Source organism: Bos grunniens, chromosome X, assembly GCF_055505025.1.
Source record: "Bos grunniens cultivar Pamir isolate PY7600 chromosome X, Bosgru_T2T1.0, whole genome shotgun sequence".
Classification (NCBI taxonomy): Eukaryota; Metazoa; Chordata; class Mammalia; order Artiodactyla; family Bovidae; genus Bos; species Bos grunniens.
Window position 1 is genome coordinate 52,971,275 of NC_141194.1, and position 144,179 is coordinate 53,115,453.

At 39.7% G+C, this 144,179-nt stretch overlaps 1 protein-coding gene across 7 annotated transcripts; it reads right to left on the reverse strand.

Annotated features, from left to right (window-relative positions):
- Window positions 1-28,966: 28,966 nt before the first annotated feature.
- On the reverse strand, window positions 28,967-108,752 carry MAGED1 (MAGE family member D1). 7 transcript variants are annotated; one of them, XM_086388740.1, is made up of 16 exons: window positions 108,706-108,752; window positions 76,682-76,783; window positions 75,339-75,426; window positions 49,740-49,814; window positions 35,010-35,083; window positions 33,558-34,286; window positions 32,240-32,908; window positions 32,042-32,105; window positions 31,746-31,825; window positions 31,457-31,548; window positions 31,161-31,240; window positions 31,027-31,069; window positions 30,688-30,750; window positions 30,015-30,129; window positions 29,386-29,771; window positions 28,967-29,177 (listed from the first exon to the last, which is right to left on the reverse strand). In XM_086388740.1, exons 4-15 carry the CDS (start codon window positions 49,768-49,770, stop codon window positions 29,394-29,396), a joined length of 2,418 nt encoding a protein of 805 aa, XP_086244866.1. In that variant the 5' UTR covers window positions 49,771-49,814; window positions 75,339-75,426; window positions 76,682-76,783; window positions 108,706-108,752; the 3' UTR covers window positions 28,967-29,177; window positions 29,386-29,393. The 7 variants fall into 7 exon arrangements, with proteins under 7 accessions (XP_086244866.1, XP_086244867.1, XP_086244871.1 ...); XM_086388741.1 differs by lacking the exon at window positions 76,682-76,783; XM_086388745.1 differs by lacking the exon at window positions 49,740-49,814.
- Window positions 108,753-144,179: the final 35,427 nt, after the last annotated feature.

Sequence of the window (144,179 nt, forward strand, 5' to 3'; positions counted from 1 at the left end):
AGAGGCTGTTTTTGTTCCATTGTATGTTCTTGCCTCTTTGTCAGAGATTAGGTGACCAAAGGTGTGTGGGTTTATCTCTGGGCTTTCTATCCTATTCCATTGATCTATATTTCTCTTTTTGTGCCAGTACCATACTGTCTAGATGACTAGCTTTGTAGTATAGTGTGAAGTTGGGAGTCTGATTCCTCCAGCTCTGTTTTTCTTTCTCAAGATTGCTTTGGCTAATTAGAATCTTTTGTATTTCCATAAAAATTATTTTTCTTTTGTTATAATTCTGTGAAAAAAATGCCATTGGTAATTTGATAGGGATTGCATTGAATCTGTAGATTACTTTGGGTAGTATAGTTATTTTCACAATATTAATTCTTCCAATCCAAGAACATGGTATATCTCTCCATCCATTTGTGCCATCCTTGATTTCTCTCATTGTTATCTTATAGTTTTCCGAGTACAGGTCTTTTGCCTCATTTAGGTAGGTTTATTCCTTGGTATTTTATTCTTTTTATATGATGATAAATGTGATTATTTCCTTAATTTCTCTTTCTGATTTTTCATTGTTAGTGCATATAAATGAAAGAGACTTGTGTGCATTAATTTTGTATCCTGCAACTTTGCCAAATTCATTGATGAGCTCTGGTGTTTTCTGGTAGGATCTTTAGAATTTTCTACATTTGGTATCCTGTCAGTGACAGTTTTATTTCTTCTTTTCTAGCCTGGATTCCTTTCATTTCTTTTTCTTCTCTGATTGTTGTGGCTAAGAGCCCCAAAACTATGTTGAAAAAAACTGGTGAAAGTGATTCTCAATCTCATTCTACAAGGCCAACATCACCCTGATAACAAATCAGACAAAGATGCCAAAACACCCCAGAAAATTACAGGCCAACATCACTGATGAACATAGATGCAAAAATCCTCAACAAAATTTCAGCTAACAGAGTCCAACAACACAATAAAAGGATCATCCACCATGATCAAGTGGGGTTTATCCCAGGGATTCAAGGATTCTTCAATATATGAAGATCAATCACTATGATACACCATATTAACAAATTTAAAGATAAAAACCATATGATCACTTCAAAGATACAGAGAAAGCTTTTGACAAAATTCAATACCCATTTATTATGAAATCTCTCTATTAAGTAGGCATAGAAGGAATCTACCTCAACACAATAAAGGCCATACATGACAAATGCACAACAAACATTATTCTCAATGGAGAAAAACTGAAAGCATTTCCTCTAAGATCAGGAACAAGACAACGGTGCCCACTCTCACTACTATTCAACATAGTTTTGGAAGTCCTAGTGACAGCAATCAGAGAAGAAAAAAGAAATAAAAAGAATTCAATTGGAAAAAAAGAAGTAAAACTCTCACTGTTTGCAGATGACATGATACTATAGATAGAAAATCATAAGATGCCACAGAAAATTACTAGAGCTAATCAATGAATATAATAATGTCACAGAATATAAAATTAATACAGAGAAATCCCTTGCATTCCTATACACTAACAATGAAAATATCAGAGAAATTAAGGAGACAATCCCATTCACCATTGCAACAAAGAGAATAAAATACCTAGGAATAAACCTACCTAAAGTGACAAAAGACTTGTATGCAGAAAACCGTAAGAAACTGATGAAAGAAATCAAAGATGACACAAAGAGATGGAGAGATAATATTCTTGGACTGGAAGAATCAATACTGTGAAAATGACTACACTACACAGGGCAAAGGCTAACAGAGCTTTGCCAAGAGAACCCACTGATAATAGCGAACACCCTCTTCCAACAACATAAGAGACGACTCTACACATGGCTATCACCAAATGGTCAATATTGAAATCACACTGATTACAGTCTTGGCAGCCGAAGATGGAGAAGCTCTTTACAGAGAGCAAAAACAAGACCGGGAGCTGACTGTGGCTCAGATAATGACATCTTTGTTGCAAAATTAAGACTTAAATTGAAGAAAGTAGGGAAAAACACTAGGCCATTCAGATACAAACAAAATCAAATCCATTACGATTATACAGTGGAAGTGACAAATAGATTCAAGGGATTAGATCTGATAGAGTCATTTAAGAACTATGGATGGAGGCTTGTAACATTGTACAGGAGGTGGTGATCAAAACCATTTCCAAGGGAAAAAAAAAAAGGTACAAGAAGGCAAATGGTTGTCTGAGGAGACCTTACAAAATAGCTGAGAAAAGAAGAGAAGTGAAAGGCAAAGAAAAAAGGAAAGATATACACATCTGAATGCAGAGTTCCAAATAGCAAGGAGAGATAAGAAAGCCTACCTAAGTGAACAATGCAGAAATAGAGGAAGACAATAGAATGGGAAAGACTAGAGATCTCTTCAAGAAAATTAAGAGATGCTAAGGGAAAATTTCATGCAAAGATGGGCAAAATAAAGGACAGAAATAGTATGGACCTAACAGAAGCAGAAGATATTAAGAAGAGGTGGCAAGAATAATGGAAGAACTGTACCAAAAATGATCTTCATGACCCAGATAACCATGATGGTGTGATCACTCACCTAGAGCCAGACATCCTGGAATGCGAAGTCAAGTGGGCCTTAGGAAGCATCACTATGAACAAAGCTAGTGGAGGTGATGGGATTCCGGTTGAGCTATTTCAAATACTAAAAGGTGATGCTGTCAAAGTGCTCTACTCGATACATCAGCAAATTTGGAAAACTCAGCTGTGGCCGCAGGACTGAAAAAGATGTTTTCATTCAAGCCTCCAAGAAAGGCAATGCCAAAGAATATTCAAACTACCATACAAATGCACTGATTTCACATGCTAGCAAAGTAATGCTCAAAATTCTCCAAGCTAGGCTTCAACAATACATGAACTGTGAACTTCCAGACATTCAAGCTGGATTTAGAAAAGGCAGAGGAACCAGAGATCAAATTGCCAACAGCCACTGGATCATTGAAAAAGCAAGAGAATTTCAGAAAAAAACATCTACTTCTGCTTCATTGACTAAGCCAAAGCCTTTGTATGGATCACAACAAACTGTGGAAAATTCTTAAAGAGATGGGAATACCAGACCTCCTTACCTGCCTCCTGAAAAACCTGTATGCAGGTCAAGAAGCAACAGTTAGAATCAGACATGGAACTATGGACTGCTTCCAAATCAGGAAAGGAGTACATCAATGCTGTATATTTTCACCTTGCTTATTTAACTTACATGCAGAGTCTATCATACAAAATGCTGGGCTGGATGAAGCACAAGCTGGAATCAAGATTGCTGGGAGAAATGTCAAAAATCTCAGATACGCAAATGACATCAACCTTATGGCAGACAGTGAAGAGGAACTAAAGAGCCTCTTGAGGAAAGTGAAAAGGAGAGTGAAAAAGCTGGCTTAAAACTCAACGTTCAAAAAACTAAGATCATTGCATCCGATCCCATCACTTCATGGGAAACAGATGAGGAAACAATGGAAACCATGACAGACTTTATTTTCTTGGGCTCCAAAATCACTGCAGATTGTGGCTGCAGCCCTGAAGTTAAAAGATGCTTGTTCCTTGGAAGAAAAGCTATGATCAACCTAGACAGCATATTAAAAAGCAGACATTACTTTGCAAACAAAGGTCCGCCTAGTCAAAGCTACGGTTTTTCCAGTAGTCATATATGGATGTGAGAGTTGGACCATAAAGAAAGCTGAATGCTAAAGAATTGATGCTTTTGAACTGTGGTTTTGGAGAAGACTCTTGAGAATCCCTTGGACTGCAAGGAGATCAAACCAGTCAATCCTAAAGGAAATCAATCCTAAGTATTCATTGGACAGATTGATTCTGAAACTGAAGCTCCAAAACTTTGGCCACCTGATGCCAAGAGCCAACTCATTAGAAAAGACTCTGATGCTGGAAAAGATTGAAGGCAGGAGGTAAAGGGATGACAGAGAATGAGATTTTTGGATGGCATAACTGACTTAATGGACATGAGTTTGAGCAAGCTCCGGGAGATGGTGAAGGACAAGGCAGCCTGGTGTGCTGCAGTCCATGAGGTCACAAAGAATCAGACACAACTGAGCAAGTGAACAACAACCCAAGGGAATCTGTGCTTCTCTGGTGACTCAGAGGGTAAAGAATCTGCTTGTAATGCGGAAGACCCAAGTTCAATCCCTGGGTCGGGAAGATCCCCTGGTTAGGGAATTCTTACCCACTCCAGTATTCTTGCTTTGAGAATTCCATGGACAGAGGAGCCTGGCAGGCTACAGTCCGTGGATTCCAAAGAGTCAGACATGACTGAATGACTAACATACACACACCCCCAAAGCAATCTACAGATTCAATGCAATCCCTATCAAAATAACAATAGGATTTTTCACAGAACTAGAGCAAAAAATTTAACAATTTGTATGGAAACACAAAAGACCTTGAATAGCCAAAGTAATCTTGACAAAGAGAAACAGAACTGGAAGAATTAACCTTTGTGACTTCAGACTATACTACAAAGCTACAGTCATTAAAAACAGTGTGGGATTGGCACAAAAACAGAAATATAGACCAACTGAACAAGATAGAAAGCCCAGACATAAACCCATGCACCGATGGGAATCTTATCTTTGACAAAGTAGGCAAGAATATACAGTGAGAAAAGATAGCCTCATCAATAAGTGGTACTGGGAAAATTGGACAGCTACATGTAAAAGAATGAAACTAGAACACTTTCTAACACCATACATGAAAATAACTCAAATGCATTAAATATTTAAGGCCAGAAACTATAAAGTTCTTAGAGGAAATCATAGACAGTACATTCTTTGACATAAATGACCACAAGATCCTCTTTGAGTGATCTCCTAGGATAGCGGAAATAAAAATAAAGAAATGGGACCTAATGAAACTTAAATGTTTTTGCACAGCAAAGTAAACAAGATTAAAAGACAACCTTCAGAATGGGAGAAAATAATTGCATGTGAAACAACTGACAAAGAATTCATCTCCAAAATATGTAAGCAGCTGATATAGGTCAATATCAGAAAAACAAACAGCCCAATCAAAAAATGGGCAGAAAGCCTAAACAGATCTTTCTCCAAAGCAGATATACAGATGGCTAATAAACACATAAAAAGGTGCTCAATATCACTAATTATTAGAGAAATGCTAATCAAAACTGGTCAGAATAGCCATCATCAAAAAATCTACAAACAATAAATGGTAGAGAGGATGTGGAGAAAAGAGAGCCTTCTTGCACTGTTGGTGGGAATGTAAATTTATACCATCACTATGGAGAACAGTATGGAGACTCCTTATGAAACTAGGAATAAAACTCCCATATGACACAGCAATCCCACTACTGGGGATATACCCTGAGAAAACCATAATTGAAAAAGACACATGTACCCCAATGTTTATAGCACCACTATTATCAATAGCTAGGGCATGGAAGCCGCTTACTCCTTGGAAAGAAAGTTATGACCAACCTAGGTAGCATATTCAAAAGCAGAGACATTACTTTGCCAACAAAGGTTCGTCTAGTCAAGGCTATGGTTTTTCCTGTGGTCATGTGTGGATGTGAGAGTTGGACTGTGAAGAAGGCTGAGTGCCGAAGAATTGATGCTTTTGAACTGTGGTGTTGGAGAAGACTCTTGAGAGTCCCTTGGACTGCAAGGAGATCCAACCAGTCCATTCTGAAGGAGATCAGCCCTGGGATTTCTTTGGAAGGAATGATGCTAAAGCTGAAACTCCAGTACTTTGGCCACCTCATGCGAACAGTTGACTCATTGGAAAAGACTCTGATGCTGGGAGGGATTGGGGGCAGGAGGAGAAGGGGACGACAGAGGATGAGATGGCTGGATGGCATCACTGACACGATGGACATGAGTCTGAGTGAACTCCGGGAGTTGGTGATGGACAAGGAGTTCTGGCGTGCTGCAATTCATGGGGTCGCAAAGAGTCGGACATGACAGAGCAACTGAACTGAACTGAGGACGTGGAAGCCATCGTCCATTGACAAATGAATACAGAAGGAGTGGTACATATTACAATGGAAGGTTACTCAGCCATTAAAAAAAGAATACATTCGTGTCAGTTCTAGTGAGGTGGATGAACCTAGAGCCTTTTATACAGAATGAAGTGAGTAAAAGAGAAAAATATAGTATATTAACACATATATATGGAATCTAAAAATATGGTACTGATGAACCTATTTGCCAGGAAGGAATGGACAGGCAGATATAGAGAAGGGACTTCTGGACACAGTAGGGGAAGGACAGAGTGGGATGAGTGGAGAAAGTAGCATCAACATATATACACTACCATGTGTGAAACAGAGAGCTGGTGAGAAGTGGCTGTTTAACACAGGGAGCCCATGCATAAGCTCTGTCATGATCTAAAGGGATAGGAATGGGGGAGCAGAAGGAGGCTCAAGAGAGGGGTGACATATGTATCAGTTCAGTTCAGTTCAGTCGCTCAAGTTGTGTCTGACTCTTTGCAATCCCATGAATTGCAGCACGCCAGGCCTCCCTGTCCATCACCAACTCCTGGAGTTCACTCAGACTCATGTCCATCAAGTCGGTGATGCCATCCAGCCATCTCATCCTCTGTTGTCCCCTTCTCCTCCTGCCCCCAATCCCTCCCAGCATCAGAATCTTTTCCAATGAATCAACTCTTCACATGAGGTGGCCAAAGTACTGGAGTTTCAGCTTTAGCATCATTCCCTCCAAAGAACACCCAGGACTGATCTCCTTTAGAATGGACTGGTTGGATCTCCTTGCAGTCCAAGGGACTCTCAAGAGTCTTCTCCAACACCACAGTTCAAAAGCATCAATTCTTCGGCGCTCAGCTTTCTTCACAGTCCAACTCTCACATCCACACATGACCACAGGAAAAACCATAGCCTTGACTAGACAGACCTTTGTTAGCAAAGTAGTGTCTCTGCTTTTGAATATGCTATCTAGGTTGGTCATAACTTTCCTCCCAAGGAGTAAGCGTCTTTTAATTTCATGGCTGCAGTCACCATCTGCAGTGATTTTGGAGCCCAAAAAAAATAAAGTCTGACACTGTTTCCACTGTTTCCCCATCTATTTCCCATGAAGTGATAGGACCAGATGCCATGATCTTTGTTTTCTGGATGTTGAACTTTAAGCCAACTTTTTCACTCCCCTCTTTCACCGTCATCAAGAGCCTTTTTAGTTCCTCTTCACTTTCTGCCATAAGGGTGGTGTCATCTGCATATCTGAGGTTATTGATATTTCTCCCGGCAATCTTGATTCCAGCTTGCGTTTCTTCCAGCCCAGCGTTTCTCATGATGTACTCTGCATATAAGTTAAATAAGCAGGGTGACAATATATAGCCTTGACATACTCCTTTTCCTATTTGGAACCAGTCTGTTGTTCTATGTCCAGTTCTAACTGTTGCTTCTTGACCTACATACAGGTTTCTCAAGAGGCAGGTCAGGTGGTCTGGTATTCCCATCTCTTTCAGAATTTTCCACAGTTTATTGTGATCCACACAGTCAAAGGCTTTGGCATAGTCAATAAAGCAGAAATAGATGTTTTTCTGGAACTCTCTTGCTTTTTTGATGATCCAGAAGATGTTGGCAATTTGATATATGTATAATTATGGCTAATTTGCAGTGTCTTACGGGCTTCCCTGATAGCTCAGTTGCTAAAGAATCCACCTGCAATGTGCGAGACCTGGCTTCAGTCCCTGGGTTGGGAAGATCCCGTGGAGAAGGGAAACGCTACCCACTCCAGTATTCTGGCCTAGAGAATTCCAAGGACTGTGTAGTCCATGGGGTTGCAAAAAGTTGGACATGAGTGAGTGACTTTCACTTCACTTTCACAGCAGAAACTATCACATTATTATAAAGCAATTTTCTTCCAATCAAAAAATAAATTTTAAAAAAAGAAAAGAAAGCAAAGAAGCAAATAATAAGTGGCAAGAGTGTACATCCTTGTTTTATTCCTGACCTTAGAGGAAGTACTTTCATTTTTTTCACCATTGAGAATGGTGTTTGCTGTGGGTTTGCCATAGATGGCCTTTGTCATATACTTTCATAGATGAGTAAACTAAAACACAGAAAGGAGAAAATACTTGCCTCAAATCACACCATAGGTGGAAGCAGAATTAGAGGCTAGGGCTCTCTGATGGCAAAATCTAAGTTCTTTCTACAACATCCTACTATCTCTGCCCTCCAAAGCTCACAGTATTGCAGCCCTTTTCCATGCTCTCACACATTTCACCATCTAAGATTTTTATTATAAGCATGATATGCTGGTAATGGTTAACAACTGGTTCTCCAAATGTAACAAAAAGTGTCCCTGAATGGTAATCCTTGCCACTTTTCATAGAGTACATAATTCCACCATGACCAATTTCAAGTTACCAGTTTCACTGAATGTAAAGACAGGATGAAGTACACATAGGGGAAAGCTGGCCCCAGCACGTTATTGGTCATAAGCAATAGGAAGTTGACTTTATTAGAAAGATGTCAGAGACTCACAGAACTGGAGGAAGACTGGAAAAAGGAATCTGAGAACTGGATAGGGAGCACAAAGCAGAAAAACAGGAATAGTCTGATCAGGATGCTGCTCTGGGGATAAAAGTCACATAAACCATCTTTTCACTCTTGGGTCAATAAGTTAAGCTTCAAAGTCCAAAGGAAAGGCATGTGATTGAGCAGAGTAGGTTGCATGCCTGCCCCTTTACAATAGCAGGACAGGGAGAGGAAGAATTTGGCTTATGACATTTCAATAGGATGAGGCACATATCTGAACACGTCATCCTACAAAGACTATGTATGTTTTCTATTAATGAAAAACAACTGACTACAATTTGAGTTGAAAATAACATCCATTTATTATCTCATAGTAATTGTAGGTCAGAAGTCTAGGCACAACTTGACTGGGTTCTCTGTTCAGGCAAGCCTGAAATCAAAGTATTAGTAGGCCCACATTCCTTTATGGTGCCTCTGGGGGAAGAATTCAATTCCATGTACATTCAGACTATTGGCAGAACTCCTGTCTTTGTAGTTGTTGGTCTGCGGTCCTTGTTTCTTTCCTGACTATCAACTGAAGGCTTCATTTAGTTCATAGAAGCCACCCATATTCTTTGCCATATAGCCCCTCAAATTTTCAAATCCAGGAATGGGTAAGTTCCATGCACTAAATCCTTCTCACTCTTCAAATATCTCTTAACAGGAAGAGTACAGGTCCCCCTAAGACCTCATCTAATTAGTGCAGGCCCATCCAGGATGATCTCCCCAATTTAAGGTCAACTGATTTGGGACCTTTATTACATGTGGAAAATCTCTTCACGGCAGTGTCTAGATTGGTGCTTTATTGAATAGCTGTGAGAAGCTGTATGTACACCAGAGGTGGGGATCTTGTGATTCATCCTAGAACCCTAACTACCGTAGTTTTGTCTACTACAAAAATGGAAGAACTATACTATTCTGAAAGGAAATTGAGCGCCACTAAGAAAATGAATGGATACCAACAAGACAGATATTCCTTACAGTCCATTCGTCCAATATATACACACACTTTTGCCATCTCATATGCTGGGAAAATGACAACATGAAACTATCCTTCATACAAGCAGAAATGTATTTGCTCATCCCCAAAGGGAGCCAAACCTGAAGTGTTACCAATCATAGTATCCAGGTCCAAGTTCAGGATCTTCAGATGGCATCAATTCTTCTTCTGGTTCAATACAAATATTGAATCAATATTCTGTAATAAAATGGATAAATACAAAATAAATCTACCACTAACTCATCATGTATAAGTGTTAGTCACTCAGCTATGTCTGACTCTTTGTGACCCCATGGACTGCAGCCCACGAGGCTCCTCTGTCCATGGAATTCCCCAGGCAAGAATACTGGAATGGGTTACCATTTCCTTCTCCAGGGGATATTGTTGAACTGGGATTGAACCTGGATCTCCTGCATCGCAGAAAGATTCTTTATCATCTGAGTCACCAGGGAAACCCTCATCATTCATAAAATAGTAGCTAAAAGTGAATGATAAAGGGGCACGCTAAAAATATATACTTATATGCATATTGTTGTGAAGAATCAAATATGGTTAACTATTGCAGTCTTCATTTCTAAAACTTGTTGCAAGGTCAAAGTTGATATAAACTTTCTTTCTTTACTCTTCATGTCCTGTTTCCTTTTGTCCCGTGAGCATTTCAGTTGGATGGCTTCTAGATCTAGAAGAACAATTCAAACATTTGTTTATGTGGAGTCTGAGAGATTGGTAGCCTTGTCTCTATGGGGCTGCTGTAGTTGTGTAATAACTTTAACCATGTTGGGACATGATAAGTTACCCTAGAAGATCTCCTGGTCTCCAGACACACTTCTTTCTGCCCCCATTATGTAGGATCAACCTTACTTCCCCTTGAAGATTGAAATCAGTCATCTTAGCACTTGACAACACCATTTGTCACTAATTTTACCCAGTAATTGGGGTGATAATATAGGTTAGCTAATTGATTTTATATAGAGGTAAAACAAACTTCTAATCTCTTTATGACTGAAGGTAGCTGTACAGCTTGGATCCGGTACCCACAGATGTTAGACTCCTACCCCGACTTCCCAGAAAATGGGAGTTAGGGGTATCTGCCTTGACATTTGCATTTTAAAGAGATGGGTTCCAGTCTTTGAGAAAGGCATTTCTGGGTTGTAAAGCTGACAAAAGACCTATCTAGTTCGTGAAAGGATTTATTTACATTTCAAAGAAATGTAAAGAAATTACTAACAACTTTAGGGTTTCTAAAGTACATGAAAAAAGAAGGAAGGGGAATCTTTTCCTTTACTTTCTACAGGGAACTCTAAACCTCTTATTTTAAATAAAATCCTAACACTCTGAAAAGAAAAAAGAAATCTGTCATCTAGCCAGTTCAAAAGACCCAATTTTTGCCTATTTGTCTACTGGCACGGAGATTCCAAAATCACCAGGTGGCCATCTAAACTTCCAAATCAATGGAGACATTGTTGAGTAATCTGATAGGACTATGCCTTCCTTAGATACTAAAAACTTCTAACCCAGTAGAGTCCAAAGTTTCAGGGAACAAAAACATTTTGTGACTAGGTCTTTAGGAGCAACTCTAACTTCCATTCTTCCATTCTTAGACATAGGAATTCTGGTTGTTGATCGCCTGCATGCGTGCTCAGTCCTGTCTGACTCTTTGCTACCCCATGGAGTGTAGCCCACCAGGCTCCTCTGTCCAAGGAATTCTCCAGGCAAGAATACTGGAATGGGTTGCTATTTCCTCCTCCAGGGGATCTTCCTGACTCAGAGATCAAATCCACATCTTCGTCTCCTGCGTTGCAGGTGGATACTTTGCCACTGAGCCACTGCTGCTGCTGCTAAGTCGCTTCAGTCGTGTCCGACTCAGTGCGACCCCATAGGCAGCAGCCCACCAGGCTCCTCTGTCCCTGGGATTCTCCAGGCAAGAACACTGGAGTGGGTTGCCATTTCCTTCTCCAATGCAGGAAAGTGAAAAGTGAATGTGTAGTCGCTCAGTCGTGTCAGACTCTTAGCGATCCCATGGACTACAGCCCACAAGGCTCCTCCATCCATGGGATTTTCCAGGCAGGAGTACTGGAGTGGGGTGCCATTGCCTTCTCCAATGCAGGAAAGTGAAAAGTGAAAGTGAAGTCCCTCAGTCGTGTCCGATTCTTCTCAACCCCATGGACTGCAGCCCACAAGGCTCCTCCATCCATGGGATTTTCCAGGCAAGAGTACTGGAGTGGGTTGCCATTGCCTTCTCCGACTGAGCCACTAGATGACCTCATATATATTTGTGGCTACTTCAAGACATATGTAGTATTCCCTGGTGGCTCAGAGGGTAAAGCATCTGACTGCAATGCAGGAGACCTGGGTTTGATCCCTGGGTCAGAAGGATCCCCTGGAGAAGGAAGTGGCAACCCACTCCAGTACTCTTGCCTGGAAAATCCCATGGACAGAGAAGCCTGGTAGACTACAGTCCATGGGATCGCAAAGAGTCGGACACAACTGAGCGACTTCACTTTCACTTTCAAGACATATAGCATTATATTGTAGGGCAGCACCTCTAACACAAAACGTGTTGTCTCTCAACTTGTGGCATAACTTTCTTCAATACAGTCATTATTCTATTGGATAAGGACATTTTTTTTTATTTCTGAGTGATGGAGTACATGATAAAAGCAGTGAATTCCACAGGTATAAACCAATCACCACACTGTTTGGGTTTAAAATAATCCCTTGATCAGAAGCAATTCTTCATGAAATTTCACATGGATGAAGTTTCTGTAATATGGATGAAATGTTCTGTGAAATCACAGATGGTGGTATTGACAGAAGTACTGCAGGCAGTGAAGGTAAGTCCATGTCTAGAATACTCACTTATTGCAGAGAAATTATAAAGCTAACTAACTCTTCCATGATATAATGGGTTCAAATTAATTAACATATGCCCTCAGTACTTGACTGACTGGTCCTTGAGATTAGTATATACTAGGAATTCAGTATAGTGTTGACAAGTTGGCTATCAGCCTTTGAACAGGGAAATCATGTTCCTAAGGCCATATATAACCTCAAAGAGTGCAATGGAAAGAAGTGTGTATGGATGTTGGATAAATGAACTTGAGTAATATTTGTTAAAATAAAAATAATTTTTAAATTTTTATTTTATATAATTTAAGACTTACAAAAGAGTTGCAAGAATAATGAAAAGAATTACCATATACAGTTAGCCTAGGTCCTCAATGTTAATATTTTACTATATTTGTATTATCCTCCCTCTATCTCTCACTCTCTACACACACACACACACACACACACGAGGACATAAATTTTAAAATATTTTGAGAGTAAGTTGCAGACATTCTCTTATAGAAAACAGTACAATAATCAAACCCAGACCAGTAACATTGATATTAATAGACCTTATTTGGATTTTGTCAGCTATCCAAATTGCACCAGAATTTTGTGAGCAGAGAAGGGAAAGTACTGAATCTCTTCTGAGGTGTGAACAGGGCAGATGGTATACGGAAGCCAGGATTAGGGTGAAATCCAGAGTTGGAGCCAAAGGGGCTTCCACAGGCATTGGGCCTCCTCTGCCAGCTCCAGGTCTCAATGGCACCACCTTCCTCTTACTTCAGTATCCCAAGAACTACCTTGTGGCCTTCCACACATATGATCTTGCAGTAATCACAATGTTTTGTTTAGTCATTAAGCCATGTCCTACTCATTCGACCCCATGAACTGCAGCAAACCAAGTTTCCCTGTCCTTTGCTATCTCCAGGAGTTTGCTCAAACTCATGTCACTGAGTCAGTGATGCCAGACAACCATCTCATCCTCTGTCACCCCCTTCTCTTCTTGCTCTCCATCTTTCCCAGCATCAGGGTCTTTTTCTATGAGTCAGTTCTTCACATCAGGTGGCCAAAGTATTAGACCTTCAGTTTCAGTATCAGTCCTTCCAATGAATATTCAGGGTGGATTTCCTTTAGAATTGACAGGTTTGACCTCCTTGCTATCCAAGGGACTGTCAAGAGTCTTCACCAGCATCACAGTTTGAAAGCATCAATTTTTGGGTCCTCAGCCCTCTTTATTGTCCAACTCTCACATCTATACATGACTACCAGAAAAACCATAGCTTTGACTATACAGGCCTTTGTTGGCAAAGTGATGTCTCTGCTTTTCAATACACCAAGTTTGTCATAGCTCTTTCTCCAAGGAGCAAATATCTTCTAATTTCGTGGTTGCAGTCATCATCCACAGTGATTTCAGAGCCCAAGAGTATAAAACTTGTCAATGTTTCCAATTTTTCCCCCTTTTATTTGCATGAAGTGTTGGAACCGGGTACCAAGACTTCGTTTTTTGAGGGAACTGGGTGCTATGATGCTCCTTTTTCACCCTCATTTTGACGCTCTTTACTTCCTCTTTGCTGTCTGCCAATAAAGTGGTATCATCTGCATATCTGAGGTTCTTGAGATTTCTCTTGGAAGTCTTGATTCCAGGTTGTGATTCACCCAGCCTGGCATTTTGCACCATATATTCTGCATATAACTCAAATAAGCAGAGTGAAAATATACAGCTTTGATATACTCCTGTCCCAATTTTGAACCAGTCTGTTGCTCCATGTCCTATTCTAACAGTTGCTTCATTGATCTGCATACAGGTTTCTCAGGAGGCAGGTAAGGGGATCTGGTATTGCCATCTCTTTAAGAATTTTCCATAGTTTGTTGTGATGAGAAATCTGTATGCATGTAAAGAAGCAACAGTTAGAACCAGACATGGAACAACGGACAGGTTTCCAATTGGGAAAGGAATACGTCAATACTGTATACTGTCATCCTGCTTATTTAACTTATATGCAGTGTACATCATGTAAAATGCCAGGCTGGATGAAGCACAGCTGGAATCAAGATTGCAGGGAGAAATATCAATACCCTCAGATATGCAGATGACAGACGACACCACCCTTATGGCAGAAACTGAAGAGGAACTAAAGAGCCTCTTGATGAAAGTGAAAGAGGAGAGTGAAAAAGTTGGCTTAAAACTCAACATTCAAAAAACTCAAGATTATGGCATCCAGTCTCATTCATTTCAGTTCAGTTCAGTCACTCAGTCGTGTCTGACTCTTTGGGACCCCATGAACCGCAGCATGCCAGGCTTCCCTATCCATCACAAACTGCCAGAGTTTGCCCAAACCCATGTCCATTGAGTCGGTGATGCTATCCAACCATCTCATCCTCTGTCGTCCCTTCTCCTCCTGCCCTCAATTTTTCCCAGCATCAGGGTCTTTTCAAATGAGTCAGCTCTTCACATCAGGTGGCCAAAGTACTGGAGTTTCAGCTTCAACATCAGTCCTTCCAGTGAACACCCAGGACTGATTTCCTTTAGGATGAACTGGTCCAAGAGACACTCAAGAGTTTTCTCCAACACCATAGTTCAAAAGCACCAATTCTTCTGTGCTCAGCCCTCTTTATAGTCCAACTCTCACATCCATACATGACTACTGGAAAAACCATAGCCTTGACTAGATGGACCTTTGTTGACAAAGTAATGTCTCTGTTTTTGAATATGCTGTCTAGGTTGGTCATAACTTTCCTTCCAAGGAGTAAGCGTCTTTTAATTTCATGGCTGCAATCACCATCTGTAGTGATTTTGGAGCCCCCCAAAATAAAGTCAGCCACTGTTTCCACTGTTTCCCCATCTAGTTGCCATGAAGTGATGGGACCAGATACCATGATCTTAGTTTTCTGAATGTTGAGCTTTAGGCCAACTTTTTCACTCTCCTCTTTCACTTTCATCAAGAGGCTCTTTAGTAAAAAGAACTTACTAAAGAAGAAGAACTTTCTGCCTTAAAAGTGGTGTCATCTGCATATCTGAGGTTATTGATATTTCTCCTGGCAATCTTGATTCCAGCTTGTGCTTCCTGCAGCCCAGCATTTCTCATGATGTACTCTGCATATAAGTTAAATAAGCAGGGTGACAATATACAACCTTGATGTACTCCTTTTCCTATTTGGAACCAGTCTGTTGTTCCATGTACAATTTTAACCTTTGCTTCCTGATCTGCATACAGGTTTCTCAAGAGGCAGGTCAGGTGGTCTGGTATTCCCATCTCCTTCAGAATTTTCCACAGTTTATTGTGATCCACACAGTCAAAGGCTTTGGCATAGTTAATAAAGCAGAAATAGATGATTTTCTGAAACTCTCTTGCTTTTTCAATGATCCAATGGATGTTGGCAATTTGATCTCTGGTTCCTCTGCCTTTTCTAAAACCAGCTTGAACATCTAGAATTTCAGGGTTCATGTATTGCTGAAGCCTGGTTTGGAGAATTTTGAGCATTACTTTACTAACGTGTGAGATGAGTGCAATTGTGTGTTAGTTTGAGCATGGCATTGCCTTTCTTTGGGATTGCAATGAAAACTGACCCATTAATTCATGGAAAATAGATGGGGAAAAAATGAAAACAGTGAGAGACTTTATTTTGGGGAGCTCCAAAATCACTGCAGGTGGTGACTGCAGCCATGAAATTAAAAGATGCTTGCTCTTTGGAAGAAAAGCTATGACCAACCTAGACAGCATATTAAAAAGCAGAGGCATTACTTTGCCAACAAAGGCCCATCTAGTCAAAGATATGGTTTTTCTGGTAGTCATGTATGGATGTGAGGTTTGGACCATAAAGAAAGCTGAGTTCTGAAGAACTGATGCTTTTGAAGTGTGGTGTTGGAGAAGACTCTTGAGAGTCTCTTGTTCTGCAAGGAGATCCTACCAGTCAATCCAAAAGGAAATTAGTCCTGGATATTCACTGGAAGGACTGGTGCTGAAGCTGAAGCTCCTGTGCTTTGACCAACTGATGGGAAGAGCTGACTCATTGGGAAAGACCCTGATGCTGGGAAAGATTGAGGGCAGGAGGAGAAGGGGACAACAGAGGATGAGATGGTTAGATGGCATCACTGACTCAATGGACATGAGTTTGAGCAAGCTCCAGGAGTTAGTGATGGGCAGGGAAGCCTGCTGTGCTGCAGTCCATGGGGTCACAAAGAGTTGGACATCTCTGAGTGACTGAACTGAACTAACACAGTCAAAGGCTTTAGCATAGTCAATGAAGCAGAAGTTTTTGGAATTCCCTTGCTTTGTATATGATCCAGGGGATGTTGGCAATTTGATCTCTGGTCTCTACATTTTCTAAATCCAGCTTGTACATCTGAAAGTTCACATACTGCTGAAGCCTAGCTTGAAGAATTTTGAACATAATCTTGCAAGCATGTGAAATGAGTGCAATTGTATGGTAGTTTGCACAATCTTTGCATTGTCTTTCTTTGGGATTGGAATGAAAACTGACCTTTCCAGTCCTGTGCCCACTGCTGAGTTTTCCAAATTTGCTGGCATATTGAGTGCAACACTTTAACAGTACCATCCTTTAGGATTTGAAATAGTTCAGCTGGGATTCCATCACCTCCACTAGCTTTGTTCGTAGTAATGCTTCCTAGGGCCACTTGACTTCACACTCCAGGATGTCTGGTTCTAGGTGTGTGATCATAGCATAGCTGTTATCTGGGTCATTAAGATCTTTTTTCCATAGTTCTTCTGTGTATTCTTACCACCTCTTCTCAATCTCTTCTGCTTCTGTTAGATCCTTGTCGTTTCTGTGCTTTATTGTGCCCATCTTTGCATGAATTCTTCCCTTAGTATCTCCAATGTTCTTGAAGAGATCTCTGGTCTTTCCCATTCTATTGTTTTCCTCTATGTCTTTGCATTATTCACTTAAGAAGGCTTTCTCATCTTCTCTTGCTAGTCTTTGGAACTCTGCATTCAGTTGGGTATATCTCTCCCTTTCTCTTTTGCCTTTCACTTCTCTTCTTTTCTCAGCTATTTGTAATACCTCCACAGACAACCACTTTTCCTTCTTGTGTTTCTGTTTTGGAGATGGTTTTGGTCACTGCCTTCTTTACAATGTTAGGACCTCCATCCCTAGTCCTTCAGGAACTTTGTTTACCAGATCAATCCCTTGAATCTATTCATCACTTCCACTGTATAATCGTAAAGGAAGTGATTTAGGTCATACCTGCATGACCTAGTGGTTTTCCCTACTTCCTTCAGTTTGAGCCTGAGTTTTATAATAAGGAGCTGGTGATCTTTGCCCCAGTCTGCTCCAGCTCTTGTTTTTGCTGACTGTATAGAGCTTCTCTGTCTTTGGCTGCAAAGAACATAATCAGTGTGATTTCAGTATTCACCATTTGGTAATGTCCTTGTGTAGAGTCATTTCTTGGGTTCTTGGGTTGTTGGAACAGGGTGTTTGCTATGACCAGTGTGTTCTCTTGGCAAAACTCTGTTAGCCTTTGCCCTGCTTCATTTTGTACTCCAAGGCTAAACTTGCCTGTTTCTCCAGGTATCTCTTGACTTCCTACTTTGCATTCCAGTCCCCTCTGATGAAAAGGACATCTTTTTTGGCTGTTAGTTCTAGAAGATCTTGTGGGTCTTGATAGAATCATTCAACTTTGGCTTCTTCACCATTAGTGGTTGTGGCATAGTCTTAGATTACTCTGATGTTGAATGGTTTGCCTTGGAAACAAACCGAGATCATTCTGTCATTTTTGAGATTGCACCCAAGTACTACATTTCAAACTCTTTTGTTGACTTTGATGGCTACTCCATTTTTTCTAAGGCATTATTGCCCCCACCCCCAGTAGTAGATAAAATGGTCATCTGAATTAAATTCACCAATTCCTGTCCATTTTAGTTCATTGATTCCTAAAATGTTGATGTTCACTCTTGCAATCTCCTGCTTGACCACTTCCAATTTACATTGATACATGGACCTAACATTCCAGGTTCCTATGCAATGAGAACCTGTTTACAGCACTGGACTGTACTTTTACCACCAGACACATTTATAACTGAGCCAAGTTTCCTCTTTGGCCCAGCCTCTTCATTTTTTATGAAGTTGTTTCTTCCCCAGTAGCATATTGGAGGCCTACTGACCTGGGGGGCTCATCTTCTGGTGTCGTACTTTCTGTCTTTTCATTGAGTTGATGGGGTTCTGAAGGCAAGAATACTGAAGTGTTTTGCCATTCCCTTCTCCAGTGGACCACGTTTTGTCAGGCACTGTCTAGCAGGGACATGCCCCTCAGCTGCTCCACATAGCTCGGTGACATGTATGGTGTCTTGGTTGTCTCACTGCTGGTCTTCATTAACCATGTAAACCTACACCAGCCACCAGGTGTCAGTCAGCATGCTACCTGGGGGCCTGGGCAAAGGCCCTGCTGGAGTCACTGGGAGGTCTGGGGAAGGCTGGAGTCAAGGTTGGAGGATATTCAGAAGTGGAGAGCTCCCTGACTTCACTGCTGCTTCTGGTTGACCAGGGGCCAACCTGCTGCCTGCATGGCCCACCACCAGCCAAGCTCTCTGCCTCTATATTACAGGTAGGAAAACTGACTCTAGACTGAATATCTTGACCAGTATTACACTAAGAATAAGTGAAAGCTGGATTCAAATTCAGATCTCACACCAAAGTCAGTGATCTTTCTGCTGCACATTTAAACATATTTATTTTCCAAAGGAGAGTGTGGGCGAGGTAAGAGAAGAACGAAAAGTTCTCCAAGTGCCCTCAGAGGTGGAGAAAGTTCAGAGCCATCTGCACACTGCTGCTCTCCTTGCTACAGTAACCACATAGTTCTTGAAATATAATTTACCTGGGATTAGTTGTCCAAAGGCAGTGATCCCAAGATTCTTCCAGCACTTCAGCACCTAACACAGCTGGGAGGATGCACAGAGTTCCATCCTTATTACACAGATTAGGTTTATGTCTCACAGACAAGAGCTAAGGAGGGGGGAAGAGATCATCTCTTCTCATCTGTCATTTTCCATTGACAACTGGGCAAGGGAGCCTCAAAGAACTCTGAGACTATTAAGGGAAGAGCCTGCTTCTTAGGCCTGGTGTCATCCCCAGACATCACACAGCTGGTCTAAAGAGAAGTTTTATAACATTGTCAAAAGCCCCTATAGCTCCCCTCCCTAAAGGTCAGCTATAATCTGCACACAAATTGGAGCTGGGGGTGTGGGTGTTGATGGGGAGAGGGAATGATAGCTCAGGGGAGACCTGCGCTTACCCGGGTGGCTTACGGATGGACACATTGTTCTTTCCTGAGGCTGCAAAATAGAGTCCATCTACCTGAACGTGGGTGCTGTAAACAAGTATTGGGAGAAGCCTGGGGTAGGTGAGGGCCTCTGTGGCTGAAGCTGGGACGTGGTGAAAGCACCATCCCCTGCAGAAAGGCAGCCCCAGTCCAACAGAGCTTGGGTGTTTCCACCAACACGTAGAATAACCAGCACCCAAAAAATGTAAGGACATCAGTCCAGACCCAAGGTACCATAAGATGCAGGTCTAGAGCAACCCTGCCTGAAAGGCCTGGGTGAGGTTCTGTTGTGGCAGTCTTAAAAGAGGTTGGAAAAGAATTTCCAGATATAGAATACTGCAGATAGGAGTGAATTTATCAAGAACAAATAGCAGAGATAAAGTGAGCACTGTGAGCGCAACAGGCTGACAACTCCTGACAGACCAGGGACAGTTTTTGTGAGTTAATAGCCAATTTTTACAGCCTCAAGACAATTTCTGCTGAAAGGCTGGCATTAGGTGATTGGTTGGGGCACTATAGGGTGTTTATTGGAGTGGGTATCTTTGCCTAATTTGGAGTCAGGAAACTTCTAGGTGAGGATCACGGGCTTTGGGCAATGTTACAAAGGGGCTCAGTTAGCTTTGGAGGTGTCCTTGGTTCTGGGCTCTGCTTCTGTGGCCTTGGCACAAGGCTTCACACCTGTGGCCTTGGGCGAGACTCTACATTCTTCTCTCTTCTTATCAATGTGCCAAATCTTTGGCCCCTTAACACCCTGCTCATGTCTACCTGCTTATCCTCATCTTAGGTCACGAGGACCCAGGTCATTAGAAAAGGGGCAGAGACCACTCTGGCTTCTTCCTTCTGGAGAGAGGCATTGTGGGGTCCTGGGTTCCAATGCCTGCTCTCTGCCAGGGTGCATTTGCAGAGGGAAATGAGAGTCTGTGGAATGATAAAGTGACTTGTTCCAATGCAGTCTGTGTACTAACAGGCTGCTATCCTTGTTGTAGCAACAACTGGAGGTTTATTTATCACATTCTAGATGAAACAAACTCAACAAGAAGGTTAGAGATACATGGCCCAAAGATTAACAGAAGCAGAAAAGCTGCCAAGGGGCCTAGAAAAGGGGGGCCAGTCAAGAGAGTCAGGACCAGACATTGGCCTGTGATGTAAGTTTTCCTCTGGGTATGTGGAAGATGCAAGAATTGGGGCTCATGAAAACCTTTACTTGAAAATATCTAACTATCTGAAGGCCTGTCCTGCCAGTTTTTCCCAGAGCACAGAGTACCTCATTCCTGATTTCTACCATGAACTCTTTTCAGGGGATGTTCAAAGTCAGCAGTTGCAGCAGCTCCTAATTTAATCTATGCAGAGGCACATAGCAAGTGGCAGTTTTCAGTTGGCAGGGCCTCTTCATGGGCATTAATTTGACCATGATCTGGGGGTATTTTATGACCATTTTGTCCTATAGTGCTGTGAAAGTCCATTCCCAGGTCTGGTGAAGATTTTTCTGAAAGGTCACGCAATATGTTGTTACTGGACTATGAAAGTAGCAAAACTCCTGGGCCATATCTGTCTAACTAGTAGTCTCATAGTCTAGAAAAATATTCCCTCTTGTTGCTTTATCCCATATATAGAGTAACATTATTACAATCATTGATCTCATATGGAACTATACATCATCATTTCATTAGAAACTCAGTCACACATTTAGTAATGTGAGAGAGACAATTCTGTAAAACAGGCAATATAGAAAACAATATAGCTAGCAGTTATAGAAACGTCATAGGTAAGAATTTAAGAACTTTCCTTAGGTGCAGCCTTGGAAACTAACAGAGATCATTCTATCGTTTTTGAGATAGCACCCAAGTACTACATTTTCTTTTGTTGAGTATGAGGGCTACTCCATTTCTTCCAAGGGATTCTTGCCCACGGGAGTAGATATAATGGTCATCTGAATTAAATTCACCCATTCCAATCCATTTTAGTTCACTGATTACTAAAATGTTGATATTCACATTTGCCATCTCCTGTTTGACCACTTCTAATTTACCTTGAATCATGGACCTAGCATTCCATGTTCCTATGCAATACTGTTCTTTACAGTATTGGACTTTACTCCCATCACCAGTCACAACCAAAACTGGGAGTTGTTTTTGCTTTGGCTGCATCTCTTCACTCTTTCTGGAGTTATTTCTCCACTCTTCTCCTGTAGTATATTTGGCTCCTACCAACCTAGGGAGTTTATCTTGCAGTGTCATATCTTTTTGCCTTTTCATACTATTCATGGGGTTCTCAAGGCAAGAATACTGAAATGGTTTGCCATTGCTTTCTCCAGTGGACAACGTTTTGTTATAACTCTCCACCATTACCTGTCTGTCTTGGGTGGCTCTACATGGCATGGCTCATAGTTTCATTGAGTTAAACAAGGCTGTGATCCTCTTGATGAAAGTGAAAGAGGAGAGTGAAAAAGTTGGCTTAAAGCTCAACTTTCAGAAAATGAAGATCATGGCATCTGGTCCCATCACTTCATGGGAAATAGATGAGGAAACAGTGGAAACAGTGTCAGACTTTATTTTGGGGGGCTCCAAAATCACTGCAGATGGTGACTGCAGCCATGAAATTAAAAGACGCATACTCCTTGGAAGGAAAGTTATGACCAACCTAGATAGCATATTCAAAAGCAGAGACATTACTTTGCCAACAAAGGTCCGTCTAGTCAAGGCTATGGTTTTTCCAGTGGTCATGTATGAATGTGAGAGTTGGACTGTGAAGAAAGCTGAGTGCTGAAGAATTGATGCTTTTGAACTGTGGTGTTGGAGAAGACTCTTGAGAGTCCCTTGGACTGCAAGGAGATCCAACCAGTCCATTCTGAAGGAGATCGGCCCTGGCTGTTCTTTGGAAGGAATGATGCTAAAGCTGCAACTTCAGTACTTTGGCCACCGCGTGTGAAGAGTTGACTCATTGGGAAAGACTCTGATGCTGGGAGGAATTGGGGGCAGGAGGAGAAGGGGACGACAGAGGATGAGATGGCTGGATGGCATCACTGACTCGATGGACGTGAGTCTGAGTGAACTCCGGGAGTTGGTGATGGACAGGGAGGCCTGGCATGCTGCGATTCATGGGGTTGCAAAGAGTCGGACATGACTGAGTAACTAAACTGAACTGTGGTCCATGTGATCAGTTTGATTAGTTTTCTGTGATTGTGGATTTCATTCTGTCTGCCCTCTGACAGGTAAGGATAAGGGGCTTATGGAAGCTTCCTGATGTGGGGGGAACTGGGTCTTGTTTTGATGGGCAGGGCCATGCTCAGCAAATCTTTAATCCAATTTTCCATTGATGGGCAGGGCTGTTGCTTGACCTGAGACCAAACTATGGTGGAGGTAATGAAGATAATGGCAACCTCCTTCAAAAAGTCCCATGCACGCACTGACACACTCAGTGCCCCTGACCCTGAAGCAGGCCACAGCCAACCCACACCTCCACCGGAGACTCCTGGACACTCATTGGCAAGTCTGGGTCAGTCTTTTGTGGGGTCACTGCTCCTTTCTGCTGGGTCCCAGTGTCCACAAGGTTTTGTTTGTGTCCTCCAAGAGTCTGTTTCCACAGTCCTGTGTAAGTTCTGTAATCAAATCCCACTGGCCTCCAAAGTCAAATTACCTGGGGGTTCTCAGTCCCTTTGCCAGATCCCCAGGTTGGGAAATCTGCTGTGGGTCCTAGAACTTTCTTAACTGTGTGAGAATTTATTTGGTATAATTGTCCTACAGTTTGTGAGCCATCTGCTCAGGGGCTCTATGGTGGATTTAATGGTGACCTCCTCCAAGAGGGCATATGGAACAAGCTGTGTGATACAGGTCTGCTGCACAGAGAGTCCCTGCCCCTGCAGCAGGCCACTGATGACCCATACCTCCACAAGAGACACTCAAACACTCAAACGCAGGTCTGGCTCAGTCTCTGTGGGGTCTCTGGGTCCTGGTACACACAAGGTTTTGTTTGAGCCCTCAAACGTCTCTGGCGGGTATGGGTCTTGATTCTAAATGTGATTTTGCCCCTCCAACCATCTTTCTGGGGGTTCTCCTTTGCCCTTAGACGTGGGGTATTGTTTTTTGGTGGAACACAACATTCTCCTATTGATGGTTGTACAGCTGCTGCTGCTGCTGCTGCAAAGTCGCTTCAGTCGTGTCCGACCTCATAGACGGCAGCCCACCAGGTTCCCCCGTCCCTGGGATTCTCCAGGCAAGAACACTGGAGTGGGTTTCCATTTCCTTCTCCAATGCATGAAAGTGAAAAGTGAAAGTGAAGTCACTCAGTCATGTTCGACCCTTGGCGACCCCAAGGACTGCAGCCTACCAGGCTCCTGCATCCATGGGAGTTTCCAGGCAAGAGTACTGGAGTGCGTTGCCATTTCCTTCTCTGGGTTGTACAGCAGTGAGTTTTAATTTTGGAGTTCAAACAGGAGAAGATGAGCACACATCCTACTACTCTGCCATCTTGATTACATTTACTACTGTGGGCAAGAATCCTTTAGAGTATCCCTCATAGTGAACAAAAGAGTCCTAAAAGCAGTGCTTGGGTGCATTCTCAAATATGAAGAATGATCTCTGATCTTTGAGTGAACTCCAGGAGATGGTGATGGACAGGGAGGCCTGGCGTGCTGTGATTCTTGGGGTCGCGAAGAGTCAGACATGACTGAGCAACTGAACTGAAGTGAACTGATTCATCACTTATTTGCCCATACAGAGAACAACCACCTGTAAAATCACATTTACTGCCATTTCACTTAATAAAGTGTAATTCCATTCCCTGTTCAGTTCAGTTCACTCATTCAGTCATCGATGACTCTTTGCGACCCCATGAACTGCAGCACACCAGGCCTCCCTGTCCATCACCAACTCCCGGAGTTCACTCAGACTCATGTCCATCTAGTCAGTGATGCCATCTAGCCCTCTCATCCTCTGTCGTCCCCTTCTCCTCTTGCCCCCAATCCCTCCCAGCATCAGAGTCTTTTCCAATGAGTCAACTCTTTGCATGAGGTGGCCAAAGTACTGGAGTTTCAGCTTTAGCATCATTCCTTCCAAAGAAATCCCAGGGCTGATCTCCTTCAGAATGGACTGGTTGGATCTCCTTGCAGTCCAAGGGACTCTTCAAGAGTCTTCTCCAACACCACAGTTCAAAAGCATCAATTCTTCGGCGCTCAGCCTTCTTCACAGTCCAACTCTCGCATCCATACATGACCACAGGAAAAACCATAACCTTGACTAGATGGACCTTTGTTGGCAAAGTAATGTCTCTGCTTTTGAATATGCTATCTAGGTTGGTCATAACTTTCCTTCTAAGGAGTAAGCGTCTTTTAATTTCATGGCTGCAGTCACCATCTGTGGTGATTTTGGAGCCCAGAAAAATAAAGTCTGACACTGTTTCCCCATCTATTTGCCATGAAGTGATGGGACAGGATGCCATGATCTTCGTTTTCTGAATGTTGAGCTTTAAGCCAACTTTTTCACTCTCCACTTTCACTTTCATCAAGAGGCTTTTTAAAGGACATGGTAAGAGTTAACTTCAGGCTTTTACCCAGGGGTGTTTCTGTTATATTAGGATCAGAGCTCCAAAAAAGTATTTTAACAAGCCAGCTTTTTCTAATTGCACATGTGAAAAGAACCAGTTTTGCAGTTTCAAAAAAAATTCATTTTAACCAGTTTTCTCCAGAGTCTAACAATATTCTGGCTATATTGTCCTTTTCTTTTCTGTGGTCATGGTCTCATAGCTAAAAATTTTAAACCAAAGCATGTTCAGATTGACTCTGATGACAGAGGCAGACTGTTTTCCCAGCCAGAATTGTTTATCTGGGGAGGTAGGGGTCTTAGTTTGATAAGAATCTGAAGGAGTAAGGGAACTTGCAGTAGGGGAAGGTTCTTTTCCTGTTTTCTTCTCCTCCCCCCACCCTCTACTGCCCCAGGAGATAGGAGTTAGAAGGGGATTCTGTAGAATGTTAGAAGAGTTTTCCCCAGGCTTTTGATTATAGGAAAAAGTTCTGGGTTAGGAGATCTGATGGAAAGGGAGAGACAGAGGGAGTTGAGGAGATGGGGTGGCAACAGAAAGACATATGTGGCATGAGTCCCTCAAGTACAGATTCTGACTAAGTGCCATTAAGGTTTTAGCACAAGGAATGGCAAAAGAAATCAAGTTGAGGATTGTGTTATAATTTAATGTGCCATTAAGAGGCCATTCCTCTTGGTTCCCCAATTTATACCAGATCCAAGTTTTGTTGCAAAAGAATGTGAGCTTTTTCAAGATTTCCAGGGTCAAATTTTTCCAGTTACTGAGAATACAGCCTAGAGGTGAGTCTAAGGGAGGTTCTCAAGATGTACCATTCATGTACCATGAATCCATTCTTAGAATGCGAGTATTGAGAGCTCACTAGCCACAAAAACCATCCCAACTTTCCCAGTGAATCCTCCACGTGTGACAAGGCACCACATGTGGCTAATGGCACAAATGCACAACTGTCCCAACAACCGCATCTGACAGTGAGAGGTGACCCGAGTGTTTGACAGAGTGGCACAAAACCATGCAGTTAGGCCCAAGCCTAGGCACACACTGCGAAAATACACCTGGTGGCTAAGGTCAGTGACAACAGAAAAGAGTTTCCTGGAACCAACTGTGAATGCTTTTTGACGATTCCCTGAAATGTGGACGGCACTCTTTGGGATGACTCAGAGGCTGCTTTTAGGCTCCTGTAAATTAATCTGGACAGAGGGAGGAAAAGTGAAAGTAGCAGAGAGGACAGGCTGAGGAATCTGCCTTGTAGCCCTGCTGGGAAGGCAGCGACCTGGGGAGTGGGCTGTTTTGCTTGAAGCAATATGTGCCTGAGACAGCGCACAAAGTGGTCTTGCTGGGGGCAGATGCTCTGATAGCCTGGTCTGTTCTGTGATTCCCCTTATCCTGTCATGTGAGTCTTCAAGCAGCAGGTGCCCTAATGGTTTTAAGTGCCTGACCCATACCCACACAATTTTAATTGGCCTGGTCCTCAGCTTAATGGAGGAGGAGAAAGAGAAAACGAGAGCCCTCATCCACTTGCAGAGAAGGCAATGGCAACCCACTCCAGTACTCTCGCCTGGAAAATACCATGGACGCAGGAGCCTGGTAGGCTGCAGTCCATGGGGTCGCCAAGAGTCAGACAGGACTGAGCGACTTCACTTTCACTTTTCACTTTCATGCACTGGAGAAGGCAATGGCAACCCATTCCAGTGTTCTTGCCTGGAGAATCCCAGGGACGGCAGAGCCTGGTGGGCTGCAGTCTATGGGGTCGCAGAGAGTCGGACATGACTGAAACGACTTAGCAGCAGCAGCAGCATCCACTTGGGTGGCAGATACTGGGGCGTGGGCAGTGGAGCCTTTGGAACATGCCAGAGAGTAACCCTGACCAGAGTTCCTCAATTGCTTCCACGGCCACTCGCCTGTTCACAGAGGGTTTGAGAAAAAAATAAGAGAGAAAAGGAGAGTGGGGTAGAGCTCCCTGAGAGTAGTCCCTGTACAGTCCACCAAATGTTGGGCCAGTCCAACCATGAGTTGGAAAAGAATTTCCAAATACAGAGTACCACAGATAGGAGTAAGTTTATCAAGAACAAAGATCAGAGATAAAGTGGGCACTGCAAGTGCAGCAGGCTGACAACTCCTGACAAGCCAAAGAGAGTCAACAGTTTTCATGAGTTAATAGCCGATTTTTATAGCCTCAAGTCAAAGAAAAAATCCTGCTTTAAGGTTGGCATTAGGTAACTGGTTGGGGTGCTATAGGTGTTTACTGGAGTGGGCATCTTTGGCTAAGTTGGAGTCAGGAAGCTTGTTAATGATGATCAGGGGCTTTTGGCAACGTTACAAAGGGGTTCATTTAGCGTTGGAGGTGTCCTTGGTTCTGGGCTCTGCTTCTGTGGCCTTGGTAAAAGGGGACTGGGGCAGGATTCAACAGTTCCCCCAAGCTTGCCTAAGAAAGTGGTCAGGACCCAGGCCTGGCTGAGGGAAGCCTGGCAGTGAGGACAAAAGGCAGGGAGGGGTGGGGGCTCCAGACTACTGGCTCCTTCCAACTAACACTGGGTTCTTCCTCTCAGAGGATGGATATTACCCAGGAACCTGAAAGAAGCCTTGGACACTGTCCTTGCCCACTGCCGAGCCCTTCCCAGGAAGCTAAACTCTTGGCTCTTGCTTTCTTCAGTCCCAAGAGCTCCTACATCTGACCTTGCCCACATGCGTGGGTTCCACTAAGCCTTTGAGGAAGTTATGACCTCAGCCTAACTTGATCCTCAGCAAGAGAACTCTGCTTCCAGCAAGACTCCAGCAGTTCAAGCCATTCCCATACAACAGCCAAAAGGCTGACTGGCTCTGCATGGAACTTTGTCTTACTTTCTGAATTTTTGTTCCCTAAGCAATAAAGGGGGCTTTCCAGGTTGTTCTAGTGGTAAAGAACCCACCAGCCAATGCAGGAGATAAGAGACCAGGGTTGAATCCCTGGTTGGGAAGACCCCCTGGAGGAGAGCATGACAACCCACTCCAGTATTCTTCCCTGAAGAATTCCTTGGACAAAGGAGCCTGGCAGACAACAGTCTGTAGGGTCAGAGTCAGACACAACTGAAGTGACTTAGCATGCACACATAAGCAATAATTTCCGTTTTCTCCCTGGAGGAGGGGAGAAGCCATTGTGAGGCCTCCTTCACTATGCGTAAGATGTTGTCTCTGTGATGAGATCCTGTTCCTGTGGGGGTAGGGAATTGCAAACGCTTTCTAGAGGCAGATTCCTGGGCAGCATTTCCAGAGATAGCAGCGGGGATGGAGGTGGGGGGGATCAGTGGGCCCACTCCTTTACAGGCAATGTGATTAGGTATGAGACTTTTCTGCTCACACAGGAATCTTTGGCACCTGGTTCATCATGTTCTCTGCTCCTATTCTTGCCCCCATCAAAGAGTTATTTCACTTTCCACATGGATAATATAACCAACACCCTTGAGTCCCCAGAACATTATCTCCAGGAACAGCTATATTCCATTCCCTTCAACTACCCACTCTCTGAACTTTATTATTATTACCTGGAGTTCTACCTCCTCTGTCTTCTTAAATGCAACTGTCTGACCACCTACACCCTCTCTCATTTCATCTTTCAATGTCACTCCAAAACATCTAGCAGCATATCTATCACATGATTCACTTAAGTGATATTTAATACCATACCTATTTTTAGACCTCTTTAACATTCATGTTCATCAATCACTCTTTTGTTTCCCTATCCATTAGCTAGAAAACGGATCTGCCCTTCAGGCTAGTACTGAGGCCCCATTTCTCCCATACAAACATGGTGATTTTTCATTAAACCCAGAAAAAACAGGGAACACATCTAATTTACTTTGCAGTTTCAACGTTTATTTCTGATACCAAAACTTGACAGCACACAAGGGAGGGGGTAAGCAATAGACAAGGAACAGCAAATAAATTTTTCCTGCATGCCACTTTCAGTCAACAGGATGTGGCTCTCTAGATAGCTGCGTTTAGAAGGATTCTGAGGCTTCATCCTCACTCAGGGGAAAGACAGTTGCAACGTATTAGCAATATCTGTGAACATAAAAAAGAAAAAAAAATTAAAAATCAATGCATATACCAAGTAGTAAGGAATATAAATAACAAATACTGCTTCCCCATACTTCCTTCATCTCATCACCATGGGTTTCCTAGAACTCCCAGCTAGAGCACATAAATACATTCCCATGGACTCTATAACTCCCAGTGACCCTAAGTGCCCAATCCAAAGTGATATACCTACCCAAAATCTCACTCAACCCAGAAGAAACCGATGGCACCAAAGTTGGCAGCAAAGTTGGCACTGGCTGTACCACCAGGGCCAATAATGGGGCCGGCAAAGGTCTGAGGAAATCTGGAGCGAGCATTCTGGTGGTATCTGGCCCAGAAGGTAAATGGGATTCTGGACCAGGGATCTCCAAAATCTCCTTCCTCATCCCACGTCAGCAGCTCAAACTCAATGTCATCCCAGCTCCAGGGCCCAGATACGGCCTCATCTCCAATCCCCATGCGGGTTCTCGCCTCAGCCCGTGCCTCAGCCTCGGCTGCAGCAGCATCCAAAGCATCCAAGGCCTCATCTGCGGCCTCCATGAACTGTGCAGTCCAGTCACGAGGGTCTCTCTTCTGAACCTGAGATGAGGAGTAGAAAATAAAGCCCGTGATAGTATTAGTTAATATTTATGAAGCACCCACTATATACTTAGCACCCTACTTTGTGCTACTGTTTACATAGTAACAACAACAAATACCACCAATAATGTGGAGCCTACCATGTGCAATACCTAAGAAAGATCTCATTCCTGCTCTGGACTTTTCCCAGCCAGTCATACTTCATCCCTTAACCTATCAAGTCTAGAGCTGTTCCTCTATTACCTCTGCAATGAATCGTAGCACTTTCATCTTGCTAGTCTCATGGTAGGATCGGAGGCCCCAGAGGAACTCATACTCAGGAGGGTTGCTGTTGGGTACTCGTCTGTAGTCTAGGTACCTTAGAAAGAGGAGAAAGGCCTTTGTTTCTACCCAGCCAAAATCAGAGTTCATCAATGCATAATAATCCGAGATTCTGACACCTCAGATTTCAGGTAGCAACTCCCTCCAGTCTCATTCCAAAACACAGATTATTTACCATCTAATAATCAAGCCTTCAAATTCCTGTGTTTCTACACCAGTCATCTAGGACTAGAGGATGACTTATATAGAGTCATAGAAAGGACAACACTTTTTCACCCCCTCTGCCACAGTTCTGACTCCAGGTTCTTACAATCTTGTTACTGAACCACAGATAGGCCCATTGAAAAGCCTCTGCTAACCCAGCCTTGGGAATATCTACTGTAGGCGTGGTGGACAAGCTCCACTTGCAAGACAGCTATACTGCAGGAAAATTTAGCCACAAGGAATATACTCAGTAAATACTCCTGAGTATATATGTGTGCATATGCATAGGTACAGTTAATATAAGAAATGAGCAGCATGGGAAGGGCTTTCTGAGGCTGACCAGCACACAGAATTCATGAGGACAAGACAAAGCCGCTTAGGCATCACTTACTTTTGTTTTACAAATTCGTAAGTGAGAAGCTTCCTCAGATCTCCAAGGAGGGGATGTCTTACCCTGAAAGCAAAAAAAAAAAAAAAAAAAAAGAAGAGATCCATAATTAGAGACTGTGACATTGCCCAAAGGAAAGAAAAGAGTTTTCCAGCACAGAAGTCAGAGATAAGAGAAGAGGAAGAGACCAGGACTATTTCCCCATCCACCCAGGTCACATCTTTGGGCTCTGTACCTCCCCAAACCAATTCCCTTAGACTACCAGGTTGATGCAATCCTGGAACCATCCTCTGTTGCCAAAGAATCATATAACAGGCAAGAGATGAGAGAGCCCAATCATACCCAGGACGCAGTCCCATCTTGCGTAGTGCCTCCCAGAGGACAGCTGCAATGGGAGGCAAGGGGAGACAAGGGATGGAAAATGAACATGGAAATCAGGCGGTAGCCAACCCCCAGCTGCTGGCCCGGCCACTCACCTTCACTGGCACGGTTGCCATTCATGAAGATGACACCCAGAATCACTAAAAGGAGACCCAGTTTTGGTGTGTCTTTGGTCCTAAAGAAGTAAAAAAATATATATATATATTTTCAGCAGCCATTTACACAGGCACCCCAGGCCGTTTACCCATCCAGCTTTCCTAGTATTCCTCAGCCAGGAGACAACTCTATCCCAACTCTGCCCATGACCTGCTATGTGACCCTGAATCCTGAACCCTGATCTACTTGAAACTCCCAGGAAAAAAAAACCACCACTGAGAATTTCCCATCTTACGTTCCCAGTATGCCAGCCAGGGACTCAGGGGTGCTGATGAGAATATACAGGTGTTCTTCCTTGTCAATTTCTTTCAGTTGAATTCCAAATTTCTACAGGGGCAAGAAAACGGACTATGAAATTACAGAATCTAGCATAAGCATACCCACATTCACTCCCTGTGATCTGCATCAAACTCCCAATAGGAATCCCATGAATCTTTTAAACCAAGACTTTCTCATAATATCTATCAAAGCCCCTCCTCGCAAACCTTTCCCCATCATTCTGTCCTTCAGGGTTGCCTTCTCACCTTCTCCAGGACAAAGCATGCACGTTCAATGATTTCTGGATACACATCAGTGTATTCACGGATGATATCCCTTAGCATTTCTGTAGGTGAGAGGAGGAAGCATCTGAGCTGAGCAGGGGCCACAGAGCTGTGACATCTTTGCCAGCCCTGCCCAGGGGAGCACAGTAAGTGAAAAAGGAAGACTCAACCATGGAAGGAGGGGATTGAAGGGGAGGGGACATATAAGCACAGAGATATCCACAGAGAATGGGGTGAGGGGAAGGGCAGATCTCTGGGAGAGGGTACTGAATGCCTACCTGAGCGCTTGATGGGCACCTTTGTGTAATCTTTAAGCATCAGGTACTTGACTAGCTTATTAGCCTGAGAGGGAAAAAGGAAATCATTCAAGTTATAAGATATTGACAGAACACTTGATTGAATTATAGATAGAAATACAACAAAGAAAAGAAGTGAGGGTGGGTGGGGAGAAGCAACTGGGGAGTTACAGTTCTTACTCTTTCCTGAAGAAGGGCCACATCTCGGGGCTGTGAGGCACCCAGGTTCTGTGAGGCACGCGAATTAGGAGAGGGGCGCAGGTTCGGTGAGGGGCGCAGGTTTTGCCAGTCTGGTGGAACTGGCCAATCAGTGGGGATCCAGTCAGGTGGGAGCGGCCAGTCAGCGGGGAGCGGCCAGTCGGGTGGCAGTGGCCAGTCAGGGGGTAGTGGCCAATCAGGAGGGCCTTGCCAATCTGGAGGACCTTGCCAGCCTGGTGGAGTCTGCCATCCAGGTGGGGTCTGCCACCCAGGTGGATTCTGCCAGGCCAGTGGGTTTGGCCAGACAACCGGACCAGGCCAGACAATGGGGTTTGGCCAGATCACGGGGTTCTGCCAGATCACTGGGTTTGGCCAGATCACTGGGTTCTGCCAAGCAACTGGGTTTTGCCAGGCTGGTGGGGTCTGCCTAGTTGGGGGGCTCTGACGTGCTGGTGGGGTCTGCCTGGTTGGCTGATTTTGCCAGCCTGATGGATTCTGCCAGGCCAATGGGGTCTGCCAGAGCACATTGGGGGGTGCGCCAGGTGGGCTCTGAGTGGTAACTGGAACTGGTGCAGACCTCCAGGTCCCTGGAGCCAGTGGGGCCCGCCTCTGATCCCCACTGCTACTCTCTTCCACGTTCAAGTTATTAATCTGCATTATCAAAGAAAAGGAAGGTCAGGGTTACCAAGTGTTTCTATGTCCTCACCATATCTATTTCAGGAAGGCCCCCTAAAACCCTCACCTGTAGTGACAGCCTGACCTACTAGCCAATGGTCACCCTGAGTCCTGGGCTTGTCTTTCACTGTCTTCCAGGCAGGAGTTTCATCTCTGAACCAGGCCAGGAGCAACCCAAGGGTGGGGCCTGAGGCTTCTCCTCTTCCTATGTCCATCACTGGCTCTGCTTGTACCACCCTGGACAAATCACTCAAGTCACTTCACCTCTCTGGGACTTATTTTCCTTCTCTGTAAAACTGAAACTATGATCCCTAGCTGCTATGAGGTACCTCGAAGATTTAGTGAGTGAGATAACCTGCGTGAATGTGCCTAGGCCAAGATCTAACACATGGCTACTTTTAAAATGTAAAATGAATTACACAAAGACTGTATATATTACGGGTCCATGTCTCATCTCCCCATTAGTCTGTGGATTAACAAGAATCATCATATTTACCTTATCATCCCCTACAATGTAGCTGAATACAGTTATATATATTTAGTTTTGTCTTGTTTAGAACAAATGAACCGCCTCAAAGAAGAAAGGAGAGAGCCCAAAGCAAAATAGAAGTAGCAGGGATCTCACCTTACGGGTCCTCTTGCCCCGAATTATAGTCCTGGACTCCAGATTCTGAGCCTGGGAACCATCCGTTGATGTCTGTGCAGCTGCACCATCAGATTCACAGATACCTGGGCTTGGGTCAGCCTCTATGTCAGTGTGGGAAGTGGCCATCTTGGCTGGGTTAACATTCTGGGTCTGGGGATCAGCAGTTGGGGCCGTAGTGGTGTCATTCCAAGCCTTGAAGGCTGTCTTGGGCTGAGGGTTGACCATCTCACTGGCATTGAGAGACTGAGAGAAATTGTAGGCCGCATTTGGGACCACTTTAGTAGTGGTATTCTGGGCCTTAAAGGCCATGTCTGACTTGTTGGCAGTTAACTCACCGGTAGGGGCTGCCTGGGAAAAATCATAGGCAGCATTTGGGCCCTTTGCGGAGGCATTTTGGGACTTAAAGTGTGCTGTAGGCAGAATGTTGGGAGTCTCCTTGGCATTAAATGCCTGGGAGAAATCATAGGCAGCATTTGGACCTTTTGTGGTGGCATTCTGGACCTTAAAGGCTGTCTTAGGCTTAGTGGCAGTTGCTAAAGCCTGCGTATCAGCCATCTCACTGACTGCTGGGGGCTGTGAACTCTGAGGACTAGCATTCGGTGCACTGGCAGCTGCTGTGGCCTGGCTGGTAGGCGGGGCCTCCGAGATCTGGATGGCCTCCATCAGGGTCTGCATAAGCAAGGTGCTGTCTTCTACGGAGGCCTCAGCCTGCAAATAAGGGGTAAAAATTAAATCTCTGGGCTCCCGAAGTGGGGTTGGAAGGGTGAGGTGGGGAGCACAATGTGTAGGGAAGGTGAGGCTGGTTGATGCAAAAAGAGAAGGGTGAGTAAGACATCTAGAGGCCTGAGTGGCATGAAGGGGTTACAAAACATCTGATAGGGGCTGAGTGAGGCAGTGGGTAAACAAGGAGTGGGGCCAAATGAAGAGAGGGGACAAGTGTGGAGGGGGGCTGCTGATCTAGGAGTGAGGTTAGAGCAGAGCAATGCAGCCTGGGGTAGGAGCTCAGGAGGAGGAGGTGGAACAAGAGTGCCGCCTTGAGGAGTTGAGGAAAATAAGGGGGTCTCAGGGGGTGGGGAATGCGGGAGAAAGGGAAGGTGGAGGCAGGAGGTTGGGGGAGGGGGCAGCAGAGAGCTCCATAAGCGCCAGGACTATGGGGGGCGGGGGGAAGGTTCCTTACTCAATCGGGATTCTCTGGGCAGATTGCCCTTACTATTAACAGGGTCTCCCCTTTATCTGAAGGGGAACTGACGGCTGAAAAGGGATGACACCCGCCCCCCTCGCCACACACACACCTTAAACCATAGGAATTTGAAAAATGACGGAATCTAGGCATCAAGAAGGCAACATCAGATCCAAGTGTCTGGACAACCAAAGGAGCCCCGGGGGAACTGTCGGCTAGGGAAACGGTGGGGTGGGGAGTGGAGATCTCACCTGGAAGCCGAGGAGGCCCGCACCACAGTCCATTTTCTCAGACATGATTCTTGTCCCTCTGGCAAGAGCAGAGCCTGGGGGGTGTGGAGGAGGAGTTGGGTGTTATACTAGAGGGCAAACGGGAAGGAACGAATTTGGGGAGCGTTATACTAGAGGGCAAACGGGAAGGAACGAATTTGGGGAGATGGTGGTGTTTGAGGTTTGATTGTGGGGGCGGATGAGGTGCTGAATATGAGAGGAACGGGCCAGACTGGAGTGGGAAAAGTGAATGGATGTCCAGATGGAGGTTCTGAATCCTGAGAAGCTACCAAGAGAAGCTTCAAATCGGGATTCAGATAAGAATTCTGAATCCAGGCAGATTGAATTAGGATTCGCATTTGGGAAATTGAATGGAGTTTTCAAATAATGAGAATCGTATAACAGTACAGACCGAAGTCGAGAAATCTGTAGAGGTTTTGAACGATGGGAGGGGTTTAGAGAGCGAACAGGGATTCTGAATAAGGGAGAATCGGGTGAGGGGTGTGAATCGGGGCTTGGGGAGTGGAAAAGGGATAAGAATCCGGGATAAAGGGATCGGGATGAAAAATAGGGGGCCCGCACCAGGGGGCAAGATGCCCTATCTGGGGGCTAATTCTCACCTTGCCTCAGGCCCCAACCCCAACCCCCTCGTAGCCTCCCTTCTTCACGACTCAGAGGATCGGGATTGCAGTTTTCGGCTCTCAGCAGCCGCACCCTCTCCTTGTCCAGGAGAAAATGCCAGCGCGGCAGCTAAGACGACCCCGCCTCTTCGCCTAATATACCACCCACCACCTCAGATGGTTGTACGCATGCGCAAGACCTGATCGACCAAATAAGAGTCCCGCCCGCTTCCCCAACAAAAGCTTCGCCCTGAAGGCTATGCTGAGCATGTGCAGTGGGAGGCAGTCCCGCCCCTTTGCCAACACACCACCCCATCACCAACCAGGTTGACAGTATGCATCGGCCCCTCCCCCAAACAGATGCGCTGTGCCTCTAGATCCCACCCCTTGCCCCACGCGTCGGCCCCCCTACCTTTTCCGCAATGCGTCTCTGTTCTTTCCCTCCCCTCTAGTGGCCCCTCCTGTCAGTCAGCGTACATCAACCACCCGCTTGTCTAGGAGCATTTAGGTCACTATTAAAGAGGTCTCTGTGTAGGGTCTCTAATTGCAACAAGTGCTAAGCTCCTGCTAAAAATAATCTCATCCATTTAGGCACCTAGGAAAATGGCCAGAGAGGGATACATTAATGGCGATAGAAAAAATCTGTGCCTGCCATGTGACCCTACAAGATCTCCTCCCCACTCAACAGTTTCCGGACTCAAACATTAGCTACTTTCTTGCCCTTTGTGCAGCTCCAGCTATTTATTTTGTGTGGGGAGGTGGGGAGGGATGGGTACAGCTTGTACTTAACAGCAGGATCTATGCTGGGGCTTGTTTTCCTCTCACAGAAGCCCTGAAAAGTGGATATCAGCATCTCCACTTTACAGATCAAGATAATGAGGTACAGACATATTGCATGAACTAGACAAGGACAGTCAGTAAACGGAAAATGCAAAATGTGGACCTGGTTTTCCAGACCCTAAAACCCATGTTGCACCATTGCTGGCTCAGGGACTGAGGCACCCTCACTTCTTCAGTTTGAGCAGCAGATTCACTCAACCTCCCCCACTCTGTCAACGTCCATCCCAAACTTGAGCTCATGCTCTGCATCGTGGAGAACACAGGAAGGGGCCCCAGCACCCCCTCCCCACCCCTGCCTGCTCTATGTGGGTCCACCCAGGTGTGCAAATTGCTCTCTGGGGTCCACTCCCTGATCCGTCAGGCCTCTTTTGCTCTAAGTGGCACAAATGTCCCTGAGGCCTTCTTGGTGCCCTCCAGAGCAGCCAGGACGCTCAGGTACTTGTGTGTCTGAATCATGGCAAGCCTTGACTGAGAGTGAATGTTTGCCCTGGTTCCTTCCAGGGCTGGGCCTCAGTTCCTGGGATGGAGTGCTGGGCCAGTTTGTCACTAGCTGTGTGAGCCCACTCAGGCCACTGGAATTCTCTGAGTCTGGCTTCTCAACATGCAAAATGGGAAAGACATGTAGCACTTACTGGGGTCCTATGCAATGACACAAACTGTGCTTCCAGAATGGAGAGGCTTAAAAAGGCAGAAAATGTTACATAGATGTGAAATGACTCAAACTAAACTGATACTTTCCAAACATTCAAGGTACATCTTTGTACCTTTCACATTTATTGTGGCATCAGCTCCTGCCAGAAGCCAACATACAAAAGGAAGCTAATGCTGGGAAGTACTGCAGCATTTGGTCCCCAAGGGCCAACATCAATTCTGCCTGGCTGGATAACTTTCCCCATCTGTTGCATAGCAACCTCCTCTGTCAGCTGCCTGTTTTTTCTCAGCACTTCCTCTGGAAAGTGTCTGCAGTGGGACGTGATCAGACTCAAGAAAGGAGGCCTAAAACACCATTTTATATGCTTTCTGATCCCGTATCTATTATCTCCAGTCTTGACTTATGAATTCTAAATCTGTAATCTGACAACCTACGCCACTCTTGCAATTGTCTCTGTATTTTCACAATTAACAGGTCCCATATATCCTCCTCCTAACCAACACTGTGTTTGTCCTATCATGCCCTTCTCTCTCCATTAGAATCCTTTTAGGGAGATGGATTTTTGTTTTATTCATTGCTGTATCCTTAGAACATAAAATGGTGCCTAGTGTATTTTATATGCTCAAAAAATACTTGTTTAATGAATGAATGAATACCACCATCCATTCTGTTGCTTATACAAGAAACCTCAGAGGCATTCTTGTTTCTTTCCTGTGATGAATTCACCTACTTTTCCTCATTACACAAATGCATATCTGTCATTAAAAATTCAAACATTACCTAAGTATTTCAGAAATTAAGTAGCCATCACTCCAAATTTCACCACTTTGAGTTAACTGTTAAGGGTTTGTTGCTAACTTCTCATACAACACTTTATGTACATATATTCTCACATAAATGGGATTACTTTGAATTGCATTCTTTTATTAATACTTACTGCCTCCCACTTGCTTTTACCTCTACCCTCATCTGAGACATGCATTTTAAAAACCATTTTTTATATTCTATCATGTTCAAAAAGTCCTTTATTGTTTTACAAAAATGAAGATCATATTATATATATTTTAATCTATCTGATTTATCTCAGTTAATGTTAATCTACCTCTGATTCATTCTTTTGCACTGCTGCATACTATTCCATGATAGAGAGGGACCACAATATATTAAATCATTTTCTCATTGATGGTAATTCATTTTGGTTTCAGGTGTTTTGGTGTGGGGAGGAAGCACATACTGACAACACTGCAATAAAATAACTGTACATATATCATTACTTTTAATGCTTAATATTTATTCCTGTGACATCGGATGCCCAGGAGTAAGATCAATACACTAGACAGTGTTTTGGCATCATAAGCCTTTTCCAGTTTTTTTCCCAACCTGGTGTGTGTTTTATTAGTATCTCCTTGTGGTTTTAATTTACATTTCTGGTAAGTAAGTAGTGGAATACATATTCATATGTCAATGGACCTACTGGATTTCTTTTGTAAAGTGCTTGTGCAAGTCTTTTGCCTATTTTTCTTGTGTTGTCTTTGTCTTAATTATTTTGGAGATTTCTTTGAACAGTCTTACAGATGCTAATTGAAATCCCGTAGGGCTAGATGTATTGCAAATATTTTTTTCACATTTTAGTAAGGTAATACAGTGTGTATACTCTGTTACGTAACAGTTCCAACTGCAAGAGCCACCTTATCAGCTAAAAGAATGTGACCTAGGATTTACCAGTGGTAGGGTCCTGAAGGAGCCTACTGGGTCGACGTCTATGGGGTCGCACAGAGTCGGACACGACTGAAGTGACTTAGCAGCAGCAGCAGCAGGGTCCTGAAGACCACCCTTGCATTCAATGATTCACTAGAAGCACTCACAGAACTCAGGATAGGTGCTACATTCAAGGCTATAGTTTATTACAATGCAAGGATACCAATTTAAATCCACAAAGCTAAAAGGTGGATAATTCACATGTCCAGGAGAGAACAGGGGTGAGCTTCCATTTGTTCCCTTTCAGTGGAACTGTATGGCCAGTGCTTAATTCTCCCAGCAAGATGTGTGACAAACCTGATCCCTGGAATTTACTGGAGGTTAGTCACGTAGGCATGGAACACCTGGGTGGCTAACCTTAGCTACTCAGTCTCCGGCCTGTGCTGAGGTCAAACTAATGCCACAAGGCTCAAGGCCCCACTATAAATCATACTCTTAACATAAACCATCTGTTGGCCCAAAGCCCCGGCTGAACAAAAAGATTTTAATCAGGCATACTATGCCAAAGGTTTAAAGGTTATCTCCCAGGAGCTTGTCAAGAGCTGGACCTTTCTTTGGAATGTGCAGACATTTTTCTGGAATGCTCAGGGTCTGAACACCTCAGACCTGCCGAGTCAAGTCTTCTATTGCACAGACAGTCATCAGTTCAGTTCAGTTCAGTCGCTCAGGTTAATGAGGAAAATGTAAATTACAACCACAATGAGTTAGTATTTCACATCTATCAGAATGCTTACAAAAAATACAACAGGTGCTGGCAAGGATTTGGAGAAAATAGATCCACTCACACATTGTTGCTGGGAATGTAAAATGATACAATCACTGGGAAAGTTTGGCAAGTTTCTTATAAAACCTAACATGCTCCTATTACACAATCCAACAATTGCCCTCTTGGGCATTTATCCCAGAGAAATAAGAACTTATGGGCTTCCCTTGTAGCTCAGTCGGTAAAGAATTTACCTGCAGTGCAGGAGACCCGGGTTTGATCCCTGGGTTGGGAAGATTCCCTGGAGAAGGAAATGGCAACCCACTCCAGTATCCTTGCCTGGAAAATCTCATGGACACAGGAGCCTGGTGGGCTGCAGTCCATGGGATCGCAAGGAGTTGGCCATGACTGAGCAGCTAACACTAATGGTTAATGATGTTGAATATTTTTAACATGCCTATTTGCCATCAATATATCCTCTTTGGTGCAATGTTTCTTCATGTCTTTTGTCCAGTTTTCTAATTTAATTGCTTGTTTTTTTTTAAGTGTTGAGTCTTAAGAATTTATGTATTTTATGTGTAAGTCCCCTGTCAGATATATGGTTTACAAACTGGTTTCTCCCAGTTTGTAACTTTTGTCTTCATCCTCTTTGAGAGAGTCACATGGCACATTTTTTTAGAAAGTCCAATTTATTGATTTTTTCTCCTTCTAAAGATCTATGTCATTTCTAAGAACTCTTCAACAAGCCCTAACGATCTGAAGATTTTATCATGTATTATATTCCAGAAGTCTTGTGGTTTTAACTTTTGTATGGAAGTCTATCTTCCATTTGGATTTAAATTTTCAATTAGATGTGAGGTCTAGGTTGAGTTTTATTTGGGGGGATGGGAGAGGCAGAGCTACAAAAATCCATCTTATCATTCCAGCACAATTTGTTAAAAGATAATCCTCCCATTGAGTTATTTTTGCACCTTGGTAAAAGCTCAGTTGGCCATACCTGTGTAAGGCTATTTCTCAAGTTCTCTACTCTGTTCCACTGGTCTATGTGTCTACTCCTCCATCAGTACTGCAGTGGTCTTGATCACTGTGGCTATACAATAGTCCTGAAGTTGAATAGAATTTTGTTCTTTTTCAGAATTATTTTATCTGTTATTCTAGTTCTTCTGCTTTCCCATACATTTGGGAATAATTTATATCTACAAAGTATCTTGGGTTCAATCCCTGGGTTGGAAAGATCCCCTAGAGAAGGAAATGGTCCAGTATTCTTGCTTGGGAAATCCCATGCACAGAGGAGCCTGGTGGGCTACAGTCCACGGGGGTCACAAAGAGTAGCACATGACTGGGCACACACACACAAAGCATCTTACTGTAATTATGATAGCAACTGCATTCAATCTGTGGGCATTCTCTCCTTTTATTTTGATTTTCTTTGACTTCTTAATCACAGTTTTTTTGTATTCTGTCATTGTTGGGGGGAGTGTTCTATAAATATCGACTAGATCCTGTTGGTTGATGATGTCGGGTCTATCCAATTATGCTTTTTTCCAAACATGGGAAGTTTTCAGACATTTTTCAGTCCCTCCTCCCATGATGACACCTATGTTAGATCTTTTGCAGTAGTCCAACAAATACTTGAAAGCTCTGTTTATTTTTGGTTTTCAGTCTATTTTTACCTGTCAGATATGATACTTTCTGTCATTCCACCTTAAGTTCATTAATTCATTTTTCTATTTATTCTACTTCTGAGTTCATCTATTATTAGTTAAGTTCATTTATTGGATTTTGGATTTTTCAGTTCCTAATTTTCTTTTTGATTGCTCCTTATACTTTCTATTTCTTTTGGAGATTTTCTATTTCTTTGCTGAGACTTTCTGTATTCTATGAACAGTTGCTCATTGAAACATCTTTATCATGGCTGTTTAAAAACCCTTGTAGATGATTCTAATATCTGTATCATCTTGATGTTGGTATGTGTTGACTGTCTTCTCTCATTCAAGGTGTGATTATCATATTTCTTGATATGACAAGTGATTTTCAATTGTATCCAAGATATTTTGCATCTTATAAGGATCTGAATCTTATTTAATCTTCTGGCTTATCACATGTGAGTGGAAGTCCATATTCCCACTCAGCCTCCACTGACACCTGGGAGAGAGGGGCTCCTTGTTACTGAGGGCTAAATGAGAGTTCCAACTCCATATTAAGCTTGTAGGAATACTGCCCTGACTGGAAGAGACCTGGGTGCCTAATTACATAGCCAGAGACTATAGCCATAACCATCGTATCTTCTCCTTTCAGCGTGATTTCACATTTAGATTATACAGAATGCACACAAGGACAAGCATGGAAGAGTACATCTACACCATTTATTCCTTCTTGCTGGAGGTCTAAGTCCCCAAGTCAAGTATTTTTTTAAAAATTGAGATCTCTAATGTAAAATCATACTATAAAAATAATTTGATCACTTAATTTACATTAAAAAGTACACTACATTTTCCTTAAAGGAAATCAGCTCTGAATATTCATTGGAAGGACTGATGCTGAAGCTCAAACTCCAATACTTTGGCCACCTGACGCGAAGAACTGACTCATTTGAAAAGACCCTGATGCTAGGAAAGACAGAAGGCAGAAGAAGGAGATGACAGAAGATGAGATGGTTGGATGGCATCACAAACCAATGGACATGAGTTTGAGTAAACTCCGGGTGTTGGTGATGGACAGGGAGGCCTGGCGTGCTGCACTCCATGGGGTCACAAAGAGTCGGACAAGACTGAGCAACTGAACTGAACTGAATTTACGTTATATATTACAGTTATTCTGATGACTTGGTGAAACATCAAAAAAGATATTAAGTAATAATCTCAATAAGTAATATCCCTTTCTTTTTCTTGAAATGACTTTACCATTTCACCATTTAGAATGTTGTTGCTTTTTTATAAGTAGTTTTTAAACATCATATTTAGTAGTTTATTTCTCTTTTTTACTTACAGTTTTTCATGGTTTTTTTTCTGCCTTTTTTCCCAAATCCTATCCCTGTTGATTGTACCATTTTAAGTACACCTTGGTTCCATTCTATTCTCTTACTTTTTATCACCTTGTTGTTAGAAGCATGAAGAGAGGAAGAAATGAAGAGAGAAAAATTGAAAAGAGAGGGTATAAGAGGAAGAAAAGGGAGGAAGGAAAAAAGAAACAGGAAAACAGTAATAAAAGAAAAAATTAATGACAATTGCAAGTAAATAGAATTATTAAGATAATGAGAAACAAGAGAATGGAGAAACAATGGATACTAAGTTGAAATGGAAAAAGCAGGAAGAGAATAAGGAAGTAGAATGCAGAAGGGAGAAGGGACGTAGAATGGAAGAGTGTGTAAAGGAAATGGAAGGAGATAAAACAGGTTAGGGGTAAATGAAAAAGAAAGGAAAATAAACAAGGGGAAAGAAGAAAAAGAAGAGGAATGTAGAGAAAATAACTAGGGAGAAAAGAGAAGTGTCTGAAGTAAGAGGGAAAATGTGGAGGAGGAGGAGTGATGTGGAATGGCAGCTTTCACTGCAGAAAGAATGCTTAATGTTAGAAGTTCTTTCTTTTTGCTCCTCAAATATCTAGTTCCCTTTATATTTGGTACTCATCAAAGTGCCAGGGGTCATTTCTCACATGATGTCACTCTTGCCTGGAGGTAAGACCACTGTGGTTTTCAATCAATAAGAGCCACGTGGCCCATGTTTTGAATAGATAAATTTGTCTGTGATACTCAGTATTTATAGAGCTTCCCAGCTGGCGCTAGTAGTAAAGTATCTGCCTGCCAATGCAGGAGACAGAGAGAAATATGGGTTTGATCCCTGGGTCAGGAAGATCCCCTGGAGGAGGGCATGGCAACCCAATCCAGTATTCTTGCCTGGAGAATGCTTTGGATAGAGGAGCCTGGCAGGCTATATAGTCCATAGGGTCACAAAGAATTGGACACAACTGAAGTAACTTAGCACACACACTCAGCATTTATCACATACTTTCTGCTGCTGGTTCTTCATCAGGTATGGATATCATCTGACAAATTTAGGTATACAAGAAATGCAAGTTTTCTTTTTCTCTGCAACTTAGCTTGAATTCTGTCAATTTCCCAATCTACTGAGCGGCTGAAACTCAACTCCAGCAGTGTGAAGTTCTCCTCACCCCATTTATTGGGGTTGTGCCTAAATTATGGTATCTCAGTGTCAAAAACATGAGGATGCGTGATATATGTTGGGTATCATATATACATGCCAGCATGATATGATGTCATATTTGGTTTACCATTGTTTGTCCAAGCAGGTAGCTGTTGACTTGAGCCTCAATTTCTACCACAAAGCCCTGATGGGGTCTCACTCTCTCTGAGGGTGTCATATTCCACTCATATACATGGGAAATACCCTGCTACTCCTATAATATGCTGAGGCTTTTTCATCTCTGTGAGGCTGTCTTTGATGAACATACTCTTTTTATACTTCCATGATATCCTGAGCTGAGAGAAACTATGTGAGGAGACTCAAAGCTCAGAATGCCTAAAGACACCACACAACCATTTCTATTTTGTAGTCTTGTTCTCATCCTCTTCCTGGCCTTTCCCAGGAAGTGAGATGCAAGGCCACACTGTTAGAGAATCTTACAAACCTATCTGGGGTTTCTTCCCATCACTAGAATACAGGGTCTAGGTTTCTCCTTTTTTTTCAGGAACCCACAGTATCAACTGACTCTTTTTTTGCATTTCTTCACAAAACAGTGAATGTGAGGCTAGAGAGTCTTGAAAAGAAGTGCTAACAACAAAAAAGCTAAACAAACTAACAATGACTTTCCTTGTACTCAACAGAAAAATGAGGTTTCAGAGCAAATCACCATCCTGTAATATTGAAGGACAGGCAAATCAAGGGTCACAAATAAGATCTGCTTACCTAAGGCAGAAGACACTAGAGCCATAAACTTGTAGGAACTCTTAAATGAAAATGTGACAAACTCCTAGAGGCTGAATGTGGACTAAAATGAGAGTGAGAAACTCTTGGGAGTGGTAGTCCTGTTGGGGAAGCACATTTTCATGGGCTTTATTTCAGGAATCTCATCAGGTTCTCACAGTCAAGATCTGAGAAAGACCCCCTGCTATGGCCCCACCATAAGCAGGGGAAGAGTCTTTGCGATTATACCTGTGAAATATGCCCAGAGCCTACTCTGTAACAAAGTCCTACTTTTCAAGAGGAAAGACTACCAGAGCTTTGTTCCAGCCCCTCTTTACCTTTCTTGTCTCACCTAAGGTGTGTGTGTGGCAGACAAGGGGTGGGAGGGGTGGGGGCAGGGGAGGACTAAACAAATAGAAATACTTGTAAAGGCCACAGGCCAGAGTCACAGGCCCACTAAAACACTGAAATATAATTGGAATATTACAAAACACTCCCTTTCCCCCATACCATACCATACCTTGGGCTTCACAGGTGGCTCAGTAGTAAAGAATCCACCTGCCAATGCAGGATATTTAAGAGATGTGGGTTTGATCCCTGGGTTGGGAAGATCCCCTGGAGTAGGAAATGACACCCCACTCCAGTATTCTTGCCTGGAAAATTCCATGGGCAGAGGACCCTGGCGGGCTATAGTTCATGGGGCTGTAAAGAATTGGACATGACAGAGCAAGAGAGCACCTACCACCATACCAACAGGGCTCAAGTATATTATAATGGATTATATTTGAATGAAGAAGCCCAAAGTCAAGACAGGAGACAAAATCAAGGACACTAAAGGAATATGAAGCCTCTGCTACCTATTGCTAAAGCAAAATTTAATTGCTAAAGCAAAATTTAAACGAAGCCCAACTCCTAGTAAGACAAACATAAATCTTCACAATAGAGGCCCCCCTCTGTCAGTTCCTATTACTTGTCCAGCTTTCAAAAAAAATTACAAGGCACACCAAAAGGCAAGAAAAAAAAGTCTGAAGAGACAAAGCAAAAGTAACAGACTCAAATATGACAGAACTATTGGAATTATTAGGGAATTTAATACATTATAATTAATATGTCAAAGACTCTAATAAAAAAGCAGACAATATGCAAGAACAAATGGGTAATGTAAGCAAAGAGATGGAAATCCTCAGAAAGAATCAAATGGAAATGCCAGAAGGACTTCCCTAGCAGCCCACTGGTAAGAATCCACGCTTTCACTGCAGGGGGCATGTGTTCCATTGCTGATCCAGGAACTAAGATCCCACATGCCAAGGGGTGCTGTCCCCCCAAAAGGAAATGCTAGAAATACAGAAATCTCATAAAAGAAACAAAGATTGCATTTGATGGGGTCATTAGTAGACTAGACATGGCTGAGAGAATCTGTGAACTTGGAAGATATGGCCAGAGATGCTTCCCAAACAAATATAAACAGAAGAAAGGAAAAAACAAATAAACAAACAAACAAACAAAAACAGAACATTCAATTATTGTGAGACAATTTCAAAGGATTCAACATATGCCACAACTGGAACAAAAGAAGAAGAAAAAAGAGAGAATGGAACAGAAGAATGGAATGGAACATTATATTGCAAATAATAATGACTAAGACTTTTCCAAAATTAATGCAGACAACAAATCACAGATTCAAGAAACTTAGATAGAGAACACCAGCAGAAAAACACTAAGAAATTTACATTGAGGAACACCATATTCAAACTGCAGAAAATCAGAAGCAAAGAAAAAATACTGGAAGAAACCAAGGGAGAAATAAATCTAAGTATACTTATAGCAGAATAAGGATGAGAATTACAGAAGACTTCATCAGAAACTATGTAGGCAAGAAGAAGGTGAAGTGAAATCTTTAAAATGTTAAAAGAATAAAACCCAATGGCCTAGATTTCTGTGTCTAGCTAAAGTATTCTTTAAAAGTGAAGGAGATAAAAAGACTTTCTCAGACAAACAAAAACTGAAGGAATTCATCACCAGAAGATCCACCCTACAAGAAGTGTTAAAAGATTAATCAGGCACAAGAAAAATGACACAGGGCAGAAACGTAGAATTATATAAAGACAGGAAAAGCATTAGAGAGGGAATAAGTGAAGCTTTCCTTCAAAGAGGAAATCCAAACTACAATTACAGATATCTTGGGGATGCTTTAATAAAAGGAAATTTATGCAATACCTTTTTCATTATTAAATAATTACATGAAATTCACAAAAGAACTATCTCAACCACAAACATACAGCAAGGATAAAAGGATGAAATAAGTTATGGCACGTAATCAATAAACAAAAGAAGATATATTCATATTAGATTCATTATTTTAGATTAAGTTTCTTGCATAATGTAAACAGAATAATATACAAAAAACAATTTGATAGATGTACAAGGAATAAAAAACCCAAATCATAGCATGTGATTATAACACCCCTTTCTAAGTAAATGATAAACTAATCATTCAAAATACGATTTCTGAGGGATTTCTCTGGTGGTCCAGTGGTTAAGACTCTGTGCTTCCACTGCAGGGGGCATGGGTTTGATTCCTGATCAGGGAACTAAGATCCTGCATGCCACAATGAGTGGCCAAACTATGATTAAAAATAAACAAATATGATTCTTGAAACTCTTACAAAGATACTATACATCAAAGCCCAAACATAAAACACCATGGTGCCTCAAAATGAGCATTATGGAATTCTTAAATCCCTCTTCCATGTTTTCTGAAATGAAGGTAACTTGATTTCATCTCTTTCATTACATATGTAAAAGAACATAGAAATTTAAAGTCCTGTATACTTATGAGATGCTATGTATTGTGATAAGTGTAGGGGATAGAATGATGAGCAAAAACACACCTAGTAACTGCTTTCAAGGACTAATGGATCTCAGTCTTACATAAACAACTGAGCCCAATCACACACAATTTTAAGAAACCTTACTGTGTTTTTCATGCCAATTTTCATCATGGGAGCCGTCAAACTGACATCTTGCGATTACATCAAATGATTTTGTTATAAACTTAAATAGGTTGCTGCTAAGTCACTTCAGTCGTATCCAACTCTGTGCGACCCCACAGACGGCAGCCCATCAGGCTCCCCCATCCCTGGGATTCTCCAGGCAAGAACACTGGAGTGGGTTGCCATTTCCTTCTCCAATGCATGAAAGTGAAAAGTCAAAGTGAAGTTGCTCAGTTGTATCCAACTATTCGTGACCCTATGGACTGCAGCCCACCAGGCTCCTCCATCCATGGGAATTTCCAGGCAAGAGTACTGGAGTGGGATGCCATTGCCTTCTTTCATTACCCCCACCCACTTCCCTTCCAGTTAATTCCTCCTTCCCATCACCTAACAACTAACATTCCATTAATAGGCAGAAGATTACCAGAAGAGACAAGAGGAAGAAGCCTACTAGTAGAACTTTCCACACAGTTTGAGAATGTTTGTTTGATATTTTATCAGATGATCATGCCACACAGGCTCTCAGTATCTTGTGACATACAGGCTCTCTATCATTTGCACTGGCAAATCCATACATATATCTACGTTCTCAGATACCTGCAATATGATTTAGCTCCATGTGTGTCTTAATGTTCAGTATCAATATAAGATGTAATTTGAGAATCAAGAAGCATTAACAACAACTGTAACAGATAAGGATCTGGGCTTAGACAAGTCATCACATACTTCAGCTTTATGGCATTTCCTGATTATATTTTATGAAACAAGGATCATCTGAAAAGCACTGGAATACCATACCAACGCCAACATTGTACACCACACTTGCATGCACAATAGTAATAGATGTACTCCATCTAAGACAGTTTTCAGTACGTGATGTTACATCACAATTATTTTCACAAAATATTTTCCATGACATTAAAAAGCCTTGCAAACTCCCTTTATAATAACTATGCACTATCCAAGGATATAAATTTACCTATGCCTAATTAACAAAAGTATTATTTCTATTTATTTTTGTTCATTAGATTATCATTGTGGTGACTTTTCCCCCACAAACTTAAATGCATATCTCAAATTATTTCCTTATGGTATATTATTAGAAATGGAATTACTAGGCAAAGGTATATGAACTCTTTTACCAAAATGTTTTCCAGTAAGAATTTTTAATCAATACTAGTAATGTACAAGAGGTCTCATGTACTCTGAGTGTTAGTATTGAATGTTTACCTTAAAAATATTTCCAGTTTGATAGACAAACTGATACTTAATTGATTTAAGTTGTATTTCTTTCATGATTAATGAAGCACAACACACTTTCAGTGTTTATTAGTCATGTGTATTTCTGCCTGAGAGTTCTTTAAATATTAATGATATTGACCTTATACCTAGCACATTTGTTGCATTTTTTTTAGTTTGTAGCTTGCCTTTTAATTTTGTTTATGAATTCCTGATCTAAGAAAAAAGGTAAACCATTACTTTCTTTTCCACTGTTAGTCTATTTTTTTATGGCAATCCAAAAGTCAAATAGACATTTATTTTTCTGGAAATTAATTTGGAAATGTGGATTTCGGGCCTAAAAATGCTTTCTTAGTAATTTACCTTTCAAGACTAAGTGAAAATGATAAAATTCTGAATTATTTTGATGATTTTTCATGACAGAAGCATGCTTCTACAGAAGTATAAAGTAAGAAAACACAATACAAATTCAGCAGGACATTTAATGGGACTTCTACAGTTGCCTCAGAATTTTGGTTAAAGCTGCATTGCTAAAACAAGCAAACAAAAAAGGATGCCAAGTATCCCCATATTCTAAAAAGAGACACCACAGAGTCCTGAACACAATCCTATAGGGCTTAGGCAGGGGTGGCTGACTAGTCATGCTATTGATACTTATTCCATTCCTTTTCAGCCCAAATCAAATGTACTTAGAGACTAGAAAGAATCAGAGAACAATTTACAGTGTTGTGAGTCCTTGGCTTGGTAGTATCTTTCCCTCTCTTGAAGAAGGGAAGGGCATGTGATTCCCTTACCAAAGCCATGTGAGTGTTAATTGCTCAGTCGTGTACGACTCTTTATGACCCCATGGACCAATAGCCCACCAGGCTCTTTGGTCCATGGAATTCTCCAAGCAAGAATACTGGAGTGGATTGCCATTTCCTTCTCTAGGGGATCTTCCCAACCCAGGGACAGAACCAGTCTCCCACATTGCAGGCAGGCTCCTTACCATGTAAGCCACCAGGGAAGCCCAAAGCCATGTGACGAGGGATCCAAAGAACCACTTACAGAGATTAGGGGGAATCTGCATGAGGTAAGAGAAGGGATGCATGTTATCTTTTGGAATTATGGTTTTCTCTGGGTGTATATATATATATGCCCTGGAGTGGAATTACTGGGTCATATGATAGCTCTGTTTTTAGTTTTTTAAGGAACATCCCCATTGTTTTCCATAGCAGCTGCACCTAACCACATTCCCACCAACAGTTCATTGTAGCACTATTTACTACAGCCAGGACATGGAAGCAACCTAAATGTCCATCAACAGAGGAATGGATACAGAAGATGTAGCACATACATACACTGGAAAACTATTTAACCATAAAAAGGAACAAAACTGTGCCACTTGCAGAGATGTGGATAGACTCAGAGACTACCATACAGAGTGAAGTAAGTCAAAAAGAGAAAAACAAATATCATATATCAACATATATATGTGCAATCTAGAAAAACTGTATGGATGAACCTATTTCCCAAGCAGAAATACAGACCCAGATGTAGAGAACAAATGTATGGGCACCAAAAGGGAAAGTGGGAGTGATGAATTGGGAGATCCTGGGAATGACATACATATACTACTATGTATGAAATAGATAAGAAATGAGAACCTACTGTATAGCACAGGGAACTCTACCCAATGCCCTCTGGTGACCTAAATGGGAAGGAAATCCAAAGAAGAGGGGATGTATGTATACATATAGCTGATTCACTTTGCTGTACAGCAGCACATAACACAACATTGTAAAGTAACTATACTCCAAAAAATTATTTAAATGAAGAGAGGGGAGTTTTGCATTACATTTTGGATAGTCAACAGTATCCCTCCAAGTTGGAATTTCTGATGATTACTAAGGTTTGACTTGTTCCTAAAGACTTTTAGAGTGCATGCCTATGGCTTCTCATCACCATGCATTGAACTACAGTTAGGAACTTTTTTATATTGAAATTTAGTTAACTTACAATATTATATTCATTTAAAGTATACAACATTTACAGTATTCAATACTTTTATAGATTATTCAATACTATTCAATACATTTACAGAATATATTCTATTTAAAGGAATTATAAATTCCCTGTGCTGCAGAATATATCTTTGTGGTTTATTTATTTTACACATGGTAGTTCATACGTCTTAATCCCCTACTCCTACATTGCCCTTCTCTCCTTCCCTCTGCCCACTGGTATCCACTAGCTTGTTCTCTGTACCTCAGAGTCTGTTTCTGTTTTGCTATATTCATTCATCTGTCTTAGTTTTCAGATTCCACATATAAGTGATAACATACAGTATTTGTCTAGGACCATTTATGTTGTTACAAATCACAGATTTTCATTTGTTTCTATGGTTAGTATTTCTTTGTATTTGTATACTACATCTTTATGCATTCATCCTTGTCTAACTCATTTATCCATTCAGCCTTGTCTAACTCAATGAAACTATGAACCATGCCTTGTAGGGACACCCAAGACAGACGGGTCATGGTGGAGATTTCTGACAAAATGTGGTCCACTGGAAAAGGGAATGGCAAACCACTTCAGTATTCTTGCCTTGAGAACCCCATGAACAGTATGAAAAGGCAAAAAGATGCGACACTGAAAGATTAACTCCCCAGGTCTGTAGGTGCCCAATATGCTACTGGAAAAGAGTGGAGAAATAACTCCAGAAAGAATGAAGAGATGGAGCCAAAGCAAAAACAATGCCCAGTTGTTGATGTCACTGGTGAGGAAGTAAAGTCTGATGCTGTAAAGAGCAATATTGCATAGGAACCTGGAATGTTAGGTCCATGAATAAAGATATATCAGAAGGGGTCAAACAGGAGATATCAAGAGTGAACACCAACATTTTAGGTATCAATGAACTAAACTGGACTGGAATGGGCGAATTTAATTCAGACCATTACATCTACTACTGTGGGCAAAGAATCCCTTAGAAGAAACGGAGTAGCCCTCATAGTCAACAAAAGAGTCCAAAATACAGTACTTGGTTGTAATCTTGAAAACGACAGAGTGATCTCTGTTCATTTCCAATGCAAGCCATTCAATATCACAGTAATCCAAGTATATGCCCCAGCCAGTAATGCTGAAGAAGCTGAAGTTCAATGCTTCAATCAAGATCTACAAGACCTTCGAGAACTAACACGAAAAATGATGTCCTTTTCATCATAGGGGAAAGAATGTAAAAGTAGGAAGTCAAGAGATACCCGGAGTAACAACTAAGTTTGGCTTTGGAGTACAAAATGAAGCAGGGCAAAATTTTGCCAAGAGAACCTACTGGTCATAGCAAACATCCTCTTCCAACGACACAAGAGAAGACTCTACACATGGACATCACCACAAAATTAGATTGATTATATTCTTTGCAGCCAAAGATGGAGAAGTTCTATACAGTCAGCAAAAACAAGACTGGGACTGACTGTGGCTCAGATCATTAACTCCTTATTGCCAAATTCAGGCTTAAATTGAAGAAAGTAGGGAAAACCACTAGACCATTCAGGTATGACCTAAATCAAATTCATTATGATTATACAGTGGAAGTGACAAATAGATTCAAGGTATTAGATCTGATAGACAGAGTGCCTGAAGAACTATGCATGGGGGTTCATGACACTCTACAGCAGGCAGTGATCAAAACCCTCCCCAAGAAAAAGAAATGCAAAAAGGCAAAATGGTTGTCTGAGGAGGCCTTACAAACAGCTGAGAAAAGAAGAGAAGCAAAAGACAAAGGAGAAAAGGAAAGATATACCTATTTCAATGCAGAGTTCCAAAGAATAGCAAGGAAAGGTTAAAAAAAGCCTTCCTCAGTGATCAATCCAAATAGAGGAAAACAATAGAATGGCAAAGACTAGAGATCTCTTCAAGAAAATTAGGGATACCAAGGGAATATTTCATGCAAAGATGGGCACAATAAAGGACAGAAATGGTATGGACCTAACAGAAGCAGAAGATATTAAGAAGAGGTGGCAACAATACACAGAAGAACTATACAAAAAACATCTTCATGACCCAGATAACCATGATGGCGTGATCACTCACCTAGAGCCAGACATCCTGGAGTGCAAAATTAAGTGGGCCTTAGGAAGCATCACTACGAGCAAAGCTAGTGGAGGTGATGGAATTCCAGTTGAGCTATTTCAAATCCTAAAAGATGATGCTGTGAAAGTGCTGCACTCAATATGCTGGCAAATTTGGAAAACTCAGCAGTGGCCACAGGACTGGAAAAGGTCAGTTTTCATTCCAATCCCAAAGAAAGGCAATGTCAAAGAATGTTCAAACTACTGAATACTTGCACTCATCTCACATGCTAGCAAAGTAATGCTCAAAATTCTCCAAGCCAGGCTTCAACAGTACATGAACCATGAACTTCCAGATGTTCAAGCTGTATTTAGAAAAGGCAGAGGAACCAGAGATCAAATTGCCAACATCCATGGGATCATCAAAAAAGCAAGAGAATACCAGAAAAACATCTACTACTTCTCTACTGACTACACCAAAGCCTTTGACTGTGTGGATCACAACAAACTCTTAAAAATTCTGTAAGAGATGGTAATACCAGACCACCTGACCTGACTCCTGAGAAATCTGTATGCAGGTCAAGAAGCAACAGTTAGAACTGGACATGGAACAACAGACTGGTTCCAAATCGGGAAAGGAATATGTTAAGGCTGCATATTGTCACCCTGCTTATTCAACTTATATGACAGGACATTATATGAAATTCCAGGTTGGATGAAGCACAAGCTGGAATCAAGATTTCCAGGAGAAATATCAGTAACCTCAGATATGCAGATGACACCACCCTTATCACAGAAAGGGAAGAAGAACTAAAGAGCCTCTTAATGAAAGTGAAAGAGGAGAGTGAAAATGTTGGCTTAAAACTCAACATTCAGAAAATGAAGATCATGGCATCTGGTCCAATCACTTCATGGCAAATGGATGGGGGAAAAATGTACACAGTGAAAAACTATTTTTTGGGGCTCCAAAAATCACTGCAGATAGTGACTGCAGCCATGAATTAAAAGACGCTTGCTCCTTGGATGGAAAGCTGTGATCAACCTAGACAGCATATTAAAAAGCAGAGACATTACTTGGCCAACAAAGGTCCATCTAGTCAAAGCTATTGTTTTTCCAGTAGTCATGCATGGGTTTGAGAACTGGACCATAAAGAAAGCTGAGCTCAAGAGAATTGATGCTTTTGAACTGTGGTGTTGGAGAAGACTCTTGAGAGTCCCTTGGACTGCAAGGAGATCCAACCAGTCCATCCTAAAAGAAATCAGTCCTGAATATTCATTGGAAGGAGTGATGCTGAAGCTGATATTACTTCAGCCACCTGATATGAAGAACTGACTCACTAGAAAAGACCCTAATGCTAGGAAAGACTGAAGGCAGAAGAAAGGGACAACAGAGGATGAGGTGGTTGGATGGCATCACTCGATGGACATGAGTTTGAGTAATCTCTGGGAGTTGGTGATGGACAGGGAAGCCTGGCATGCTGCAGTCTGTGGGGTCGCAAAGAGTCAGACACGCCTGAGCAACTGAACTGAACTAATGGCTAGCGATGTTGAGTAAATCTGAACTATGGCTGAAAGATCAGCCATGATCACTACATTTGTAAGGTTTACTTCTGCTGATGAATTTTCTGGTGTTAGCAATATCTGAAGTCTGGTTAAAGGCTCTTCAATGCTCTTTGCACATGTTTTCTCACCATCATGACCTTCTTGGTGACTTATGATCTCTACAGTTGGACTGAAGCTATAATCATGTGACCTACATCATGGGCTGTCTGTCCTATGTATGGATTTATCCTAATATAAGACAGAGTCTGAGATTAAAGCACAGTTACTCTAACACTTACTATAGTCCTGGAAGCTCTCTGGTTGGGAACCAATTCTGTGAGTATCTATTCCAAGGCTTAAACATCTATCCTTTGACGGGAAGTTAATCCACCTCTTTAACCTGTCTTTACACTCAGAAGCTCCTTAAATTCATAATCATGAAGAGTGACCCTTGAAATATGTGGTCACATTCCCTATGACCCAAAATCTTCCTCCAATCCTTGATTTTGAATAAAGTTCTTTTTCTTGATCAGGCTCTTTCTCTTTATCTGACAACACAAATTTTAAAGTACAGCCATCACTTATACCTGATACATGGCAGCAGTGAGGAAATCAACCAGCTTACAGGAGGGGAGAGGAAGAATAAAGAAGAAGAGCAAAAGGAAATGGAAACGAAAATGGAAAGAAAGGAAAGAATTCTTTAACAAGTCTCCTCCACATAGCTTCCTGAGAGGCAAGCTAGAGACTATTTATACTCCAACCTGACAAAAAACACTTAAAAAGACAGGACCAAAAATGTGAAATAATTTTTTTAAAGACACTAGACATCAGGAAGTGAAAAACAGTGATCCCTAAGAGATAAAGGAAAATGAGGTGAACCTTTACAATTTGGGGGAGTTTCCAGTTCGTGGTACAATGAGGGAGAATGCAGTCAAGCCTCAGAGGATTCTATTAGGTGACAGGGATAAGACCAGAAAGACCAAGGTGGCTGGAGTTCAGAGAATACTAAAAAGGAGAAAGCTGCACTTAGGGAGTACTCCAAAGACCTTTGAAGGATTGCAGTATTCAGGAGAGTACTGATTAGTGAATGCACTTAAGGAAATCATACAAGGCTAGGAAAAGAACCACCTGAAAGTATTAGAGGGAACAAGTGTCAAAAGCTCAAACAGGTCTGTGGACTGTTCCCAACATTCAGAGCAGAAAAACTCATAATTCCTGAGGCATGGGTTATTCAGAGGAGTCTTGCTTCAGTACACTGGGATGATTTAGCAAACACTGCTGTGGTCCTGCCTAATCAGTCTTAAAAAGCATGGCTTGAAAAAGATTTAATTACTTCAAAGTAACTGCTTCTTGTAATAAAGCTAAAGAATATGTATAATAATACAAAAATAGCACCCAAAGGTAAACATATATACCAAAATTTTACCAAAAAGTGAAGTTCATTATGTCTGGCATCCAATTAAAAAAACCCAGGCATATGAAGAAACAAAATAACATGACCCATCATGAGGAGAAAAAAAAAAATCAATCCAAACTGACACAGAACTTATATAGATGCTATATTTAGCAGATAACATATATGTGTTCCATATGACCAAAAAGCTAGAGAAAACAATGGTCATGTTAAGTAGAGAAATGATATATAATTAATAAGATGCAAACCATAGGTGTAGTGATTAAAACCATAATAACTGAAATTTTAAAATACACTGGATGGAATTAACTAGAAAAACATTAGTGAACTTGAAGACATAACAATAGCAAATATTCTAAATTAAAGCTAAAATTTTTTTAAAAAAACAGTGCACAAATGCCATTTATCCTGTTTCCTCTTTTGGGAACACTTTTCCCCCATCCCAACCATCCATCATCCTTCATCCAGTTAACTCTGACTCTGCCTTCAGATCTCGGCTCAATCATCACTTCCTCTGTCTTTGACCTCCCTGAGTAGATCAACCTCTCTTTAAACCTATTCACAGAACCCCGTACTTCCCGTCCACAGCAGTATCAACTTCACAAAAATTTGGTTTGTTATTAATGTCTGCCTTCTTCACAAGATAGTAAAAGTCAATGACGACAGAGAAAACATGTTTATTTTTGCCTACCACAACATCATCCCCAGCATCTCAAATTATGCCAATTATATAGTGTCCCTGTACCCTGAATCCTGTATCTCTCACATCTGATATTTTAATCTATTCATTATACCCTCTTTTCCATATGTTCAACCTCTCTTTGTCTACTGGCTGTATCCTACCCAACATCTTCTTTTCTTATTTAGATAAACCTTTTTTTTTTTTTTATTATGGGTGATAATGTTCCCAATGCTAAACTTATATTTCCCAGACAACCTTGCAGATACTGGTGGTCATGTGTCACAGATCTGTCCACTGGACACTGGATGTAGGTGGAAACTGTTGGGTAGGATTTAGGGGAAAGCTTTGTATAAAGGAGAATAACTCTACTGACAAGATATTTTGCCTTCTCCTCTTCCTCATCTTCCAACCTGGAACAGACTTGCAGCAGCCATTGAGCAACTATGATGGAAACAGCATGCTAAGTAGGAGTCATGGAACAACAAACAATAAAATATGTGGTAGCTAAGATATTGATGAAAATCATGGAAGTCTTGGGCTTTATACCATTGGATTTGTTTTGGGTAAGATAAAACTATCCCCTATAAGCAACTTATTTTTCAGATCACTGTTACTCATATCATATCAATTTCAAATACCTATCACAAAACATGAAATCTCTCTAACAAACATACACAGTCTTTAACATACTATCTCATTCATACATGATTCCTTCTACAACTTATATGATAATGACTAATTTATGATCTCCATATACTATCCCAATTCTCTAAACTCTCACACTAACACACAACTGTCATTATTACTCCCATTTCTGCACATACATTGTTCTATCCTGTATTATCATACACACAAGAGTCCATACAGTATCACAATACCCATTGTCAAATACGACTATCTCTAATCAACTTACATTATCACACACACCATCTCCATTACTCAGTCACATCTACCATTACTCAATCCCTACACTATCACACAGCGCCTATCCACACCCACTATCACACAGAGTCCACATCCCCAGTATAAAATCTCCATCATCCTCCAAAACTCCTTTCCCACATGCTCATGTCATCTCCATATCATACACTCTCACAATGAATATCCACATTACCTCCATCCTCACACACATACTTGCGCCATTCCTGACAGTCAGAAACTGCATTTTCCCAACATACACTTTATTCAACAACCCCACTCAGACACTCATGATTTCCATGCTCCAAATGATCATGTTATCATTCTCCACTGTCAGGCATGCTCACTGTACCTATCTGCCCCCGCAAATTGGTAACACTTCTCATTGCCCACCGAATCACATACAAGCATACAAATGCCCTAACCCTATCACTTCCACCATGTACCTATCTTCTACCATCACACTACATTTTCCCCATTCCATCCACTGTCTACATCCTCTTATTATTGCTTGAAATGCCCCATCCACAATTTTCAAACACACAAAGATCCCAGTGTCTCATTAACTTCATATCCTTTCTCACCATTGTCTCTCCCACCCTACTCCTTCACACATCCATTCACATGCACAATTTTCATCTTCCACAGTATGACATACACTGTGTCCCTAACTATCATTACCACATACATTCTGCTCTTGCCCTGTCACTATCATTCACACTGCTCAACTTCATTTCCAGTGATCTCATATCATCCTCCAGTGTTATTCGTACTGTCCCCACTGCCACCACGATCACACAAACCCTGGCACTTCACCACCACACTATCCCACTGTCACTCAATACTCTTCCCATTTCTGCATCAAATATATAGCTCAGATCATCCACAATTTTATACATGGTGCCAAGCCACTGCAATCTTTCTCATTTCTTTTTTCCTCTTCCTTTCTCTTTTCTCCTGCCCCCATATCATAACTCTCCCAATATGAGGATATTACATGAATGCAAATATAATACTGAAATTTCTTACTTGAAGCCTCATTTCAGAGCTTTAGTAACTAGAAGAACATACCTTGCTCAAAAGTTACAATATTTAGAGTTCCCACTTGATAGTTGTGAATGGATTTCTTCCAGTACATTTGCCTTTAAGAAGCATTTCTTCATGTTTTGTTATTGCATTTAGATGAAGTTTTGAAATGTTCCACTGATATGACTTTAATATGATACTATGCAATTATTTGCACTATACTTTAGTCTTCCCAAAATATCCCAATAGATTTTTTGTGTGAACCTGGAAGCAAAAGTGTGATATTTTTGGTACTGAAGAGGATAGACAGTTTCAAGTAAATGGCAGTACTGAATATATCACTGAGCTATGTTAGATGGGACACTTAATCTTTACTTCTCATGTTTCCATGTGGAAGAACTTCAACTAGACTAACACTCCTGCTCTTCTGCCCATGGGAGAAGAAATGAGTTATATGCCTAGTATGTTTAGGAGAAATATCTGAGTAGATTTGGCTCCGGCACTTGTGCTCTGCTTCCCTTTCAGTAACTTGTGTGTCTACAGTGAACATGCATTCTGACTGGCTCCTTGCTATGCAAGAAGGGGGTTACTTTTGGCCTGGAGTCCTGTGGTTTTGTAGTTGTCTAAGTCTGCCTAACTCTGGGGTCCACACTAATTGGAAGTTCACACTAAAACCATCTTCTCCAAGCAGCTTTATGAGTAATGAAGATAATGTTTTGATCTCCATCTATCTGATTCTTACATTTATATTTCAATTGATTCTGAACCTGGGCAAGGAATACAAGTGTCAGTTCAGTTACTCAATCATGTCCAACTCTTTGTGACTCCATAGCTGCAGCACGCCAGGCCTCCCTTTCCATCACCAACTCACGGAGTTTACTCAAACTCATGTCCATCAAGTCAGTGATGCCATCCAACCATCTCATCCTCTGTCATCCCCTTCTCCTCCCGCCTTCTATCTTTCCCAGCATCAGGGTCTTTTCAAATGAATCAGCTCTTCGCATTAGGTGGCCAAAGTATTGGAGTTTCAGCTTCAACATCAGTCCTTCTAGTGAATATCCAGGACTGATTTCCTTTAGGATGGACTGCCTGGATCTCCTTGCAGTCCAAGGGACTCTCAAGAGTCTTCTCCAACACCACAGTTCAAAAGCATCAATTCTTCAGCACTCAGCTTTCTTTATAATCCAAGTGTCATATCCATACATGACTACTGGAGAGATCGTAGCTTTGACTAGATGGACCTTTGTTGGCCAAGTGATGTCTCTGCTTTTTAATATGCTGTCTAGGTTGGTCAAAACTTTCCTTCCAAGGAGTAAGCATCTTTTAATTTCATGGCTGCAGTAACCATCTGCAGATTTTGGAGCCCAGAAAAATAAAGTCTGCCACTGTTGTCATTGTTTCTCCATCTATTTGCCATCAAGTGATGGGAATGGATGCCGTGTACTGATCCCTTACAACTCCTACATGATGCAGACCACTAAAATCACGTAAATTCACTTTACTGGCTTTATCCATCTTTTAACATAAACAAGTTTCTAGGTGCAATTTGTTTTTGATTAGCACTTAAGACAAATATTTGGCAGCAATTAAAGGTCCGTCTAGTCAAGGCTATGGTTTATCCAGTGGTCATGTATGGATGTGAGAGTTGGACTATAAAGAAAGCTGAGCACTGAAGAATGGATGCTTTTGAACTGTGGTGTTGGAGAAGACTCTTTGAGAGTCCCTTGGACTGCAAGGAGATCCAACCAGTCCATCCTAAAGGAAATCAGTCCTGGGTCATTAGAAGGACTGATGTTGAAGCTGAAACTCCAATACTTTGGCCACCTGATGCAAAAAGCTGACTTATTTGAAAAGACCCTGATGCTGGGAAGGATTGAGGGCAGGAGGAGAAGGGGACGACAAGAGGATGAGAAGGTTGGATGGCATCACCGACTCAATGGACATGGGTTTAAGTGGACTCCGGGAGTTAGTGATGGGCAGTGAGGCCTGTTGTGCTGCAGTCCATGGGGTCGCAAAGAGTTGTACACGACTGAGTGACAGAACTGAAGTGAACTGAATTGAAGATTAAATCTAAACATGAAACTTTATGTCCACCACCACTAGACTCCCAACTGCCCTGGATTAGGGAGTTCAAATTCTTAAGGGATAGAAATACTATAGTACAGTAGGTGCTACTTAATTAATCAGGATGGTGGGGACTAAGCACCAACTGGATCTATCCTCCTTGGCCACACTGATAAGTCTTACTAGAGCATAACCAAAATAACTCTTTCCTGGGATAGGATGACAAACCTTTATGTGAAATATTAGAAAGGAAGTTAGATAATCATCTAAATGTATGGAAGCCTTTTTAAAGTAAGACAGATTTTACATCAGTGAATCATTTCTTAAGGCATAAAAACACCTTTTAATAAACAACTAGAATTTACTCTGATAGGATGTTCTTTTTAACAAGTTCTCTGGAAATTGAGATCTGACAGTCATTTTGGCTATTTTTTTTCCTTTTGCTAGCTAGCTTTGTGTTAGCTTTCAAGCCCTTGCATACAAACTTAAATACTGTGCTTGTCTGCTATTACTGAAATAACACCATTTCAGAGTACAATTTGTGTCCAAGGTAAGTAGGGCCAAATAATGGAATTTTCACAGTTTTTGCCCTAGGACAATTTGTGTTGTAAAGAACTGTTCTCCGGAAATAAAGCAGACTGCACTTTACATGTGATCTCTTTTGCATAGCAACACTTTTCATACTTGTACATAGTTGGGTGCCCTAGTGGTACTGACCTAAATATATCCTCTACAGCCTACATTGGAGGCAATAGTGATCATAAAAACAAATACACATATAAAATATGTCTCAGCAAACAAAGAAAAATAAAACTGCTGAACAATATATGTGAAAACCTAACTGAAGAGGTATTCTTTTTAGAATACCTAAGGAAAGTCAAGCACAGCACATATACCAAAACCTTTCTGAATCTCAAAGCTTAAAAAAATTCCAATTACATAATAAAATGAAAGTCATTGATGAGCCCTGAAATGAGTAAAATACCTAGGAATAAACATAACTATGAAAGTGAAACACCTATACTCTAAACTATAACACACTATGGGTTTGAGATGGTGGAGTAGAAGGATGTGTGCTTATCTTCTGTGAAAGCACCAAAATCTCAACTAGCTGTTGAACAACCATTGATGAGAAGACAATGCAACCCCCCAAAAAGATACCCCACGTCCAAAGACAAAGGAGAAGCCTCAACAAGATGGTAGGAAGGGCACAATCATGACATAATCAAATTCTTTACCCTCCAGGTGGGCAACCCACAAACTAGAGAATAATAATACCAAAGTAGTTCTCCCATTGTTGTGAAAGTTCTGAACCCCAATTCAGGCTTCCCAGACTGGAGATCCAGAAAAGGGGCTGGGAATTCCCAGGGAATCTGACTTTGAAGGCCAGTGGGATTTGATTACAGGACTTCCACAGGATTGGGAGAACAAGAGACTCCACTCTTGGAGGGCACAAACAAAATCTTGTGTGCACCAAGACCCAAGGGAAAGGAGCAATGACCCCATAGGGGACTGAACCAGACTTACCTGCTAGTGTTGAAGGGTCTTCTGTGGAAGCATAGGTTGGTAGTGGCTCACTGTGGGGATGGGAAAACTGGCAGCAGCAGTCCTAGAAGGTATCCCTTGGTGTAATCCCTCTTGGAGGTCACCATTAACCCAACTATAGAGCCCTAGACCCAGGGCTGGGTCACCTCAAGCCAAACAACTGACAAAATCCATCATCAAATAATTGGACTTAAGTTTTACTGAACATGCCATCAGAGCAAGACCCAGTATTTCCCACTGCCAGTCCCTCCCATTAAGAAGCTTACACAAGAATCTTAGCCTCATCCACCAGAAGGCAGACAGAAAAAGCAAGAACTATATTCCTGCAGCTGTTAGAATTAAAACCACATCAAAGAAAGCTAATCAGCATGAAAAAGAAGAGGGTTATGTCCCAGCTCAAGGGACAAAATAAAGCCCCAGAAAAACAACTAAATGAAGTGGAGAGAGGCAACCTTCCAGAAAAATGATTCAGAATGATAGTGAAGATGATCCAGGATCTTGGAAAAAGCATGGAGAAAATGTAAGAAACGTTTACCAAAGATCTAGAAATACTAAAGCACAAGCAAACAGAGATGAGCAACACACCAGAAGGAATCAATAGCAGAATAACGGAGGCAGAAGAACGGATAAGTGACCTGGAAGACGGAATGGTGGAAATCACAGCCTTGAAGACATAATGGTAGAAATCACTGCTGAAGAACAGAATATAGAAAAAAGAATCAAAGAAAATGAAGACAGCCTAAGAAACCTCTAGTACATTATTACACCAACAACACATTTTAAGCATCCCAGAAGAAAAAGAAAGAGAGAAAGGACTCGAGAAAATATATGAAGAGATAATAGCTGAAAACTTCCCTAACATGGGAAAGGAAATGGTCAACCAAGTCCAGGAGGCACAGAGTCTCAGACAGGATAAATCCAAGCAGGAACACATCAAGACACGTAGTAATCAAACTAATGAAAAGCAAAGACAAAAATTAAACACTAAAAGCAACAAGGAAAAAACAACAAATAACCGACAAAGGAACTTCCATACGGTTATCAGCTGATTTCTCAACAGAAACTATACAGAAGGGAATGGCATGGTATATTTAAGGTGATGAAAGGGAAGAACCTACAACCAAGAATACTCTACCCAGCAAGACTCTCCTTCAGATTTGACAGAGAAATCAAAAGCTTTCCAGACAAGCAAAAATTAAGAGAATTGAGCATCATCAAACCAGCTTTACAACAAATGCTAAAGGAACTTCTCTAGGCAGGAAACACACGAGAAGGAAAAGACCAACACAAAATAAACCCAAAATAAAGTGGTAATAGGATCATGCATATAGAAAATTACCTTAAGTGTACATGGATTGAATACATCAACCAAAAGACAAAGACAGGCTAGTACATAAAAACAGGTGCATGTATGTACTTCCACTTATCACATCATTTTACTTAACCCACCAAATTGTATATAATTATGTTATATTCATGCATGCTAAGTTGCTTCAGTCATGACTGACTCTGTGTGATTCTATGGACTGTAGCCTGCCAGGCCTCTGTCCATGGGATGTTAGTTTAATCATATTTCCATTATGGCTTGCAATTCTAATTATCTTTTTATTTTTTGTCTGGTTATTGAATGTGAAAATTGATAAACATCTTTTACTATTGCAACTATGTAACTATTATTTGCTAAATACCATTGTATCATGATTGGTCAACAGAAAACAATGTAATTCTATATCACTTAAACCACCATTTAATAGAAAAGCCCATAACCACTTTTTAAATTCCAGATGTATATCAAAATTATCTTGGAATTTTCTGAAAAATACAAATGCCCAGGCATTGCTTTTTTCTCCAAAGCTCCAAATGTGTTTTTAATGAGCAGCCATGTTTAAAAACAATTAGTCTATATGATGATCTTTTACTTCTAATTTTTTAACTTTTTCTATTTCGTATTCAGTGTTCCCATTTCACTTAGTTTGTTTTCCAGTTTCTCCATCTCTTTGTTGTTGTTCTTTCTCAAGCCCTTTTTAAAAAAAAATTATTTATTTAAATTGGAGGCTAATTACTTTACAATATTGTGGTGGTTTTTGCCATACAATGACATGAATCAGCCATGAGTGTACACGTGTTCCCCATCCTGAACCCCCCTCCCACCTCTCTCCCCATCCCATCCCTCAGGGTCATCCCAGTGCACCCTGTCTCATGCATCAAACCTGGACTGGCGATCTCTTTCACATATGATAATATACATGTTTCAATGCTATTCTCCCAAATCATCCCACCCTCGCCTTCTCCCACCGAGTCCAAAAGCCTGTTTTTCACATCTGTGTCTCTTTTGCTGCCTTGCATACAGGGTCATCATTATCATCTTTCTAAATTCAATATATATGTGTTAATATACTGTATTGGTACTTTTCTTTCTGACTTACTTCACTCTGTATGATAGGCTCCAGTTTCATCCACCTCATTAGAACTGATTCAAATGCATTCTTTTTAATAGCTGAGTAATGTTCCATTGTGTATATGTACCACAGCTTTCTTATCATCTGCCAATGGACATCTAGGTTGCTTCCATGTCCTAGCTTCCATGTAAACAGTGCTGCGATGAACATTGGGGTATATGTGTCTCTTTCAATTCTGGTTTCCTCGGTGTGTATGCCCAGCAGTGGGATTGCTAGGTCAAATGGCAGTTTTATTTCCAGTTTTTTAAGGAATCTCCACACTATTCTCCAGATTGGCTGTACTAGTTTGCATTCCCACTAACAGGGTAAGAGGGTTCCCTTTTCTCCACACCCTCTTCAGCATTTATTGTTTGTAGACTTTTTGATAACAGCTATTCTGACTGGCATGAGATGGTACCTCATTGTGGTTTTGATTTGCATTTCTCTGATAATGAGTGATGTTGAGCATCTTTTCATGTGTTTGTTAGCCATCTGTATGTCTTCTTTGGAGAAATGTCTGTTTAGTTCTTTGGCCCATTTTTTGATTGGGTCATTTATTTTTCTGGTATTGAGCTACAGAAGTTGCTTCTCAAGCCCTTTTTAAGCATAGTAGAAAAGCTTTTGTATACATATATATATAAATAGCATGCATAATATATATTCTAGAAAACTCATTAATTTTTGCCTAGCTGAAAATTTTATGACATCTTGATTCCACTTGTTTGAATTAATATGAACAGAATGCTAAATCTGTAATTTATATTCACTCAAAACTTTGATATAGTTCCATGTACTTTGGCATCTAGTATTATGGCTAAAAGTCTAGAAAGTTTATTACCTTAATGATTAAAAAAAATTTGTTATTGAGGCTTGAAATTTCTAATTCAATTCTGAGAATATAAAGAAATACTATATTGTTTAAAAATATATAAAATTAACATGTGATGCCACACTATTAACTACAGTGCAGATTTTGTTCAAACTTCACAGTTTTATGCTAGTGTCCACTATTTTCATTCACACCTCATTCCAGATACCACACAGTATTTAGTTGCATTGAGTACCTTCAGCTGCCTGCAACAAATTCTGGTAAATTCTCTCTTCAGTTTTATTCTGTTACAAGTATTTTCTAGTTTTCCTTGTTATGGCTTCTTCACAGCCACCATTTAAAAGTGGGCATTTAATTTCAAAATACATGAGGTTTTAAAAAAATCTCTGATATTAATTTCTCATTTAAATGCTTTCCTCTCTCCAATCACCCTCTGTGTGTTTTCAGTCTTCTAATTTTATTGAGGCTTTCAGTGGCTAGGTCAAAGATCTCTGTTGGTAAATGTCACATTGCACTTGAAAATATGTGGGCTATTTTCAAATATCTTTTGATACTGGTTTCTAAAATAATTCCACAGTTATAAGGGCACAGACTCTGTAGGACTTCAACACATTTAGACCATGAAACTTTTGCACCTTGTTTTATGTCCCTAAACATAAACTGGATATGTTCCAGTGTCTCCCAACTTATAGTCAATGGGAACTTGAAAAGAATTTATACCCTACTGTTGTGTGAAAATTGTAAAAATATTAATTATGTAAAAAAAATAAAAACTATGAAACACTGATGAAAGAAATTGGAGATGATACCAAAAAAGGGCAAGATATTCCATGCTTTTGGATTAGAAAAATTAATCTGTTGAAATGGCCATTCTATCCAAAGCAATTTATACACTTAATGCAATTCCTATCAAAATACCCATGACATATTTCATACTACTGGAACAAACAATCCTAAATTTCACATGGAAACACAAAAGACCCCAAACTGTCGAATATTTAGGAAAAAAGAGTACTGGAGATATCATCCTCCAAGACTTCAGACTATACTACAAATCTATAGTAATCAAAACAATATGGCACTGGCACGGATCAATGGAACAGACAGAAAGCCCAGAAACAAAGCCAAACGTCTATGATCAATTAATCTATGACAAAAGAGACCAGAATATACATTGGAGAATAGATAGTCTCATCATCATCAAGTAGTATTGGGAACACTGGACACCTACATGTAAAATAATGAGAACATTTTCTCACATCATAGACAAAAGTAAACTCAAAATGGATTAAAAACCTAAAGGTTAAGACCTGAAACCAAAAAGCTTCTGGAAGAGAACACAGAACATTCTTTGATATAAATCATAACGATGTTTTCTTGGATCTTTTTCCTAAAGAAAAAAGAAAAAGCAAAAATAAACAAATGTGACCTAATTAACTTAAAAGCTTTTGTACAGCAAAGGAAACCATAAATGAAACCAAAAGAAAACCTACAGAACCAGAGAAAATATGTGCAAATGACTCGACCAACAAGGGGTTAATATCCAAAATATAAAAGGCTCATACAATTCAGTATCAAAAACAAACAACTTAATAAAAAATCGGCTGAAGACACTAACAGACATTCTTCCGACAAAGACATACAGGTGGCCAACAGGCACATGAAAATATGTTCAGCACTGCTAATCACCAGACAAATGTAAATCAAAACTACAATGAGATACCACAATGAGGTCTATCACCTCACACCTGTCAGAAAGGCTGTCATCAAAAAGAACACCAGTAACAAATGTTGGTGAGGATGTAGAGAAAAGGGAAGCTTCTCACACTGTTGGTGGCAATGTATATTGGTGCAGTCACTATGGAAAACACTATGGAAGCTCCTCAAAAAAACTAAACCTAAGAACTACCATGTGATTCAGCAACTCTACTCCTGTGTACATATCCAAAGAAAATGGAAACATTCATTCAAAAAGATACATAGACCTCAATCTTCATCAAGTCCAGTCTCTCAGTCCTGTCCGACTCTTTGCAACAGCATGAATCGCAGCACGCCAGGCCTCCCTGTCCATCACCACCCTGTCCATCACCAACTCCCGGAGTTCACTCAAACTTACGTCCATGGAGTCAGTGATGCCATCCAGCCATCTCATCCTCTGTCATCCCCTTCTCCTCCTGCCCCCAATCCCTCCCAGCATCAGAGTCTTTTCCAATGAGTCAACTCTTCGCATGAGGTGGCCAAAGTACTGGAGTTTCAGCTTCAGCATCATTTCTTCCAAAGAACATCCAGGGCTAATCTTCTTTAGAATGGACTGGTTGGATCTCCTTGCAGTCCAAGGGACTCTCAAGAGTCTTCTCCAACACCACAGTTCAAAAGCATCAATTCTTCGGTGCTCATGGAAAAACAGACTGGTTCCAAATTGGGAAAGGAGTACATCAAGGCTGTATACTGTCACCCTACTTATTTAACTTCTATGCAGAGTACATCACGTGAAATGCTAGGCTAGATGAATCACAAGGTGAACCACCATATGACTTGGTAGCTCCAGTCACAGATAGAGTGGAGCTGGAAATTACTGGTCCAAAACAGTCACGGACAGAGGAGACTGAAGACAGGAGAGGGGAAATTTATTCTGAGAGAGAAACTCAGATCGCCACAAGAGGGCACAACAAGAATGCAGTATTTCCCCTGGTTCCCCTCCATTTTTCCTGCTGCTCATTCTCATCTTTTTTGCCCACACCCTTCACCCTCACATGCGTGTATTTCTGAGATTCTGTCCTGCTCCCCCTTCTCACTCCACATATTCTCTTGGGGCAGTCTCATTCATACCTTAATTAAAATCACCACCTCTGCATTTGACCTCCAAAACTATCTAACCCTACTTTCTTCACAGCAGCAGAATAAAATTGCTGGTTGCTTATTGAGTAATTCCTCTTGGACATTCCAAAGGTGCTTCAGATTTCAACTGTTCAAAATTGAACTCATCATTTTTGCCCTCAAACCTGTTCCTCATTTTGAGTTCCCCAGCTCAGGGAATGGCTTTTAAATCTCAACCACCCAAGGCAGTAAGAAAACTGAGAATCATCCTAGATTCCTTCTTCTCATCAGCCTTCACATATCCTCCAGTCAGGCACCAAGTTCTTAATTCCTTATATACATGTATTCTAATTTCATTCCCACTGCCTTAACTCAGGCATCAACATCTCTCCTCTTTTGTAATAGCCTCTGAAATGGTCTCCCTGTACCCAGTTCTGTCTTCTTCAGTGTATCCATCACAATCTCACCCACTGGATATTTCTAAAGTGCAAATCTTACCCTGTTAATTCTTTGACTGAAATCCCCAAATGTCTTCCCACTGTTCTTAGTATAGCATTCAAGGCTCTCCATGATCCAGCCGCTATCTCCTGCTTATTAAATACCCTCTCACTCTCTATGTTCCAAGTTTACTAATGATCTTGAACATATCATAAACATACTGTAAACATTGAATTATTTCATATAATGTGTGTTTGCTCATACCACCACTGCTTGAAATGACTCTTTCTTTCTCAGATCCAACAGTTAAAACTGACAACACACCTTTCAAGATGTATGCATTAATTTTTTTCTGGAACCCTCTCTCACCCAGCAGAATTAACTATTTCTTTCTTTTTGTCTCTAATGTATTCTATATAGACTTTTTATCAAGCATCTGTGATATGTTGCTGTGTAGATTTGTTTACATGTCTCTTTTTACTAACATCAGTTTCTCTATGACCAGGAACATATCTTTTGCTTATCTCTATCAAACTATATATCAGAGTACCTGGTATAGAGAAGAAACTTAAAATATTTCTTTAAAAAATCATCATCAGGATGTAGTATATGAGGCCAGCCTGATGCCAGTCTCCGATCTCTGGCAAATATCAGTAATCTGCCAAACAGTTGCCCCCTTGCACCTCAGAATCACTGTCAAGACAGCATAGTATGAAAACCTATTTCAATCGGTTGGAATAGGCACAAAACACTTATTTATCTTGGAATGTAGGCTGTCACAATGGAGCGCCTAAGTAATAAGAAGAGTTGATCTAAGAGAACTAGCATGGGAGAAGTAACATAACTAATGGCAGAGTATCTCCTAAACACTCTTTCAACAGTATGTTGTACCAAAAATCGGCACTGGGAGGTAAATTCTGTCCATGTGCATACAGACTGCCCACTGAAGAAACATCTTATCATCAGAAGAAACAAAACCCCATATATTGGTATTCTGATTTATACTTCAATTTTGTCTCAACTGATTCAGAAAATATTCCTAAGGATCAGAAATCTGGTAACAAAGTGCTGTACCTGAGCTAACAGGCGTATCACACCTGGAGAAACCATGAATCGACATATCTTCATTCCTTCTGCATCCAGGACCCCTGGGAAAAGTACTGCTGCTGCTAAGTCGCTTCAGTCGTGTCCGACTCTGTGCGACCCCACAGATAGCAGCCCACCAGGCTCCCCCGTCCCTGGGATTCCCCAGGAAAGAACACTGGAGTGGGTTGCCATTTCCTTCTCCAATGCATGAAAGTGAAAAGTGAAAGTGAAGTCGCTCAGTCGTGCCCGACTCTTAGCGACCCCACGGACTGCAGCCCACCAGGCTCCTCCGTCCATGGGATTTTCCAGGCAAGAGTACTGGAGTGGGGTGCCATTACCTTCTCTGGGGAAAAGTACAGAAAAGGATAAAAGCTCTTTCCTTAAATGGAACAATTTATTGGAGCACTGTTTCCAAATCTTAAGACCATAACACATATATAAAACGTGACATGTACAGACACGAGGCTATACTCGACAAGACTTTTCATGGCCAGAAGTAACTGGCCTGGAACCTCCAGGCAAACTGGGCTACCTGTGCAGTGTATTAGTTTCCTATCATCAGTACTAATTACCACAAACTTAGTGACTTAAAGCAGCATTACGTCTATTCTTTTATAATTCTAGAAGTCAAAAGTCTAAAATGGGTTCACAAGGTTGCATTCCTTCTGGAAGTTCTAGGGGAGAATCCATTTTCTTGCTTTTTCCAGCTTCCAGAGAGTCTACATTTCTTAGTTCATGACTCTTTTACTCATTATCAAAGCCAGCAACTTAGCATCTTCTTTCCTCCCTGCAGCCCATGGGGTCGCAGAGTCAGACATGACTTAGCGACTGAAAAACAACAACAAAACTGTCTTTGCCAATTTCAGAGTCTACACCATAAGAAGTGGTTATGAAGAACATTTGAGAAGAGAATCAAGCTATTAATGAAATCTTTCAAAATTGGAGGTGATCCCTATTCAAAGGGAGTTATAGGATAAACTCTTTATAACCTTTACTCCATTTTTTGGAGACCGATGTGCAATTTCTGGGAGTATTTACCAGATCCCACAACTGACTGAATGCTACAAAAACTCACTGCACTGAAGAATGAATTGTGATTTCTGGAATGAATCCCTAAATGATAAATAAAGGCTAACACATCTCTGAAGATTTACACATTGCCATTATAAACTCAGAAGAATTAAACTCTCTGGGATTCAAATCCTAGCTCTTCCAGTGATAGCTCTGTGACATTGGGGAAATTCTTTCATCTCTTTTTCTCAGTTTCTTCATGTGCAAAAAAAGAATGAGAGTTCCTATATTATGACTGTTGTAAGAATTAAATGATTAAACTATGTAAAGTTCTTATAGTGCTTAGCACATGGCTGTTATTGTTCAGTTGCTAAGTCATATCCAACTCTTTATGACCTCATGGACGGCAGCAAGCCAGGATTTCCTGTACTTCACCATCTCCCAGAGTTTCTCAAACTCATGTCCATTGAGTTGGTGATACCATCCAACCATCTAATCCTCTGTTGCCCCCTTCTCCTCTGCCCTCAATCTTTCCCAGCATCAGGGTCTTTTCCAAAGAGTTGGCTCTTCGCATAAAGTGGCCAAAGTACTGGAGCTTCAGCTTCAGCATCAGTCCTTCCAATGACTATTCAGGGTTGATTTCCTTTAGGATTGACTGGTTTGATCTCCCTGAGGTCCAAGGGATTCTCAAGAGTCTTTTCCAGCACCACAATTCAAAATTATCAATTCTTTGGCACTCAGTCTTCTTTACATGGTCCAACTCTCACACATGGTAGGTGCATAATTATATGCAATAACTGGAAAGCATTTTAATTAACTTTTATTATAAACCTTCTTTTCATTTCTACCAAAATTTGATTTTTCTCACAAAGACCTTTCCATAGCATTACACTAATACGATTCCTGTATTGTCTAATGCTGAGTAAAATTACACTTCAAACTGAAGGCCTTTCTACATTTACTGCACTATGAACTCACTGATATCAAATAAGGCTAAATCCTGCTGAAAGCATACTTATAATTTTTATTTACACAGAGGGTCTTGCCTTTATGAATCATTTAATGATAGATAAGACAGCCTCTAATTTAAGGCTTCTTCATTCTAGTAGTTTCTTTTCACCATGAATTTGCCGATGATAAAGAAGGATCTCTTTCCATCTCCACTATGAATTTTCTGATGTTTTACAGGGCTGATATCAGCAAAATCTCTTTTCCACATTCATTACACGCATAAGGTTTCTTTGCACCATGAATTCTTCCATACTTAGTAAGGTCTGAACTGGATCTGAAAAGCTTTCCACACAGGCATTACAAGCATGGAGGATTTTTTTTCCCATCAAATATTCTCTTCTCTCTCTCATGTTTCAAAAGAAAATCTCTGAGCTTTTCTTAAAGTCTTTTCCAGTTAATACATTCACAGGGTTTCTCTTCACTATGCTTCTTCATATACTGGAAAAAGCTTGATTATTCACTGCAATTTCTTTCACATTGGGAATGTTTCCCTACCCTATGAAATTTCTGGTGTTGAAGGAGAATTGAGCTCTGCCTGAAGGCCTTCCCACATTTTTACAGTCACATGAATGAATAAGTTCTCAGGAGTGAATCCTCAGATGTCAAATAAAACCAACCTCAATGACTAAAAATTACTTTATATTCATTACCTTCATAAGATTTCTCTCTACTAGAATATTCTGAGGCATCAAGCATGAACACTAACAACAACATCAAAAAGCTTTCAGACACTAAATACACATAGAATTTCTGTGCATCAAAAATCTCCCAGTGTCATACATTCTAAAAATTTTTCAGAGTGATAGTCCTAGGAACTGTAACTCTATGCTATTTCTTCTAGAGGTTTTCCTCATATAGCAGACATCTAGCTCAGCCTATTCTCAGCCATCGCACTCTCAGCCTTTCTCTTCAGTAGGATTATTTTTATAAGTGGCAGGCAGTGTTGTGCCTGCAACAGACCTCCCTGGAAAAGGGAACATGTTAGATTCATTCCTGCCAAGCTTTCTTGAAGCCTATGTCATCACATGTTAGTCTTCTCCACAAAAGAGACTCTGACCAATTGGTCTTAGATTCTGGATTCATAATATTCTCTGAAATTTGGCTTTTTCTGAAATTTCCCTCTATCGAGTAGATCGTACTTAATTATAAATGATAGATCCTCAAACATAAATGGGTATAAAATATGTGTAAACCATTCACAAAAAGGAAATACAAACAGATAATAAACACATGAAATACGTCACCTTATTAGTCATCAATAACTGAAACAAATTGAAACAACCATGTGAGGTTAACTGTTCCTTTTTCATTCTCACCAAGCAATTTATATGAGTGCATGTTTGATTGTGGTCTTTGCTGTTATGAATGTAAACTGGTACCAGTTTCTAGAAAACAACTTCCCAATGTGTAATTATCAGTCAGAAAAATAGTTGTACCTTTTGAGCCACTCTTTAGAAAATCTATCCAACAGAATGGTCAGATTGCAAATAAAAATTCACGTACAAAATGACTCAAGGAAGCATTAATATTAGTGAAAAAATGGAAACACAAAATATCCAAAAACATGGAAACTGCAGTATACTCAAAAAATTGCAGTATACTCTTCTGATGGGATATTATGCAGACATCAAAAATGTTGCCAAAAGTTGTTATTGACAAGGGAGATTCTCATGAGATAATTTTTAAAGAAAGCAGGTTTTAGAGGAGAAAGTATGAGCTGATTGCATCCCTTCAAAATTCTTATGTTGAAGTCCTAACCTCCAATACCTCAGAATGTGACTATCTGGATACAGGACCTTTAAAGAGGTAATTTAGTTAAAATGAGGTCATTAGGGTAGGCCTTTATCCAATATGGCTGGTGTCCTTACAGGAAAAAGTTAGAACACTGAGACACACAGCAGAAAGAACATGTAAAGACATGACACAGAAGAAAAGATAGCTATCTACAAGCCAAGGAGAGAGGACCGAGAAGAAACCAACCCTATCAACACCCTGTATTTTGTTATGGCAGTACTGGCAATGGCAAACTAATATAGCAGAATACAAAACTGTATATACTGAAAGAAAATATATCAATTAGTTAATAGGATTTATAGCTGGGTAATGAAATGAACAAGTTTATTTCCTTCCCTATAAAGTTTTAATACAAAATATGTTTTAAAAAAGGTAAAGATATCCATAAGCAAACAATTTTAAAAGAACTGACAGAAAAAAATCATATAACTTTTACTTGATGAAGCTGCCAAAATGAGGTAGAAAGAAAATTGGTCAGAAAAGTAAGACCCAGGAACTTCTTGGCTTTGTCTCATTTTTAGGTGGCTGCTCAACTCAGGAAGGCTTAGAGAAGCAAAGTAATGTCAGGATGACTGGTTTGTTTGGAAGGTAGTGGCAGAGACAGTGAAGGAAATTCAACTGAGTAGAGAAATCAGAAGATGACCTGAACAAAGGAGGTGCTAAGAGTGAAAAGCAAGGATTTGGAAGAAGGAAGACAGCAAGACATTCATTTTCAGGGTACTGAAAAAGGGGAAGCAATAGAGAAGTAAGAAGTAACTGGGCATGCTAACAAAAAGGCAGCCACAAAGAAAACAGGAAAAAATCCTCCTTTGCCTGGTCTTGTGGCCCCCACCAGATGGAGAGTTTGAGAGGGGCATAGGGGTTCAGAATGTCACCCCAAAATATGCCATGTTCGCATATTGATTATTTTGAATTAAAGGTACTTGAGAAACAGCTAGTACAAGGATACTCTGGACCTCCTTTGTCTCCCTGAAAGCAGGAGAAAAGTTTCTCAAGGGAAAGATATCTTCCGTGTGGTAGAAGGCATCCTTATCACCAGAGACAGGTAATTTAGAGCCCAAGACGGCCGGACAGAAACCTTATTAATTCTTTACTATTTACTACTTCTAGCCCCAAACCCTCTATGCCTTGTTGATACTTCATAAATTTATTGGGTTTTGTCTAAAAGGTATATAACAGCTCTGCTCTGGTCACTTGAGTTTCACATTTTTGTAGGACTACTGTACATACAAAATTAAATTAGCTTTTCTGATTTGAGAGAATACCATTGAAACACGTACATCACCATATGTAAACTACATAACCAGTGCAAACTCGGTGCATGAAGCAGGTCACTCAAAGCTGGTGCTCTGGGACAACCCAAAGGGATAGGGTTGTGGAAAAGGTAGGAGGGGGATTCAGGATGGGGGAACACATGTGCGCCCATGGCTGATTCATGTTGTTATATGGCAAAAACATCACAATATGTGAAGTAATCATCTTCCAATTAAAATTAATTTAAAAATTAAATTAGTTTTTCTCCTGTTAATCTGTCATATGTCAATTATTAGACCAGCCAAAGAACCTAGAAACGAAGAAGGAAAAAATTTCCCGCCCCTACAATTGCAACAATAAGGATAACAAAAGCACAAGCACTTCACTGAAAGGCTGTACTTCACATGGAAAACCTTGAGAGATAGATATTATTTCAAATACATAGATGAAGAAACTGATGGTCAGAGAGGGGAACTGACCAGTATTTTAGAATTAGTAAGTAGGGGAACTGACAGCCAATTCAAGTATGCCTGGCTCTTAACCTGTGTTTTCCCACCATGCAAAGGGGCCTGTGGGCACCAACCAAAATTCCAAAACTACCTTAACACTATCTAATAAAGGTATAAGTTCACAAGCCTCTGCCTGCCTCAGTTTCCTTTCTGTGCTCACCTAAGAAGATTTCTTTCTGGGTTTCTTTGTCCTCAGCTCTTTCCAAGTTCAGCTGGGAATTTATTTTGGTCTTTTGATGTGGAAAATCCTGCAGTTGAAAAGGAAACAAAACTTTGTGGTTAGAATTGGGGTACTTCATGTCCCTAAATTCAGTTCTGAAAGGTATAGGGAGGGCGGTGGAAGGGCGTTTTTTACTCAGGAGGTTTCAGAACCAGGCAAAGGTCTTATGAAAGAGGCATAGAAATGTTTGTGTTTCCAAGGGCCAGGGAGAGGGTACTGACCTTGATCAATGAAAACTCGATAAAAAAAAAAAAAAAAGTCATTTACTCTTCATGGATTTGTTCCATAATCCACAAACAAAAAACTCTGGAATCCAAAGGTTAGAGTGCACTGAACTGGTTAAGCACATAGCCTTCAGGGTTAAACAGAGCAAGGCTAAAATCCCAATGTTGTTTCTTCCTTGCTATTGGACCTTGGGCAAGTATCTTTGCTTTTTTGAGCACTGGATGTGTGGAAACAATGTTGCCTGCCATTCCAGTAAACAACAGATGTTATCCACCGTCAAGTCAACAGGCACCGGAGACGCCACCCCCCGCCCCCGCGCCCGACCCCCCCACCCCCTGCCTCCCTCCACGTGGTTCATTCTGAAGGGAATAGAGAAAAACAGGAAGCAATCTATGCTGGGGACACTTGCTCTAGATAGTCATAAAATCCATATGTAAGAAATAAATTGATCCCAGACTCCTGCATCTTCCCAAACATAAACACTAAAATCATTAACTAGAGATGTATATCTTTGTGATTAACAATAATATTTTGAGGTTTGAGTACATTTTTTTCCCAGAAAAAAAAAAAAAAAAAACCTCCTATATATCCTGTTTCCTCCCTCAGTAAGGTTCCCGAATCAAACTTAACTCCCAACTTTTAGGTTGTACATTTTAATTCAGCCAACAGATCTTTCCTTTCTAAAATGAAGAAAATAAAACCCTAAAGGTAATGAAACATCCTGAGCCTAAATCTTATCTCAAAAATAAAAAAAAGGCAGGAAAGAGTTCGAGGAAAATTTTCTAGTTCTGGTAATTGCCCCCCAGCTTGTTTGGACAAACTCTCATAATAAAACAACTGAAAAAAATCTTGGTAAAAAAGAAGTAACAACTACCTGAAAACAACAAAAACGGCAATAAAAATATGGCAACAAAGCAACACCATGAGAAAAGGGGAACCTAGAAAAGTAAATATAAGCAGAGGCAATTTCTGCCCTGAGGGCAATCCCCACAAATTTAACTTCCATTTCAGTTGTCTTGAAAGGCAAAGGAAACAGATTAAAGCCCAGAACTACTTACAGTAGGAAAACTATCAGGAGACCCTCCCTACAACCAGCTGGATAGATGGGAAGGAGGTCATTTTGCAGCTCAACTACAGGACTTGCCCTGGGATCCTTGAACCTTGAATTAGACAAAGAAGCAAATCAGCAGGATAACAGAAAAGATTTCAAACACTGGGATTAGCAAACCCAAGCCATAAATAAGTATTTTTCACAGATAAATAACAAACTTAGATATTTCCAAGCAACAGGAAATTATAACTAGTATATAATAATTAAACCTAATCAAACTAAAAAAAAATACAATATCCTAAATGAAAAGTTCAAGGAATAGCTTCAGTAGGGAGACTAGGAAAATAATTTGTGAAAATTTAAGACAAGTCAGAGGAAATTAAAAAGAGTCAAAAGGTGGAAAGTACAGAAGAATGTAAGTATAGGTGTGTGCACACTAAATCGCTTCACTCATGTCCGATTCTGTGCAACCCTATGGACTGTGGCCTGCCAGGCTCCTTTGTCCATGTAATTTTCCAGCAAGAATACTGGAGTAGGTTGCTATTTCCCCCTCCAGGCAATCTTCCTGACCCAGGGATTGAACCTGGGTTTCTTACAACTCCTGCATTGGTAGGTGGGTTCTTTACCACTAGCGCCACCTGGAAAGCCCCAGAAGACTGTAAGAGATTCAAATTGCTCTTACTCACCAAGCAGGTATAAGAACTTTGTAAAAGTGATCACACTAAATCTTAACTACTTTATGAGACACAAAATACAGAATTTCACTGATAATAAATAAAATCCTTTTCATATCTTTTTCCATTTCTAAAAGAAAAATTGGGCTCCAGACCTGCTTTTTCTTTAAAAATATTCTAGTAAAAGTCCATAACTTAATTTTACAAATGCAAATGTTCACAATCAACAAAAGGAAAATCAAAAAGAGATGTGGGCTCTGGACTCACTCCCCTACAGCCTTGGAGGGGTGGAAATCATTTTGCTTCACAATCATTTCAAATATTCTAAATTTGAAAGATGTTAAATTGAGAATTTTAATAAGATGTCAATCTTGTGCTCTTTTACAATACGGAGACTTATGAATATTCATTACTTCTACCAACTAATTCTATTCTCTGTTAATACAAATCTTTCCTTAAAAGTATTATTTAAAGAAAGGGATAAGACTTCTACAACTTTAGAAACTGATGTTTTGTTCTATGAAAATAACCCACAAAAGAAACGTGTAATTCTTACTTGATAATTCATTAACCTGGTATGGTAGACAAAATAATGGCCTTCCCAAGATGTCCACATCCTGATCCTGTGAATTTGTCACCTTACATAGCAAATGGAACTCTGCATTTGAGATTAAGGATTTTGAGATGAAGAGATTATCCTGAATTATCCTGGTGGACTCGATGTAATTACAAGAGTCTTTATAAGAAGGAAGCAGGAGGATCAGTCAGAGAAGGAGCTATGAACATGAAAGTAGAAGGTCAGAATCAGAGAGATGAAGATGATATACGGGTAGATCTAAAGATGGAGAAAAAGACCATGAACCAAGGGAATGCTGGAAGCCTCTAAGAAGCTGCAAAAAGCAAGGAAACAGATTTCCCCTTAGAACCTCAGGCGGGAGCTCAACTCTGATAATACACTGATTTTAGGACTGCTGACCTCCAGAACTGCAAGACAGTAAATTTGTGTTTATTATCTATGCCACAATTTTTACAGCAGCAATAGGAAACTAATACATCTGGTGATAAAGTTGAAATTGCCATCTCTCTATTTAAAAACAGATTAATACTTTTAAGATCATTCTGACAAATTGGGTAGGGATCATTGGCACTTTCTTCTCTACCCATAGGCATGGGTAAACATAAACCCATGATTCCACTGGACTCACTATGTAAAAAATACTTTGAGAGGATGTATTTATAATGATTTCTATTTCACCAGTGAGAAAAATGAAACATCTAAGGTCAGTGCACAAAGAGCCAGGATTCAAATCCCTATCTACTGGCTACAAAGTCCAATATTTTTTCACTACATCTTGCTGCCTCTCAAACTACTTGGGATGTGATGAAGAGAGGGTAGAACATCTAAATCTATTCCTCAGACAAACCACAGCTGCACAAAAAACTCCATGTTTGTGAGATACTCTTGCTGTAATTCCATGCTTATAATGAGCAACATGATGTTTTCTTAGTTTGACTTTCCAAGTACCCCAAATGACATGCCCTAGAAAGAGGACCTGAGTGTTCTGGGCTATCAGAAAGAAAATATTAGTGTAAGACATATGTGCTTTTCTCTCTGTATATATCTTAGTCTCAGTAAATTAATTTGTGTTTGTTTATCACCAAGTTTCATTTTAGCATTTCACAAATGCTAAAGACCAAATCCTGGACGTGCAAGCATGCTAAGTCGCTTCAGTCGTGTCTGACTGCACAACTCCATGAACTGTAGCCTGCCAGGCTCCTCAGTTCATGGGATTCTCCAGGCAAGAATACTAGAGTGGGTTGCTATGCCCTTCCCTCCAGGGGATCTTCCTGACCCAAGGATCTTAGAGCTCCTGCATTGCAGGGTTCTTTATCACTAGCACCACCCAGATAGTAGTCACTTAACTGAAATACTACCATCTGGTGGCTCAGTGGTAAAGAATTTACCTGCAATGGGGGAGATGTGGTTTGATCCCTGGGTTGAAAAGATACCCTGGAGAAGGAAATGGCAACTCACTCCAGTATTCTTGCCTGGGAAATCCCACGGTCAGAAGAGCCTGACAGGCTACAGTCCATGGGGTCAGAGAGTCAGACACGACTTATCGACTAAACAACAACAGGGTTTTTTATTAAGTACTGGTAAAATTTCCAAATAAAGGTAATTTCCTTTCTTTGATGAATTTTACAGTATTTACACATCAAACACAGCTCGTTAGAGCAGGAGGCCTCAAGAGATGCTCAAGTGAAACTGTTTCACAAAAGAATTCTACTTTACTTTATCTACAGTGACATCAACTTACAGAGGTATAAGGACTGAATGGGAAAAACAATTGCAGTTATTCACAAATTACATGAACAAACCAAAAGCATTTTCCAATGATTCACTGAACTGTATAATTCATGTATAAAACACACTTCTAAGTATGTTTTACATAAATATTATGTAAAAACTCATAAAATTTGCAAATGAACAATTGGGCCTGGACAAAGGTTAGTAAGGTTAATGGATCTAAAAACCATACACCAGAAACAAGCATTCCTATACTCTAGTCACAACAAATTACAAAACATAATTTAAAAATATTAACTAGAGCAACAAAAACTACCAGTACAAAGAAACAAAACAGGTATGAGACCCTTGCAGAGAAAATTATAAAACTTTTTTCAAAGACATTAAAAATACCTAGATAAAAGGAGAGATAAACTATATTCTTGTTGTAAAGATGCCATTTCTGTATCTATAATCTGTAACTAAAATGTAGTTCTAATCAAAATTTCAGTTTCTTAGAGACCGTATTAACCTTATCTCAAAATTCATATGAAAAAGTAAACAGCAAAGACCATACTTTTGAGGGAGAGGAATAAGGAAGGGGTCTTTCCCTATCAAATATCAGATACATTATAAAACTACAGTAATTAACAGTGTAATACTAGTGTAGAAGAGACAAATAGACCAGTGGAACAGAACAGAAAATCTAAAAACAGATACATAAATATATACATACATAACAACTTGGTATATTATAGAGACAGCATTATAAATCTGTGGAGAAAAACAGACAACACAGTAAACAGTCCTGAACTACTTATTAATCATTCAGAAAAAAATGAAGACCTCTACATAGTACAATACATAAAAATGAATTCAAAGTGAGTCATAAATCTAATTCTGAAGATTACAAGAATTTTATAGGAAGATATACTAGAACAGGGAGAAGGCAATGGCAACCCACTCCAGTGTTCTTGCCTGGAGAATCCCAGGGACGGGGGAGCCTGGTGGGCTGCCGTCTATGGGGTCGCACAGAGTCGGACACGACTGAAGTGACTTAGCAGCAGCAGCATACTAGAACACCTTTATGAAATCACGATGAGAAAGAATTCCTTCAAAAAGATGCAAAAACCATGGCATATAGAGAAATTGATAATTTCATAGGGAAATGGAAGTGGCTGCTCTTCCATGAAGGCTGAGGTGATCAATCAGTTCAATTCAGTCGCTCAGTCATGTCCTCTTTGCAACCCTATGAACCACAGCACGCCAGGCCTCCCTGTCCATCACCAACTGCCAGAGTCTACCCAAACCCATGTCCATTGAGTCGGTGATGCCACCCAACCATCTCATCCTCTGTCATCCCCTTCTCCTCCTGCCCTCAATCTTTCCCAGCATCAGGGTCTTTTCAAATAAGTCAGCTCTTCATACCAAGTGGCCAAAGTACTGGAGTTTCAGCTTCAACATCAGTCCTTCCAAGGAACACCCAGGACTGATATCCTTTAGGATGGACTGGTTGGATCTCCTTTCACTCCAAGGGACTCTCAAGAGTCTTCTCCAATACCACAGTTCAAAAGCATCAATTCTTCAGTGCTCAGCTTTCTTTATAGTCCAACTCTCACATCCATACATGACCACTGAAAAAACCATAGCCTTGACTAGACGGACCTTTGTTGACAAAGTAATGTCTCTGCTTTTTAAGGTGATCAATATCATAGCATAAATTGAACCATTTATGCAACTATTTCTATCTGCCCCCCTTTTCTAGCTTGTCTAGACCAGAGTGGCCTCCAACTGTCCATTTCTTCAGGTAGTTCCCAAGCTCAAGACTAGATGACCTACATGGTCTAGATGACCACCTGCTCTCTGGTCCCAACATCCAGAGGATTCTCATCCACTGCCAGGTTAACTGCTACTTCTATGGAAAATAAGTTCTTCCCATGGGCCCTTCCAGGAGGTCTTCTCTGAACCTTGCCCCAGGATGGGTTAGAGATACCCTCCTCCATATTGCTACTGAAAGTACCACACCCTGGTCTCATCATCAGAATATTCCCTGTTGCAATGCCTGTGTCTATCTCACCCACCAGACTCAGTAGAAAATACATCTAATTCAACTACACCTGCTTATTTTGCAGCAAAGAGTCTATCTATATCACTACATTTTAACTTATTTTCTTTATTAACAGTTTCTAGCTAATTTTTCTAAGGTTTGCAATCAACTGATCTTCTCCATTGGTATCCTAGCACTTCTAACATTCTCAGACTTCGTACGTTTTCCTCTCTCATCTACTATGGCTTCCCCCTTTGTTCACTCACATTTTTTGTCTACCAGGGCCTTGGGAAAACATTTTTCTAATAACCAAGAAAACAAATAGAGGAAATGAAAAGTAGGAAGGTATGCTCATTGCCTCCTGAAGTTATCTGTTCACTATTCTCCTTCCCACCTAGAATCTCTCCTTTGTGATCTCCAGGATCCCCTCCTCCTTGAAAAATAAGCTCAAAACACCCTTCAGTGATGTATAGAACACACCCTTCACCTCCAAGCCATAAACGGAGCCTGAGCCTGCTGGATCTCCCACATCCCTGGTCGCAAAATTCCCAACTGGTAAACTACACACACTGGTATGTGAAACCTCTGCATAACATAGTACTCAAGCAACATCTGTCAGACGGACATTCTCAGGTGGCTTGCCCTGTGAAAGAGAGCAAAGCCCAATGTGTCATAAAAGATAACAGGCCCCTACACTAACTGTACTATAGGACTACACTGTAGTGTCCAACTGGTAATAAAGAGGATGTTTTCTAGAACATAGAATAACAAAAGTTATTCTACAATAATTTTTCCATGTGAGTATGTATGAAAATGCAGCCAGAGCATTAAACAGACTGACACAAACAGAAGCCAAAGGATGAAAGGACATCAAGTGGAGAAGCACAATAAATATGCCACTGCTTTCAATATCTTGAAAATTCTAATTCTCAACATACATAGAGAAAACAGAAATAATAACAGTAAAAAGTAAAGAAACAGTGAACTAAAATATGAAATAAGCACCTCCTAATTTTAAATATGCTCTCAGGATCTTCCCAACCCAGGGACTGAACCTGTGTCTCTTACATCTCTTACACTGGCAAATGGGTTCTTTACCACTAGTGGAACCTGGGAAGCCCAATTTTAAATATGCTGTAATATTAATGAAATAACTTATACATAGTCAGATCCAAGAAGTACATTAAATACTAACTTTAATTAAGGTTTAGAGCTATTATTCTATTATTAGTTTTAAAATAAAAAATCAATAATACATATGCATAATATTTCACATCTTAATATAAAACATTTTGTCAATTTTCTGAAAGTTGATAAACTCAATTTTTGACCACTGTAAGTGTATTTCCACTAAATTCAGGTAATTCAAGGTGTGCCATAAACAAACAAGCATAAAAAATGAGACTCTGGACAGGAGGACTGTACTGGAGTGGGTTGCCATTGCCTTCTCCAAAAGAATGTATAGAACCATGCAAAACTCAGTAGAACAAAGGAACTAGAGGGAAAAAACAGGAGTATTAGTAGGACTGGACCTACCCTTGGTGGGTGGGGGACTTGAAGCAGGGATCCAATCCCTACCGCAGGGCAACTGTCTGAGTCAGAGGAGAAACATTTAAGGCTGAGAGTGAAACAGCTGATCTGTGGCAACCTAAATGGAATGAGAATCAGACAGTCCTTGCCGCAGCCATACTTATGGTAAGCAGGAACGCGGGTGTCCTGGAAGTGGCAGCAGCTAGGAGCTGGAGTTTAGGGATTGTGGAGCAATCCCAGGGCAAGGGCTGCTGTTGACTGCAGCAAGATGGATCAAGGGGATGTGAGGGAGGAGATCATGGTGGGAAATGCCTGTGGAGGAAAGCCAGGCAGCCATTGAAGCAAGGCGATACTGCTGAGTCACATGTAGGGGCTAGAGTCATCACCATAGCCTCTCCCTCTCCATAGGCCAGCATCAGCAGCTGAATAATAGAGAGGCTGGCCGATCAAGTAGGACCCCACCCAGGGTGATCCTTTAAGTGACTTAAGTACTGAACTATAAAGTAGGACCCCAGTCGGGGGGGGGGGCCTCTATGTGCCTGATGTGCTGAACAACAAAGAAGGACCCCAGGCAAGGGATGCCTTTAAGTGCCTGAATGGGCAGAGCTACAGAGAAAGACTAGCCAAAGAGGCCTTCTGATTGCCACCTACAAGAGGCTCGAAAAAAGACTCTGATAGGGACATAATTCCTGCCATGGAGGCAGTTTGTGTCCCTGAACACTTGGCTCTGCCAGGGTCCCTGCAAGCCAAGCAGCTGTACCACCTTCATGCTCAACTCTCACTGGAGCAGAGCTGCCACTGGCAAAAAAAAAAAAAAAAAAAAAGTCTTGTGTTTATGCGCTCAGGGTCGCTTTGGTCCTGTCTGACTCTTTGCGACTCTGTAGAGTGTGGCCTGCCAGGCTTCTCTGTCAGAGAAGGAGTCCTCCAGGCAAGAATACTGGAGCATATTGGCAAACACTGGGTGCCATACCCTTCTAAAGCATGGTATTTCCTGCTGCCCTAGCCGCCAATGCCCCTGAGTACCTGGTGCTGCCAGAACCTCTGTGACCCAAGCAGCTGCACCACTTCCACACCTGGCCCTCAAAGGGGCAAACCCAAGCCCTCCAGGGCAGCCTCAGGAGCTAAACCCCAGTGGACAACCCACATATAGAGGTGGAAATAAAACCACAATTGAAACCCAGGGGCAGTATGGCTAAGGAAGAAGACCCAAAACCTTCCCACCAGCTATACAAGCTACAGATTAAATCCACACGATCAACTAAGCAGACTCTGTGTCTATGGAATATATAAAAGGCCATTGAGAGCTCCCACAAAAGAAAACGCACTGGCTGTGATAGCTGTGGACATTGGAGGCAGAACACACAGGAGTAGGACCAGATTAGAATCTGAAGAGCCCTGACGGCAGGTCCAAAGATCAGTACCCTATTGGAGGGCATCCTAGGGAGGTAAGGTGGATGGTGATTCCCAGCACGGGAAAGGACTCTGACAGTAGAGAATCAAAAAAAAAAGAAACATTTATTATTCTTATTTTTTGACTTGTTCTGTAGATTCTTTTGGATTTTTTTTTTTTTCATTTTTTTTCCCCTTCCCCCTGCCACCCCCACCCTGGTCTGTTGTGGTTGTCGATTTTATTGGCACTAAGAAATCCAATGAAACTTTTGAGCTTTTTCTGTTTTCTCACTCACATTTTTTATTGTTGTCATAAACTTCTGCCTCTACATTAGGCTTTTGCAGTTGTATGGAGTTTTCCTTTTTTTCATTTTAATTTTTAAAACCTATTTTTATTTTTTCCAAATTTATTCTCCTTTCTTTGCTTTTCCTACTGTTCTTTTCCCCTTGTAGTTAATCTTTAATGTATATAAATCCTCTTCATCTCACTCTATTTAACTTATCTGTTCTTTCTTTCTTTCCTTTCCTCTCAACATATTTGTTAGTTTTGTTTTCATTGCTTTATTCCCCACTTGGCACCTTGCTTTATTTTTGTTTTCCAGTTTGTGCTTAAGTTAGTTTTGTTCTTAACTGGTAAATATAATTTTTTCTTTCCTTTGTTCGCCAGATCAATCTACTGTACTGTATTTTTGTTGGACTGTTTTCACTTTGCTCATGGGTGTATATGTGTATATTCCATTATTTTAATTATCACTTGCCTGATTTTGTAACTGCCATTTGTCTGGGGTTCATCTTTGGTTTCTCATTTTTGGATATTTGTTTTACTCTCCCTTAATGCCATAACAAACCACTTGTGGAATCTTTGTTCCTGACCAGAGATCAAACCCTGAGCCATTGGGAGTGGGAGCACTGACTCCAAGACCCTAGACAACCAGAGAACTAACCCTAGGGAGTATCAAATCATGAGAACTCACACAAAGGAAACCACTTGAATACAAGACCCGGCATTACCCAACCACCAGTAGCACCCTGTGCAGGACGCCTCATCCAAACAACAAACAAAAAAACACAAACCCAATCATCAGTAGACAGGAGTACCACCTCAGACAGTTTTGCCCATCAGAGGAAAAACAAACAAACAAACAAAAACTCAGCACAAATATCACCCTATACAACGCTCACACAAACCACTGGACCAACCTGAGGAAGGCAGAAACCAAAAGGAAGAAAGAACTCAATCTTCTTCAAGGAAAGCCTAGGAAAAAGAGACCTCAAACACAATAACTTTAAAAAAAATGAAAAGGCAGTGAAATACTGCACAAATAAAGGAACAAACTAAAAAAACAGAAGTCCAAATAAATGAAGAGGAAATAGGAAAATTACCTGAAAAATAATCAGAATAATGACAGCAAAGATGATCAAAAACCTTGAAAACAAAATGGAGAAAATGCAAGAATCAATTAACAGAGACCTAGAAGAATTAAAGACTAAGCATACAGAGACAAACAACACAATTACTGAAACTAAAAATACTTTAGAAGGAATCAATAGCAGAAAATCTGAAGCAGAAGAACAAATCAGTGAGCTGGAAGATAAAATGGTGAAAATAAGAGCAGAATAGAGTAAAAAGAATGAAAAGAGCTAAGGACAGTCTCACAGACCTCTGGAACCATATCAAATGCACCAACATACGAATTATACAAGTCTCAGAAGAAGAAGAGAAAAAGAAAGGGTATAAGAAAATTTTTGAAGAGATTATACTTGAAAAATGCCCCAACATGGAAAAGGAAATAGTCAATCAAGTCCAAGAGGCACAAAGAGTCCCATACAGGATAAACCCAAGGAGAAACAGGCCAAGACACATACTAATCAAACTAACAAAGACTAAACACAAAGAAAGAGTATTAAAAACAGCAAAGGAGAAGCAACAAGTAACATACAAGGGAAACGCCATATGCTTAACAGCTGATCTTTCAGCAGAAACTCTGCAGGCCAGAAGAGAATGGTAGGATATATTTAAAGTATTGAAAGGGAAAAATCTACAACCAAGATTACTGTACCTGGCAAGGATCTCATTCAAAATTGATGGAGAAATAAAAAGCTTTTCAGACAAGCAAAAGTTAAGACAATTCAGTACCACCAAACTGGCTTCACAACAAATGTTAAACGGACTTACATAGTCAAGAAATACAACAGAAGAAAAAAGGTCTACAAAATCAACCCCAAACAATTAGAAAATGGCAACAGGAACATATATGTCAATAATTACTTTAAATGTAAATGGATTAAATGCTCTGACCAAAAGACACAGACTGGCTGAATGAATACAAAAACAAGATGCAATATATGCTGTCTACAAGAAACCCACTTCAGACCTCAAGACACATACAGACTGAAAGTGACAGGATGGAAAATTAGATTCCATGCAAATGGGAAGCAAAAGAAAGCTGGAGCAGTAATCCTCATATCAGACAAAATAGGCCTTAAAATAAAGATTACAAGAAATAAGGAAGGACACTGCATAATGATCAAGGGATCAATCCAAGAGGAAGACATAACAATTGTAAATATCTATGCACCCAACATAGGAGCACCTCAATACATAAAACAAACACTAACAGACATAAAAGGAGAAATTGACAGTAACACAGTAATAATAGGACATTTTAACACCCCACTCACACCAATGGACAGATCATCAAAACAGAAAATTACTAAGGAAACACAAGTCTTAAATGATACATTAGATCAGATGGATCTCATTGATATCTTCAGGACATTCCATCCAAATGCAGAATACACCTTCTTCTCAAGGGCACATGGAACATTCTCCAGGATAGACTACATCCTGGCTCACAAATCAAAGCTCAGTAAATTTAAGAAAACTGAAATTGTATCAAGCATTTTCTCTGACCACAATGCTATGAAACTAGATATCAATTACAAGACAAAAACTGTAAGAAACCCAAACACGTGGAGATTAAATAACATGTTTCTAAATAACTAACAGGTTACTGAAGAAATCAAAATGGAAATAAAAAGATTTCTAGAAACAAATGACAATGAATACAGGACAACTCAAAACCTATGGGATGCAGCAAAAGCAGTTCTAAGAGGGAAGTTTATAGCAATACAATCCTACCTCAAGAAACAAGAAAAACATCGAAGAGGCAACCTAACTTTACAGCTAAAGCAACTGAAAAAAGAAGAAAAAATCCCAAAATTAGAAGGAAGAAATCATAAAGAACAAGCAGAAATAAATGAAAAAGAAATGAAAGAAAAAATAGTAAAGAGTAATAAAACTAAAAGCTGGCTGTTTGAGAGGATAAACACAATTGGCAAATCCTTAGCCAGACTCATCAAGAAAGAGAGAAGAATCAAATCAACAAAATTAGAAATGAAAAAGGAGAGGTTACAATAGACAATGAAGAAATACAAAGGACTAAAAGAGACTATTACGAACAACTATATGGCAATAAAATGTATAACCTAGAAGAAATGGACACATTCTTAGAAAAGTTCAATCTTCCAAGACTGAACCAGGGAGAAATAGAAATTATGAGCAACCCAATTACAAGCACTGAAATTGAAGCTGTGATCCAAAATCTCCCAAAAATCAAAAGCCCAGGACCAGATGGCTTCACAGGAGAATTCTATCAAACATTTAGAGAAGAGCTAATGCCGATCCTTCTAAAACTCTGTCAAAAAATGGCAGACCTATACAATATTGTAAAGTAACTAGCCTCCAATTAAAATAAATAAATTTATAATAAAAAAATGGCAGAGGAAGGATCACTTCCCAATGCATTCTATGAGGCCACCATCACCCTGATACCAAAACCGGACAAAGACAACATACAAACAGAAAACTAAAGGCCAATATCACTGATGAACATAGATGCAAAAATTCTCAATAAAATTTTAGCAAACAATTCAGCAACACATCAAAAAGCTCATACACCATGATCAAGTTGGGTTTATTCCAGGGATCCAAGGATTCAATATATGGAAATCAATCAATGTGATGCACCATATTAACAAATTGAAAGATAAAAACCATATAATCACCTCAATAGATGCAGAAAAAGCCTTTGACAAAATTCACCAACAACTTATGATTAAAACTCTTCAAAAAATGGGCATAGAAGGAACCTAACTGAACATAGTAAAGACCATATATAATAAGCCTACAGCAAACATTATTCTCAATGGTGAAAAACTGAAAGCATTCCCCCTAAGATCAGGAACATGACAAGAGTGTCCACATTCACCACTATTATTTAACATAGTTTTGGAAGTTCCAGTTTCAGCAATCAGAGAAGAAAAAGAAATAAAAGGATTTGAGATCAAAAAAGAAGTAAAGCTCTGTTTGCAGATGACATCACTTGCATTTCTATATACTAACAAGGAAAAATCAGAAAGAGAAATAAAGGAATCAATCCCATTCACCATTGCAACAAAAAAGAATTAAATATCTAGGAATAGACTTACCTAAGGAGACAAAAGAACTGTACACAGAAAATTATAAGACACTAATGAAAGAAATTAAAGATGACGTAAACAGATGGAGAGATATTCCATGATCCTGGTTAGGAAGAATCAATATTGCGAAAATAACCAAATATACTATCAAAATATACTACCAAATGCAATCTACAAATGTAACGCAATCCCTATCAAATTACCAGTGGCATTTTTCACAGAACTGGAACAAAAAAATTTCACAATTCATATGGAAATACAAAAGACCCCGAATAGCCAAAGCAGTCCTGAGAAAGAATGAAGCTGGAATAATCAAGCTTCCTGATTTCAGATTACACTACAAAGCTACAGTCATCAAGACAGTATGGTACTGGCACAAACACAGAAATATAGACCAATGGAACAAGATAGAAAGCCCAGAAATAAACCCATACACCTATGGGCAACTTACTCTTGAAAATGGAGGCAAGACTATACAATGGGGCAAAGACAGCCTCTTCAATAAATGGTGCTGGGAAAAATGGAAAGCTACATGTAAAAGAATGAAATTAGAATACTTCCTAACACCATACACAAAAATAAACTCAAAATGGATTAAAGACCTAAATGTAAGGTCAGAAATTATAAAACTCTTAGAGGAAAACATAGGCAGAACATTCGATGACATAAATCAAAGCAACATCCTCTATAACCCACCTCCTAGAGTAACGAAAATAAAAACAAAAGTAAAGAAGTAGAACCTGATTAAACTTAAAAGTGTTTACACAGCAAAGGAAACTATAAGCAAGGTGAAAAGACAACCCTCAGAGTGGGAGAAAATAATAGCAAATGAAACAACTGACCAAGGATTAATTCCCAAAATATACAAGCAGCTCATACAACTCAATACCAGGAAAACAAACAACCCAATCAAAAAGTGGGAAAAAGACCTAAACACACAAAGAAGACATACAGATGGCTCACAAACACATGAAAAGATGCTCAACATCACTCATTATTAGAGAATGCAAATCAAAACTACAATGAGATATCACCTCACACCAGTCAGAATGGCTGTTATCAAAAAGTCTACAAACAATAAATGCTGGAAAGGGTGTGCAGAAAAGGGAACACTCTTGCACTGTTGGTGGGAATGTAAATTGATACAGCCACTATGGAAGACAGTATGGAGATTCCTTAAAAAACTAGGAAGAAAATCACCATATAACCCAGGATCCCACTCCTAGGCATATACCCTGAGGAAACCAGAATTGAAAGAGACATATGTAGCCTATTGTTCATTGCAGCACTATTTACAATAGCTAGAATATGGAAGCAACCTAGATGTCCGACAGATGAATAGATACAGAAGTTGTGGTATATACACACAATGGAATATTACTCAGCCATAAAAAGGAATGCATTTGAGTCAGTACTAATGAGGTGGATGAACCTAGAACCTATTACACAGAGTGAAGTGAGTCAGAAAGAGAAATATACATACCATATTCTAACACATATATATGGAATCTAAAAAAATGGAACCAAAGAATTTATTTACAGGGCAACAATGGAGAAACAGACATAGAGAATTGACTTATGGACTTATTGACTTATGGGAGGAGAGGGTGAGATGTATGGAAAGAGTAACATGGAAACTTACATACCATACGTAAAACAGATAGCCAACAGGAATTTGCTATATGGCTCAGGAAACTCAAACAGGGGCTCTAGAGAGGTGGAATGGGGAGGGTGATGAGAAGGAGCTTCAAAAGGGAGGGGATATATGTATCCCTATGGCTGATTCATGTTGAGGTTTGACAGGAGACAGCAAAATTCTGTAAAGCAATTATCCTTCAACAAAAAAATAAATTATTTTAAAAAATAAATAAAAATTTAAAAGCAACTTTCTAGACCCCAAGACAATTTAGAAGACAATGCCTTTCCCCAGTATTAGAAATGTAAGGCATTTTAAAGTTGAATATGCATCTTCCAGAGAGTTTGGTTTCTGTTGAGCATGATTGTATGAAAAGATCAAACCCCAAATAAATAAGAGAAGAAACTGAAAAAAAAAAAAAAATGAGACTCTGGTAAGCAGACTTTGGTAAGCAATCCAAATGCTTACCCAGCCAGCTTCACTTCACACTGGCCACAGAAATAAACCAACCAAGGTTCTCAATAGTTGAGACTTTGGGAAAGAAACAAACAAGCCATGGCCCTCCCTAAGGAAAAGATTCCCTAAGGGACAGACTCTGGGAAAGAAAGGAACAAGCCAGCTCCCTCCTTGGAGTTGGCTAAAGACGGTTATTCAAGGATCCTCCAAAGACACAGGGTCATCTAAGTCTTTATATCTTATTATCCACATATGCTAATTATCTCTGATCAATTCCTGGTTTCAGTTCTTGAGCCCTGAGTATGAGGAAGAGTTAACTGAGTTAGAGTCCACACACAGAACCCCTGGCTAATTGCTAAGATCATTGTTTGGACCATCCAAGAAAGAGGAGTATTGTAGGATGGTAACCCAGGTTATCTGCATTCTCAAATGGCCTCAAAGGCTGAGCAACCACACTGAATTCTATGGCCCAATTCTTGGGCCTAGCAATTCTGGGAAAGATAGGACCAAACCAAGGTTCTCTACTGAAGCAGTTAAGGGCAACTGTTCCAGGAGAAAGGTAAGATTGTAATCAAGTCCCCCATATTCACAGCAAATCACGAGTCCTTGGCTATCTCTGATCACCTCCAAGCCATAGTATTCTGGCCTCAAAACTAGGGGAGAAAAGAACCAAAGTATGAATCCTCATATACTTTTACTGGGAGTCAAAACTGGTGCAATCCTTTTGAAAATCAACTTTCCATTATCTTTTAATTATCTCTTAAAGTTATCTTTTAAGGTTAAAAAGCAATGACATCACTTTGCCAACAAAGATCCATATAGTCAAAATTATGGTTTTTCTAGTAGTCATGTACAGATGTGAGAGTTGGACCCTAAAGAAGGCTGAGCACAGAAGAATTTATGCTTTTGAACTGTGGTATTGGAGAAGACTCTTGAGAGTCCCTTGGACAGCAAGGAGATCAAACCAGTCAATCCCAAAGGAAATCAACCCTGAATATTCATTGGAAGGACTGACGCTGAAGCTGAATTTCCAATACTTTGGCCACCTGATGCAAAGAGCGAACTCATTAGAAAAGACCCTGATGCTGGAAAAGATTGAGGGCAGGAGGAGAAGGGGGAAAAAGATGAGATCGTTAGATACCATCACCAACTCAATGGACAGGAGTTTGAGCAAACTGTGGGAGATAATGAAGGACAGGGAAGCCTGGCTTGCTATAGTCCATGGGGTTACAAAGAGTCGGACATGACTGAGTGACTGAAGAACAACAACAAAGTAAAGCTGAAGATATGCATAAACTATTACTAGCAAATCCCTCTCCCAGATATGTATCTCAAGCACATGTGGAACAGGAGCAGTACTGTTCACAACAGCCAAAAACTGAAAGCAATCCAAATGTTCATAAGTAGTAGAATGCACAAGTAGGTGTGCATGTGGAAACGTGTCTGTATACACATGTGAAGAAATGATTACCATAAAAGGCAAGTCAGGACAAATGGTTACCTCTGAGAGAGAACCATTACCTCTGGTAGAGAATTGAGGCTTCTAGATAACTTGCAATGTTCTATATTTGGTGTTGAAAGGTTCTTTTATGGGTGTTTACTTTATAATTACTCATTTCAGTGTACTTTTACACTTTATGCAACTTTTGGTATTTTTATTATATTACACAATATGAAAAACATTTAAAAAAAAAAGAATCTAGGGCCTTCATATAGAACTCCTTTAAAGCATCCCCTAAGAGCATGTGTTCTCAATCTCATAAGGGATGATATAAAAAGCATCCACCCCTTTGTGAAAGCTATAGGCACTGGTTATCCACATTCATTTATAATAGAATTCTTAGAACGGGAAGCCCGGGCAGGCTACGGTCCTACCAGCAGTGCCATTTCCCTGAGAGTTGCTAAGGGCAGTTGTTCAAGTCCCTCCAAGCACAGGAATCGGTGAACAGAATGCTATCTTAGCTTCCCTTACATTCAAGATTTTACCACCAGTTTTTTCCTAGTCCTGGTTTTTGGCCAAAAAAAAAAAAAAAGTTTGTGAAGCAAAGACAAAGTTGAAACAAGGCCAGGACCATCCAAGGGATCTGGTGCAAAGCTGCTTCCATCCTCCTCCCTTCTGTAAAAATCTCCATTCCTATCAAAGGATAGGAATGTCCTATCCTTTGTCCAATCAATGTCATATCCAATGTCCAATCAATGTCATACCATGTGCTTCTCAGCCACACTCACCCCTTCTTCTACAAAATAGAGCATCTTTCTCACCTTCCTCTCCACTCTTAAACCCTGTATCTTTCCCCATCTTTGATGATCCCATGGCTAGCTTGTTCATCTCCCAGTTTCACAGTTCCTTGACCTCCTCCACTCCAATTCACCCACCCACAGAACCTTCTCATCATTCAGAACTACTTTTCCTCTGAAATCTTAAACTCCAATATCCTACTCTGACCATAATTTCTTATTCGCAATTCCACCTTTTAAACATCCACTCTTTGAGCTTTGAAGTTGCCATACAGCTTCATATCTTCCCAGCTTCTCTACAGAATCCTACTGAGAATACACTCTTTCCTGATGAGACTAGATCCCATGGTCTATAACCTGAACAAACCTCATCAGTAACCTCAACAACCCACTTAGCCCTTCAAACCTCCCACCACTCAAAATCATCATCACACATTCATAAATCTAAAATCAAATTCAACGTTTGCCTTCCTTGCTCCCACTTCTTGGCAGCCGAATACACCTGGAAAAAAGGACAAGACTAAAATCACTTTATTTCCAGCTCAGATATGCATTTATTACTTACTGCCCATCAATCTTCTCCCATTCCCCAGAGAAGGGTGCAACCTTACTCCTCCTTCCTCTGGCCCCTGTTCATCCCCTCGCACACTCCAGAAAGCCCTTACTACCTTATCACAGAGAATGTACCAGGGCAAGAAAGAAACTCTCAATTTCTTGCCTCTCCACAACCTCACAAACAAGCCTTTCTGACCCTCTTTAACTCTGATATTAGAAGTGATGCCCCTTCTCTTGCTCATGGCCAGTTCTTCCACATATTCACTATACCATACCTTTTCCACACCTGTTTCTCCAGTTACCCCATTTCTCTCCTCTATTTTCAACAACCTCTTTGACTTTATTAGCTCCTCCACTACAGAGCATATAAACATGCTCAAATTTCTCATCCTGAAAATATACATATACCACTTGTTATCTATTCTACTTTTCATAGACAACAGTCTACATTCACTTCATCAACACCTTTGCCAACTACATTACTGGTTCTCTCTGCCTTCACCAACACAGATCGATACACACTCACTGCCCTGGCTTCCCCTAAATCCTTAACCTAACAGAACCGTCTCAAGTCTGTATCTTATATATCCATGTAGATGAATTTCACATTATATACTTTTAAAAGTTTAAGACAGTAGTTTTAAAAGAGAAGTGCAATACACGTTTTTTAGTATACAGCAATGCCCGGCACAGAGAAACATATAAAAGGAGATAAGCATCTTCAATCATCATTTCACTCTCCCGGAGATAACTGTTAAAGCGACATACTAACCTCCAGGAGAAGCCAAAAAAAAAATCACCTCACTCCCTCCCTCTCCATACCCTTAAATCCCAAGGAGAGGAGGAAGAGGAATTCTCAATATTACTTAAGGATACACAATTGGGCCTCAGTGCCAACTGGTGGAGCTTTGAAGAGGAAAAGCACAATAAGCCAAAGTTTTGGTGTGGCCTGTTAAATAAAAAATCATTCTGATACTTGTTAAAATGGTAAGAAAGACTTTATTAAAGACTACTGTGATAGGTGTCAAGACTACTGCAGTACAGGGGAGAGACTGGACTCAACTATGAATACAGTTAAAGACAGTTGGGGATCTACAGGCATGGAGCTATAGAAAATTACTAAAAGGAGACATCAAAACTAAGTTGATCTTTGCTAAACTGACTTGGGATTCTCGCTGAAGGCAGATCAGAGTGCTAAAATATCAAGCAAGGGTGGGGGGACTCTTGCTAAATTGACTTGGCAGGATTCTTTCTAAAACTGAGCTAAGTAGGCCAAGACAATGTCCAAGGATAAAGTTTAGTTGAAAAAAGGGCTCAAAGGAGCATGACTAATGTTAGGTCAAGGAGAATCTTTATTGTGGTTTCCCATCCCTCCGCCTTCCATGGGAAATGCTTCTCCACTGAAATATTCTAAAGTCTACATCCATGGCAATGAGACAGCCCCTGGATATACACCCACATACAGAATTATAAACACATAACACTACATCTATGTGTGTATGCACAGATCTATTTTAATATATTATTCTATATGTATGTGTGGTGTGTGGGACAGTCATGTGTGTGTGTATGTATATACATTATATATTCAACACTTTATATATACCTGTTGCATATAGTTCTATGTGTAATATATATAATCTATCGTGTGTATATATATACTCTATAGTATATATGTTATAACCTATTGTAATGCACACACACACACACTTCTCCCACATGCTACACACATACCTGAGGTTCACTGTAACATGACATTCTTTCTCCTCTGTTTCTCCTCCTTATTATTCTCCTACTGCCCCATTCCTCCCCACCCAGCCAGTGTATCATCAGTACATCACAGGGGTGATTATATATCTTATCTGCTTTAGACAATTTCATTACTTCTCCTTCATAGCCTTCAGAGTGAAATCTCAGTTCTCTGACCTGACTTTTGGGGCTCTCAACATCCTGGACCCCATCCAGGTCTCCAATTTTGTCTCTCTTCCCCTACATAAAACTTATGTTTCAGTTATGACCAACTATATACATACCTTTCCTTAAATACATCAAGATCCCTCTGCCTCTTTCAGTTTCCTCTGACTGAAACCCTTCATAGCTCCTCTACCTTCATACTTCTTCTATTCATCCAATATCAAACATTAAAATTCTGAAAGAGATGGGAATACCAGACCACCTGATCTGCCTCTTGAGAAATTTGTATGCAGGTCAGGAAGCAACAGTTAAAACTGGACATGGTACAACAGACTGGTTCCAAATAGGAAAAGGAGTTCATCAAGGCTGTATATTGTCACCCTGCTTATTTAACTTATATGCAGAGTACATCATGAGAAACGCTGGACTGGAAGAAACCCAAGCTGGAATCAAGACTGCCAGGAGAAATATCAATAACCTCAGATATGAAGATGACACCACCCTTATGGCAGAAAGTGCAGAGGAACTAAAAAGCCTCTTGATGAAAGTGAAAGAGGAGAGTGAAAAAGTTGGCTTAAAGCTCAACATTCAGAAAACAAAGATCATGGCATCCAGTCCCACCACTTCATGGGAAATAGATGGGGAAACAGTGGAAACAGTGTCAGACTTTATTTTTCTGGGCTCCAAAATCACTACAGATGGTGACTGCAGCCATGAAATTAAAAGACACTTACTTCTTGGAAGGAAAGTTATGACCAACCTAGACAGCATATTCAAAAGCAGAGACATTACTTTGCCAACAAAGGTTCGTCTAGTCAAGGCTATGGTTTTTCCTGTGGTCATGTATGGATGTGAGAGTTGGACCGTGAAGAAGGCTGAGCGCCGAAGAATTGATGCTTTTGAACTGTGGTGTTGGAGAAGACTCTTGAGAGTCCCTTGGACTGCAAGGAGATCCAACCAGTCCATTCTGAAGGAGATCAGCCCTGGGATTTCTTTGGACGGAATGATGCTAAAGCTGAAACTCCAGTACTTTGGCCACCTCATGCGAAGAGTTGACTCATTGGAAAAGACTCTGATGCTGGGAGGGATTGGGGGCAAGAGGAGAAGGGGACGACAGAGGATGAGATGGCTGGATGGCATCACTGACTCGATGGACGTGAGTCTCAGTGAACTCCGGGAGTTGGTGATGGACAGGGAGGCCTGGCGTGCTGCGATTCATGGGGTCGCAAAGAGTCGGACACGACTGAGCGACTGATCTGATCTGATCTCCTCTTTCCAAGGCATTTTCAAATGCCCATTCTCTGCTGCCACAGACTGTCAATCCCACTTGCCTATGCCCACCAGAGTACCGATCATACTTTAGTCACTGACTGTTTATTCATATTACCACTATAATGAACCTTCATCAAGGACAAGAAACTAGTCAGATTTACCTTCACATCTCCTATACCAAACATAACACCATATATATCATTGTAAGTGAATTTTTGCTGAATGAATGAAAAACTACATAAATAAAGCCATTCAAATGTATTCAAAATAGAGAGGAAAAGAGCACATGACAAAAAAAATCTCCTGAGCATTCACATCTTGTTTTCTAAGTACCAATCCTTACTGAAAGAATACACGATTCCTTGCAAAATGACTGATTCCAGCACTGGGGCAGACAGTGTACATGATGAGCCTAAAATGTATCAGAGAGCAATGAAGTCAAGATCTAATGAATTCTTGTCAAATGATACAGGAAACAAATGAAAACTACTTCTAATTTCTAAAATGGCACAATTTGTTTGATCCCTCTGAGCATCTCTGGCGGGTGTGAGGTATGATTCTAAACATGATTTTGCCTCCCTACTGCCTTGTTGGGGTTTTTCCTTTGCCCTTGGACGTGGGGTATCTTTTTTGGTGGGATCCAACATTCTCCTGTCAATGGTTGTTCAGAGTGAGTTGCAGTTTTAGAGTTCTCACAGGAGAAGATGAATGCACATCCTTCAACTCCACCATCTTGAATAATCCCCATTAAACCCATACTCCCGCTTTGGGCGAATTTAATTCAGGAGACCACTGTATCTACTACTGTGGGCAAGAATCCCTTAGAAGAAATGGACTAGCCCTCACATTCAACAAAGGAGTCCAAAATGCAGTATTTGAGTACAATGTTAAAAACGACAGAGTGATCTCTGCTGGTTTCCAAGGCAAAACATTCAATACCACAGTAATACAAGTCTATGCCCCAACCACCAGTGCCGAATAAGCTGAAGTTGAAAGGTTCTATGATGAGCTACAAGACCTTCTAGAACTAACAACAAAAGAAAGATGCCCTTTTCATCATAGGGGACTGGAATGCAAAACTAGGAAGTCAAGAGATACCTAGAGTAACAGGCAAGTTTGGCCTTGGAGTACAAAATGAAGCAGGGCAAAACAGATGTGCAGATAGCACCACCCTTATGGCAGAAAGCAAAGAACTGAATAGCCTCTTGATGAAAGTGAAAGAGGAGAGTGAAAAAGATGGCTTAAAACTCAACATTCAGAAAACTAAGTTCATGGCATCTGGTCTCATCATTTCATGGCAAATAGATGGGGAAACAATGAAAACAGTGAGAGACTTTATTTTGGGGGCTCAAAAATCACTGCAGATGCGAACTGCACTGCAGACTGCAACAATGAAATTAAAAGACACTTGCTGCTTGGAAGAAAAGCTATGACCAACCTAGATAGCATATGAAAAAGCAGACACATTACTCTGCCAAGAAAGGTCTGTGTAGTCAAAGCCATGGTTTTTCCAGTAGTCATGTATGGCTGTGAGAGGTGGACTATAAAGAAAGCTGAGCACCAAAGAATTGATGCTTTTGAGCTGGGGTGTTGGAGAATACTCTTCAGAGTCCCTTGGACTGCAAGGAGATCCAACCAGTCAATCCTAAAGGAAATCAGTCCTAAGTGTTCATTGGCAGGACTGATACTGAAGCTGAAACTACAATACTTTGGCCACCTGATGTGAAGAACTGATTCACTGGAAAAGACCCTGATGCTGGGAAAGACTGAAGGCAGGAGAAGAAGGGGACAACAGAGGATGAGATGGTTGGATGGCATCACCAGTTCGACATACATGAGTTTGAGCAGGCTCTGGGAGTTGGTGATGTACCAGGAAGCCTGGTGTGCTGCAGTTCATGGCGTCACAAAGAGTCAGACATGAATGAGTGACTGAATGGAACTGAACTGATGGGTTTAATAAATACACACTAATATACATATAAAACAGATAAGTAACAAGGATTTACTGTATAGCATAGGCACTATATTCAATATCTTATAATAACCTCTAATGGAAAATAATCAGAATAAATATATGTCTGTAACTGAATCACTTTGCTGTAGACCTGAAACTAACACAGCATTGTAAACCAACTATACCTCAGTGAAAAATTTTAATCACAATGGATACACATTAAATACATAAAAATCCATGAATTCTTAATGATATTAAGCAATGAAGGTCTCTAGGAAATCAATTCTGAAAACTGATATATGAAAAAAAGCATTTATCCTTTGTTTTAAATGTTAACAGTTTTTAACTTAACTACAGTTAATTTATACTGTTGTGTTAGTTTCAAGTGTATGGTAAAGTGACTCAGTTATATACACATATGTGTATGTATATATAGCTTTTCACATTCTTTTCCATTATAAGTTATTATGAGATACTGAGCACAGTTCCCTGTACTACACAATAGGATCTTGCTGTTTATCTGTTTTATAAATAGTAGTGTATATTTTAATCCCAAACTTCTAATTTATCTCTTGCTCCCCTAATCCTACTATCCCATTTGGTAAACGTCAGTTTGTTTTCTATGTCTGTGAGTCTATTTCTGTTCATAAATCTTGAGTTTCTTTTAATGAAACATAAATTAGAACAAAAAAACATATCTGGCAAGGAAAAGTTCTCCTTTATAAAATAATCCCAGCTAATAAATGCAGAATAACTGGTAGAATTCTACCACTACTTTACAACCACTACTGAAATACTGAATTTAGACAGTTATCTCCAATGGCTCTGAAAATCAACAGGAGAAAGGTTGGGAGGAAATGCTACAATGGAGGGATCAGGCTGAGATCACCTGAAAACACAAATCAACCCCAGCATCAGTTAAAAAGATAAAATCACCCATGAGGTATTGCAATAAAAAGTGCATTACACTGCCTGAGATGATTCTTACCTTTAAAAAAATAATTAAACTGAAGCTAATCAAGCCTCTAGCTCTAAATTCCAGTGAAGAGGAAATATGGGAAGGAGAAAACAATAAAAACCACATCAAAGAAGCAATCATCTAAGTCCATTTGTCAATCAGACAAATGACTTAGTTTCTCCAATAAATCAACAGTCTTTAAAACTGGCAGGGCATGGGGGTGGGGGCTTTAGAGGATTTACAGGAAAAGAGACTCAAGAGAAAAACAGCCAGTAGCAATAAATGGTCTTTTTTGGATATAGATTTAACAAAGCTACTGTAAATAGACATTTTTCAGACAATCATGGAAATCTGAATATGAACTGAGTATTAGATAATATAAAGCATTACTGTTAATCTTATTAAGTATAACAGCCTCAGTTCAGTTCAGTCACTCAGTCGTGTCTGACTCTTTGCGACCCCATGAATCGCAGCACGCCAGGCCTTCCTGTCTATCACCAACTCCCGGAGTTCACTCAGACTCACGTCCATTGAGTCAGTGATGCCATCCACGCATCTCATCCTCTGTCGTCCCCTTGTGGTTCCTTATTTAACACACCTATGACTTAAGGATCCATAATGAGTTATTTATCTGTCCAATGACATAGTGGCTGAGTGCCGTTTTCTCAAATACCCCAGTGAGAAAAGTGGGTGAGGAGAAAAAATAAAACGAAATTGGTTAAACAGTATTAATTGTTGAAGCTTGGGAAAGGATTATGCATGGTTATGTGTGGTGCATGTGCTTACTACTTTCTTCTTTAAAACTATTTGAAAATTTCAGGAATAAAAGAAAAAAAAAAACAGAAGCCAACGTGAAGGAGTTTCATATGACTACTTCCAAACCAGACAGTTTGAGCAACAGAAGAAGTAATGACTTGAAAAGTACTAAATATATAACAAGTTCAATAAAATATAGAAAACAATAAAATCTTAAGAAATATAAAAACACATTAGGTTGGATAATAGTTTTAAATAAAACACAGTTTGAAAAAAATCTGAAAATGCAGTAGGTAGGTATATGATATTAGGGAATTATTGTTAAGTTTTCTTAGTAAGATGATGGCAATTAAATTATTTACAAAGTGTTCCTAATATTAGGAGATGAACAATGAGATATTTGTGGGAAAAGTATCAAATTGACCTATTAAACTGGTATCTGAATCAAAATGCCAAGGATTTTTGTGAAAACTGACAAGCTGATTCTAAAATGTGTGCATGCTAAGTCAATTCTGGCGTGTCCAACTCTTGGCAACCCTAGAGACCGCAGCCCTTCAGTCTCCTCTGTCCATGGGATTCTCCAGGCATGAATACTGAAGTGGGTTGCCATGCCCTCCTCCACTGGATGTTCCTGACGGATCAAACCCACATCTCTTAAGTCTTCTGCATTGGCAAGCAGGTTCTTTACAACTAGTGCCACATGGGAAGCCCTCTAAAAAATATATACGGGTGAAAATGAGTATAATAACCAAATCAATCTATAGATTCAATGCAATCTGTATCAAGCTACCAATGGTATTTTTCACAGAAGTAGAACAAATTATTTCACAATTTGTATGGAAATACAAAAAACCTTGAAAAGCCAAAGCAATCTTGAGAAAAGAATGGAACTGGAGGAATCAACCTGCCTGAATTCAGACTATACTACAAAGCTACAGTCATCAAGACAGTATGGTACTGGCACAAAGACAGAAATATAGATCAATGGAACAAAATAGAAAGCCCAGAGATAAATCCACACACCTACGGACACCTTATCTTTGACAAAGGAGGCAAAAATTCACAATGGATTAAAGACAATCTCTTTAACAAGTGGTGCTGGGAAAACTGGTTAACCATCTGTAAAAGAATGAAACTAAAACACTTTCTAACACCATACACAAAAATAAACTCAAAATGGATTAAAGATCTAAACATAAGACCAGAAACTATAAAACTCCTAGAGGAAAACACAGGCTAAACACTCTACGACATAAATCACAGAAGGATCCTCTATGACCCACTTCCTAGAGGAATGGAAATAAAAGCAAAAATAAACAAATGGGACCTAACTAAACTTAAAAGCTTTTGCACAACGAAGGAAACTATAAGCAAGGTGAAAAGACAGCCTTCAGAATGGGAGAAAATAATAGCAAATGAAGCAGTTGACAAACAATTAATCTCAAAAATATATAAGCAGCTCATGCAGCTCAATACCAGAAAAATAAATGACCCAATCAAAAAATGGGCCAAAGAACTAAACAGACATTTCTCCAAAGAAGACATACAGATGGCTAACAAACACATGAAAAGATGCTCAACACCACTCATTATCAGAGAAATGCAAATCAAAACCACAATGAGGTACCATCTCATGCTGGTCAAAATGGCTGCTATGAAAAAGTCTACCAACAATAAATGCTGAAGAGGGTGTGGAGAAAAGGGAACCCTCCTACATTGTTGGTGGGCATGCACACTAGTAGAACCACTATGGAGAACAGCGTGGAGATTCCTTAAAAAACTGGAAATAGAACTGCCATTTGACCTAGCAATCCCACTGCTGGGCATACACATCGAGGAAACCAGAATTGAAAGAGACACATGTACCCCAATGTTCATGACAGCACTGTTTACATGGAAGCTAGGACATGGAAGCAACCTAGATGTCCATCGGCAGATGAATGGATAAGAAAGCTGTGGTACATATACACAATACAATATTACTCAGCTATTAAAAACAATGCATTTGAACCAGTTGTAATGAGGTGGATGAAACTGGAGCCTACTATACAGAGTGAGGTAAGTCAGAAAGAAAAACTCCAATATAGTACATTAATGCATACATACGGAATTTAGAAAGATGGCAACAATGACCATATATGTGAGACAGCAAAAGAGACACAAATATAAAGAACAGACTTTTGGACTCGGTGGGAGAAGGTGAGGGTGGGATGATTTTAGAGAATAGCATTGAAACATGTATATTACCATATGTGAAATAGATCACCAGTCCAAGTTCGATGCATGAAACAGGGCACACAAAGCCAGTGCACTGGGACAACCCAGAGGGCTGGGATGGGGAGGGGTTCGGGATGAGGGACACATGTACACCTCTGGCTGATTCATGTCAGTGTATAGCAAAAACCACTACAATATTGCAGAGTAATTAGCCTCCAATTAAAATAAATATATTAGCTAGTTTTTTTTAATGTATATGGAATTCAAAAGGCCAAGAATAACCAAAGCATTATTAAAGATAAAGAGCAAAATTGTAGGACTTACTGACCATATATAAGATACATTATAAAGTTACATTAATTATGACAGTGGTACTAATAGAAAAACCAAAATGAAATGAATTCAGAAATAAACCCACATATATAACCTAATCATCTGATTTATGAAGAAGATGATGATGCTAGAGGGAAAGGATGATCTTTTCAATAAATGGTATTGAATTGCTGGATGTCTGTTTCAAAACAACAACACAACAACAATGGGCCTTTATCCATATATCATACTGGCAACATACAATAAAATCAGTATCAAATGAACTAGAAATATAAATGAGATTAAACAATAACATCACATAGAAAAACATCTCTATGACTTTGAGAAAGGCAAAGATTTCTTAACCAGGACAAACAAGCACTACCCATATAGAGGAAAAATTATGAACTCAACAATATTAAAATTGAGATACAAGCATATCTTGTTTTACTGTGCTTCACAAATACTGCATTTTTTACAAATTAAAGGTCTGTGGCAACCCTGTGTGATGCTGGTTAACACTTTTTAGTAATAAAGTATTTTTTAATTAAGGTATATTCTTTTTTAGACAGTGCTATTGCACACTTGGAGTTTCCCAGGTGGCCAATGCGGGAGACACAGATTTTGGGCTGGGAAGATCCCCTGGAGGAGGAAATGGCAACCCACTCCAGTAGTCTTGCCTGAAATCTGGTGGGTTACAGTCCATGGGGTCAGGTCGCAAAGAGTTGGACAAGACTTAACGACTGAGCATGCATGCATTGCACACTTACTTGACTACAGCATAGTGCAAAATTGACTTTTAAACGCACTTGAAACCAAAAAATGTGTATGATTTGTTTTATTGTGATATTCACTTTACTGCAACGGTAGTAGCAAACCTGCAATATCTCCAAAATGTGGTTGTATTCAGTTCATCAAAAGACACCATTAAGAGTCTGAAAGTGCAAGCAATTGAAAATTTGCAATAAACAGATCTAACAAAGTATTCACATTCTTACTAAAGAAAGATCTTCTACAGAACAATAAGAAAAGGATGGTCCAGGAGAAAAAGTGGTCAAAAGACTTGAATAGGTACCTTGAAAAAAAGATATCTAAGCCAACAAACAGGAAAAGATGCACATTTATCAGCAGAGATATGCAAAATAAAACCACAAGATACTATTAATAACCACTAGAATGGTTACATATTTTTTCCTTAAAAAGACAACACAGTATGTGTTGGCAATATTCTAGAGCATTGGAACTCTTAAAATTTTCTATTAGGAGTTTTTTTAGTACAACTGCTTTGGAAAATTGGTTGGCAATACGTACTAAAGCTAATCTTATCCATAACCTATGAATTAATCAGTTCTACTCTTAGGTATATGTTCAACAGAAATCTGTGTATATATCACCAAAAGACATGTTGTAGAATGTTTATAGTACTATTTGCAGACCAAATAAAGATATAAACAACCAAATTGCCTATCAGTTGTGGCATATTCACACAATGGAATACAGAGCTATAAGAATGAAGGAATTACTACTACACTCAATAACTTGGCTCAGTATCAAAAACAAAATCTTAAGCCAAAGTCAACCACACACAAAAACATACCAAATCTTTATAAAGTCCCAAAACGGGAAAATTATTATACAGTGATAGAAGCCAAGATGTGGTTAATTTGAGGTTTAGATTGTAACTGGTAGGGAAATATATTCAAGGGATTTCAGATACTGATAATTGTTTTTTTTTTTTAAATGAAGTATGCTGTTGTTTAGTCGTTAAGTTGTGTCCCACTTTTTTGCAATCTCCTCTATCCATGGATTTTTCAGGCAAGAATACTGAAGCAAGGTGCCATTCCTTCTCCAGGGGATCTTCCAGGACCAAGCATCGAACCTGCATTGCCTGCACTGGCAGGCAGATTCTTTAACAATGAGCCACCAGGGAAGCCCAACATGAATTTACAGTTGATTTACAGTATTATATTAGTTTCAGGTGTATAGCATGGTGACTCAGATTATACTCCATTTAAAATTATTACAATACAATAGCTATAAATCCATGTGCTATACAATATATCCTTATTGCTTATCTATTTTATACATAGTAGTTTGTATCTCTTAATCCCATACCTGCTATTTGCCCCTCTCCCTACTGGTAACCACTAGTTTGTTTTCTATATCACCAAGTCTGTTTCTGTTTTGCTATATATATATTCATTTGTATTATTTTTTAGATTCCAAATATAAGTGATACCATAAAGTATCTGTATTTCTCTGTTTCACTAAGCATAATATTCTCTAGGTACATACAACACTGCTACAAATGGCAGAATTTCATTCTTTTTTATGGCTGAGTAATTGCAAAGCTTCACTGCTAGCTCAGTGGTAAAGAATCTGCCTGCCAATGTAGGAGATGTGAGTTGGATCCCTGGGTCAGGAAGATCCCCTTGAGAAGAAAATGGCAACCTACTCCAGTATTCTTGCTGGGAAATCCCCCAGACTGAGGAGCCTGGCGAGCTACAGTACAGGGGGTAGCAAAAGAGTCGGACACGACTTAGTGACTAAAGAACAATATTCCATTGTACATATACACCATATCTTTATCCATTCATCTGCTGATGGACACTTGGGTCGTTTCCATATCCTGGCCATTGTAAATAGTACTGCTAAGAACACTGGAGTGCACACATCTTTCCAAATTAGTGTTTTCACTTTTTCCAGATATATACCATGAGTGGAATTGCTGGATCATGTGGTAGGTTACACAGTGGTGACAATGCTTTCAGCTGTACCCTTATGTATTCATACCCCAATAAAAGTTAAAAAGGAAAAAAAGAATAAAAAGTTTGAAAATGGGAAAAAAAAATAAAGTAAAAAGTCATCACACTTTTCAGCTCTTAACATTTATAACTAGGAAGTAAATCAAGTACCTGATATAATCAGACTTGTGAAAGAGAGCTTACAAAATGAAATTTTTATATCCAGACTATGTCTAATAAAATTTTGTGTATTTTCTACTTCTCATTAATAAACAGAGACAGAGAGAGAGAAAGAGACAATCAGGCCAGGACTGAGTATCTGACAGACTTTAACTCCATTAACTCCACCATTTAGCAAGTTACTACCCACCTGAGTCTGGGTTTTGTCATCAGGAAAATGACAATGATGATACTGACTTTTAAACAGTGGTTCTGAACATTAATTAGGGAGCCAACTACATTAAAAAGGTTGTATATAAAAGACAGGCACTAAATTCATTTCAATTTACCACACCAAACATTTATGGGCAACATTACGAACATGCAGAGAAAAGAGCAGTGAGAGAGGAAAGCAAATATGCTGCAGGTTAGCATACAGTGCACCACAAATTAACACATTGAGGAAGAGGTGAGGATAGAGGCAGACATGTCTTCCCAGAGGGGCTGGTAACTGACAATTCACCTAAATGTAGCAAGAAGCTAGCCAGGAGAAAGACAATATGGGGAACCTACATGGACAGATTAGATCATTCGAGTAGGCAGCAAGTAAGTGTTAGTCGCCCAGTCGTGCCGGACTCTTTGCGACCCCATGGACTGCAGCCCACCAGGCTCTTCTGTCCATAAGATTTTCCAGGTAAGGATACTGCAGTGGGTTGCCATTGGCTAGTGACCACAGGTAGAGGGGAGAAGAGGGAATGCTGGAAGCAAAATTACCAACAAATGCAAAGCCACTGTCATAAATATATCCCAGCTTCCCACTCATATATGTATAGTCTGTGCCCTCTTTTCCTTTAGATTTCTGCTCAAATGTCACAATACCAGGGAGGCCTTTCTGCCTTTTCTATCTAACATAGTACAACCCTCTCTATCACAACCTATTATATATTTATGATATATTCACTCATTGTCTCTCAACTATACTTAATCATCCCTTACTTTGGCAAGTCTAACACATTACAGAAGAGGGAATAAGTTGCTTGTTCAAGGAGACTGCTAGTTAAATTCCTCTTTATAACCTGAAATACCCCTCACCCTCATTATAAATTTAATTTTCTCTCTTGGAATTGAAATAATAAATTGTGATAATTAATGAATAGTCTTGCAAGACAGTTTACACACGATAAATGGTGCAAAAACATAAATTCACATTGCAACAAATGAAAAAGACAAAATTCATATTGCACCAAATAGATAATACATGCATAGCTCAAAAAAAAAAAAATCGTCTTAAAAATCTGTCAACTTGTTCTTCAATGTTGCTACTGAACACCAGGAAAATATTTACATAATAAACCCAACTCACATGAATTAATAAATTTGTGATTGGATGTCGTATCTGTCAACCATTTCTGCCCTGTGAGAAATTCTAAAGATGGGAAAGCTTCCACCCTCTAAAGCTGACACCAAGTTATAAGCAAAACTCACTATGTTTGTCACTCAAAATTTGGAGATTCAGTTGTATACCAAAATTTTTTTATGTCATAGGCTGAAACCAGTGCAATATCTGATATGTGATTTCGTTCAGGGTAATAAATAAATACAAGTACATAATCTGAACAAGTTCCTACGTCTCTGAGAGCTCTAAAAATTTTCTGCTCCTTTGCTTATTTTTAAAGACAACAAAAACAGCCTTGCCCTTGAAATAGAAGCCACACCTGGTTTTATAAAGTATTAATAAATAATTCACTGTCCTCTGCAGAAGTAGGACCAAAGAGAATCAAAAGCCTTCAGGGGGAATAAAATACTGGGGTTTAAAGGGGAAAAAAAGGGAAGAATGTAGGCTCAGACTAGGGGAAAGAAAACAGAAGTCTCTCAGTCGTTTCCGACTCTTTGCGACCCCATGGACTGTAGCCTATCAGGCTCCTCCGTCCATGGGATATTCCAGGCAAGAGTACTGGAGTGGGGTGCCATTTCCTTCTTCAGCGGATTTTCCCGACCCAGGGATCGAACCTAGGTCTCCCGCATTGCAGTAGACGCTTTACTGTCTGAGCCATCATGGAAGCCAGAGTCGGGGAAGAGGGTAGCAAAAGTTCTGAAGCTAAGAGGAGGGCGGGGTGGAAGGTGGGAGTAAGAGGTAGGAAAGAAAATCGATGGTACAGGGAATGACCCAAATTCATAAAGACCAGGAAGAGGATTCGAGATAAAGAGGTGAAGTGAAGAATAATCAGGCATAAAAGGACCATAAGAGTCAGAAGGAGGGGACGACGGCCAGCCATCTCCTGAGGAGTGAGAGAGTGGAGATAGAGATCAGAACCACAAGCGTCAGAAACATCCTTCAGTGTACCCTGGAGATGAATTCTTTCCACCTCGTGGTGAAACAAAGAGGAAAGCGTTCCTGAAGTGTTTGGGGACTCACTTGTGAAAATTATCAATCCCTTTCTTTACACTCACCTTGGTGAAGAACGCCGCGACAAGATGAAGGCGTGACCGGAAGTGCTAATTTCTTTTGTTGGCGGAAGCTTTTGCCCGGGACGCCACACCCTCACCCCCGCCCTCATCACTCCCCGCCCCCACCTCCGCCTTCACTCCAGACAACTTCCTGTGCCTTTCTAGCAAGCTTTTGAAATACTGTATCTCAATGGCTCTCTCACCAGATGCGCACCTGGATAGTGACGTAGAATGTCTGGAAGAAGGAATCAGTAATTTTTTACAAATCCTACTAGCCCTAGTCATCCCAGGAACTGAGGCATCTCTGCCAAACTCTATGTATCCTATTTGTCACCTCGCCTTACTGATTCAGACTTTCAAGTACTGTTACTTCCTTAACTCTCGGATGTCTACAGTTACATATTTACCATGCTGATTAACTGCTTTCTGGAATTAAAAAATAAGTTCATTTTAATTACTGGTATAAAAATTTCAAGATCTTTAAAAAGTCTTAAATCTGAATCATTTCTGTCTTGAAATGGAATCCAGAGAGTAACATTCCATACTCAAATTTGCAAATGAAAGTGAGCTCATTTAGAAAGCATTCTTGTGTACTTTTATATCCCCCACCCAAATGAAGACAATGATAATTGACAAAAAGTTTCAATAATAAGAATAAGCCTTACTTTGGTTAAAAGTTCAATATTGAGTTACCTATTGCTGTTACCTCCAGAAAACTCCTCTAGGGCCAAAATCTATACCCCAGTTCTTCTCTTTTGTGGTTATTTTCAGCCAGTTCACAAGTGTACCAAATACTATGCTAGACCCAGAGACATGGCACTAGAAGCCCACAGCCTAGGAGCTAAGGCAACATTTAAACACTTAAGAGTCTAGCATAAAATAGGTGATTATGGATGCTTGTGGAATGAATAAATAAATTACCAAAATGTGGTCAGGGTAATGACAAGCGCTAGCACAAGGTCTTTACTTTTGCTAGTATTTGTATAGTTCATTTCAGCATTTGACTCATGTTTTGTCATTCAACCAACAGATTTTGAACAACCACTTGGTGTAAGGTTCTGTTTCTGATATTGTCCATATGAAGAAGATTAAGATATAATCCTGGATTTCAAGACCCTCCAACCAGTGAGCAAAATGAACACATAAACAACTAGTAGCACTATAATGTGACAATAATAATAGATGAAGAGAAGACAGTGTTGAAACTATGGCTACTCCATCAATTGGTGAATAATTAAAATCTAAAATACTCCTTATATACTAGAGGGTACTCAATGAAGACTTGTTTAATGTTGACTACATGATGGAATGGATGAATGGAAAGGAAGAAAGATAGTGGATTTTGAAGTATAGTGTGAAAGAAGCAGTGATGAGAGATGAAGGCTGAATGTAAGAGATCAGACAAGGAAGAACCTTGCATGCCATGTTATGGAGTTTGAGCTTAATTATGAGGAAAACAGAAAATCAAAGACAATTTTAAGTAAGAAAAAATGTAGTAATGATTCAAATCAAAATATAGAAATGGGTTGTACTAGTGCAACCTTGTTGAAAATTGGGAAAGGAGTACATCAAGGCTGTATATTGTCACCCTGTTTATTTAATTTATATGCAGAGTACATCATGGGAAATGCAAGCCTGGATGAGCTCAAGCTCGAATCAACATTGCCTGGAGAAATATCAATAATCTCAGATAGGCAGATGACACCACCCTAATGGCAGAAAGTGAAGAGGAACTAAAAAGCCTCTTGATGAAAGTGAAAGAGGAGCGTGAAAAAGCTGGCTTAAAACTTTACATTCAAAAAGCTAAGATCATGGCATCTGGTCCCGTAACTTCATGGCAAATAGATGGGGGAAAAATGGAAACACTGACATACTTTATTTTCTTGGGCTCCAGAATCACTGCAGATGGTGACTGCAGCCATGAAATGAAGACAGTTGCTCCTTGGAAGAAAAGCTGTAACTTACCTAGACAGCATGTTAAAAGCAAAGACATCACTTTGCTGACAAAAACATCTGTCTGGTTTTTCCAGTAGTCATATATGGATGGGAGAGTTGAACCATAAAGAAAGTTGAGCACTGAAGAATTGATGCTTTCAAGCTTTGGTGCTGGAGAAGACTTTTGAGAGTGCCAGCATTCAGAAAACGAAGATCATGGCATCTGGTCCCATCACTTCATGGCAAATAGATGGGGAAACAGTGGAAACAGTGTCAGACTTTATTTTTTGGGGCTCCAAAATCACTGCAGATGGTGACTGCAGCCATGAAATTAAAAGACGCTTACTCCTTGGAAGAAAAGTTATGACCAACCTAGATAGCATATTCAAAAGCAGAGACATTACTTTGCCAACAAGGGTTCGTCTAGTCAAGGCTCTGGTTTTTCCTGTGGTCATGTATGGATGTGGGAGTTAGACTGTGAAGAAGGCTGAGGGCCGAAGAATTGATGCTTTTGAACTGTGGTGCTGGAGAAGACTCTTGAGAGTCCCTTGGACTGCAAGGAGATCCAACCAGTCCATTCTGAAGGAGATCAGCCCTGGGATTTCTTTGGAAGGAATGATGCTGAAGCTGAAACTCCAGTACTTTGGCCACCTCATGCAAAGAGTTGACTCATTGGAAAGGACCCTGATGCTGGGAGGGATTGGGGACAGGAGGAGAAGGGGACGACAGAGGATGAGATGGCTGGATGGCATCACTGATTCGATGGACATGAGTCTGGGTGAACTCCAGGAGTTGGTGATGGACAGGGAGGCCTGGCGTGCTGTGATTCATGGGGTCGCAAAGAGTTGGACACGACTAAGCGACTGAACTGGACAGCAAAGAGATCAAACCAGTCAATCCTAAGGGACAACCCTAAATATTCATTGGAAGGACTGATGCTGAGGCTGAAGCTCCAATAATTCAGCCACATGATGCGAAGAGCCGATTCACTGGAAAAGACCCTGATGCTGGGAAAAATTGAAGGCATGAGGAGATGGGGACAACAGAGGAAGAGATGGTTGGATGGCATCACTGACTCAATGGACCTGAGTTTGAGTAAACTCTGGGAGATAGTGAAGCATAAGGAAGCCTGGTATGCTGCAGTACATGGGTTGCAAAGAGTAAGACATGACTGAGCGACTGAACAGCAACAAGTGCAACCTTGAGACAGAGAGATTGGTTTAGAGGCTATTGTGGTGATCAGTGACCACATACAGAAAATGAGGGGGTTTATGATATTAAGAATTAATTGTGTTTGGAGTTGAGCTGGAAAGAAAAAAACAATGGATTATTATAAATCCAGAGGCAGTGAAACCTGAGCATTTTCCTTGGTGCCCTCTGCAATCAAAATTTTGATTATTTCATGCAAAAAAAAATTTAATTAATATGCACCAGGCCCTGAGGATAGAACTGTGACTAAATTGGGCAAAATTTCTGCTCTGACAGAACTTTCATTCTTGTGTCATGAATAATAAAATATTTTAGAAAATACATGCTAAAAGGTGACAAGTATAGAAATAACCCAAGGAAGTGGAATAGCGGGGCTTCCCTGGTGGCTCAGTGGTAAAGAACCCTGTCTGCCAATGCAGGAGATGAGGGTTTGATTCCTGGGTTGGAAAGATTCCCTGAAGAAGGAAATAACAACCTTCTCCAGTATTTTTTCCTGGGAAATCCCATGGACAGAGGAGCCTAGAAGGCTACAGTTCATGGGGGTCACAAAAGAGACATACACTGAACAACAATAAAGTGAGATAGGAATGTACTATCGGGGTTACATTACGTAGTGAAGGGGGAGAAGGTTGCCATTATAGAAAAACTCACTGGACATTTACAGACTTCATCCACTTCTAATTTATCAGGATCACTTAGCTCAGACCTTCCATGTTTCTCCCCCAAATGCCAACCATGATATACAAAACACTTGACAGTCTAACTCTGTCTCTCTCTCACTCCATCTCTCAACACACAGCTTCTCCCTAAATCCAAGTCTCATGCAGCTGCTTATCATTTGGAAACTGCACTAAGATCTCAGATCTCTGTGCTTTCACACTCTGCTAACTCATATTCATCTTTCAAAGGTCAGCTCAAAATCCTGCTGATGCTTTGTTTCACTCCTTAAACAAAACCAGACAACTGCTCCCCTTCTCTGCTTCTGCCATGTATACTATTCTTAGTACTTTCATTCACTCAACAAACATTTGATGGTCAACTATCCTGTGATTGCCACTGTTCCAAGCAGTAGAAATAAAACCATAAATAAGAGTGGAAAAAAGTCCTTTCACTGTTGTAATTTACATTTTAGTGAGGAAGACAAACAATAAACAACATAAATATGGACTTTATAAAGCAGTAGTTCTCAACTCAGGATGCCCATTAATATAAGTAGGAGAGCTTCCATCTTTCTTCTTTTTTAAATGCCAATCCCTGATCCCCATCCCAGCTAATGTTAATCTAAAGCTTAGGAGTGAGGTCAGGCATTTATGTATATTTTTAAAGCTCCTTAAAAGTGTTTCTGATGGACAGAGACGATAGAAAACTATTGCACTCCAGGATATGGAAAATGATACCAGAAGGACAGTCTAAAAAGCTAAAAGGAATTAAGAGTAAATAAAATGATAAACATGGATGTCAATTTAAAAAACATGGTGTGTATTAAAAACATAATCATACTGAGTGGTGGATTGAAAAAATGGTGATTCAAAGATTCTAAACAAAAATATCATACAACTCAGGAAGAGATAGAGATCAGAATAAAATTGGTAGAGAAGTTAATATATTTTTGAAGTTCAGACATTGTTAAGTTAAATAATTAAGAAATATTCAGAAGTTACCACTAAAATAACAGAAGTACAGTGAGAGTAAAAAGTACAATAAGGAAAAACGCATACACTTAAATTTGTAGAGGAATAGAATGGAATTAGTTAGTTCAGTTGCTCAGTCTTTGCGACTCCATGGACTGCAGCATACCAGGCTTCCCTGTCCTTCACCGTTCCCAGAGCTTGCTCAAACTCACATCCGTTGAGTGGGTGATACCATCCAGCCATCTTGTCCTCTGTCATCCCCTTCTCCTCCTGCCTTCAATCTTTCCCAGCGTCGGGGGCTTTTCTAATGAGTCAGCTCTTTGCATCAGGTGGCCGAAGTTTTGGAGTTTCAGCATCAGTCCTTCCAATTAATATTTAGGATTGACAGACTGGTTTGATCTCCTTGCAGTCCAAGGGACTCTCAAAAGAGTCTTCACCAACACCACAGCTCAGAAACATCAGTTCTTTGGTGCTCAGGCTTCTTTTGGTCCAACTCACACATCCATAAATGACTACTGGAAAAAAACATAGCTTTGACTATCCAGACCTTTATGGGCAAAGTAATGTTTCTGCTTTTTAATACTCTGTCTAGATTTATCATAGCTTTTCTTCCACGGAGCAAGTGTCTTTTAATTTCATGGCTGCAGTCACCATCTGAAGTGATTTTGGAGTCCAAAAAAATAAAGTCTCTCACTGTTTCCATTGTTTCCCCATCTATTTACCATGAAGTGATGGGACCAGATGCCATGATCTTAGCTTTTTGAATGTTGAGTTTTAAGCCAACTTTTTCACTCTCCTCTTTCACCTTCACCAAGAGCCTCTTTAGTTCCTCTTCACTCTCTGCCATAAGAGTGGTGTCATCTGTGTATCTGAGGTTATTGATATGTCTCCTGGCAATCTTGATTCCAGCTTGTGCTTCATCCAGCCTGGCATTTCCTGTGATGTACTCTGCATAAACGTTAAATAAGCAGGGTGACAATATACAGCCTTGACATACTCCTTTCCCAATTTGGAACCAGTCTGTTGTTCCATGTCTGGTTCTAACTGTTGCTTCTTGACCTGCATACAGGTTTCTCAGGAGGCAGCTAAGGTGGTCTGGTATTTCTATCTCCTAAAGAATTTTCCACAGTTTGTTGTGATCTACACAGTCAAAGGCTTTAGCCTAGTCAATGAAGCAGAAGTAGATGTTTTTATCGAATTCTCTTATTTTTTCGACGATCCCACAGATGTTGGCAATTTGATCTCTGGTTACTCTGCCTTTTCTAAATCCAGCTTGAACAACTGCAAGTTCTCAGTTCACATACTGCTGAAGCCTAGCTTGGAGAATTTTGAGCATTACTTTGTTAGTGTGTGAAATGAGTGTAATTGTGTGGTAATTTGAAACATTTTTGGCATTACCTTTCTTTGGGATTGGACTGAAAACTGACCTTCTCCAATCCCATGGCCACTGCTGAGGTTTCCAAATTTGCTGTCATATTGAGTGCAACACTTTAACAGCATCATCTTTGAGGATTTGAAATAGTTCATCTGGAATTCCATCATCTCCACTAGCTTTGTTTGTGGTGATGTTTCCTAAGGCCCACTTCACTTCACACTCCAGGATGTCTGGCTGTAAGTGAGTGATCACACCATCGTGGTTATCTGGGTCATTAAGATCTTTTTTGCATAGTTCTTCTGTGTATTCTTGCACGTTTTCTTAATATCTTCTGCTTCTGTTAGGTCCATACTGTTTCTGTCCTTTATTGTGCCCATCTTTGCATGAAATGTTCCCTTGCTATCTCTAAGTTTCTTGAGATCTCTAGTCTTCCCCATTCTATTGTTTAGAATGGGAAATATATTAGATGTATTATTTTCTATATATCATATATTTTAATAAAGATATAAAGAATAATTTTAAATTGCCATAAAAGAAACAAAATGATATATGATAAAAACTTTCCATCTATTTATTTATTTAAATTTGACTGCACTAGGTCTTCATTGCTGTGCATGGGCTTTCTCTAGTTGTACACAGTGGGCTTCTCATTGTGGTGGCTCCTCTTGTTGTGGAGCATGGGCTTCAGTAGATGGAGCACATGGGCTCAGTAGGTGTGGCTTGTGGGTTCTAGTCGTGCAGACTCATCATTGTGGCAATTGGGCTTTGTTGCCCTGTGGCATGTGGCGTCTTCCCGGACCAGGAATCTAACTCATGTCCCCTGTATCAGTAGGCTGTTTCTTTACCACTGAACCACCAGGGAAGTCCAACTCTCCATCTTATACCTGGCCCTTAGCTACCTAGTGCATTTCTTAATTATTCTTCCAAAGATATGTTGCTGCTGCTGCTGCTAAGTCACTTCAGTCGTGTCCGACTCTGTGCGACCCCATAGACGGCAGCCCACCAGGCTCCCCCGTCCCTGGGATTCTCCAGGCAAGAACACTGGAGTGGGTTGCCGTTTCCTTCTCCAATGCATGAAAATGAAAAGTGAAAGTGAAGTCACTCAGTCATGTCCGAGTCCTAGCAACCCCATGGACTGCAGCTTACCAGGCTCCTCCATCCATGGGATTTTCCAGGCAAGAGTACTGGAGTGGGGTGCCATTACCTTCTCCAAAAGATATGTTATACATATGCAAATAAACACACACACACATATATATATATATATTTATGTTTTTATCAAACAACTAATGTGATACAAATTATTTTGCACCATTATTTTTTCATTTAATTATATTTTATGGGCATTAATTTCATCTTGGTATATAGACAATTGTCACTTAAAAAAATTACATATAGTAGGCTGAGTCTCCTCATTGTTCTGCTGAAACCATCACACCATTGTTTGTTATTCAGCTATACTCCAAAACAAAATAAAAAGGTTTTTTTAATTACATACAGTAAATTACTTTTATGGTATGTACAGCATAGATCATGTAACCAAACCACAGTCAGGATACAGAATAATCCCATAACTCCCAAAATTTCCTATGATACCCTAAGTCACACAGCCTTCCCACTCCTAATGTTCTCTTTCAATCTAGTTTATTATTTTCTAAAATATCATCTAAATGGAAGTATAGAATATGTAACCTCTTGAGACAGGCTTTTTTTTTTTTTACTTCAGATAACACCTTTAAGATTCATTCAAGTTGATGCATATATCAACCATTCATTAGTCTTTATTTATGAAGGGCATTTCATCATATGGATGTATTGCAAATTGTTTACCTATTGACCAATTGAAAAATATTTGGGTAGTTTCCACTTTTGAAGATGATGAATTAAGCAGCTATAACATTCATATCAGTCTTTTGGGTGAACATAAATTTTAATTTCTCAAAAGAAATGCCTAGGAATAGGATTGCTTATAAATGGTTATGATGTATAGATGTTTATAAGAAACTGCCAAAATGTTTTCCAAAGTGACTCTAATATTTTGTGTTCCCACCAGCAATGTGTGAGTTATAATTGCTCTACATCTTTGCCAGCACTTGGTATTGTTTATACTACTTTTATGTTTGCTATTCTAACAGATATGTAGTAGAATCTCTTAGTGATTTTAGTATGCATATCATTTGTTAAAAGGACAATTGTTTCTCCATTGAATCTGTATCTTTGCTTTTAAAATCAATTCATTGTATTTGTATTGGTCTATTTCTGAATGCTCTATTCTTTTTCACTGATCTGTGTGTTACTCCTTCACCAATATCATACTGTCCTGATAACTCTGTATGTGTGCTTAGTCACTCAGTTGTGTCCAACTCTTTTCAACCCTATGGACTGTAGCCTGCCAGGCTCCTTTGTCCATGGAATTTTCCAGGCAAGAATACTGGAGTGGGTTGCCATTTCCTCCTCCAGGGGATCTTCCCAACCAAGGGATCGAACCCAAGTTTCCTGCATCTTCTGCATTGGCAGGCAGATTCTTTACCACTGAGCCACCTGGTAAGTCCCTCTAATAACTGTAGTTTTAAAGTAAATCTTAATCTCAAGTAGTGTGATTCCTCCAAATATATTTTTCTTTTTCAAAATTGGTTTGATGATTCTAATTGCTTTGACTTTCCCTATGAATTATGGAATCAGCTTTTCTATAACTACCTATAATCCTGTTGTGATTTGGATTGAAGTTATGTTAAATCTATAGAATAACTTGGGATAATTGTTATCTTATTAATAGGACTCTACAAGAGCACTAGATCATCTCCATTTCTTTATATCTTCTTAGCTTCCTTTAATCAGTGTCCTATAGTTTTCAACCTGCAGATCCAGATTCTGTTTATTTTGTTGTTGTTAAATTCACACCTAACGGTTTTCCTTTTTGAGTTATCATAAATTGTATTGTTTCTTCAATTTTGCTTAAATGTTGGAGCTAGTACAATTTTTAAAAAATTTCACTATTGTGTGCTGACCTATATCCTGAGTTTTTATTAAACTCACTTGATACTTCTAGGGGTTTTGGTTTTGTAGATTCCTGGCAATTTTTTCTAGACAATTATGTTTTCTGAAAATAAGGAATCTTTTTATTCCCCTTTCCAATTAATGTAAATTTTATTTCTTTTTCATGCATAATTGCACTGTTTAGGACTTAAAATACAATATTGAATAGAAGTGGTGAGAATAGCCTCTTTGCAGAAGTTAGGCAGAAAGCATTCAGCTTTTTAAGTATAAAAGCTGGAGTGGCTACAATAATATTAGAAAAAAATATACTTTAAAACAAAAATGTTTACTATGCATAAAGAAAAACATTTAAAATGATAAAAGAGTATTTCTGTAAGATATTAAATTTGTAAATATATATGCACCCCAAAGCAGAGTATTAAATGAAAGAAGGAGAAAGTTGTAGAATTGAAGAGAGTTATGGAGAAAGACATCTTCCCTGGTGGCTCAGATGATAAAGCCTCTGCCTACAATGCGGGAGACCCGGGTTCAACCCCTGGGTTGGGAAGATCCCCTGGAGAAGGAAATGGCAACCCACACCAGTACTCTTGCCTGGAAAATCCCATGGACGGAGGAACATGATAGGCTACAGTCCATGGGGTCGCAAAGAGTTGGACACAACTGAGAGACTTCACTTTCTTTCTTTCATGGAGAAAGACAGGGAAGCCTGGCATGCTGCAGTCCATGGGGTCACAAAGAGTCATACGCAACTGAGCAACTGAACTGAACTGATGGAGAATTCAACAATAATAGTTGGAAACTTTAACACTTTACTTTTAGGATATTCAGAACAATAAAGCAGAAGATCAACAAGGAATTAGAAGACTTGAACAACACTATAAAGAACATAAACTTAATAGACATCTATAGAACACTCCACTTAAAAAGGCAGAATAGATATTCTTGACAAGTACACACAGAACATTCTCCAAGTTAGACAATTACACTAGGCCATAGAACAACAAATTGAAAATCAAGAGAACAAAAAAATCAATTATCTGAAAAGACCAACAAAATTCGTAACTCTTTAGCTAGATGGACCAAGAGAAAAAAGGCAGAAAACTCAAATTACTAAAGTAAGGAATGAGATAGTGGGTGTTACTCTGACAGTAAAGAAACAAGAAAGTATATAAGAGAATGCTATGAGCAACTGTTGCCAATGAATTTTAATACTTAGATGAAATGGACAAATTCCTAGAAAGAATTAAACTATCTAAACTAATTCAAGAAGAAGTGGAGAATCAAAATAAAACTATAACAACTATAAAGATTGAATTTGTAATTTAAAAAACTTCCTACAAGAGAAAATACAAGTTCAGATTCACTGATAAATTCTACCAAACTTTTAAATGGTTAATTAGAATCAATAATAACTCTGTTCAAACTGTTACAGAAAATAGAAAAAGAGAAAGTGAAAGGGAAGTTGTTCAGTCATGTCTGACTCTTTGTGATCCCATGGACTGTAATCTACCAGGCTTCTCTGTCCATGGGATTTTCCAGGCAAGAGTACTGGAGTGGGTTGCCATTTCCTTCTCCAGGGGATCTTCCTGACCCAGGGATCGAACCCAGGTCTCCTGCATTGCAGGCAGATGCTTTACCCTCTGAGCCACCAGGGAAGCCCCAAGAAAAAGAGAAATATTTCCCAAATTCTACAAGGCCAATATTTTCCTACTAACAAAAGCAGACAAAGGAATGACAAGAAAAGAAAACTACAGGTTTTTACACAAAAATCCTCAAAAAAAAAAAAAAATACTACCAAAACAAACCTACCAGCATATATAAGGGATCATATTATGACCAAGTAGAATATATCCTATAAAGGTAAAGTTGGTACAAAATCATAAAATCTATTAAAACAAGTCACCATATCAATAGAATAAAAGACGAAAACCATGACTTATTTGAATAGACACAGAAAGAGCATTTGACAAAATCCAATCCTCCTTCAAGATTTTTTTTAAAAAAGCCAAACTAGAAATTGAGCAGAATTTCCTCAATCTTATAAAGGTCTTCTGTGAGAAATGCACAACTATTATCACACTTAATAATTAAAGATTGCATGCTTTCTCCCTAAGATAAACAATAAGGCAATGATAGACACGTCCACAGTTTTTAAACACTATACTAGAGCATTGTGCTAGAGGTTCTAGAGAGGGCAGTTATGCAACAAGATTAAAAAAACAAATCTTGATTGAAAAGAATAGGTAAAACTATCTCTATTTGCAGAAGACATGATCTCATTTAGGGAAAATCCTAAGAATCTCCAGAAGAAACCTATTAGAACTAATAAATGAGTTTAACAAGTTTGTAAAGTATAAGATCAATATACAAAACTCAATTATATTTTTATACATTAGCATTAAACAATCCAAAAATGAAACCAAGGAAGTGATTCCAGTTACCATAGAATTAGAAAACACAGTTAGGGGTAAATTTAATAAAAGAAGTTTAAAAAGTATACTCTTAGGCTAGAAAACATTATTAAAAGTAATTCAAGAAGACCTATATAAAGGGAAAGAAATCACATGTTCATGAATCAGAAGACTTAGTATCGTTTAGATGGAAATGCTCTCCAAATTAATCTACAAATTCAATGCAATCCCTTGTCAAATCCTACATTTTTTTGTATAAATTGGCAAGTTAGCCATAAAATTCATAGGACTGATAATGGCTAAAACAATCTTTATTGTCAAAATTGAAGGACATAGACTGCCTGATTTTAAGATTTTCTACAAAGCTAAAGCAATCAAGACATTTTGATATTGGCATAAAAATAGACATACAGATAAATGGAATAAAGAGGAGAGTCCAGAAATAAACTCTTGGAATTGGTCTATTGATTTTCATCATTAGGTCTATTAATTTTCATCATAAATACACCAAGAGTACCAGACAGTATATAGTGATAGAATAGTCCTTTCAGTGGTCCTCAGAAACTGAATATCCACATCAAAAAGAATGAATTTGGACCCCTACCTCATACTAAACACAAAAATTAACAGAAGAAAAATAAGAAGAGGAGGAGAAAGTGGAGGGGGCGGGGAGGAGGAGGAGTGGTAGGAGGAAGAGTGGGAAGGAGGAGATTAGGCCTGAGAGGCTTTGAGGTAATTCTTATGCTAAACAAGGTGAGAAAACCTAAGGGGCAAAAGAAACCTCCCTGGCTTCTCTCAAAGTAATTTGCCAAAGACTGGAATTTCTGAAGACTAGGTGGGAGCAGAATAAAAGAAATATTCCTTTATTAGTCATTTAAGTTTTTGGCCATTGTGGCCTGAGAAACATGAAAAATTGGTAATTGGCAGATGAAAAAATAAACTCAGGAAAGAATACCATTGATTTAAAAAATAAAGTTTTTGACTTGCTGTCTAGACAGGAAAGATGAAAAACAGGAAGTAAACCACTACTTTTTCTACAGCATCCTGCCACTTTTCTTGATTGGAGTAATGGTTGTAATTCTATTAGCATCATTCACGTTTACTAGCACCTATTGATATTCTACCATGTGAATGATAAATAACTGGTAACAGACTGGGTGTACAAGCAGGATTTAGAAAAGGCAGAGGAACTAGAGATCAAATTGACAACATAGAAAAAGCAAGGATCATAGAAAAACCAAGGGAATTCCAGAAAAAAACATCTACTTCTGCTTCATTGACTATGCTAAAGTCTTTGTGTGGATCACAGCAAAATGTGGAAAATTCTTAAAGACATGTGGATACCAGACTACCTAACCTGCCTCCTGAGAAACCTGAATGCAGGCCAAGAAGTAACAGAACAGGATACGGAACAGCAGACTAGTTCCAAACTGGGAAAGGAGTACATCAAGGCTGTATATTGTCACCCTACTTATTTCACCTATATGCAGGGTACATCATGCTAAATGAGAGGTAAGAGAGTTGGAACATAAAGAAGGCTGAGTGCCGAAAAACTGATGCTTTCAAACTGTGGTGCTGGAGAAGACTCTTGAGAGTCCCTTGGACAGAAGGAAGATTAAACCAGACAATCCTAAAGGAAATCAACCCTGAATATTCACTGGAAGTACTGATGGTGAAGCTCCAATACTTTGGCCACCTGATGTGAAGAGCTAACCCACCGGAAAATTCCCTGATGCTGGAAAAGATTGAGGGCAGAAGGAAAAGGGACAACAGAGGATGAGATGTTCGGATGGCATCACCGACTCAATGGACATGAGTCTGAGCAAGCTCCGGGAGATAGTGAAGGACAGGGAAGCCTGCAAGTCCATGGGATTGCAAAGAGTTGGACACGACTTAGCAACTGAACCATAACAATGGGTTAGGTGGGTTTGGTATCAAGCTGGGAAAACATGAATACTCAGGCTCAGTACTGTTTGACAAAATGTGCTGGCAAGGATGTAAAGGAAAGGGAACTCTTGTGCACTGTTGATGGGAATGTAAATCCGTACAGCCACACACACAAAAAAAAAAACAGTATGGAGGATCTTCCAAAAACTAAAAATAGAACTATCATATGATCCAGCAATTCCATTTCTGGGAATTTATCCAAAGAAATTAAACACTAATTAGAAAAGATATAAGCATTCCCATGTTCATTGTAGCATTGTTTACAATAGCCAAGATATTTGAGAAAACTGATGTCTATCAATGGAAGACTAGATAAAGATGATAAATAATGTCTATCAATGGAAGATAGTAGATAAATGGACTACTAGTCAGCTACAAAAAAAGAAGGAAATCGTGCCATATGCAGCAGCATGGATGAAATTTGGGGTTCTATGCTAAGTGAAATGTCAGACACAGATAAATATCATATGATCTCATTTATATATGAAATTAAAAATAAAGCAAAAACAAACCAAGCTCATGGATACAGAACACAGACTGGTGGCTGCCAGAGGCAGAGGGTAGAGGTGGGCAAAATGAGTGAAGGGGGGTCAAAAGGTACAAACTTTCAGTTATAATATAAATGAATCTTGGGGATATAATGTGCAGATGGTGACTATAGTTAGTTAAAAATACTGGATTGTATATTTGAAGGTTGCCAAGAGAGTAAACATAAAAGTCTTCATCATAAAAAAACATTTTTTGTAACTATATGTGGTGACTAGGCTTATTGTGGTGATAATTTTGTAATATATACAAATATCACATCATTATTATACACCTGAAACTAATATAGTGTTATATGTCAATTACACTTTAATTTTTTCCCAAATGATTATTTTCCACTATGTTGGTTGATCAAAAAGTATCCTGTGTTTTTTTTTTATTTTTATTACTTTCATTTCCCACTTAGGATTGTCATGTCTTTGAATGTAAATGATCTGTACTTTTTATTTTATATTGATTCATATGTTCTTTAAAAAATCTGTATATTGTCAGTTAACTCCTTAATACTCATATCTTGTTTGACATTTGAAGGTATTAAATACCTCAGATAATCACTGTGGTGGTTTAGTTGCTAAGTCGTGTGTGACTCTTGAGACCCCATGGACTGTAACCTGCCAGTCTCCACTGACCATGGAATTCTCTAAGCAAGAACACTAGAGTGGGTTGCCATTTCCTTCTCCAGGGGATCTTCCTGACCCAGGAAGACAGATTCTTTACTGACTGAGCTACAAGGGAAGCATAATCACTATCAAATAAATGCTGTGGCAGATACTGTTGCCCTGCCCATATCCTGTCCACACTCATGTCTTTACAATGAAGGTTGCCCTTATTGAACTTCTCAACTTTCTGTCTGAGGGAACTTTTGATTTTGTTTCTTGCTATAGGATAGGAGTACAAGTATTTTTTTCCCCTACTCTGTGTGGCTTGTGGTATCTTAGTTCACCAACCAGGGATTGAACCGGGGCCCTTGGCAATGAAAGCATAGAGACCTAACCACTGGACTGCCAGGGAATTCCTAGAAGTACACTTATTTTCAATCAGAGCAAGCCAAAAGTGTTAGATATTTCCCTTAGAAAAACTAGTAAGTGATGGGAATGAGTGGCTAAATACAGTAGTTTCCTATACCTTAATTGATGTAACTCTAAGATGCATTTACTATTTCCCAGAGTTGTCCAACTGGGTGAATTCCAATTGTGCACCTATGTTGGCTTCTTTCTGTTCTTTGTTATTCTTTCCCAGTACCATATTTACTTCTTTTTAAAATGTTTATTTTTTAAATTGAAGTAGAGATGATTTGCGATGTTTCAGGTGTATAGCAAAGGGATTCAGTTATACATACATATCTATTGTTTTTCAGATTCTTTTGCTTTATGGGTTATTACAAGATATTGAATATAGTTCCCTGTCCTATACCATAGGTCCTTGTCATTTATATACTTTATATATAGTAGTTTGTATTTGTTAATCCCAAATTTAACCCTCCCCACTTTTCTCTTTGAGAAATTAGCTTGTTTTCAAAGTCTGTGAGCCTATTTCTGTTTTGTAAATAAGCTCATTTGTATTTTTAGATTCCACATATACATAATACCTTACGGTATTTATCTTTCTCTGTCTGATTTATTTCACTTAGTGTGATAATCTCTAGGTACATCCACGTTGCTGCAAATGACTTTATTTCATTCTTTTTTAGGGCTGAAAATGTTTCATTGTATATAGCTACCAAATCTTTTATCCATTCATCTGTCAATGGACACTTAGGTCACTTCCATGTCTTGGCTATTGTAAATAGTGCTGCTATGAACACTGGGGTGCATGTATCTTTTCTAATTAGAAATTTCTTTGGATAGATGCCCAGGAGTGAGCTTGTTGGATTATATGGTAACTATTTTTAGTTTTTTAAGGAACCTCCATACTGTTCTCTGTAGTGGCCATACCAATTTATATCCCTACCAACAGTGTAGGAGGGTTCCCTTTCCTCCACACCCACACCAGCATTTATTATTTTTAGACTTTTTGGTAACTCATGTGAGGTATCAGTTACATACCTCATTATGGTTTTGATTTGCATTTCTCTAATAATTAGTAATGTTGAGTATCTTTTCATTTGCACATTGGCCATTTGTATGTCTTCTTTGGAAAAATGTCCATCTGGGACTTCTGCCCAGTTTTTTTATTGTTTGTTTTTTTTTTTTTTTTATTCAGCTGTAAGTGCTATTTGTATATTTTGGAAATTAGTCCCTTGTTGATCACATAATTTGCAACTATTTTCTCCCATTCTGTGTGTTTTTTGTTTTGTTTATGGTTGCCTTTGCTGTGCAAAAAATTTTAAGTTTAATTAGGTACTGGTTGTTTATTTTTGTTTTTGTTTAATTACTCTAGGAGACTGATCCAAAAAAATACTGCTGCAATTTATGTCAAAAATTGCTCTGCCTATGCTTTCTTCTAGAAGTATCTCATCTTAGATTTGGATCAGTATCCATTTCAAGTTTATTTCTGTATATGATGTTAGGGCTAGGGCTAAGGGCTAAATCACTTCAGTCGTGTCCAACTGTTTGCGACTCCATGGACTGTAGCCTGCCAAGTTCCTCTGTCCATGGTATTCTCCAGGAAAGAACACTGGAGTTAGCTGCCATTCCCTCTTCCAGAGAACCTTCCCAACCCAAGGATCAAACCTGTGTCTTTTATGTCTCCTGCATTATAGGTAGATTCTTTACCACTTGAGTCACAGGGAAGAAACATGGAGTTAGGGAATGTTCAAATTTCATTCTTATACATGTAACTGTCCAATTTGTATAACACAATATTTAAAAAGTGAAACAAAAAGATCTACTCTGTTTTGTGATAGCTATCTGTAAAAAAAAATCAGAAGTGATAATACTTGAAGAAAAAAGACAGGAATTGATAGCTGAAGTGTGGCAGCAAAAAGATCACATGGACTTTTCATGGTGGTAGCCTAAGAACAAGGAGACTGGCTTGCAATGAAACAGTAGTGGAGGAGGAATGGGAAATCTAGAAATGCTTAAAACTTTTAATAACTTGATCTGGACAATGATTGCACAGATTGGTAGATAATTGAGTTGTATACATCTGAGTAGTGCATATTCAGTCAGTTCAGTCACGTCTGACTCTGCAACCCCATGGGCTGCAGCACGCCAGGCCTCCCTGTCCATCATCAACTCCCTGAGCTTGCTCAAACTATATCCATCGAGTTAGCGATACTATCCAATCATCTCATCCTCTGTCTTCCCCTTCTCCTCCTGCCTTCAATCTTTCCCAGCATCAGGGTCTTTTCCAATGAATTGGCTTTTTGCATCAGGTGGCCAAAGTATTGGAGCTTCAGTTTCAGCATCAGTCCTTCCAGTGAATGTTCAGGACTGATTTCCTTTAGGATTGACTGGTTTGATATCTTTGCAGTTCAAGGGACTCTCAAGAGTCTTCCCCAAAAAGAGACATGTGTACCCAAATGTTCATCACAGCACTGTTTATAATAGCCAGGACATGGAAGCAACCTAGATGCCCATCAGCAGATGAATGGATAAGAAAGCTGTGGTACATATACACAATGGAGTATTACTTCAGCCATTAAAAAGAATACATTTGAATCAGTTCTAATGAGATGGATGAAACTGGAACCTATTATACAGAGTGAAGTAAGCCAGAAAGAAAAACACCAATACAGTATACTAACGCATATATGTGGAATTTAGAAAGATGGTAACAATAACCCTGTGTATGAGAGAGCAAAAGAGACACTGATGTATACATCAGTCTTTTGGACTCTGTGGGAGAGGGAGGGGGTGGGGAGATTTGGGAGAATGGCATTGAAACATGTATAATATCATGTATGAAACGAGTCGTCAGTCCAGGTTCAATGCACGATACTGGATTCTTGGGGCTGGTGCACTGGGACGACCCAGAAGGAGGGTATGGGGAGGGAGGAGGGAGGGTTCAGGATGGGGAACACAGGTACACCTGTGGCGGATTCATTTCGATATTTGGCAAAACTAATACAATATTGTAAAGTTTAAAAATAAAATTAAAAAAAATTGAGTCTTCCCCAACACCACAGTTCAAAAGCATCAATTATTCGGCACTCAGCAGCAGCAGCAGCAGCAGCCTTCTTTATGGTCCAACTCTCACATCCATACATGACTACTGGAAAAACCATAGCTTTGACTAGATGGACATTTGCCGGCAAAGTAATGCCTCTGCTTTTTAATATGCTGTCTAGGTTGGTCATAGCTTTTCTTCCAAGGAGCAAGCATCTTTTAATTTCATGGCTTCATTCACCATCTGCAGTGATTTTTGAGCCCAAGAAAATAAAGCCTGTCACTGTTTCCATTGTTTCCCCATCTATTTACCATGAAGTTATGGGACCAGATGCCATGATCATTGTTTTTTGAATGTTGAGTTTTAAGCCAGCTTTTTCACTCTCTATCACTTTCATCAAGAGGTTCTTTAGTTTTTCTTCCCTTTCTGTCATAAGGGTGGTGTCATCTGCCTATCTGAGGTTATTGATAGTTCTCCCAGCAATCTTGATTCCAGCTTGTGCTTCATCCAGCCCGGCATGTCTCATGATGTACTCTGCATGTAAGTTAGATAAGCAGGGTGACAATATACAGCCTTGACATACTCCTTTCCCAATCTGAAACCAGTCTGTTCTTCCATGTACAGTTCTAACTGTTGCTTCTTGACCTGCATACAGATTTCTCAGGAGGCAGGTAAGGTGGTCTGGTATTCCCATCTCTTGAAGAATTTTCCACAGTTTGTTGTGATCCACAAAGTCAAAGGCTTTGGTGTAGTCAATAAAGCAGAAGTAGATAAAGCAGAATGTAATGCACTTATTGCCAGTGCCTATTATTGCACATAAAATACTTCAAATGATTTGGGAGAATGGCATTGAAACATGTATAATATCATATATGAAATGAGTCGCCAGTCCAGGTTCGATGCACGATACTGGATGCTTGGGGCTGGTACACTGGGATGACCCAGAGGGATCGTATGGGGAGGGAGGAGGGTTCAGGATGGGGAACATGTATATACCTGTGGTGGATTCATGTTGACATATGGCAAAACCAATACAATATTGTAAAGTTAAAAATTAAAAAATAAATTAAAAAAATTTAAAAAATGACAATAAGAAAAAATTACATATATCTTTACTATGGACAATATGAAGTAAAAACCTAAATTTACACTCAAAGCTGAGACAACCAAAAGATGTGTCAAACTATATGAAACATCAGTTTTTAAGACACTGGAGATCCAGAGGTCCAGCAATGGGAACAAGTGTGGTGAACTCAAAGGTTGCCTCAGTTTATTACTTTGAGAGGTTTTCTGGGCTATGGTGCAAGGAGAGAGAACTGAGGATAGAGTGATGGACTCCTTGCATTGAGAACATGAAGTTGAGTGTCCAGAGAAGCCTAGGTGGCTAGAATTTTCAGCAGACAGTACTATAGAAGAGAAACTGCACAGAAGTCAAACTACAGATATCTACTGAGATTCCCCTTAGCATTCAGCTGAGGACTGATCAGAACATGCATGTGAGGAAAGTATCCAAGGCCAGATAGTCACCCAAAAGGATTAGAACTAACAGTATCTGGCAGAAGGATGCAGGGCCAGAAATAATATCTATTCCCACCAACCACACTAAAAAAAAAAAGCCCTCAAAATTCATGGTACACAAGATAGAGTATACAGAACAGTAGCTTCATTAGTGAGGAATCACTGGGCCTAGAATGAGCACTATGTCAGTCCTGTGGTATAATTACAAATCAAAGCATGATCCAAGAATATCAAACCATTTTCAGGTACCTTAATTATGTCCCAGAAATTTGTCAAGAATATTTATAGGAATACAAACATATTTAGCACTGAAAAAGTTAAAATTGACACTATCAAGGTAGTATTTGGGGCTTCCCTGATGGCTCAGAGGGTAAAGAATCTGCCTGCAATGCAAGAGACCTGGGTTCGATCCCTGGGTTGGGAAGATCCCCTAGAGGAGGGCATGGCAACCCACTCCAATATTCTTGCCTGGAGAATTTCACGGACAGAGGAACCTGGTGGGCTATTCATGGGGTCGCAAAGATTCAGACATGACTGAGCAACTAACACTTTCATTTTTCATTTTCAGGTAGTATTTACTTTCAAATGACAGAGAATGCAAAAAGCATAAAAATATAAACAAAAATTATTGAGGGAAAAAATCAAACTAGAAGTTGGAACTGATCAAAAGCTGAGATGTTAGATTTAGCAGACACAGTCATTTAAATAGACACTATAATCATATTCTTTATGTTCATAAAGTTAGAGACACGGAATATATGAAGACTCAAATAGACATTGTTAAGATGAAAGCTAAAATTTTTAGGATGCAAATAATGATGGATAGAATTAATGGATGATTACACACTGCATAAGAAATGATTAATGTACTTGATGGCATAACCTATCCAAAATGAAACAGGGAGAATTATAAATGAATTATAAAAAATGAACAGAGTATCAGTGAGCCATGGGACCAGTAACTAACGAATGGATAATTGGAGTCTCTGAAAGAGAGGAGAGGGGAAGGAGACAGAAAAAAAAACTGAAGAAAAAAAGGCTGAAAATTTATAAATTTGATAGAACTATAAACCCACAGAACCAAGAAGATAAATGAATTCCAAGCACAAGAAAAAAGAAGAAAACTACACCTATGCACATTATGATCAAAGTGCTTAAAACCATTGAAAAACAGAAAATCTTAAAAGCACCCAGAGTAAAAGGCTTGTTATGTACAGAGGGATAAAGAAAATGATGAAATCAGTTTTCTCCTAGGAAATGATGCAAGTAAGAAGACAGTGGAGAAACATCTTTAACATTGTGAAAGAAAGTAAAATGGTAAAGCAAAACTCTGTATCTGATAAGAATGTCTTTCAAAAGTAAAGACATTTTTCAGACACACAAAAGCTGAAATAATTTATTACTGGCAACATGTACTACGATAACTAGTAAAACTGCTTAATGGAGAAGGAAAATGGTACCAGATGGAAAGACTTATCTACAGAAAACAATGAAGAAGGCCAGAAATAGTGTGATATTGTTATTTATAATAAGAAATATATACTTGGTCTTTGGCCACATAGCCCCTAAAATTCTTGTGATTTCCTGTATAAGAGCCATAAGGGCATTTTTTGCTATAACATTTAGTCTTTTTCCTCAGTTCCTGAAATAGTTTAAGGCATAAAGGTGAAATGGATGTCTTGTTATTCATAACAAATCCCTGTCAATCACATTTAAGATTATGTTAATGAGGTGACTTTTGGAAAGCTCCTAAGGATAGGAGCTGGTAGCCAGGAGAAACAACTTTGATTTGAAATTTTCAGACTTAACCACCCCCCGCCTCCACACACACACACATAGCCCCCAGTGAAAGAAGAGGGGCTGAAGATTGAGTTCAGTCACCAAAGACCAAAGATTTATTTCACCATGCCTATGTAATAAAGCCTCCACAAAAACCCAAATGAACAGATTCAGAGAGTTCCCAGGTTGCTGAATATCCCAAGATGCAGGAAAAGTGGTGTGTCCAGAGAGAGCATGGAAAATCTGTGCCCCTTCCCACATCTTTGCCTTACGCATCTCTTTCATTGGACTGTGCCTGAGTTATATCCTTTTATAATAAACCAGTAATCTAGTAAATGAATTTCCTCCTGTAGTCTTTGAGCTGCTCTAGAAAATTAATTGAATCTTAGAAGGGGGTCATGGAAACCTCCAATTTACAGTCAACAGGTGAGAAGTAAAGGTAACAACTTGGACTTGCGATTGACATCTGAAGTGAGAGGGACAGTCTTGTGGGACTGAGTCCTTAACTTCAGGCATATGATGCTATCTCCAGGTAGACAATATGAGAGTTGTAGAACACCCAGCTGGTATAGAATTGTTTGCTGGGAGATACCCCCCAACACATCTCATGTCAGAAGTGAAGAAGTGTTAAAAAACTGAGAATGGAAGAGACACACAGTAATGTGTTTTTCCTCTGGAAATCGTATGAAAAATAATATATTAAATATGCTAAAATAAATCTATTACATAATTATATAATATAATATGATATATATAATTACATATAAGGCACAAAAAGAATTATATATGATTTTTATATTGCTGTTGCTGTTGTTCAGTCACTAAGTCATGTCTGAGTCATTGTGACCCCATGGACTTCAGCACACCAACCTACATCATAGTAAATTATATAAAAATAATACATAATATCTATGATAATATGTAACATATTAGAATATACGTAATAGCTACGTTAATATGTTATTGTTGATGTTCAGTTGTTCAATAATGTCCAACTCTGTGACCCCGTGAGCTGCAGGGCACCAGGCTTCCCTGTCCTTCACCATCTCCCAGAGCTTGCTCAAACTCATATCCATTGAGTCAGTGATGCCATCCAACCATTATGTCCTCTGTCTTCCCCTTCTCCTCCTGCGTTCCCCTTCTCCTCCTGCCTTCAATCTTTCCCAGCATCAGGGTCTTTTTCAATGAGTCGGCTCTTTGCATCAGGTGGCCAAAGCATTGGAGCTTCAGCTTCAACATCAGTCCTTCTTTTTTTTAATATATATTTTATTTTTTAACTTTACAATATTGTATTGGTTTTGCCATATATCAATATGAATCCGCCACAGGTATACACGTGTTCCCCATCCTGAACCCTCATCCCTCCTCCCTCCCCGTACCATCCCTCTGGGTCTAATGATGAATGATTTCCTTCAGGATTGACTGGTTTGTTCTCCTTGCAGGCCAAGGGACTCTCAAGAGTCTTCTCCAACACCACAGTTCAAAAGGATCAGTTCTTCGACACTCAGCTTTCTTTATGGTCCAACACTCACATCCATACCTGATTACTGGAAAAACAATAGTTTTGACAAGATGGACCTTTGTTGGCAAAGTAATGTCTTTGCTTTTTATTATGCTGTCTAGGTTTGTCATAGATTTTCTTCAAAGTGTCTTTTAATTTTATGGCTTTGGTCACCATTTGCAGTGATTTTTGAACCCAAGAAAATAAACTTTGTCACAGTTTCCATTGTTTCCCCATCTATTTGCCATGAAGTGATGGGATCAGAAGCCATGATCTTCATTGTTTTCTTTAATTTATTTATTTTTTAATTGAAGGATAATTGCTTTACAGAATTTTGCTGTTCTATGTCAAACCTCATCATGAAAAAGAAATATAGACCAATCGAACAAGATAGAAAGCCCAGAAATAAACCCATACACCTATGGGTACCTTATTTTTGACAAAGGAAGTAAGAATATATACAATGGGGCAAAGACAGCCTCTTCAATAAGTGGTGCTGGGAAAACTATACAGCTACATGTAAAAGAATGAAAATAGAACACTTCCTAACACAATGCTGCTGCTAAGTCGCTTCAGTCGTGTCCAACTCTGTGCGACCCCATACACAAAGATAAACTCAAAATGGATTAAAGACCTAAATATAAGACCAGAAACTATAAAGCTCTTAGAGGAAAACATAGGCAGAACACTCGATGACATAAACCTTCATTTTTTGAATGTTGAGTTTTAAGCCAGCTTTTTCACTCTCCTCTTTCACCTTTATCAAGAGGCTCTTGAGTTCCTCTTCACTTTCTGCCATAAGCGTTGTGTCATCTGCATATCTGAGGTTATTGATATTTCTGCCGGCAATCTTGATTCCAGCTTGTGCTTCATCCAGCCTGGCATTTTGCATGATGTGGTCTGCATATAAGTTAAATAAGCAGGGTGACAACATACAGTCTTGACATACTCTTTTCCCAATTTTGAACCAGTTCGTTGTTCCATGTCCGGTTCTTCTTGACCTGCATACAGGTTTCTCAGGAGTCAGGTAAGGTGGTCTGGTATTCCCATCTCCAAGAATTTTCCACAGTTTTCTGTGATCCACATAGTCAAAGGCTTTAGTGTAGTCAGTGAAGCAGAAGTAGATGTTTTTCTAGAATTCTCTTGCTTTTCTGTGATCCAACAGATGTTGGCAATTTGCTAATATGTAATATACCATATAATATAGATTATAATAAAGCATAATGAGATATATGTGAATACATAATATATGTTTTGTATATTATATATGTACATACATATACATTATATTTCATACCTATACATGTATATGGATATAATAAATATATATTAATATTACTATCAATATAAAGTAAGTTATAAAATATATATAATAATAAGGCACAATAAGAGATATGTATGAATATAAAATAGATTATGTGATATTTGTTATATTTATCATGCATGATATATATAATGAATATATATTTTATTTATATATTAATATACATAATGAACATATATCTGTATATAATATATATAATACTCATAATATATTCTATATATAATATATAAAGATATAAAGAGCTTGTATGTGGTATATATTATGGATATTTTATATTACAAATAATATATATTACAATATGTATAGTATACAATATATATAATGCATATGAGATATGAAATACATTGGTCCTGGTGTCTGAGTGATTCTCTGCACCTAGCAAAGGGACCAAAATTCCACAGCTTTGAAGACAAGTGCTAACACTCCAAAATATGGACTAATTTTCCATTCTACCTTCATTGGCTGAGCAGCTGCCAAGAACAAAGGCTGCATCTCCCAATACCTGGTGAACAAATCCAGTACTGCCTCATGAACTGATTGGTTCTGAGTTACCCACCTGTATATTTGGAGAGAAACTTCAAGGACAAGATGTGGAGCAGCTGTCCTTCTATGAGACTGGGGAGACTCCACACAAAAAATCTGGATGTCATGAAGGAGGCAATAGTTCAGGCAGGGGAAGTGGCTGTTGAGATTACTAGGAAGCTGGAGAAACAGGAGAAGAAACACTTGAAGAAGGAAAAGAAAAGGCTGGCTGCAGTTGTCCTGGATTGAAGGAGTAGAAGGAGACAAGTGAAAGACCCAAAAAGAAGAAAAAGCAAAAGCCCTAGGAGGCTCCTCAGGAGAATGGAAAGGAAGACCCATCTGTCTCCTATACAGAAAGATCTTCATGAGCCAGATAACCACAATGGTGTGATCACTCACCTAGAGCCAGACATCTTGGAATGTGAAATTAAGTGGGCCTTAGGAAGCATCACTATGAACAAAGCTAGTGGAGGTGATGGAATTCCAGTGGAGCTGTTTCAAATCCTGAAGGATGATGCTGTGAAAGTGCTGCACTCAATATGCCAGCAAATTTGGAAAACTCAGCAGTGGCCACAGGACTGGAAAAGGTCAGTTTTCATTCCAATCCCAAAGAAAGGCAATGCTAAAGAATGCTCAAAGTACCACACAACTGCACTCATCTCACATGCTAGCAAAGTAATGCTCAAAATTCTCCAAGCTAGGCTTCGATTGTATGTGAACTGAGAACTTCCAGATGTTCAAGCTGGTTTTAGAAAAGGCAGAGGAACCAGAGATCAAATTGCCAACATCTGCTGGATCATGGAAAAAGTAAGAGAGTTCCAGAAAAACATCTATTTCTGCTTTGTTGACTATGCCAAAATCTTTGACTGTGTGGATCACAATAAACTGTGGAAAATTCTGAAAGAGATGGGAGTACCAGACCACCTGACCTGCCTCTTGAGAAACCTGTACGCAGGTCAAGAAGCAACAGTTAGAACTGGACATGGAACAACAGACTGGTTCCAAACAGGAAAAGGAGTACATCAAGGCTGTATATTGTCACCCTGCTTATTTAACTTATATGCAGAGTACATCATGAGAAACGCTGAGCTGGAAGAAGCACAAGCTGGAATCAAGATTGCCGGGAGAAATATAAATAACCTCAGCTATGCAGATGATACCACCGTTATGGCAGAAAGTGAAGAACTAAAGAGCCTCTTGATGAAAGTGAAAGATGAGAGTGAAAAAGTTGGCTTAAAGCTCAACATTCAGAAAACAAAGATCATGGCATCTGGTCCTATCACTTAATGGCAAATAGATGGGGAAACATTGGGAACAGTGGCTGATTTTATTTTTGGGGTTCCAAAATCACTGCAGATGGTGATTGCAGCCATGAAATTAAAAGATGCTTACTCCTTGGAAGGAAAGTTATGACCAACCTAGACAGCATATTAAAAAGCAGAGACATTATTTTGTCAGTAAAGGTCCGTCTAGTCAAGGCTACGGTTTTTCCAGTAGTCATGTATGGATGTGAGAGTTGGACTATAAAGAAGGCTGAACGCAGAAGAATTGATGCTTTTGACGTGTGGTGTTGGAGAAGACTCTTAAGAGTCCCTTGGATTGCAGGGAGATCCAACCAGTCCATCCTAAGGGAGATCAGTCCTGGGTGTTCATTGGAAGAACTGATCTGAAGCTGAATCTCCAATACTTGGGCCACCTGATGCAAAGTGCTGACTCATTTGAAAAGATCCTGATGCTGGGAAAGATTGAGGGCTGGAGAAGGGGACGACAGAAGATGAAATGGTTGGATGGCATCACCGACTCGATGGACTTGGGTTTGGGTGGACTCTGGGTGTTGGTGATGGACAGGGAGGCCTGGCGTGCTGAGGTTCATGGGGTTGCAAAGAGTCAGACACAACTGAGCGACTGAACTGAACTGAACTACCCAGTTTTACAGATGAGGAAACTGAGTCTCAAAGAGTTTAAAGTACTTGCATAGGTCGATTAACATAGTAGTAGTAAATAGTAAAGATTGGATCAACTATTATATCTCTTACTCTGTACTCAAAATTTTCAGAATCATCATAATGATTCAAAGAACACAAAACATTAACATTAGTATAGTTTAGTTTATTAGGCAGGATGGTATGGACATGGGACTAAACTGTACAGTTCTATATACCTTTTTAAATGTCTCTAACATGTTATGATATTTTAAACTTAGTGATCCTAAGAACTTTAGATAATTGAGTTCTATCTTTCTCTAAACTTATGAAGTCATGTTATCATGCCACTAAAATGTATTAACTTCACTTTAAAATTTTATCATGTATTATATTATTCAGATACCAAAATGCTCTTATATAATGTATCATGGGCTACCATGTATGCTTTATTTGCAACCATGTTTACAAATTTGTCTGAAATAATTTAGCAATACCTAAGTAAGTGTTAGTTGCTCAGTTGTGCCCGACTCTGCAACCCCATGGTTGCATGGACAGGCTCCTTTGTCCATGAGATTTCCCAGGCAAGGATACTGGAGTGGGTTGCCATTTCCTTATCCAGGGGATCTTCCCAACCCCAGAATTGAATCCCTGTCTCCTGCACTGCAGGCAGATTCTTTACTGACTGAGTTACAAGGAAAACCCATACCTAAGGTCCATATAAATGACAAGAAGTACAGTATGAAAATTACATGTTAGAATCCAAGAAACTTGAAATCTAATAGACTATATTAGGCATAGACTGTAGAAAAACTAGTAAACAAAGAGGGGGTGCAGTGTCAATAATTAAGAAGATGTGAACATTTAATTCCTTTGGTAGAAGTGATAAGTATGTTAGGCTCATTGACATAACCCATAAGAATCATAATCTGTAAGGTCTGATCTTATTTATTTATGCACCAAGGAATCTTTCTCACTCATTAGGACTTTTTTCCATTGTAGATAGGAAGAGAACATACTTATGCAAAGGTGTAAATTATTGATGCACTTGAAAAATTAAATTCTCATTAAAAATCAACTGTCACATTATGGGACAAGATAGAGTAGACACACTTCTCCCTATTCTTCCCACTAAGAACAACTAAAAACCCTACACACGATAGGTGAAGAGAAGAAATCAGACCAGCTAGGAACCTCAGGTGGAGAAGGCAATGGCAACCCACTCCAGTGTTCTTGCCTGGAGAATCCCAGGGACGGGGGAGCCTGGTGGGCCACTGTCTACGGGGTTGCAGAGTCGGACACGACTGAAGTGACTTAGCAGCAGCAGCAGCAGGAACCTCAGGACATGAAGTACAACACAGCAGTGAGTTCCTGGATTTTTTTTTCCCTCGTATATCCAAGACTATGTGCAACAAAATCTAGCAACCCAGAAATGCCAATGGGTACATTTTAAAGAAAAGCCTCTTTCTGTAGCAAAAGAACCAGGATAAGATCACACACCTCAGTGTAATACGATAGGAAACTTTAGGCAATTATTGCCTTGCTCCAGCCAATCTTCACGGAAAAGAATGCAGCCTTACTTCACCCCTTGGTCCAAAATAACGGCTGAGTGGAGAGCATAGACTTCCATTTTCACCTGGCTGTAACAAGGCACATCTTTTCCTGAATCAGAGTGGTTTTAGATGAAGCCAAGTGGGGAGCTGGAATTTATCCTCCCTGGTGGTTCAGACGGTAAAGAATCTGCCTGCAATGCAAGAGACACAGGTTTGATCCCTTAGTTGGGAAGATCCCCTGGAGAAGGGAATGGCTACCTACTCCAGTATTCTTTCTTGGAGAATCCCATGGACAGAGGAGCCTGGTGGGCTACAGTCCATGGGGTTGCAAATAGTCAGACATGACTGAGCAACCAGCACTTTAACTTTTCCATTTTCAGTGATAAGGAAGCATTCCCCTGTGGTTTCAGTAGAGGCCACATAGGGAACAGTAACAAGGTGCCCTTTACAACATCCAGATAGGGTTGTCTCCGTGTTGGCCTAGTGGAGAGCCTGAACTCCTGCTCACCTTCCAACAGTAATGAGGAGCCACTCCTTTTCTGAGTATCAAGGGAAGCTGAGTGAGGAACCTAGACTTCCACAAACACCTGGAAATGATAAGGCAGTACTTCCCCTTCTTCCAGGACAGGTCTGGTGGCTCAGATATTAAAGAATCTGCCTGCAATGGCAGCATATCCCCTTATCCCACTAGTATGGTGTCAGAGGAGATCTGTTGAAGGATTCAAATAAGATCCAGAGCCTCATAACATGATATAAAAATGTCCAAGATACAACACAAATCACTCATCACATCAAGAACCAGGAAAATCTCAACTTGAATGAGAAAAGACAATCAACACATGCCAACACCGAGTTGACAAAAATATTAGCATTATCTGACAAATATTTTAAAGCAGCCATCATATAAATGTTTCAATGTGCATTACAAACACACTTGAAACAAAAAAAGTAGAAAATCTCAGCAAATAAAGTATCAGCAAAGAAATAAAAGACATAAATAGAATAGAAATAAAATAGAATAGATCAAATAGAAAATTTTAAACTGAAAACACAAAAACCAGAATAAAATCACTGGATGGTCTCAAAACCAGAATAGAGAAGACAAGAAACTGAATAATTGAAATTGAATATAGAACAATAAAAATTGAATAATATTCACAGACTGGAAAAAAAGAGAACAGACCTTCGAGTACTTGTTGTTCAGTCGCTCAGTCATGTCCAACTCTTCACAACCCCATGGACTGCAGCACACCAGGTTTCCCTGTCCATCACCAACTCCCGGAGCTTGCACAAACTCATGTCCATCGAGTCAGTGATGCCATTCAACCATCTCGTCCTCTGTTGTCCCCTTCTCCTCCTGTCTTCAATCTTTCCCAGCACCAGGGTCTGTTATAAAATATAATGTTCCTGTCATCAGAGACTCACAAGAAGAGAGAAAGAGAATGCAACTGTGAGTGTATTTGAAGAAATAATGGAATAAAATTTTCCAAATTTGGAGGAAAAAATTCTTGAAAGCAGCAAGAAAGAAGTGATGTATGATATATAAGGAAGAAAAAATTTAATTTTTAATATTTATTTATTTTTAATTGATGATTGGTTTATAATATTGGTTTGATTTCTGTCACACATCAACATGAATTAACCATAGGTATACATATGTTCCCTCCCTCTTGAATCTCCCTCCCACCTCTTGCCCATTCCCACCCCTCTAGGTTATTACAGAGCCCCAGTTTGAGTTTCCTGAGTTGCACAGCAAATTCCCATTGGCTATCTATTTACATGTTAGTGTATATGTTTCCATGCTACTCCTCTCCATTTATCTCACCCTCTCCCTCTTTTCCCCCACTTTTGTCCATAAGTCTGTTCTCTATGTCTGCATCTCCACTGCTGCTCTGCAAATAGATTTGTCAGTACCATCCTTCTATATTCCATATATATACTTTAGTATAGAATATTTGTTTTTCTCTTACTTACTTCACTCTGTATAATAGGCTCTAGGTTCATCTGCCTCATTAGAACTGACTCAAATGCATTCCTTTTTATGGCTGAATAGTATTCCATTGTATATATGTACCACAGTTTTTTTATCCAGTCATCTGTTGATGGACATCTAGGTTGCTTCCATGTCTTGGCTATTGTAAATAGTGCTGCAATAAACATTGGAGTACATGTGTCTTTTTCAGTTTTTGTTTCTTTGGGGTATATGCCTATAAGTGGTATTGCTGGGTCATACGGTGGTTTTATTCCTAGTTTTTTTTTTTTTTTTAAGGAATCTCCATACTGTCTTCCATAGTGGCTGTATCAATTTATATTCCCACCAGCAGCTTAGGAAGGTTCCCTTTTCTCCATACCCTCTCCAGCACTTGTTGCTTGTGGATTTTTTAATTACGGCCATTCTGTCTGGGGTGAAGTGACATCTCATTGTAGTTTTGATCTGCATATCTCTAATAATGAATGATACTGAGCATCTATTCGTATGTTTATTAGCCATCTGTATGTCTTCTTTGGAGAAATGTCTATTTAGATCTTTTGCCCACTCTTTGTTTGGGTTGTTTGTTTTTCTGGATTGAGTTGTATGGGCTGCTTGTATATTTTGGGAAATAATTCTTTGTCAGTTGTTTCATTTGCTATTATAGGAAGAAACAATTTAGATTAGCAATAGATTTCTCATCAGAAATGTGGAGGTTAAAAGGAAGTAGCAAAACATTTTTCAAGTGCTGCAAGAAAAGAAATGTTAATATAGAAATCTATATCCAGAGAAGATATCTGTCAGAAAAGAGGAGGAGATCAAGACATTCTCAGATGAAGTAAAACTAAGAATATTTGTCCCCAGCAGACCTACCCTAAAAGAATGGCTAGAAAAAAAAAATCTAAATAGAAAGGAAATGATGAAAGAAGGAGTCTTTGGAACATCAATAAAGAAGAAAGAACAACACAAAAAGAAAAATTAGGGATAAATATAATAGACTTTCTGTCTCTTTAGTTTTCTAAGCCATGTTTAGGAACTGAAGGAAAAAAAGTATTGTCTTAAGTGGTTCTCAAAGTATGTAGAGAAATAATTAAGATGATGATAATATTATAATAGGGAAGAACAAAGGGAATTAATAGGTGGAAAGTTTTCTAATCTTGAACTAAAAAATGAAGACATGGTTGGACTGTGATAAATTATGTACATATAGAGAATAATATGTATAATGAAATAATATGTATAGTATATAATACTTAATACAATGTAAAAATCTGTACAAAGTGATACATTCAGAAACACTATAGATAAGTAAAAATGGAATTCTAAAAATAGTGAGTAGCAAGACCATGGTCTCATTTTTTTCGTGTTCCTCTCTTCTAACTATAAGCTCTGGAAATAATGCATGAAGAAACCAAATGAGAACTCTGAAAGGTAGAAAGGGGAAGATAGTCTAGTTAGGGCCCTGGGGTTGTAGGAACAACATGGTGGCAGAGTATCTTATGACAACCCCCACCACACACACACACACACACACACACACACACACAACCCAGGCCTGGCATTTCCTAAACTCCAATCTGTTAGCAGTAGAAAGCCCAGGTAGGCTTATTTCTTGCCTGAGCTGAAGAGAAATACCATCACCAACACTCAAAGGAGCCTGGTAGTAACGGCCAGGAGGATCTATCAGGACACCTGCTGATAATAAACAGCCAGAGGAAATGCATTTCTTCCCTGCTGGGCTACCCTCTGCTACAAGAGATAAGAGGCAACAGGGTGGCAGGATCCAGAGTGCTTCTACCACAACAAGCAGCTCCACCGGGGAAGCTTCTTCATCCCCAGGGCCTCAGACACCCTTGCCAAGAATTTTAAAGCAGTCATCATAAAAATGATTTCACAAGCAATTTTAAATTCACTTAAATGAAAAATTAGGAACTCTTGGAAAGAAATAATGTAATACTGAAATAAGAAAACTCAACTCAATAGTATAGTGGAGAAGAGAGTATCAAATCACTGAATTGAGGCTATATCAAATGAATTTATTCAATCCAAAAGTAGAATAGACCAAATACAAACCAGAACCTCAAGATCCTGTGACAAAATAATGAGTGCCGCTATTTACAAGAAACTCAGTAAAGCTTCACTTTATCTATGTCATTCAAACTCAGTAATATAGGTAAAGTGAAACATACAAAAAATATATAATGCAAGTGTTAACAAAAAGAAAGTCTTTGAGGAAAAACCAATAACAATAATAAACATTTTGCTTGATGAGTAAAAATTAAATGAAAGGACTCACAAATCACCATTATCATGAATAAAATTGGGGATATTGTTAAAGATTCTACATAATTAAAAACATAAAGAATATACAAATAATTTTCCATTTATAAATTTGACAACACAGAAGACAAAGGCATATTCAACAAAAATCATAACCTGCCAAAATGTAGCCAAGATAATATACATAATCTGATAATCTGATTAGTCCTATAACCATGGAAGATATTCAATTTGCAATTTAAAAGCTCTAGAAAAAGAAATCTCCATGCCAAACCTACTGAATAAAGAATAATTAACACTATTTTACACAATATCTTTCAGAAAATAGAAGAAGGGAGAATACTACTTGTATTATTTTATGATTTAAGATGAAACTGGAGCTTATTATACAGAGTGAAGTAAGTCAGAAAGAAAAACACCAATACGGTATATTAATACATATATATGGAATTTAGAAAGATGGTAATGACAACCCTGTATGCGAGACAGCCAAAGAGACACAGATATAAAGAACAGACTTTTGGACTCTGTGGGAGAAGGCGAGGTGGGATGATTTGAGAATAGCATTGAAACATGTATATTACCATATGTGAAATAGATCACCAGTCCAAGTTCGAAGCATGAAACAGGGCACTCAAAGCCAGTGCACTGGGACAACCCTGAGGGATGGGATGGGGAGGGAGGTGGGAGGGGGGTTCAGGATGGGGGACACATGTACACCCATGGCTGATTCATGTCAATGTGTGGCAAAAACCACTACAATATTGTAAAGTAATTAGCTTCCAATTAATTAAAAAAAGAAAAATATATAATAGGGAAAAAAGAGAATTACTCTTAATTGCAAAACCAGACAAAAGCAGTACAAAAACAAGTATATGAACATAACTGCAATAGAACAACAAAATATTTTAAACAAAATCTGAAAATGCAAAAGATGAATTATAGATCGTGGTCAAATGGGATTTGTTCACTACTGCATTCCCAGTACATTATAAATGTTTAGCACTGATTCATGGGAATGAATGAATGGATTAATTAGTTAATTCTTACTGAACCATTCTTTTCACTTAGTTGTCCCAAACTCAGTTCAAATTCAGCATGATTAAAAATTTACTTATTAATTTATATGTTCCTCTTCCTACTCAGCACAATGTCAGGAATATACTCAATAATACTACAAATAATCAATATTTATTGAAAGAATAAATGTACCTGTTAAAGACAGGCCACCATCATCCAAACACCTAAGCCCAAACTGAAAGACTATAGTGGTCAATGGCATAAACTTTGGAGTCAAACAGAATTGAACTGAAATTCAGTTTTGCCATTTATCACACGTGTGAACAGAAATAAGCTGATTTCTCAGGTTAAGTACAAAAGTTAGAAAAGACTAATATCCCAGCTCAGTGAGGAGAGGCAGGAAGAGTTCCTTCTTACTCCATTTATTCTATCCAGGCTTTCAACTGATTGGAAGAGGCCATCCAACATTAGAGAGGGCAATCTCCTTCACTTAGTCCACCAATTCAAATATTAATCTCATTCAGAGATTAAAGAAAGATTAATATTCTCACATACACACCCAGAAATGATGTTTTGCCAAATGTCTGAGAACCCCTGGACACACAAAATTAACCACCAGAGGGAGTAACAACTGTGAAATGAAAAGGAAGAAGAAAGATTCAGCAGACAGAGCCATTGAACCATGATGCAGAGGTGGAAAAATTTCTCTCAGAACAGTGAAGAGTTCTAGGGCAAATATTGTTTGTTAGAGGAGCCTGTGCTTGGTGGAAATGGTTATGTCTTTGTATAGCGACCTTACTCAGATAGTGGATAGGAAACACCAGGAAAACTCTTGAAGTTGGCTACCTTCATCTTGTTCAGTTATTAAGTGGGGGGCATCAGAGAAGATTAGGACTTCATTTGGAAAGCAAATGCAGGCTCAAGGAGCTAACAGTTGTCAGTTAAACACATTCTTCTCAACTGGATGGCAAGTTTCATTTTGAAGGACAATACAAGACCTGCAACACAGATATATGTGCCACAGCCTAAGTCACCATCATCTCTCATTTGGATAATTTCAGTGGCCTCTTAGCTATTTTCTTGTTATCAGTCTTGTCCCTCACCTCTCGCTCCAGTGTCAGTACTCCTCACAAAGTCCTGAGAAATCCTAGTAAAATGTAAGTTAAATCCCCTATTCACCTCAACAAACTCTTAATGCTTTCCATTTTCTTTGGGAAAAAAAAAAAAAAAGCTAATACAAAGACTAACAAAGGCTTACATAATCAATCACTGCATTTATTATTTATTTCATAGTACTCTGAGCACATAATCAACTTCTCAGAGAGACTTTCTTATCTGCCACATCAGGTGGAGAGAGTACTTCTCCATTTTCAATGACCACATTATATTTATTTCAACCATTCAGGTATGATCTGAATGAAATCCCTTACGATTATGAGGTGGAAGTGACAAATAGATTCAAGGGATTACATCTGATAGACAGAGTACCTGAAGAATTATGGACAGAGGTTCATGACATTGTACAGGAGGCAGTGATCAACACCATCCCCAAGAAAAAGAAGTGCAAAAATGGAAAACACTTGTCTGAGGAGCCTTACAAATAGCTGAGAAAAAGAGAAGAGAAAGGCAAAGGAGAAAAGGAAAGATATACCCATTTGAATGCAGAGTTCCAAAGAACAGCAAGAAGAGATAAGAAAGCCTTCCTCGGTGATGAATACAAAGAAATAGAGGAAAACAATAGAATAGGAAAGACTAAAGATCTCTTCAAGAAAATTAGAGATATCAAGGGAAAATTTCATGCAAAGATTGGCACAATAAAGGACAGAAATGGTATGGATCTAACAGAAGCAGAAGATATTAAGAAGAGGTGGCAAGAATACACAGAAGAACTGTACAAAAAAGATCTTCATGACCCAGATAACCACAATGGTGTGATCACTCACCTAGAGCCAGACATCCTGGAATGTGAAGTCAAGTGGGCCTTAGGA

Excerpts from the sequence above, each read along its gene's own strand:
- MAGED1 (XM_086388742.1), bottom strand. The coding sequence starts at position 49,770 with ATGGCTTTGGGCTTCCCTGGTGGCTTACATG. Across the intron at positions 32,909-33,557 it reads GGGGCAAGAGGACCCGTAAG|ATTAATAACTTGAACGTGGA; the intron begins GTGAGATCCCTG and ends TTGATAATGCAG. Across the intron at positions 31,826-32,041 it reads GGTGCCCATCAAGCGCTCAG|AAATGCTAAGGGATATCATC; the intron begins GTAGGCATTCAG and ends TCTCACCTACAG.